The sequence below is a fragment of the Cricetulus griseus genome, chromosome 7 (genome assembly GCF_003668045.3).
Source record: "Cricetulus griseus strain 17A/GY chromosome 7, alternate assembly CriGri-PICRH-1.0, whole genome shotgun sequence".
NCBI classification, from domain to species: domain Eukaryota; kingdom Metazoa; phylum Chordata; class Mammalia; order Rodentia; family Cricetidae; genus Cricetulus; species Cricetulus griseus.
In genome coordinates, this window is record NC_048600.1 from 3,591,191 (window position 1) to 3,696,278 (window position 105,088).

A 105,088-nucleotide genomic window follows, 5' to 3' on the forward strand; every position below is an offset into this window, starting at 1 on the left:
TTGAATAAAAATGGCCCCATAGGCTCAGATATTTAAATGTTTAGTTGTCAGGGAGTAGCAATATTTGAAAGGATTAGGAGGTGTGGTCTTGTTAGAGGAAGTGTGTCACCAGGGGTGGGCTTTAAGGTTCCAAAAGCGCAGGCCAGGCCCTCTTTCTTCCTCCCTCCCTTCCTCTCTTAGCTACTTATCCGGTACTATGTTTGCCCGCAACCATGCCTCCACCTGCCATGATGATAATGAACTAAGCCTCTGAAACTGTAAGCAAGCCCCAATGAAATGCTTTCTTTTATAAGAGTTGTCTTGGTCCTGGTGCCTCTTCCTATCAACAGAACAGATCTGAAGTGTCCCCTGAAGGCTCATGTGTTCTTACACTGGTCCCCTACTGGTGGTGTTGGCTTGGGAAGTTGTGAAACCACTGGGACTATGGACTAGTTAGCAGAAATGGGTCATTAGGGGCAGGCTTGAAGAGCTAGCTGCCTCTGTTTCCAGTCTGAGCTTTCTGCATTGTGATTCACAGAGATATAAGTAACCTTCACCACTGTCAGCCCACTACAAACCATACCATAGCTTCACAATCAACTGAAACCATGATCTAAAGTACATCTTTCCTCAAATTGTTTCCATCAGGTATCTAGTCATGGTGTCAAGAAAACTAACACACAAGGACTATCTAAACCAGGGGTTCCGAAGTATTAGTGGACATCAGGCTCACCTGGATGGGGGTGGAGCTGTAGCTCAGTTAGTAGAGTGCCTGCCTAGTATACACAAAGCTCTGGATTAAGTAGCCATGGTGAGGCATGCCTGTAATCCCAACACTTGGTAAGTGAATGTAGGAGGATTAGAAGTTCAGGTCATCTTTGGTTACAAAGCAAGTTTGTGACCAGCCTGGGCTGTATGAGACTCTGTCTCAAAAACTTTATTTAAGATTATTGGATTCAGAAGATCTGAGGATAGGGTCTGAGAATTTGTTTTTTTTGCGGGGGGGGGGGGGGGGGGGGAGGGGGGAGGGTTTCGAGACAGGGTTTCTCTGTGTAGCTTTGGAGCCTATCCTGGCACTCGCTCTGGACACCAGGCTGGCCTCGAACTCACAGAGATCCGCCTGTCTCTGCCTGTGCTAGGATTAAAGGCATGTGCCACCAACACCCGGCTGAGAATTTGCTTTTTTATGTCATCTAATCCTAGAGGATTTGGGGACCCTTTTTTTTTTGACAAGGTCTCTCTGTGTAACTCTGGCTACCCTGTAACAGGATATGTAGACCAGGTTGACTTGGAATTCACAAAGATCTTCCTGCCTCTGCCTTCCAAGTGCTGGGATTAAAGGTATATGCCACCATGCCAGCTTTGGGGACCTTCTGACCTAACATTTAGGTGACAGATTCTCAGGAACAGCATTGTTCATATCACAGATTTTAATTAAAAAAAAAAGTGAATAACAGTGGTAGAAATAGGGGCTGGAGAGATGGCTCAGAGGTTAAGAGCACCAACTGCTCTTCCAGAGGTCCTGAGTTCAATTCCCAGCAACCACATGGTGGCTCACAACCATTCATTATGAGACCTGGTGCCCTCTTCTGGTGTGCAGATATACATGGAAGCAGAATATTGTATACATAATAAATAAAAAAAAACAGTGATAGAAATAGCTATTAGCTTTTTCTAAGTCAATACACAGTCCACATTGCTATCTGCTCCTAGAACCTAGTGACCTGCAGTGGGCAGGCTCACTCTGAAATGCCTGCTGAGGTCACATGGGATCGCTTTAGGACTGACATGGTTCATTCTGTTTCTACTGTTAACAGATTTGCTTGACTTTTCTTTATAGGGTATCCCCTTTACTTACAGAAACCAAACCTTTTTCTACTTAATTTTTTTGAGACATGGTTTCAAGTAGCCTAGGCTTGACTCTCTGTATGTGCTGGAGGCTAACCTTGGACTCCTAAGGCTTCTGCCACCTTCTAAGTACTGGACTTGCACACATATTCAGTGTCTGCAGCATTAAGGCCAACCCAGGGCTAGGCAAGTGTTCCACTAAACAACTTAGTTTTTAGATGAGGTTTTGTGCAGCCCAGCTTGTTTTCAAATTCACTATGTAATCAAGGGCTGCCTTGACTTCTGATCCTCCTGACTCCACCTCTCAAGTGCTAGGATGACAAGAGTTCACTACCATGCCTGGCTAAGAGAATCAGACTTGAATTAATCTTTTCTACAGGCCTGATTGCAGAGGGTTACAAAACTGTAAGCTATTAGAGAGGAAATTATTGTATCCTATAGTGGTATCTTAGTTAGGGCTGCTATTGCTGCAACGAAATACACTGACCAAAAAACAAGCTGGAGAGGAAAGGATTTATTTGGCTTATACTTCCTCATTGCTGTTCATCACTAAAGGAAGGAAATTAGGACAGAAATTCAAACAGGGCAGGATCCTGGCAGCAGGAGCTAACACAGAGGCCATGGAGGGTGCTACTTGCTGGCTTGTTTCCCATGACTGCCTCAGCCTGCTTTCTTACAGAGCCCAGGACCACCAGCCCAGAGATGGCACCACCCACCAAGGGCTGGGCCCTTCCCCATTGATCACTAAATGACAAAATGACTTACAGCTGGATCTCATGGAAGCAGTTCCTCAACTGAGGCTCCTTCCTCATTGATAACTTTAGCTTGTATCTGAAAGGTTCAGGCATTATGCTGGCCTGCCCCTGTTACCTGGTGGAACAGGCAGTACCCTGGTCAGCCCAAGGTTCCATGGGAACTAAGTCTGCACGCAGGTGCAGAGGACCCCTTTAAAAGACAGGTCCCTGCTCTCTCTGTTTCCGTTCTGTTTCCTCTCCCTGCTTCCTTTCTACTCTCTCTCTCTCTCACCTATGCGCTCTCTCTATGGCGACTGGCCATGGCAGTCAGCATTTACCCCTGTTCCTCTTCTTAGTCTCCCCATTCTGCCGGGCCTTATAATAAACTTATAGTCAATATGTCTCATGTCTCAGCATTTCTCTTTTCTTCTTTTTAAACAAAACAATAACAGTATCCACACACACTACCAGCCAGTACAAGTAGTTTGCCTGCCTGCCTGCCTGCCTCCCTCCCTCCCTCCCTCCCTCCCTTGCTTCCTTTCTTCATTCCTTGATCCCAGTCTTTCTGTCTTTTGCAGGGCTCAGCATTGAGCCTAGGGCCTCACACATGTTAGGCAAACACTCTACCACTGAGCCATAACCCCAGCTCCTACAGTTGGCTTTTTAGGAGGAAGAAGGTAGGATATTGCTATGTAGGTCAGGCTATCCCCAAACTCACTGTGTATCCCAGATTGACCTTGAATCATGGTAACCTTCCTGTCTTAGCCCCCTGAGTGTTGGGCTGTTGCCGGCATGAATTACGGTGCTTTTTCATTTTTTAACTAATGGTGATCCTGCTGCCTCAGCTCTGAGTGTTGAGATTGCTTTCAGCTTTGAAATCAGAAAATAGCAATGGAGAGGGATCATATCCAGTGGAAAGTGTTTTACAGGAGTGCATCAGTCATTTTTCTAAACAGTTGCCTGTCTTAGCAATATAGATTTAAAAACAATATGGAAGATCGACATTCTAAGACAAGTTTTAAAAAAATCAATATTACTGTAGCCACTCTGCTCTCTATGGAGGACTCAGGGTCGCCGTGCTCTACAGAAATAGGCTCACTCAGTTCTTTTGAACTTATATTAGGCGGAAAATCACAAGCCACTGCTATACAATTCTTTGTGTAGCTATAAAGTAGATTAAGGGAGACCCTGTTATGAAATACTTGTCCTTTTACCATGCATGGTCTATAAAGAGCATCTAGGGTTGGTGAGATAACTCAGTAGGTAAAGATGCTTGCTGCCAAGCCTAACGACCTGAGTTTGATCCTTGGAACCCATATGGTAAAAGGAAGAGAACTAACTCCCATGAAATGTCCTCTGATTTCCACAGGTGTATCATGGCACTGCATCACCATCACACACAAAATAAATGATAAAATGTAAAAGTAAAGCAAAACTACAACAAAACTTAGGTGGGTGTGTTGGTTTGTGCCTGTAAGCCTGGCTCTTAGAAGGTGGAAGAAAGAGCCAGGAGTTTAAAGTCACCTTTGGCCACATAGTGAATTTGAAGCCAGCATGAACTATCTAAGATCCTGTCTCATAGATAGATAGATAGATAGATAGATAGATAGATAGATAGATAGATAGATAGACAGACAGATAGATGATAGACAGAGATAGATAGATGATGGATGGATGGATAGATAGATGCTGGATAGATAGATAGATAGATAGACAGACACAAACATTTAGCTTCACAAAAGAGTACACTTTATTTGTTTATTTATTTATTTAAGGCAAGGTCTCATACTTTAGGCTGGTCTAGAACTCACTATGTAACCAGGCTGCTTTCAGACTTGCAGCAATCCTCTTGCCTCTACCTCTCAACTTCAGGGACAATATCGAGACTAGGGCCACCATGCTCAGCTTCAATGCAGTTATAGCGGGCCCTGGGTTTCTCCCTTTTGCAGAACCTTCAATCTTGCTTTGAGACCATTCAGAGGAGTAAATAGAGACTGGGGAAATGGGGGGCCACGAGTACAATGCAGATGATTAAAAGGGTGTCTCAAAGCCTACCCGTACAGCACCTAACAGGTTTTTACAGGAATCTCATTGAAGATTCCCTCAGAGCCAGGTGTTTTTGCAGTAGCATCGAAGGTCAGGGCTCTGTGAGGCCCATTAATGGAAAGCCATTTGCTTCTGGTCTTGGGTGGAGTCATAATATTCCTAGATACACCAAACAGCAGAGTAAATCCAATTGGACCAGTCAGTCGCCTGGCTAAAGGATCATCCCCCAGGAAATAGATTCATCTTGAGCCATCCTAAAGAGACTGGGGAAGTAAGAATTTCTCTAATGGGATAATGGGCTTTTACTTCCCAGAAGGCCACCCCTGGTACAGTCACTTGAGAACCACCCTGAGGTTTCTAGCATTTCCTTCTCTTCTCTTCTCTCTCTTTTGGATGCTGGCCAGAGCCCAAGGATGCTTTTGCTGGCACTTTGGACTTCCTTACTTTTTCTCCGAAGCTCTCCACCCTATCTTTTTTGTAATGCAGCTACTGTCTACTGAGTGCCTGTCCTTCATCACTTAACCCAAGCAGATGGCTTTCTCTTATCCTATTTTCCACCCCCCTCTCCCTGGCAGCTGCCAAGATTTTCAGCTTGCCTCCCCTGTGGTTTTTCTTTTTAAACTCTAACAGAAATGTCTTTGAGCTTCCTTCAGAGTGAACTCTTAAATTCTTTCATTAACATGACTAAGAACCCTGAGAGGGAACCCCAGTTTCCCTAATAACAGGTGACACCCTAGGTAGAGCTCCCACATTTTCTAATAGCAGTGTGATGGTGTCTCATGCCTATAATCCCAGCACTCTGGACTGCAGTAAGAGGATCAATGGGAATTTGAGACAGCCTGGGCTACATTGTGAGTTTCAGGCCAGACTGAGTTACAAAATAAGACTCTGTCTCAGGAAGGAAGGAAATGAAGAAAGAAAGAAAGAAAGAAAGAAAGAAAGAAAGAAAGAAAGAAGAAAGAAAGAAAGGAAGAGAAAGCAAGCTTCCCCCAGTCAGAGAAAAGCTATCTTGAAGGACACACAGAGCCAATGGCAGTCTCCCCAGGAAAGCTTTCACTGGAATGAAAGGAAGGCAATGACACAGACATAAATACCAAGGACATGCTCATATTTATTCAGTGAAATGAGAATCTCCAAAGAAATAAGAGTATAGTGAAGCACATGACGGGCCCTGGGAAGCAGGACATTGGGGAGTCTTTCCTAGAGGCAGTTGGGTGGGCAAAATAGGAAACAGGAAGGCTTGGGCAGTGTTGTGGGTGGAAAGGAGCAGATGGTCCAGAGAAACACGACCAGCTTTCTTTTTCCTTATGTGACAAACGGACTCTATGTATTACTTTTTAGCAAAGCTGATAGGCTGACATTATGCAGTGATGAGCTAAATGTTTGATGCATCCTTATCCCATGTCTTAAGCCATACTGTCTTCCTCTTGCCCCCATCCCTACTCAAAGCTAACAAAATACCCTGTGGTTACTGTCATAGCAATGAGTTAAAGAGTCAGAAAGAGGGTACAACTCTAAATGGGGGAACACAGCATTTTTGTTTTGAAGGTTGCAGCTTTTCTCTCCCAGGGGGCTAGAATTCCCCAGTGGTTCTCAACTCTACTTGGAATGCTGGCTTTAGTCCAAAATCCAGTCAGATGTGTCAGGTTTGGAACCCACAGAGGAAAGTGTGCCTCACCTTTGGCTCGCCGGATTTCATGACAATAACACATAGAGAAGCCTATAATTAAAGCAGGTCCAAAGTACACAGAGTCATGCATATTGATTTACTTGGATTCAAGGCAATGCACTAATATTTCACAATTTAAAGTTTTCACAAAACTACAGAAATTGGACATGGTAGCACACCCATAATCCCAGACCTTGAGACTCTAATGAAGGAGAGTGGCAAGATCAGGTCAATCCAGGCTCCATAATGAGGTTAAAGATCATCCTATGATCAAGGAACAAAGCTGTTGGAACCCTATTTTCTAAGTGTTTGTGTATTGGCATTTGTGGGGTTCTAGTTTCTTGAAAGAGGGAGCAAAGTCACTGAGCCATGTTTATTCTTCTGACAGTCTCTAACAAACACTATTATGTAAAATTAAGAAACTTAATTACTGATACAAATTTAGTACATCTGATCTTACATGAAAAAGGAATGAGAGAAAAGAAAGGTGTTTACCTAATACAGACACACACACACACACACACACACACACACACACACACACACACACACAATGTGTTATTGACAAACTTCATGACAATCACTGTCCGCTTTTATGACTAGCCATATGAGTGTAGCTCATACTTAACAACTTAACAACTACTTTCTTTTACTACCCATTCTGTACATTCTTTGTCATCAGTTGGTCAGGGCTCTTTACCTAGCACAACAGGACACTCGGTTTTATTTGTAGTTTCCCATAGATCTTAAACACAAGACATGGCACTTTAAGAACCCAACTGCATTCTAGACTTTTTCTTATCAACACTGTCTTTTTTATTTTGTTTTGTTTTGTAAGAGCTGTTCATTTGTTGTTTGGTTTTTATTTTTATTTATTTGTTTACTTTTGTTGGGTTTTTGTGGTCGTTTTTTTGTTTGTTTGTTTGTTTGTTTGCTTGCTTGTTTTTTGAGACAGGATTTCTCTGTGTAACAGCTCTGGCTGTCCTAGAATTCACTTTGAAGACCAAGCTGGCCTCGAACTCACAGAGATCTACCTGCTTGCCTCTCCCTTCCCAGTGCTGGGATTAAAGACATGCACCACCACCACCCAGCTTGGTTGAAATTTTGAGGTAGGGTCTCATATAGGACCCAGGCTGGCCTTGAACTTGCCATTGAATTGTAATGTAACCCAATAGTGGAGCACAAGAACCCCAGATAACAGAGTAAGTTCATTTTTAGTTTGTTGACTCAAGTCATGAGTAGCCTGGAATGGTTGTGTGGCACTCTTCTCTTTCATCAGAATCATTGCATGTTTCCTGGTAGAATCAGCCTCCCCATGCAGCTAACCTCCAGGCCAGCCAAGCATACAGGCATGGAAATGGGTGCAAAGGCTTTTGCTGGTGGCTCCCTAGAGGGCAACTGTGAGTAGCTGCTCCCATTCCCTCCCCTTGAACTGTCTGCCTGTGAGTAAATTCTGGCTATGAGCCATTATTGGTTGCTGATTCTGAACAACACAGCCCTCTGGAGACCCTTGCCCCAGCCATGCAATGAATTATCTTATAATATATGATATATATGACTGTTTCCAAATGGCTAGTCTGGCTGGGTCTGTGGCACAATCCTGTATTCTTAGCAATTCAGGAGGTCAAGGAAGGAGAAACACATGCCAAGGTTTTTATGGCCTATGGTGAGTTGAAGGCCAACATAGGCAACTCAGTGAGACCCTATCTCAAAACATTAAAAAAAAAAAAAAGAAAAAAATACCTGGAATAGAGCTAAGAACTTGCCTAACACACATAAGGCCCTCAGTTCAACACCCTACCCCACCCCCACACAAATAATGAAAAAAGAGAATTTTCATTAAAAATGAAAAATAAAACATTCTATAAATGTTTTCTGGCTGCTTCAAGGTTTCGGGGAACATTTTAGGGCCAGTAAATTCTAAGGTCTTATAATGCTTAATGAGCTCATTGTTGTATTTCTTCGAAGTGTTTCTGGATCAGAATTCCTATGAGGAATATCATGATTGTTGGTAAGGCACTCTACAAGTCAACGCATGAGTGTTTGGCTACAAAAGGAACCGCCCACTCATTGAGTTATGGCATCCTGAAAGAAAAATACCATGTTCAGGCATACTGAAAAATCATTTCATAAAACTCAGCAGCCATTCTCTCAAATTTCATATAGATCAAAAGTAGAAAGGTATATGTATATTTTGAAAAAAAAAATAGTTTAAGCTGATCTCTAGTTCTACATGTAGTGGAGGCCAGTCTTGAAGTCCTGATCCTCCTGATTCCCTCTTCTGAATCCTGTCCAAAAACAAAAAATAAATAAGGAATATCTGTTATATACTATAACTTGAATGAAGCTTGACTTAAAGAATATTATGGTGGCGCAGGCCTTTGATCCTAGTATTCCAGAGGCAGAGGCAGCAGCCTAGCTTAAAAAGTGAGTTCCAGCGCAGTCAGGGCTACATAGAGAAACCCTGTCTAAGAAAAGAAAGAAAGAAAGAAAGGGGAGCGGAATGAAAAAAAAAGAAAAGAAAAAATATATTATATTAAGCTGAGCAGTGGTGGTGCAGACCTTTAATCACAGCACTCCAGAAGCAGAGGTAGATAGATCTCTGTGAGTTTGAGGTCAAGCTGGTCTACAGAGTGACTTCCAGGACAGGCTCCAAGGCTACACAGAGAAACCAAACCCTGTCTCAAAAAGAAAAAGAAAAAAAAAAAGAATATTATGTTAAGTGCAATAAACTAGTCACATTCACATATAACAGCAGTACATAATTCCACAATACCCAAAGAAATGTAGCTATTTTAGCATACAAATGTAAACTACAATGCTTGCATAAGGACAAAATTGCCTAACAATACATTTCTCAAACATATCTCAGGGCTAAGCACTGAGCAGTGGGTAGATGCCACGTAACCTAGTAACCTAAATTTGACTCTTGGAGCCCACATAAAAGTGGAAGGAGATGACAAAGTTGTCCTCTGACTTCTACACATGCTCTGTGCCGTGTACATGAGTATACACATATGCACACAGACTAATAATAAATTAGGACCTTTTTGAGACACGGTCTTACTATAGTCCCGACTGGCCTGGAACATGTAGACCAGTCTGACCTCAAATTCTCAGAGATCTGTCTCCCTAAAGGGTTAAAGGTATGCACTCCCATGACTGATCATAAATGAGATTTTTTTACATTAAAAACTCAATTGTTAGGCAACATATGACTAAGCTGTATGATATCAATTAAGACTCATAGTAAAAAATTCATAGAAATGGAAAGAATGATGGCTGCCAAGATGAAGGAATAGAGACTGATTATATAATAATGTGAATATACTTACTATCATTACCATTGAAAATGTCCACTTAGAAGTGGCTAATATAGGACTGCCTCATATATAGCTCAGTTAGTGTCTGCCTCACAGCCCTGGGTTTGATCCCCTCAGCACATAAACTGGAGATGGGGGTGTATATCTGTAATGTCAATACTCCTGAGGGAGAGACAGGAGGATCAGAAGTTCTAGGTCATCCTTAGCTATATAGCAAGTTGAAGAGCAGCCTGACTGCACAAGACCCTGCTTATAAACAAACACAAAACAAGTAAGAAACCAATGCCCCCCCAAAATAGAAAATCACTAATAAGTATTGTTGTATTTACCAAAAAGAAAAAAATCAAAAATATAGAAGGAAATTTTTCTTGATATGCTAAAAATTGCCATGGCAGAAATTGTATATTGAAGAACACTAAGACTAAGCTTTAAAATAACAAAACAAACCTCCACTTTTCAGATTCTGGTGGCTAGGGTGTAAGACTTGGTTGGGTCCCACCAAACAGCAGTAGTCCAGTGAGACTCTGGAACTGAATCACAAGAGAGAGCACGTGAAAAGACACCCGCACCACCCATGGGAACTGTGCAGAAGTAGGATGGTCCTCAGCCAGCTTCAGAACTGATGGTTTATTCATTTGATTGACAGATGCCTTTTTTTTTTTTTTTTTAATAGGGAAGGTCTTACTATGTAGCCCTAGCTAGCATGGAACTCAAAGAGATCTACCTGTATCTGCCTTGGGAGTGTTGGGATGAAAGGTGTGCACCACCACACCTGGTGTGTGTGTGTGTGTGTGTGTGTGTGTGTGTGTGTTAACTGCATGTATGTCTGTGCATCACCTGCAAGTAATACCCAAGGAGGCCAGAAGAAGGCAAAGGTTGCCCTGGGACTGGAGTTACAGATGGCTGTGAGCTGCCATGTGGGTGCTGGGAAGAGAAACTGGGTAAGATCAGACAGTGCTCTTAACTGCTCAGCCATTTCTCTAGCCCCCAGCAAGCACTCTTAACCACTGACCAACTTTCCAACCCTTCAGATGACTTTTTTGATTAAACAGCCGTCCATATCAGTGGATATGGATACATTACCAATCGGGGACAAAGCACAGCTGTTAAAGAGCTCTCTGAGTATTCTCGATTCTTGATCTCATTCCCCGCCCCCACCTTTATGTAATGTTTGGAGGCAGAGTCTAAGCATTGCTATAAAAATCATGACAAGGGTGGTGACAGGGAATCAGATGGTAAAGGCACTTGCCTCACAAGTCTGGTACCTGGTTTATCCCTGGAACCCATATAAAGGTGGAAGGAAAGAAATGATGCCACAAAGTTGTTCTTTTCACACACACACACAATAGTTAAAGAAAACTATTGTATTCCAGAAAAATCAGAGATTTTTATTTTTGAAAAAACAAATAAATAAACAAAACCCCCCAAAGCTATTGAAGCTGGGCATTTAGCTCATTTGGTGACATGCTTGCCTAGTATACATGAAGTCCTGGGTTCAATCCATAGCACTACTAAACAAAACTAAACTGACCACATGAACCCCATTTTTTTTTTACAAATCCACTTTTATTTATTTACTTTTCATTAATTTAAAACCTGTTTCCATGGGCCCGAGTTACTTTTCCCCAGATCACTCTGGTTTTGTTTGGTTTGTCCCCGGGTGTCACTGTGTTGATTTTTGCTTTATACACATAAGCACATCTCTTGCCCAAGTAGAATTCAGTTTCATCTCGGGCACAAACACCTTCAATTTTAAGAGGAGCTGTGTGCTCTCTCTGGTTCCAGACACCTCGCTTATAGCCAGCAAAAATGGTCTTGCACCACAACCTTCCAGACATATTTGCCTTTTAGAAGTCCTGTTCCCAGCAGGCCCCAGGAATCCATCCCCAAAGTTCAGCAACAGGAACTTCGCTCCTCCACTTATTTTTTTTAAAGGGATTTTCCCTTAATCTGGCAATAACCAGGTAAAAGTGTAATTTTAAAATCCCATCCCACTACATTCAGCATTTTATTAATTTTAAATATGCAGAGAGGTTTCAAAGAAGTGTTTAGTATTCCTCTAGCAATCAATTTCAGTAGAAAGAATTCTAAGTCTTCTTGATATCACACTTAGCTGTCAGTAAATTTGAATGACAAGGCTATATAGCTGAATCACATAAGTGGCTCAGTCATTAATAATGACTATACATCTGCATTTTGAAAGTCAAACTCCCTAACAATATCTGTATATGTGCATGGATGGTTTTGGGACAGTAGGAGCCAAAACATATCATTTATATCTGCTATTCTCAAAAATTGCATGATTATTGAAAATAACCATCTTCTGGTAAATTTTAAATGACTTGAAACAAAATAAAATAAAATTCCATCCTAGGGCCAGAAAGATGGCCCAGTGGATGAATAAGCCTGGCATCCTTAGAAATTCAAAAGGAATAAAATACAACTATGTTTATCAACAATGATCGCTGCTCCTCTGCTATACTACAGAAACTGCAAACCATTATTGAAAGACATGAAAATCGAGGCTATAACCTAGTGCTAGAGTACTTGCCTGAGGAAGATTAATGAGTAAATAACCTTTATGAATGGAAAGATAGTCTTTGTTAAGAAGGCCATTTGTGTGTGGTGACACATGCCTATCGGCAAACAAAATAAAACAGTCTCTGTAAAAAAAAAAAAAAATGTTGAGACACTTTGGTGAAATCTGAACAAAGCTTCAGACTAGCTGATACTCTATCAATGTCAGCCTTTAGAATTTAAAATTTTTACTCTTTACATAAGTAAACTCAACCCTGGTATAACAACTGCAATCCCAGGAATTGGCAGGTGAAGGCAGGAGATCAAAAGTTCAGTGTCATTTTTAGCTGCATAGTCATTTTGAGGTAAACTGGCCTTCATGAGACACCCTATCCCCACCATACATATGGAAAATAATACGACAAAACTTCCGTCTCAACAGGCATAGTGACACACACACAAACTTTGTTACTTTAAAGAAAATTGGCTTTATGTTCTTTCATTCCCAGCTTAGAACTAGTTTGTAGTGTTCAATCAAAAAATGTGTTGGGGATTTGATTAAGTTGCATTAAGTTCTATACATTCAGTTTGAAGATCTATTACTATTTGAATCAAATGGAGATTTTGCCAAAAGTTTAGCTCTATAGAGATGCTGACAAACATAGCAAGTGCAAAGAACAGGCCTGTATGTCTTGATGATCCTTTGATCCCTTCATTTAATTCATTATTCACTAATTCATTAGTAACTTACCCTGCTTCCTACCACCCTTGCAAACCGGGAGGAGGGAGGGAAAGGCAAGGGAGCATAGTGTTAGCTGGCAGGCATTCGGTGCTCTTCCCAACCTGTGTTTTCCCCGGTGTGTTTTCAGAGGACACACTATTTGCAACAGTGGGATTGAAGGTAAGGGTTGAGAAACAAAGAATGAAGTAAGGAAGGCAGGTTGGATATACTTCACTGGGAGGCCATGCATTTTGTAACGGTTGAAGCTGCTATTCTTAATACCCGTGAGACCCCGAAATTCACGGGCAGGAATCCCGTATGGAGACTTAGGGCTGTAGACAAAAGATATCTGCGTTGGGGGTGGAAGGGGGTGGGGCGCAGGTCCTGTGAGAGTTCCTAGAGTACCAGGGGGTCTGGGGTGGAGGAAAAGGTACAGGTACTCCAGACACTCGGAACAGCACGTGCTCGCCTAAATCAGGGACGGGTGCGCGGGAGGCAAGAGGGAGAGACGCGTTTGAAGCGGCGAGTAGTTGGCGTGACTATGCTTATCGACGAGTACCAGGTTAAGGACTTCGGACTTCGTTCTGGGACACCAGTAGATACTCGTGAACAGAAACGTAGCTAGATCCCAAGCGGGCTTAAGGTTCCTGCGGCGGCGACGGAGGAAACCAGGCGGTCCTGTCCCGGCCTGCGGGGCCACCCTTCCGCCTGCAGGGAGCGCTGTCGGGGCCGGGCGTCCTCCCCGCCCCCTCCCTTGTTGCTGCAGGCCTGATGCGCTCGGAACTCGGCTTCTCTGCCTGGACTCTGCTGCCTTGGGAGGCGACTCGTGAGTCGAGCCGCACCCCCGTGCGTGCGTCACCTCCGCTCTGGCGGACAGGCCACTGGCACCGCCGAGTGGCGCCGAGGGAGCCTCTGCGCTTGCGCCGAGCAGAGCTCGGCGGACCTCTGCGCGAGAACGCACGCGTGTGAGCCTGGCGTAGCCGTCTGCCGCTAGGCGTTTACTTTTGTCCTAAGAGGTGCAGGCAGACAGTTGACAGAGGCTTGCTTCAGTCGCGCTGGCTTCGCCTCCGGCGACTCCTCTGGGAAGCAGTCTCCCTGGAGCCGTTTGTCCTCTGTCTGCAGCCACAACTTCACAGAGGTGGAAACCTGCTCGCCTCTGCACGTAAATCCTAGTCGAAGGGAGTCTTGGAGTTCAATTACCAGTCCTTTCATGATCTCTTGACATCTTGAAATGAGTGAATGTGGTTCTGCTTACACAATCTCAAAGATCACCTCTCCTGGAGCTCACGGTGTAGACCAGGCTGTCCTCAAACCCACACTGACTCACCTACCTCTGCTTGCCTCGTGCCGAGTGCACAGGCAACTCCTTGTATTCCTACTTCGGGTTTCTTCTGTGCGACTTTGATGTCTTTAAAACAATGCTTCCTGCTGTGCACATACTAAATCGTGAGATATAATAATGAGCTCCATACAGAAAAGCGTTATCTTTTGACATTTACATTCTAGTGAGGGGAGATCAGGAAGAGCGGACGACAGAGTGAGGGCTAGGAAAGAGTGACATAGACACATGGTAGACTCTAATTACACTCATCACAAAAGGTTAAAAGTAGTCACGTGAACAGCTAGGTGCTCCAGATTGGGAAAAGCCATGCAAGCGGGAGCTTTGTTTTCTGGGAATTGACAAGGACAGTGTGACTAGAGTCTGATGAACTGTGATTGACAGTTGTGAGAAAATGTTAAGAATGTTCTAAGTAGGAGTCAGGTGCATAGCTTTGTGCAGAACTTTGAAGTATGTGTTCTTTAGTTTTCCAGATAGCCTTTCCTGTAGCGCTTGGTAGCCTGGAGCTCACGGTTTACCTGAGACTGTCCTTGTACCTCTGCCTCCCTCCCAAATGCTGGGATCGGAGGCTTGTGCCACGGCTCTCGCCTTGAATTGTATTTTAATAGTAACGAGAAGCCAAGATACAGTTTTCTATAGAGAGCCAATTTGGTTCAGTCACTTTGGACCACACAAACCAGTCGCTGAAAATAACGTGTTTGTTGGTCTCTGAAACTCCTTTTCCCTCCTTCCCAAGCTGCAGTTCCACTGCCTCTCTCTTTAAAAATTTATTTTGTATGTGGTGCACCTGCCACTGAGCATGTATGAAGGTCAAAAGACAACTTTTAGCAGTTAGTTTTTCTCTTTCTACTGTATGGGTCCCTGAGACAGAACTCTCAGGTCTCAGGCTTGGTGGTAATGCCCTTTATTGGCTAGGTCATTTTACCAGCAGATCTGCTCTACTGTAACTCAGATGGTTTACAGATGGACTCCAAAATGTCATCTTGAACACGTTCAAAGTATGGGGGGTGAAAAATATATTCTGTGTGTATATTATAAAGGGGAAGATGTGACGACTTCATCCAGATTCTAGGAGATCGTCTAAAGATTAAGAACACTGGTTTCAAACATGTTTCATCTGTGAGATCTTGTTTATTGTACTCCAAAACAGCAGGACATAATGTCAGTTTGAGCCCAGGCTGGTTCTTCGAACTGTCTTCTCAACTATGAAATTAAAACTCTGAGAACTAAAACACTTTACTCGGAAAGCGTTCAATGATAAAGCATAACGTGCCACAGTGTTGCACAATGCCACTGTCACAAACATCTGCATCCCTGGGATGGAAGGACAATTTGTAGATACTGCTTCTACAGCGTTCCGGGATCTTCATGTCTCTATTCTGGGTCGTGTGCCAGAAGAAAAAATAAACCATTCCTTTCAGAAGCTAATTATCCAACTGAAGCCGTGAAAGATACAAAGCAGGGTGGACTAAGCCCGTAAATGTGGCCTGTGGGTTTGAGTAGACGCGATCAATGACTACTACACATACACGTTTTCATGTTATGGAAAGGACGAGGGAAACAGGACGACCTCTCCTCCCACCGGACAAATACTGAGCAGAGGTTTTTGTGAGACGGAACCTATCTTTTGTGCTATCTGTTTGGTATACAGTGCATGCTCAGGGCACTCCTTATCTTCATGCTGGGAACAAAGTACACACACCCCTTTCTGAGACCCAGGGTCTTAGGACCTCCTGGAGCGGCATGGGCTCCGGGCCTACGGGGCCACACAAAGGGGGCGTTTTGCCTGCTCACCCCCCCCCCGCCCCACACACACCCAGGCCCTTCGGTCCCGGGTTCGCCTTCAGGGTCCCTCGGCCCCGCCCCTGCAGTGCCCTCCCAGCCTCTTGCGCGCGCCCCTCCTCATCCGCGGGCAGCCGGAAAACCCGGAGCGAACCGGCCTGGGCCGGCGGCGCATGCTCAGTCGCGGGCAGGTTCAGTTTGCTACTAGGAAGCTCCAGCGCTACACGCGGCGGCGGCGGCGGCGGCGGGCGGCGGCGGCGGCGGCCCCAGCAGCGAACTCCGGCCCTTCCCCGCCTCCGCCCGACCCCGGTCCCCGGGCTCCGCCCCGCTCCGAGCTTCGCGCTCGACTTCCCCGCAGGCCAGCGGGAGCCACCGGTTAGAGCGTCCCTCCACGCGCCGTCTCTCGGCGGCCCAGGCCGTGCCGGGGAGCGCAGTCCGGTTGCGGGCGTCGGAGGGCGGCCCGGGGCGGAGCGGGGGGCCTGCCCCGGGGCGGTGGTGCGGGATGCAGCCGCCGCCACCGTCGGGCTGCGTTGGTTCTCGGCGACCGGCGCGCGTGTCGGGTGGGTGGGCGGGCCTCGCCCCCAGCCGCCTCGCCAGCGCTAGCCCGGCCGCGCGGCGCCCGAAGGGGCCGGGCTGTGCGCGGGCTGCGGCCCTGCTCCGCTCCGCTCCGCGCCGCGCCGCGAGCCGCCGCCCCTCCGCCCGCCCCGAGGCGTCCCGCGGGCACCATGCAGGCGCAGCAGCTGCCCTACGAGTTTTTCAGCGAGGAGAACGCGCCCAAGTGGCGGGGGCTGCTGGTGCCGGCGCTGAAAAAGGTAGGAGCGCCGAGCCCGCTCCCGGCCGCAGCCCGCGCCGGGCTGGCCGAGAGCGGGGAGGCGGGGCGCGCACCGCCGTCTTTCTCCCTGGTCGGCAGGGTCCCCGGGAGGACCGTGCAGGCGGCGATCTTCCCCGCGCCCGGCTGCTCCAGCTGTTGACACCCGCCCGGCGTGCGTGGGAAGGCCACACACAGTTGGGGAGGGTTGGCCCCGATAATCCAAGCGCTGAGGCGACGGTTAGAGGAGCCTCGGTTTACCGTGGAGGTCAAAGAAGGCCACTGCCTACCGTCTCGGTCTTAGCGAGCTGCGGTCAGCCTCCCGTTTTGGGAGTCCAGTGCGCTCTTACTGGCTGGAGAGTGCCCTGGCCACAGTGCTTGCCTAAGTAATTGCGAGGTAGCCTGCCAGCAAGAACATGGCCTGCTTGGCTTTGCTCGCCTTCAGTCACTAACTCCCGGTCCTTTTGACACTCCCCCAGCCCCATTACAGGGGTGATGCACATGCCACTGTGTTCAGATGGGTTCTTCTGGGGAGTCTGAGAATCTTTGAACCCTTGTTTGGTTTGGCGCTTTGTATTTTTAGTCTTTGTGTGTTACTTTGATTTTACCAGAGGTTAAAGTAAATTTTTTTTGAAAATGTTGCTACATTTTAAAAGCTCCTAAAGCAACACTGTAAACAGTCTGTTCTTTGGTTTGGCATTTCGAATTTTTAGCCTTTGTTTTTTAGATTGCTAGTGACTAAATCTTAAAAGCTTCCAAAGCAACATTGTTACTTAGTAGATTCTGTAGTAAGACATCTGAAACAGAGGTGGTTGAGTGGATTTTAAAACAACCGGATTGTTTTTGCTCACATTTGCCTTACCTGTAAAAACTGCTTTACTCTTTCAGTAGTTTTAATCTAAATTTCTTGTTGCTCAAATAGTTTTCAAGCTATCTTTGCTAAAATACAGCTTTGTTTCAATTGAGAATTGAGAGTGTTTACTGTACCATTGTGTGGAGGCTTTTATTATACCAGAGAGTTTTGAAAGGTGTTTCATAGTCCTCAAAGGCTAGCAACTTTTAGTTTCTCCTTTGCCCTGTTCATCCCTTCCCCTGTTGGTATCTTACGGTGGAAATTGCCAGAAGACTTTGTTTTTATTTTTCATATTTAGGTTACTGGTTTCTATCCTCAAGTGTCTCACTGCTTACAAACCTCTGTGGTGTTTTTCTATGGAAATCAAAGAGGCCACCTTGTCGTGCATACTTTGTTCATTAATGATCCCATGAGGCCTCACTCCGTCTTTTTTTACATTGGTTTACCTGCACACTTGACTGCTTAGCTTGTAGAAGTGGAGAAGTGTGCCTCAAGATGCTTGAAGCTTGGTATCTTGACAAGATGAGAGAGAAGAGTTGATTTATATGTATAAAAGCCCTCACAGGACATTACCAGTTTGGGGTATTTGGTTTAAAAGCAAGGAGCTCAAAAATAACACTTGAGAACCCTTTGAAGTGGTGGAAAGTGCATTGTAGAAGTTGGCAGACCTCTCTAACCTGCCACATGGGTGGCCCTTGGTGAAATCTATTCACAGACACATTTGTTTGGCTGTCATTGTGGTGTTTTGTTTTTTAATTTATGTAATTAGTTGCCACTATCCTAAATGAAAAGTATCACATAGGCTGAATTCCTATTTTGTTCTTGAGTTATAGACAGTCTTGCCATTTTCACACAACAGTAAATTACTAGAGTTGTAAGTGGCTGCCTTCTTGAGAAAGTGTTGTGTTTCCAGTTTAACACAGTGTTACTCAGGTTGGTTGGTTTTCCATTTCAAGCAGAGGTATCCCTGCAGAAGTGATGTGTTTATAGAATCTTCCTAACATGTAAGGTTCTTCTCATTTAAATTCTCACCTACAATGCTCTTCAGACACCTAAGACAGCTTGGACATATTTTTCATAATCTGAATATGCTCTTGTATCTTAAAATTACTGAATTATCATCTATGTGCTGGGCATTTCATGTAGATGTGTCCATGGACATTTTGTGTGGGTGTGTCCTTATCTTGAACTCTTTCTTCAGACTTTAAACTACTTGTATAATGCCTAACTATGCCTTTTCTTACCGGAGGCTTTTTGGACAGACTGTTCCTTTTATCTGGTCTAATACTACTCAATCTCAGAGATTTTTCCCAAACCCTCAGGGCTGAGTTGGATAGTGCTCCATTGTTTCATGCTAGCATCTTATCCTAACGCAGCAGTGCCTTTTAAGTTCCAGTTTACCTATCCATGCTTTCCATTCCCAACCAGAGAATAGGAATGTTATCCTACTGTGCCTGACACCTGTTAGGATTCATTTTGAACAAGTGCTTTTGTGTGTTACTTTGAGTTTGCCAAAGGTTAAAGTAAATTATTTGGAAATGTTGCTACATTTTAAAAGCTCCTAAAGCAACATTGTGACTTAGTAAATCTTCAAACTGTCTTCCCGCTTTTGGTTTGGCAGTTTGAACTTTTAGCCTTTGTATGTTACTTTTAGTTTGCCAGTGGTTAAAGTTATTTGAAAATGTTGCCAAGTGCGTAAGGGGATACTCAAAATAAAACTACCCCTCTTCCGCCCCCACCAGTTTTTAACTTCTTGGTTAATGGCTTTAGAATTTTATTTGGTTGGCTCAAAACTCTGAAGTCATCCCTGCCTCTTCTCTGTGTACTGCTGCCCACCTTCAGACAAAACCTTATGTTTATCAACATCTAACATGCTTTTGTAATCTGCTCTCCTAACCGCTTGGAGTTTCCTCTCCCGGATGACTGTGATAGGCTCTCAACTGAGTCCCTTGCCCCAGTCCACTTGCTTTTACATATTTCAGACGTTATAATATACCTTTGAAAGTGTTAAACATTTGTTTAGAATTGTTGATGTCCTTCAAGTTAAAATATTTTTAGCATGGAATTTATAAGATGGCTCTACCCTGACCTTCCTATTTGATTCCCTATCAAAATCTTTCTAGATAGGACTGCTACTTTTCCTGAATCTATTTATTAGGCCCCATGGTATCTGTCACGTCCCACAAATACATGATGCTTGTCTCAGAACAAGTGTTTGCCCTTGGCACTATGGATAAATGGCATAGCTTTAAAAGGTGGCAGCGGGTATATCTAGATAAAAAAAACTCGTGCCTCATCCTGTAGCCCAGACTAGTATTGCATGTGCAGCCTGGCTGTCCTGGCTCAGCCACCCTAGTGCTGGGGTTGTAAGTATGGCCTAGCACATCTGGCCAACGAGGAAGTAACACTTGATTTGAATTTTGGTCAAGGAAAGGAAAGAATGGGACCTAAGGTAAGGGAGAGAAGCTGCAGCCTGGTTTACTAAGTTCATCTAAGAAGAGAAAGTACCCATTTGTTTTAGGATGGATGCTATGTGAATGGTATTGAAAAGGCAGAACTGTCAGGCCTTAGCCCCTCACTAATGACTGCAGAAGTGTTAAGGAAGTGGGAAGAATCTTTTCAATTTTGCTTGCAGTCATGTTGATTTTAAAGGCTTTTTGGATTGTCTAGGCATATTTCTCCAGTTGGCAGCTCAGTTTTGATACCTTATGCAGCAGATTTGGAAGTCTGAGACAGAAACCAAATGAGGTCTTTGTCTATAGAAAAACTTAATATGGGTCAGGTTTGGTAGTACGAGCCCATCATCCCAGCTACTCAGGAGATCAGTGCAGGAAATTAAATATTCAAGGCCAGCCAGGACAACTTTTGCAAGAATTTGTCTCAAAACAAAAAGTAACAAAAGAACTGGAGATGAAGCACAGTGGTATAGTAGCAGACCGCAAACCTAGTGTGTCTGAGACCCTGCATTCAATCTACATTACTGACAAACATACATAGGAATATTTTTGGTAGGTTTGTTCCACTCCAAACAACAATCTAAATATCTATTTGTCTATCAGTAATCAACAAGGAAATGAATGAACAAATTGAATATAGCCATATAATGGAATAAAAGGGAATGAGGGTTACTGATATACATGTCAATATGGCCAGCCCATTTAATAACTGATAAAGCCAAACTAAAGCAACATGCTCTATATAGCTGTCTCATACTCCTGTTGTCACAGCATGAAGGCAGAGGATCAGGAGTTAAGGTCATTCTTAGCTATATAGGGAGTTTGAGACAATAACAAAATGGAAGAGACTTTTATGTTTCCTTATCTTGATTGTGCTCATGGTATCATATATGCTAGGTACTGTCAGATTATACAAGTTAGATATATACATTTTATTGTTGTCTTGTTGTTTCTCAACAAATACTGAATACCAATATAGTTATCATCTTAGGTCCTATTACTGTTTCACCATGGTTGCTTTATCACATGTCTGTCCACTCTTTAACTCCCATCAATCTATTGTTTTGCTTTGAGACAGTCTCTGACAATGCAGCCTGGAACTCACTATGAAGCCCAGGCTGGTCTCAGACTTGTGACAACCATCCTGTCTCAACCCCTCCCACTCGGTAATGAGCTTCTCTGTCCAGCTTATCTGATTTTTTTTTTTTTTTTTTTTTGGCTTGTGCCAAACTCAGAGAGATCAGGATGTACCTCCATACTAGGCACTTATCTGATATTTTGATGAATTTTATACTTGCAGGTTATAAGCACACTTAATTCCTAAATGCTCCAACCTGCATCAGTAACTGAAATCAGTAGCTTTTTTTTTTACAGTTCCTTTTGTTTTTATAAGAAGTTTATGTACAGTGGAATATATACAGATGTTATTTGTACTACTTAATGAATGTATATTATCAAAGTCTCTAATAAAGTGTAGACTATTACCATGGCTCTTAAAGTTCCCTTTATGCCCTTCTAATCAACTCCTGCCTCTCCTTCCAGAGATAGCTATTGTAACCTTTCATCATCCCACCGTAGTTAATCTTATCTGCTCAGGAACATCATGTAAATGGATTCAAGTAGTGTATATTTTTAGTGAGGCATTTGAGATTATTCTTTAAGAATTCAGTCCTTTTTTCCATCATGTGACTATGTTACAGTTTATCTAGTCAATGAATATCTGATGCTTTAAATTTGTAGCTATTGAAAGCTGTCATAAATGTTCATTTAAAAATTATAAAATTACATTTATGTGTCTGTGCATGTGTGCACATGCATGCATGAATGTGGAGTCACAGGACAAGTTGCATGAGTCTTCCCTCTGCCATGGAGATCCCTGGGATCTAACTCTGCAATGCTGGCAAGTGAGCCACTTCACAGCCCCAGATATTCTTGTTGTTGTTGACATAGTATCATGAAACCCAGGCTACCTACGAACTCCTGATCCTCCTGCCTTTGCCTCCTGAATGTTGGGGTTATAGGTGATCACATTCAGTTTCCATGGTTCTTATCCAAGTCTAGTTATAAACATCTTTCATTACTTGTACACTAATACCAAGAGACATGGCATGTAAGATAGATAGATAGATAGATATCTGTTTATGAGAAACTGCTAGACTTTTCCCCAAGAATGGTTGTACCATCTTAATCATCATTGATAGATGAAAGTTCCTTGCCAGTATTTGGTGTTACTAGTCTTTAATTTTAGTGGCTTGAAGTACTAGCTTTGTGTCCCCTTGTAAATAATTATATTGATTACTTGTTTATATTCTTTTTTGAACCTCTGTGTGTGTGTGTGTGTGTGTGTGTGTGTGTGTGTGTGTGTGTGTGTGTGTGTGTGTGTGTTTGTGTGTGTGTGTAGGTCAGAGAACAACTTACAGGAGTTGATTTTTCTCCTAACACTCTATGGGTCTCTGGGATCAAATTGACATCATCAGCCTTGGCAGCAGACACCTTTACCCTCTGAATCACCTTGTTGGCCCACTGCTTTCATATTCTTATTAATCATTCTTGTATATTCCTTTCAACAGTGTCTACTCAACTTTTTTGTCCTCCACAAAACATTGAATTATTTTTTCTTTTTAGCATTATAAGATATATTACATATTCTGATCACTATCCTTTTGATAATGTGTTTTATGATTTTATTTATTTATTTATTTATTTATTTATTTTGAGACAAGGCCTCATGTAGCTCTGGCTTGCCTCAAACTCATGATCCTCATGACTTTACTTCCTGAATGCTTGCATCATAGTTGTATACTACCATGCTAGGCATGAATATTTTTGCTAGCAGATATCTTGCATATTTACTTTTCTAGTAGTATTTTTTTTTTATTTATTATGTATACATCATTCTGCTTCCAAGTATATCTGCACACCAGAAGAGGGCATCAGATCCCATAACGGATGGTTGTGAGCCACCATGTGGTTGCTGGGAATTGAACTCAGGACCTTTGGAAGAGCAGTCGGTGCTCTTAACCTCTAAGCCATCTCTCCAGCCCCCTCTAGTAGTGTTTTTTGACAAGTAAAATTATAAGTATACATCTATCCATCATCCATCCATCCATCCATGGTCTCAAGTAGCCCAGGCTGGGCTTGAACTGTGTAGCTGAGGCTGGCTTTGAACTCCTGATCCTCCTCCTTCCACATCCCAAGTTCTGGGATTATGGGCCTGTGTCACCATGCCTGCTTTGTTTTTATAAGTGGAGGTCTCACACTGTAGCCCAAGTTGGCATGAAATTCACTACAGCCTCCAGGTTGACCTTGAACTCATAATCCTTCTGCTTCTACCTTACAAGTGAGCCACCCAAGCCAGCTACATAGAAATTTGAAGGATCACAGTGTACTTCCTGGGGCATAATTAATTAACTGAGAACTAACCTGTTGGCAGTAAGTCCATTGTAGGAAATTTTTGTAGACATTTGTAGAAGGGAAGCAATAGCTGTGGACATAGAGTAAATTGAACAAATTTTTAGAGATTTAGAAGAATATTGATGATTGAAAGACAGGGCAGTAAGAGGCATCAAAGAAGTTTTCCTAGGTTTATGACTTAAGGGTCTTTATGGTAATGAAAAATGACAGAAATAAAAGGAAAGTACATTTGGAAGAAAATAAGAAACCATCAAGATGGCTCCTTAAGTAAGGGTGCTTGCCACCAAGTGTGCTAATCTGAGTTAGATCTCACCTTGTGGGTCCCATTTACTGGCTAAATGGTTAAGATGACCCAGTGGCTGCTCTTCCAGAGTTCAATTCCCAGCACCTTACAACTGTCAGCTTACAACTGTCTGTAACTCCAGTTCCAGGGGATCTGACACCCTCACACAGATATGCATGCAGTCAAAACACCTAGCACATAAAATAAATAAATCTTGCTGGGCACAAGTCTTTAATCCCAGCACTCCGGAGGCAGAAGCAGGCAGATCTCTGTGAATTCAAGGCCAGCCTGGTCTACATAGCAAGCTCCAGATCAGCCAAATATAGTGAGACCATGTTTCAAAAACCAAACCAAAAGAAAAAAAAAAATGTGTCTTGGATTTTAGGGTAGTGCTAAGGAAAATTTGCCAAGGCCTCAGGAAGTCTTTGAGTGAAAGCTGGCTTTCATAGGAATGCCAGATCTCTGAGGAACGTTGGTCTGCCTTAGTATGTTTGCCATGCACAAACGCATCATTGGATTTCAGAGTGCAGTAGCTGGGACCCTTAGTCAAGTACTGCCCCCAGTCAGATCTGAGAGAGGTCCATTGTTGTGATCAATTAGGCTCATCCCTGGCTATGAATTGCCTGATTTGGGATAATTTAGTTAAAATTTTCCCCATGTAAAGTAGGCAGTTTGGTCCCCTGACACTTCTTATGTTCAAATACAATAAAAGATATTCTAAATTCTTTAAAAACAATTTTCACTAGAATTTAATGATATACAGTTTGCTTCAGCTAATCAAATGAACTTTGTTTCATAGTGTGATAGCTATTCAGAGTTAAATCTGCAGTTTATAAAAGCAGATAGAGAACAGTAACTCAAGACAGTTTCAGTGATGCCTAGATAGTCACTACGAAAACTCAGTACAGCCTTGGAAGTGACTCCTGCTTACTACTAAGGCAGACAGAAACAAACGGACAGGGTGTTACGATGATGCACGAGGAGAACCTTGGCACAAACATGCCAGGCGGACAGAGCTTAGTGAGAAGTTTTATTAGAAAGGGAAACAGTGGGGGGAGGGGCGGGAAGAAAAGAGGTGAAGAGACAGACAGAGAGAGGACTCAAGAGGGAGACAGGAAAAGTTCTGTCTGCCCCAAGGGAACAGCAGGAAGGAGAGCGGGAAAGAGTGTAAGTGAGCCGGGTCCGTCTTTTAAAGGGGTCCTTTGCGTGCGGTGCAGACTAGTGTTCATGGAATCCTGGGATGACCAGGGCACTGCCTGAGTGCCTTCTGCAGGTGACAGGGGCAGGACAGCATCATGCCAGAATCCTTACACAGGCAAAATTCCTCATAAAGTTCAATTTTGTTAATTTTCCAATGGAGTTGGAGGTTAGTGTACACATGGGAGAAAATAGTAAGTTAACCCCCCCCCCAATTGTTTTAGTGTCCTGATATATTGGTTGCTGTAGAATTTGTTCAGTTGCCTCTGACTGAGAAACATGCCTATATTTTTTTGGTGAAATTTGCAAGCGTACATATGTACGTGCATTTTTTTTTTATTATTATGTGTACAGTGTTCTGTCTGCATGCTGCCTGCAGGCCAGAGGAGGGTACCAGATCTCATTCCAGATGGTTGTGAGCCACCATGTGGTTGCTGGGAATTGAACTCAGGACCTTTGGAAGAACAAGCAGTGCTCTTAACCACTGAGCCATATGTACGTGCATGTGTGCATATGTGCTTGCGTTCAGGCGTGTACGTGCATGCGTATAGGCATACGTGCACGCGTGCGTTCATGTGTACGTGTGTGCTTGCATTTGTTTGTGCCCACAGGCATGTGTGTGTGCACACAGGCATGTGTGTGAGCATACGTGTGTACGCATGTGCATGCGTTTATGTGTACGTGTGTGTTCGCATTTGTTTGTGCGCACAGGCATGTGTGTGTGCATGCGTGTGTACATGTGTGCTTGCGTGCTTGTGTGCATGTGTGTATGCGCACGCAGGTGCATAGGTTAGCCTGCCCTGCAGCGTTCGTATGGAGGTCAGGGAATGAATGGATTTTGTTGTTGTTGAGACAGGGTCTCACTGTGTGGGCAGGCTGAGCGCTGCCAATAGTGTGCGCCACTATGCAGGGTTCAGAGAGCCAAGACGGTGATCTGAATTAATTCAACTCCTGCAAATTGTCCTCTGACCTTTATATGCTCTCCTGGGTATGTATGTCTACACATATAAACACAACACACTGGGGAGTAAAGAACTGTATTTTTAAAAATTATTCTAAAATTGTTGAATCTTATGTCTTAAAACCCGTTGTCAGTTCATTTCTTTTTTTTTCTTTTAAAATGTATTTTAAGGGCTCGAGAGATGGCTAGGTGGTTAAGAGCCCTTGCTGTTCTTGCAGAGGACCCAGGTTTGGTTGCCAGTATCTGCATGATAACTCAGAACCACCCATAACTGCATTTCTAGGGAATGTGACGCCCTTGTGTGACCTTCAGGCATGCACATGCTGCCCAAGTATACATGCAAGCAGGGTGCTCATGCATAATATAACCTAAACAAATTTAAGTGTTTTTTTTTTTTAAACTATCAAAAATTCTGTCAGAGGTTTCAACATTTGGAAAAGCTCTAATTTCTAGATTAATATAATTGAAATTTCTATAATGCTGCCAGGATGCATACAATGCTATTTATAAAGTTTACTGTCTATATTCCCTAATGGTTCAGAAGTCACTTAGGCACGCTATTGAAATTTCTGGCTAATTTTGTATTTTCCTCTTGCTCTACTTACTCTTCTCGTGTTCTGTCTGGTAAGAAAACCAGTCAGATGTATGTGTCCACAGAATTTAAAGTAGCATGCTATCAGTGAAGTCATGGATACTTTCTAGATATTCACACACTCAGTAAGGTTTTCAGAGCTATGACATAAGTCAGTGATCCCCAGTTACATTTCTTTTAAAGCATTTTAATTTTTATTTTTTCAAGACAAGGTCTCTGTGTGGTCCTAGACATCTGTGTATTTGAAACATAATTTATAGTCATTACTTAAATAGCAAATTTGCATTAATTATTAAGTCTTTGTACCTTGTTTGTTTTTCAGACAGGTTCTCATATAGCCCATGCTGATCTTGAATTGAATAAGTAGCTGAGGATGACCTTGAACTCCTCATGCTTTACCTCCACCTCTAGAGTGCTGGGTCACAGGTTTCTAGCACCATGCCCAGTGTTACTAGTTTTGATGTAGGTACTATCCCTATTTTATAGAGTAGGAAGTATGTCTGCCATCCAGAGTCACATTGCTATCAAATTAAAGAAGTGGTTTTAACATGTTTTAAATTCCCCATCTATGTCAGAATGGCCTGCATATAGTCCTTTATTATTTGTACAATGGGGAAATTGGGATCCAGCTTGCAAGATTGTTTGCACATATGCCACCTAAGAGTTAACAAGCCTTGTCTGGGGTGTGCTGCCACTAGGAGCCATACTTATCAGAGTGGCCTGCACTGCCATCTGAGGCCATGGTAATGATGTCTGTGTCCATGCTACCAGTGAGAGGTCTGTGTCTGTGCCTGTGGTCCTACTGTGGCCATGGTCTGTATTAACGTCCATGCTCCATGTTGCCACAAAGTTCATGTGATGTTCGAGGTCTGTGCTGCAGCCTGAGGCCATGTTGTTGTCTGAAGGTTATGCAGCATCTGGGGACCATATTGATTTGAGTGTCCTGCGCTGCCACCTGAGGCCATGTTGATGTCCATAGTCCATGCTACCTCTGAGTGGTTTATCTGGGTCTGTGGTCCTACTGAAGCCAGGAGCTGTGTTTGTGGTCTGTGCTCTCACCGGAAACAGTGTTGAGGTCCATGATCTGCGCTCCTGCTGACTGTGAAGAGCAAGGAGGCTACTTTTGCTATGATATTAATGACTACAGATGCACACTTGAGAGGGGAGGGCATGGAAGTCTTCTATAACAACCTACCCCCACCTAAAATCCCTCCCCCCAAAAGTACCAGCATAGACAGGAAGCCATCAAAGAGAACTCTTAAAAATTGTGATGGGATGCTAAAGTGTAGTCGCCACAATTGATGGCTTCTGGAGGGCGTGCAGGAGGGGACGGACTCAGTTCTATTTGAGGCAGGCCACTGGGAGTTTGACCATGCTCCAGTGAATTTATGGGCAACACAAATTGAACTTTTTTTTCTTATTTTTTATTTTTTTGGAGGGGGTAAGTGGCAGACAAGGAAGGACTGGAACTGAGTGTGATGGGGTACATGAAGTAAAATTCCCAGCTAATCAATAAAAATGTTATATTAAAAAAAGAGTTAACAGCCTTTAGTTAAATTATGTTCTTTTTTAAAAGTTTTTTTTTATTTGCTTGTTTTTAATTTCATGTGCATTGGCGTTGTGCCTGCAAGTATGTCAGTGTGAGGGTGTCAGATCCCTTGGAACTGGAGTTACAGACAGACAGTTGTGAGCTGTCATGTTGGTATTGGAAACTGAACCCGGGTCCTCTGGAAGAGCAGTCAGGATTCTTAAACACTGAGACATCTCTCCAGCCCAAATTATGTTCTTTATAAAATGCATTATTTCATAATTAAGGTTTAATTTTTATTTATTATTATTATTGTGTGTGCATCATAGGTACAGCATGTATGTCTAGGACAGCTCTGGAGTCACTTAAGTTCTACCTTCATGTGGGTTCTGGGGATTGAATTCAGAATGGACTTGTGCATCGGTCTAACACCTTCCCACTGAGCCATTTGCCTGTGGTATGTGTACATGTACCCCTCCCATGTGTGCACACAAAATAAATAAAATGTAATATATTTTTTTTGGTTGATGTGACTCTAAAAAGTAATGGTGTAGCTGGGTGTAGTAATACCCACATGAAATAACAGCATTCTTTAACACACCCCAACCCACATCACACACACACACACACACACACACACACAGAGTAATAAATATAATTTACATTTCAAATACACAGACGGGCTGTGTAGAAAGACTGTCTCTATTTTAAAAAAGTATTTTTATTTAATTTAATGATGCAAAATGCACAGGCTGACTTGACTGATACATATTCACACATAATATACTTTTCTCTCACATTCACAACTCAATAGATGGGTGAATCCAGAGGAACGACCATGATCATTACATAGAGTAGACTGTATTAACAAAGTTTATTCCAATCCATTTCTTCCTTTGTACTTCAAAACATCTTCCTTATGTTGTTGAGATAAACCCACAGGAAAACCGTGGTGCCTAAGGTTAGCCACACCTTCAGCCTGTCAGGTTTGGCGTCTGACACAGAGCTTTGACTGTGTTCAAAAGCTGCTCCTGAGGTTCTGAAAAGGGGTAAGTAGCAAACACAGTGCCATCTTACCAATACAGATGTTGTTTGTTTGAGACAGGGGCTCAATATGTAAACCAGGCTGGCCTTGAACTCAGATCTACCTATCTATACCTCCAAACCCTGCCCATAAGAGTAAGGGCAGGTCTCATTCTCATGTAAACCTCCTGCTTGCTGTTGAGCCTTTGCTAGGACTAGAAAACTAATCTAGTGCTGATCAAAGTACCATGGAGGTAAAGAATAGTAATGACTGTTGATTCACTCCAGCCTCAGACCTTCCACTCTATATTATATTAATATTTTAAAGACGGGGTCTCACTATATAGCTGGGGCTGGCCTTGAATTCCAGATCCTACTGCAACTGCAATAAAAATGGCCCCAATAGTCCCATAGGGAGTAGCACTATTAGGATGTGTTACCTTGTAGGAGGAGGTGTGTCATTAGGGGGTGGGCTTTGAGGTCTCAGAAGCTCAAGCCTGGCCAGCGTGTCTCAGTCTCTTCCTGCTGCCTGTGGATTCAGATGTAGACCTCTCAGCTACTGCTGCAGCAGCTGCCTGCAGGCCACCATGCTTCCTGCAAAGATAATAATGGACTAAACCTCTGAACTGGAAGCCAGCCCCAATTAAATGTCATAAAGAAAAATGTTTAAGATTTGCTGTGGTCATGGTGTCCCTTCACATTTACTTATTTAGTAAAACTCTAAATAAGACACCTGCTGAGGCATCCCACACGCCTCTTTTTTGTTTTTAATTTTTAAGACAGAATATAGCCCAGGTTGATTGACCCTGAATACCTGATCCTTCAACCTCCACCTCCCAAATATTTGGATTATACACGTGTGCTACCACATTTTGCTGGTACTCTCTTGATTTTTAAAAAAGGATTTATTTGTTTTATGCATTTTTTTCCTGCATAAGCCAGAAGATGGCACCAGATCTCCTGGAACTGGAGTTAAGGGTTTTGGGAACTGAACCTGGACCCTCTGCAAGGGCAATAAGTGCTTCAAATCATCTCTCTTACCCCTCTCTAAATTTCTTAAAGTTTTGAAGTCTATCATATAAACAGTGAATATAACTTACCAGGTTGGTTTAAAGAATAATGAAATTAATATCTGTGCCAAACACAGATTAAAAAGTCATTTATTTTATATTTGAGACAAGTTCTCATATAGCCCAGGCTGGCCTGGGACTCTTGGCAGTCCTCATGCTTTAGCTTCCTGAGTGTTGAGATTTGCAAGCACAAAACACCATTCTCAAGATGAACTAACATTTTAAAATTATTATTATCACTTCTTTATTTTATGTCTGTGGGTATCTTGCCTGCATGTATGTCTATGTACCATGTGCATGCCTGGTGTTCACTGAGGTCAGAAGAGGGTGTCAGATCCCCTAGAACTAGAGTTATATTGGTTGTGAGTCCATGTGGTTGCTGGGTCCTCTGTAAGAGCAGCAAGTGCTTTTAATTGCTGAGTTATTTCTCCAGCCCCTGTATGTAGATTTTTTTTTTTTTTTTTTTTTAAAGGGGAGAGGGTTTTGAGACAGGGTTTCTCTTTGGCTTTGGAGGCTGACCTGGAACTAGCTCTTGTAAATCAGGCAGGTCTCGAACTCACAGAGATCCGCCTGCCTCTGCCTGCCAAGTGCTGGGATTAAAGGCGTGCGCCATCAATGCCTGGCGCACGTGTTTTTTAAATGCATGTGTTTTTTAAAGATGGTTTCACTCATAGCCCAACATCATCATATAGCAGCAGCTGGGCTTGAACTTATAGCAGCCCTCTTACCTTCACTCCCAGCTTTAAAACAGGGTTTTCCCTATTTTATTATTTAAAAATTTTTTGTCTTATTTATTGGCTTCCCATTCGGATCTCTTTTAAAGCGGATTGCACTTTAATTACTTGGCTGGGCGTTTTCTTGTGCAGTATCTTTTGTGGTTGGTCTCCAATATTATTCACTGACTTGTATGTTTTGTATGTTCACATTTGCTCAGTTGTTGTTGGTGCTCTTGGTTTGCTTCAGAATCAAGATTTCTTTTTTTCTTTATTAACTTTTTATTGATGTTTGTGGATTTCATATCCTGCATCTCGATCCCACTCATCTCCCTATCCCTTCGTGTCCACCCCTCTGCCCTTGCAACCTCCTCCCTAAGATAAAACAAATAAAATTTAAAAGGGGGGGGGGGAGAGAAGAAAAGTCTCATCATGGATACTGTAGTGTGACACAATGAGTCACACAGTAAACCCTTTGATTCATACATTTTACTTGGAAGTGTTCATTGCAGAGTATGGTTCCAGGCCTCTGGTTTCTGCTACACTAGCCCTCACTGGATATCTGTTGTCCTGTGTCATGGAGGGACAGACCCCTTCATGTGCTCTAGCAGATCAAAAATGGGGCGGATGATGGGATGGGCCAACTCATAGCTCCGCCTCTGGGCCTGGGTGGTTGCTGAGTTGGTCAGCCCACTGGCTCTCTATCATCCTCACCACCAGGGCAAACGCTCCATCACCTGCCCTCCTCCCCAACCATGTGCAGTAAGAAGCCAGGGGCAGCTCTCCTGTATGGTCCAGGTGAGGTGCAGAGCCTGCTTTCCCAGGTGCTGCAGATGGTGAGGAGCAGGGCCAACTCTCTTGCTGCCGCAGGTGGCTAGGGACGAGTTGGGCAAGATGAGTAATTTCATATAAAATCTTTTAATTCTCTTTGGATTCTTTGATTTATTCAACTAACCTAAAGTGAAACCAGAATCTTAAAGTTACCACAAGAAATTCTCCTACCTCACACCACATGATCTTCTAATTCTGATAGTTAACAGGAAAGCTCTAAGTGCAGCCGCAGACTCTAGTGAGCTGTATAGTATCGACTGCTGCACAGGGAATGCTTCCAGCATCTAAAGTTTCTAGGTCTGTACTCAGATAAGCTAAAATAGGATCCTTCTTCTTCCAAGTCCCCCAACTGTGTTGCACTGATGAAGGGGCATCCCCTTTTGGTGTCTTTTAAAATAAATTCTTTAACGCCTCAAGTTTCAAAGATAGCCTTCATGCTTTGTTTTACTGTGTGGTGTATATTTTTACATCTGTGTGGGTGAACACATGTGAAGGTCAGCCACGAAGCTAATTTCACATGTCTTCCTTGGTCATGCTCCATTTTATTTCTTGAGGCTGTTGGGTAGCTGACTGCCTTGTCCCATGGATTGCCTGCCTTCTGAGTGCTGAGATTACAGTTGGCTACTATGCTTGCTCAGTTTTTCCTGGGTGTTAGGGATCCAAACTGCAGTCTTGATGCTTGTATGGCAGTCACCATCCACTGAACCTTCCCCTTAGTTACTTTTAATTTTTTCTTTATAGATTTCTAAATGTTCTGTTTATCAAGGCTGAGCACTTAGTCTGTTCCTCATATTGCAGTAAGTCTAGTCCTAATTTTAGTGGTACTAGTCAAAAAGGAACAGAGGATTCAGAGGCTAATCTGTCCTTTTCAAAAATCAGCTCTTTATGTAATGGTTTCATGTACTAATGAATATTAGCTAAATTTACTTGTTTCAGGTTGTAATTTTTAGCTTTCTACATTTATTATGAATCCTTCCATAAGGAAGAATTCCTCAATTAGGGATATTTGGCTATATAATATGTAGATCACTTAGGAAAATTTGTATGTATATTTAATTTTTTTCAGGGTGAAGAATTAGTAACCACAGTCATTTTCAGTATGAGGTTTTTTTTTTGTTTTGTTTTGTTTTTAAGATTTTATTTATTTACTATGTATACAGTCTTCTGCCTGCATGCCAGCAGAGGGCATCAGATCTCATTCAAGGTGGTTGTGAGCCACCATGTGGTGGCTGGGAATTGTACTCAAGTCCTCTGGAAGAAGAGTCAGTGTTCTTAACCTCTGAGCCATCTCTCCAGCCTGAGGTGTTGTGTTTTTGTTTTGTTTTGTTTTGTTTGTTTTTGTTTGTTTTTGCTTTTTATGAACACTAGCAATATTCAGTTTTGGTAACTGGAAAGTTCAATTTCAAGATTTTTGTTTTTAACCATCATCTACCTTCTTAGCCTTATAAAAAGCTGTTGTATTTTGAATAGTTACAGTATATTTGGTTTTAAAGTTTGTTTACTTTGTTTTGTTTTTGAGACATGGTTTCTCTGTGAAACAGCTTTGGCTATCCTGGAACTCACTCTATAGACCTGGCTGACCTTGAACTCACAGAGATCCAACTGCCTCTGCCTCCCTAGTGCTGGGATTAAAGGTATGAGCTACCAAGCCCAGTTTAAAGGTTTTTCTTTTTTAAGATTAATTTTATTTTTACTTATGCATATCACATATGTGTGAATTCCCACAGAGGCCAGAAGAGGGGGTTGACTAACCTGGAGTTACAAGTGGTTGTGAGCCACCCAATGTGATGCTGAGAATTGAACTTGGGTCCTAAAGAGCAGCAAGTGATCTAAATTGTTGAGCCATCTCTCCAGCCTTTCATCAGTGAGACAACTTTTTATGATATTCAGATGTTCTGTTGTTATGCCCTCTTGCATACTTCCTGTCACAATTATATGTCCTTAGCTTTATAGTGTCTTAAACTATACAGTTTTGATTTAAAGAATTAAGTCTGTATATGTTCACTGAAAAATATTTGCTGTACATGAATCCTATTGTATTTGTATATGTGTGTGTGTGTGTGTGTGTGTGTGTGTGTGTGTGTGTGCGCGCGCTCGCGCGCGCGCGCACGCACGCGCACACACACACACACACACACACACACACACTTATGGAGACCAGAGAGGTTCCTTGGTTTCAGTTCTCCTTATGTTTTGAGACAGAATCTCTTACTGTCATTGATTCTTTAGTATTTTCTTTTCTTTAAGGGGGGGCGTCCTGTTACTAAGGCTGAGAGATGGCTCAGCAGTTAAGGGCATTGCTGCTCTTGCAGAGGACCTAGCACACGCAGTAGTTCACAATGGTCTGTAACTCTAGTTCCAAGGAATCTAATGCCCACTTCTGGCCACCACAGGCACCAGGCACATAAGTGGTACACATAGGCAAAACACATACACATTAAAAAAAAATGTTTCTTAGAAAAATGTATTTTTATTACTTTATGTGTACATGTGGCTATGTGTGAATATGTGCACATGAGTACAGGTGCCCATAATAGAGGCCAAAAATTTTGGATCACTTAGAGATGGAGTTACAGGTGGTGTGTGCTGCCCAAGTTCCCAGAACCTGCTGGGAACTGAACTTGGATCTTCTTGAAGAGCAGTATGAACTCTTAACCACTGAGTCATCTCTTTAGCCTCTAGTGAAGTATTTTCATTTAAGAAACTTAATTACATTTAAAGAAATATATTAAGTTTATGTGTCAGTAAATATAAGTATAAAATACAATGTTTTTCAAAACTACATTTAAAGGAAAATCCGCATCTAGTTTAAATACATTTTAAAATTTGTTTTACCATTGGTCATAAGACACACACACACACACACACACACACACACACACACACACACACACACACACACATTCAATGTCAGCCTTAAATGGCTTCAGGGAACTGTTGTGAGATTTGTCAGGGTCTGTACAGTTTGGATCTTTTGGGTCCCAGTTTTGAATGTAATGGAGTACTTTAGCTCTTAACACTGTCTTGTAGGCAGCATTTTTTTCTTTTCTCTGTATTAGGTGAAATATAATGCTACTTTTCTGTATTTTGTTATTCTTTTTTTTTATTTTAGGGGCACTTATTACTTTTCTGTGTCTTAGCCACATTTTTCTTGGATGACTAACGATCAGTTAGTGTAAATCTAGCAGTTAGGAATATGCTTCACTTTTAGCCATGGTTTCAGTCACAGGACTTAAAATTTTTTCTTGAGGAAATAAAACAATTTATTGGTCTCTTGTGTAAATGACTTTTACAAACCTAATTTGAGGGAATAGATAGTAAAGATTAGTGTTCGGAAACTTAGAAATACATTTGGCATTGTCTTCATTTTCTGTAAGTAAAGTAATTCTCTGTTTGACTTGTTTACCTGATAGGTTTTACTCGGCTTTTAGCAACTACCAATAAATGAAATTATCAAATTTGAATTCTGAAAAATTTCTACAAAAAATACCAGATTTCACCAGTATTTGACTGTACAAGAATTACAGTTAGCTAATTATTGTTTTTAGTCATTGTGTTTCACTGGTGTGGCTATATATAATGAATTTGATTCTGCACAATAAATGCCTGTCCTAATTTAAACGGATGTTGTATATGGAATATTTTCTGTTTGAAGGCATGCTCCTGGAATCAACTGTCTTCCTAGCCTTATTGCCTCACAAGAATTTCATTTTTACACCTCAACAAAACGGGGGTGGGGGAGGTTTCAGGTATTTCCTAATTGCCAGAGCTTGGAGTAAAAAGAAAGGAGAAAATTAATCTATAAATAGTTGAACAAGGCCTTTCCTTTTCCAATTAGATTGATAGAAGAACATAAAATTACAACTGGTTATCACAGCTGCAGTACCTGGAGTACCTGGGTTGGTGCGTAGTAAAATATAAGCAGTTATTGTGTTAGACTCACTTCTGTATAGCTAACCCTTAACAGAGTGTATGTATAATATTTAAGATGTAGCTCAGTTGGTGTTAGTGTCTGCATAGAATCCAAGACGCTGTGGGTTTGGTCCCCAACAATAACACACACACACACACACACACACACACACACACACACACACACACACACAAAACCTGTAACCCACTACTCAGGAGGTGTGATAAGGTTGTCTTTACACATAGTGTGTTTGAGACCACAATAAGTAAGTCTTTATAAGAGATGAATTCATAAACATTGAATCCTGGGAGACTCAGTGACCATTTTACTTTGTCACATGAAAAGATCTACCAATGTTGATTAAAGTAGGGCAACATGTATCTTAGGGTTTCTGTTTCTGTGAAGAGACAAAATGACCATGGCATTTTTTTTTAATTTATTTATTTATTATGTGTACAGTGTTCTGCCCAGGCCAGAAGAGGGCACCAGGTTGCATTACAGATGGTTGTGAACCACCATGTGGTTGCTGGGAATTGAACTCAGGACCTCTGGAAGAGCAGCTAGTGCTCTTAACCTCTGAGCCATCTCTCCAGCCCCCGACCATGGCAACTCTTATAAAGAAAATTTTTAATTGGGTGATTTATAGTTTCAGAAGTTTAGTCCATGGAGGCATGCATATGGACATGATCTGCAGGCAACAGAAAGTGAACTGTGTTACTGGGCATAGCTTGAGCATAGGAGACCTCTCTCACCCCCAGAGTGATCATCCATCTTCTCATAGTATAGTAGACTAAATCACAAGTGTCAAAGTGCTCATTTGGGTCTGTGTGTGTGTGTGTGTGTGTGTGTGTGTGTGTGTGAGTGTGTGTGTGTGTGTGTGAGAGAGAGAGAGAGAGAGAGAGAGAGAGAGAGAGAGAGAGAGAGAGAGAGAGAGAGAATGCACGGGGGAGTAAATTCTTACTTTTCACACAGGGTCTCTGTTTCTCCTGCTGCAAGGAGGAATCCAGGCTAGCTGGCCTACCAGTTTCTTGGCAATTTCACTGTCTCAGACTCCATCTGGCTATAGAAGTGTTGTGATTACAAATGCGTAATTTGTATGTGGATCAACTCTGGTCACCAGACTTGTGCTTTTATCCTCTGAGCCATCTCCTTGGCTGCATTTTGATGTCAGATGACTTTGTCTTCACAAATATCTATTAAATGTGTGCTGTGTATGCTCTATAGAGTACTAGATGCTGGATATTCTCTAGTGAACCTGATGAGATGTCCTCTTGGGTCTTATCATTGGGTAAAGAAGGTAGACTTAAACAAGAGGCAGAAACCCATCAGAGATCAATTCTACCCAAGTAGAATGTTGAAAGAAAGTTGTAACTGATTCTGGGCAGACATCCCACATAAACTGAATGTTTTATTACCACCTTAGCCTCTCCCTCCTACTCCCATTTCTGCATCTCATTGCAAACCATAGTATATGCAAAAAATAGTGAAGTTACAGTTAGGTAACTGGATCTCCAAAAGCTATTAATAGCATGCATGGTGCATGAGGCTGGGAACAGAGGATGAGAAGCCCTGATTTTTTGGACAATATTCAATCTATTTGTAGGCTAGTTCACATTCTTTAGAACAAACCATTTTAATTACTTCACTTTCTTTATAGGTTCAGGGGCAAGTTCATCCTACTCTTGAGTCCAATGATGATGCTCTTCAGTATGTTGAAGAATTAATTTTGCAATTATTAAATATGCTATGCCAAGCTCAGCCCCGGAGTGCTTCAGATGTGGAGGTATGACAAATGACAACTTTTGTTCTGTATTGACAGTATGTATTTCTAGCTGTATGTTTGTTGTAATGGCAGTAAAGGAGAAAAGTGTTTGATGTGATAGCTTATATGTGTTTTAGCTGTATAACTTTCAGATTTGACCTTTCATTTAAACCAACAACTTCATGTTACTACTAGGATGATCTTTTCTTTCTTTTTTTGAGACAATGCCTCTCTGCATAGTCCTGACTGTCGAGGAACTCACTATGTAAAACCAGAATGGTCTTGAATTCACAGAGATCTCTGTTCATACTTTTAAGAGTGGAACATGTACAAAAGTTTCATTCCAAAAACTTCCCTTCAGAAAGTTAAAGGATTGACAATGAAATACTGAAAATATCTGAGGGAGAACAGTAGACAAGATTGGATCAAAGAAAGATGAGCCTAACAGCTTCACTGGTAACAGTTACAGAGCAGATGTGGACATGTGACAGTGACAGACTAAAGCTAAAAGTTCCCAAAATATGGCACTTAAAGAATTAAGATGCCAAGCACTGGTATTATGCAGACCTTTAAAACCAGCACTTGGGAGTTAAAGGCAAGAAGATGGGGTTTCCAGATCAACTTTGACTATATAGGAAGTTCAAGGCCAGTCTGAGCTATGTGAGACCCTCTCTGAAAAAGCAAAACAAGAGAGTCCAGGAGAGGGTTCTATTTATTCTTACCCTTAACTTCTAAAGTCCTAGGACTTTAGATAGGTGTGGAAGATTGCTGTTTCAAAGAAGCAGCTAATGGAACCTGGCCTGTGAGTTATGGGGTAAGTCATGAGGGAGGTCTGGATATCAGTTGAGGCAGTTAAGCATCTAGGAACATTGAGGGTCAGGGGTGTAGCTCATTGATAGGTAGGATACATGAAGCCTCAGGTTCCATCTCCAGGGTCAGCCAGAGCCCCATTCCCACCACCACCACCACCACCACCCAAAAAAAAAAAAAAAAAAAAAAAAAGAAAGGGAATAAAACAGAGAACATCATACAGCATGTTTGAAATGTAGAAAAGATTATGTACAGGGTGACTCTCATTTCTTAACTCATTTACAGTAGGTTATTTGTGGTGGTTTGGTTTTGTTGTTGTTGTTGAGACAGGATCACATGTAGTCCCTTTTGACCTTGAACTCAACTTGTTGTATAATCAAGAATGACTCTTAATCTTTCTGCTTCCACCTCCCATTTACTGGGATTTCAGGAGTCCCCCACCAGGCTTGGCTGGTTTCTTCCCATTTCCGTTTAATTGTAAAGTCAGATTTTTTTATTCACAACTTCTCTTAAGTACCTATTTATGTTGTTTCACAGGGATCTTGAGTAGCGCTGCTTGCCTGACTTTTATCACATCAACAATTTCAGTTGGACTTTCTTTTTGATCCTTGCTATGTTTTTCTGGGGTTTGGCAGAATCCAGACTTATGTCTAGTATATTAGAAAGGGCTCACAAATCTCACCTTGCTTATCATTCTGATGTTGGTACATTCTAGGAATTTGCTAATCTGCTGACATTGCAAATACAAATCGGATCTTTCCATTTATGTTTACAGAACTATACTTGTCTCATTTCATCTTTAATATATAAACTAGGAACAAAAAGCCATATGAAATTCTAATGCGTAGGCTTTGGGGCTGAAGATAGTTTTTTGTAAGAATATGTAAGAATATGACAGTAACAAGAATGCCAGTAACTTATGTAATAAGCTTTATCATTTCTTTTTCAAACATTTATTTTTATTATATTTAATTATATGTATGTGTACACATCTGTGTGTAGACATGTATAAAGTGCAGGTACCTACAGAGGCCAAAGGAGTTGGATCCCTGTCTTAGTTAGGGTGCAAGTTGGGGAGGAAAGGGTTTATTTGACTTTCATTTCTGCACTGTAGTCCATCATGGAAGGAAGCCAGACAGGAACACAAACATAACAGAAAGCTGGAGGCAGGAGCTGATGCAGAGGCCATGGAAGAGTGCTGCTTACTGACTTGGTCAACCTGCTTTCTTATAGCACCTAGGAACACCAGCACAGGGATGGCACCACCCACCCATAATGAGCTGGGCCTTCCCCCATCAATCACTAATTAAGAAAATGCCCTACAGGCTTGCCTACAGCCCAATCTTATGGAGACATTTTTTCACTTGAGGTTCCCTCCTTTCTGACTCAGTTTATGTCCAGTTGACATAAAACTATCCAGGACAATCCCCCTGGGTCTGGGATTACAGGCAGTTGTGAGCTATGTGTTGGCAGACTCAGGTCTCCTGGAAGAGAATTACTTGTTCATAACCACTGAAATTTTATAATTTCAAAGTGCTAGTTTGTAAATTTCTATATCCTTACATTAATCCTATGGGGTATTTTTTCTTTGCTTATGTATTTGAAAATTGATTCTCAGAAGGTAATAAACATAATGAAGATTTAAGGCAAAAAAAAAATCAGTTTTCTGAACTGGAGAGAATGCTCTCTGGGCTGTAAGATCACTTAGTGCATTGATCATCCAAAAAGAAGTAGAAAAGAGTAGTATGCTTCATAAAACAAGGGCAAGGTTTATTTGGGAAACCCTGTTTCATAAGTTCCTGCGTAAGGTTATAATATAAACTATTGAAAATGTGTTATTTATTTATTTATTTGTGTGTTTGTGTGTGTGTGTAGACTGCCACATTTGCATGAAGGGAACAGCTTTCAGGACTTTCTCTCCTACCATGTGGGTTCTGGGGATCAAGCTCAGGACATCAGGCTGCAAGTGCACTTACCTGTTGAGCTGTCTCATCAGAATGGAGATGGATTATTTTTTATTGCATTTTTTTTTAAGTTTACATACAAAGTACTGGGTAAACCTTTTTAAAAAATTCATCGGGGCATGTGGGGGGTGGGGAGGGGAGGGGAGAGGACATGCATGTAGTATGTGTGGAAGCTGGAGGGCTGCTTCTGGAGTCTATTCTTCCACTGTGGGTTTCTGAGCTCAGGGGACTGACCTCATGCCATCCGGCTTGTGCAGCAAGTGTGTTTTTGCCAGGATGTAAGGTTTTCTACGGCGTTTTCATGCATGTGTCATTTGTAATTTGCTGTTACTCATCCTCTCCCCCTCCCTTCTATCCCCTTTTTGCTGACCCCCTCCCCCAATAATCCTTCCTTCAACTTTCATGGCTTATGTTTGATGTTGTCATTCTGAATTGAGGTTTTAAAGTGTTAGGAATCCCGTGGCTGGAGAAGAACCATTAACCTAGGAGGTGGAAGGCCCTGGTATAGTCCAAAGCACAGTGCTGAGTGACTAGAGAGGTGATGAGGAGAGAGCTAGAGGGAGGAAGGGGTGCTTTGTGTTTCAGGTGTCCCTTTGTTATCCTTTCCCCCTCCCAGCCCCCTCCCAGCATTCCTATCCCCTTCATCACATGGATAGCAGCGTCCTGGCAGAAAGGGTTCCAACTAGGCATTGAAGAGATTTTCTACTTTTATTTTTTAACTATAAGAATTCTTTCACTTCTAATTAAACTATACTTCTAATGTAATTAAAACATGCAGTTTTAGAGACTGGCACCTGAGCAGCCTTGATCATAGAATGAAGAGAAGGTTAGAATAACTGTGGTAGATCTGCTGCTAGGATGTCTTAAATGCATTAGATCTATACCTTCCTCACAGCTAGCTCTAGAGCATCCCTGCCAATGTACTTACTGGTAAAATTTTCATTCAGGTTTGTATTCAGGGGCAATGTTGAATTTCATGTAGTTTTACATACTACTAGTTGAATACTGAGAAATTTGTTAAAGGTTTTGTAATACTGACCTCTACTGGCTCTGATTGGGGTATACTGCAAGTGGGTTTTAAACACTGGAAGGGAGCACTTTTTGCTAATTAAAGAAGGGGATTTAGCTATTATAACAGGTCATTCTTTAACTTTCAATCATATTTTAACCATATAGCTTCTAGATGTTAGATTTGAAATAGTTTCCTAAAAATGGATCTGAGCTCTGCTGTTACCATTACAGACCACTGAATATCATGACTTGTAGACAGTCTTGGAAGTAAATATTCTCACGTGGTGGTTTAAAAAAAATCTGAGGTTTTAACTGAAAATGCTTCTGGAGTTTATAATTGGGATTAAAGTAAGGATGAAAGTAAATAAGTATTTATTTAGCTGACTGTGATGGTGCATGCCTTTAATCCCAGCACTTGGAGGCAGAGGCAGGTGTTTTCTGAGAGTTGAAACTAGCCTGGTCTACAGAGCGAGTTCCAGGACAGCCTGAGATACACAGAGAAACCTTATCTCACACCCCTCTCCCCAAAATAATTATTGGAGTTGTATTTGCTAAGTAAGTGTGGGTCTCCTTCCTTGAAACTGACAGTGATGTTTAAAGTGACTTACCAGTATTGCCTTCAGTGTTATTGATGGTAGAGTTCAGGGAGTGATTTCCCAGGCAATTAAAGTATGTCCAGTCCCTTAGTTGCCTAATTAAGAAACTAATACAACTGCAGGATTTTTAAAATTATATTTACAGTGTAAATTATGTGAAAAGCTCAACTTTGTATATTTTTATTTAAAATAAATTTTTAAGTGATGAACTCTGTTTCATTTATTTGGTGTTATTTTCCTATTTTCTAAGGAACGTGTTCAAAAAAGTTTCCCTCATCCAATTGATAAGTGGGCAATAGCTGATGCCCAATCAGCTATTGAAAAGAGGAAGAGAAGAAATCCTTTATCTCTGCCAGCAGAAAGAATTCATCATTTATTAAGGGTAAGTTGAACCCCTGCCATCTTGCCTTTGAAAGGCAAAATAACTGACAGTAAAATCCTTTTAAGTTTTCCAGGAATTCATGTTGTGGGAATGGGTACTATGATAATGAATATAGATTGGGCAATATGGTTTAATGTAATTTCACACCAATAGAAATAAAATTGAACAGATTTGGAAAAGTTATATTGTAGATTTTATTTACCCCAGGGGTTGCTAGAAAATAGAATTTGTAACATTTCTGTCTAGCTGGTCAGACCGAAGTGTCCCATAAGGCCTTTAAAATCTGTTAGCATTTTGTGCAGGAACTGCAGTAGGTATCTGTGTTGTTGTGGGACAAAAACTTCCCTGAAGATTACTTACATGAGCTGGTCCTACTTAAATTTAAGTTAGCCACTTTAATCTTTCCAGAACTAGTAGAAAATTACAAAGAATCCTAATAATGCTAGTTTTGTTTCTTACTGTGACACATTAACACATACACATACACAAATACCTTATTACAATATTTAAAACCTAAGGAAAAAGTTTCTCTGGTGTGTATTGTGTGTTTTGTTTCCCTTCCTTCCTTCCTTCCTACCTTCCTGCCTTCCTTCCTTCCTTCCTTTTTCTTTCTATCCCCCTTTGAGACAGGGTCTTACTTTATTGCCCAGGTTGGCCTTGGCCTGAGATTTATGATCTTCTTGCCTCTGCCTCCCAAGTGCTGGGATTAAAGACATGCATTATTTTTTCCTCTCTTTTAGAATTCATCTTCCTTTAGGAACTTTTAGTCCCACAAAAGAACATATTCTCTATTAAGTCTAATAATAGAACTATTTAATATGCTCAGTAGCAAAGCCAAGAATGTGCCATAAGGCTGCTTGGGGAGCCTAGGTTTCTTGGGAAAGTATTGAGGTATAAGACTAATAGCTATTCCTGAATGCTAGTATTATAGACACTATTGTTTGGTAAGAAAAAGATTTTGTGTAGTTTCTTTCTTGCATTCCTACTTGGTAATAGACCATTTGCTCCTGACTCCAAACTTAGACTTTCTTGCTTAGGTTAGCATCACCTACTTAGTAATGTGTTCTGCTCAAGTAGTGTACATGACCAGGGACAATTCTGCTTCCTTTTCTTAGCTTGCTTTTTTTCTCTTTTTTTCCTTCCTTCCTTCCTTCCTTCCTTCCTTCCTTCCTTCCTTCCTTCCTTCCTAAGATTTATTTATATTATGTCTGCGTGTCCACCTTTATGCCAGAAGAGGACACCAGTCCCCACTGTAGATGGTTGTGAGTCACCATGTGGGTGTTGGGAATTGAACTCAGGACCTCTGGAAGAGCAGTCTGTCCTCTTAACCTCTGAGCCATCTCTCCAGCATCATAGCTTGGTTTTTTTTTCAGGTGTGTGTGTGTGTGTGTGTGTGTGTGTGTGTGTGTGTGTGTGTGTGTGTATTCTACATATATAGGCATGATTAAGCTATAAAAACTTAAATTATTTAATGTTGGTAATGACAAGCTTCAGTAATAGTTAAGCCAAGTTGAATGATTTTATTTTTTAATCAGTAGATTTACTGTATACAATGTTTGAACATGTTTTCATTTTAATTTTTCAGGAGGTTCTAGGTTATAAAATTGACCACCAGGTTTCTGTTTACATAGTAGCAGTATTAGAATATATTTCTGCAGATATTTTAAAGCTGGTGGGGAATTATGTAAGAAATATACGGCATTATGAAATTACAAAACAAGACATTAAAGTGGCAATGTGTGCTGATAAGGTAAGAACTTTTGTGTGTCTTATCCATAAATTTTACTTATTGTTTATTAGGTGCTAATATAATAATTATATTATTCAGGAATAATATAATTCAGGAAGAACAGAAATGTGTTGAGGGAGGGTTTCTAGTAATCTAATGGCATGTCTCCAGGTTGTATGTACTGTATGGGGAGGATCAGGTAAAGGTCTATGACACTTAAGTGCCCTCACAGGGTGACACCATTGCACTTCCGTCACCCTGTCGCCATTCTTAACAAATCTACTCAGGGTTAGTGCTTGTTCTTACAGAATAATCTAGAGGGAAATAAAGGTCCTGCTCTGAAGAATGACATGTGCTTTCATATTTTTAAATGGATAAGTACTTGGTTTTATGTTTACAATTTTTTTTGTAAACACACAGAAAAACATGTTAAAAGGGGGCTGGGATGCAGTTTAATCGACAGAGTGCTTGCCTAGAATGTAGAATTTCCAGTACTGTATAAACTGCACATGCTCTGTAAGCTTGCCATCTCAGCACTCGACTGTGGAGGCAGAAGGATCAGAAATTGATGCTAACCTTGCTACATAGTGAGCTTGTGGCTAGCTTCAGTTATATGAGACTATGCCTTTAAAGTTTAAAAATATTAAAAAATTTCAACACGGCTCAAATTGTTGAAAGGTGACTTTTATTGTAGCCTAAGGTAAAATGCATTGTAGTGACACTTCAGAAGCCCACAACAGTAGGAGGGATGAGTTTCAGCATGAGTATTAATTGTAAACTTTTTGAATGAATTTGTTTTTTAATGTATATGGCTCTTTTACCTGAGTGTATGTTTGTCATCATGCTCATGCCTGGTCTCCATGGAGGCCAAAAGAGGGCATGAGATCCCCTGGAACTGCAGGTAAAGAAGACTGTGAACCACCATGTGGGAGCTGAGGGTGGAGCCCAGGTCCTTTAGAAAAGCATCAGTTGCTCTTAACCACTGAGCCAGCTCTTCTCTCCAGACCAATTCAAAGAATTCTTAGGAACAGTTTGTCCTCTGATTTCTACACACACATTATAGCATGTGTTTTATACTTGGTTTTATGTCTCTGACTGCATAGGTATTGATGGATATGTTTCATCAAGATGTAGAAGACATAAATATCTTATCTTTAACTGATGAAGAGCCTTCCACCTCAGGAGAACAAACTTATTATGATTTGGTAAAAGCATTCATGGCAGAAATTCGACAATATATAAGAGAATTAAATCTAATTATAAAAGTTTTTCGAGAACCCTTTGTCTCCAATTCCAAATTGTTTTCATCTTATGTAAGTATATTTTATGCTATTTTTGCATATGCTGTTAAATTTCACTTCAAAATTGAACTTACATAATTCACAACTTCTAATTTGACCATTTTTTTTTAAGTTGTGGGACTTAAATTCATGATCACAAATAAAGTGCTAAAGCAGTTTCAAGAGATTAAACATCAGAAATCAAAAGACGAAATCTAAAATAGACTAATTATGTAAGTGAAAATGAATTCACATAATAATCCATTTATTTCAAGGAATAAAGCCTCTTGTTTAGGTGGAGGATATTTTTTATTCAATTGACTCATTTGAGTCATTTAACTGATACTCATTAGCAGCAGTTGTATTGTTGGACACCATATTTAAATGAGTGAGAAACAATCCTTCTCTCTAATTAGTCAGGGCAAAGCTGTAAATGGAAAGTGTACTCAAGTATGATGAGCGTCATAATTAGGATCATGAAGGAACTGGAATTTGGACAAGAGCCTAGTTTCATGAGAGGCCATACTAATCTCACTAACCAAGAGAATGCTCAGTGACTCCTAAACGATGGCCACAGAGCCTGGTGACTGATGGGTAACACTGCTCCACAGGAGCGGGCTCTGGAGTTCAAGTTGCAACAGTGAGTAACTGTTAAACAATAAAGGAGCAGGGTCTGAGGTTGCAGCCCAGGGGCTGAACACTTGTCTAATACGAATGTGAGACTCTGGGTTCAGTTCCCACCACTACAAAAATTAAATAAAGAATTAAGAGTCTAAAGATTTATAAATATGCTAAGCATATGTATGAAATGCATGGCTTTTAAATTGTTTCATTAAATTTACTTTTTAAAAAAGAGTAAAGGAGAGACAAAACAAAAATCAACAACCAAAACTTGCTGAATGGTGTTCAGTATCATTAATTATCAAAGAAGTACAAATCCAAGCATAGTGAGATTTTCCACACACTTATTAGAAAGACTTTTTACTGAGAAGAATGTGGAGTGACCTCTTATGGTTTTGTAAAATTTCCACGTTACTTGTGAGATATAAATTAGCAATGTTTTAAAATAGGCTTTTTTTGTAACACTGCTACATTTTCTGACAATTCTATTAGTTTTTTTGCTTAAAAGAAAAATAAGTCCATACAAAATAGCAACTTTATTTACAGTAGCTCAAAACTGGAAATAACTCAATGTCTGTCAAAGGTGAACATAGGGAGACTGTGGTTTACCCCTAGAGTGAACAGCTATTCACCAGAAATAAAGAATGATATACTTATGCATACACCCAAATAGCTGAATGCTCAAGAACATGAGCAGAGAGGCTGGACACACAGACATAATGTTCTGGAAAAGATAATTGTCTAGTAACAGGAAGGAGAACACTCCTCCTGTAAGGATGGTGGGAGTTGATGCAGATAAGACATAAGAGAACTTTTTAAAACTATGGTTTGCTTTTATTTTATATGTGATTGTTTTCCTGTGATGGCCAGAAGAGGGCATTGGATCTCCTGGTACTAGAGTTACAGATGATTATAAGCTGCCCTGTGGGTTCTAGAAATCAAATCCTGGTTCTCCAAAAGAGCAGCCAGTGCTTTAACTGCTGAGCCATCTCTCCAGCCCCATAAGGAAAAAATTTTAAGATGAGAAAATATGGATAGTAACTATAATGAGGTTACAAAGAGGACTAATTACATATAATCTCACCAATAAACACATTTAAAGTAGGGATATCTTACTGTATCCAAACCACTTCTCAAAATTAACTAGACAGAAATGGAAATCACTGATAAAATAGTAATGAATAGATTTTAACAGAACAGCATAAAATTATGTGGTCTCAGAGACCATATTACAACTAACCTGTATGAAATGACCAGTTTATTAATACTAGTGTAATGCCATGTCATTTGTTTGCATGGGTGTTTAGAAAAGACAGCTGCACAGATACAGAAAGGACAGCTGTGGCTGCAGGGACTGTAAATAACAGTGGAGAGTTACTCTTGTACTGAGTTTGTCTTTTGTGGTGACAGCTTCAGTCTGAGTATACTGAAGCCATTGAGTATATATTCTGTAAGTACATTTTATAGTGTACTTAAATGGTCCACACAAAGGAAGATTACACTTACTTAAAATATACTGTGAGATCTTATGCATTTATTTCTCCATATTTAACCCTGTTGTCGTCAAGATATAAACTGGATTGCAATAGAGTCAGAACTAGATTGATCACAGATAGTTTATTAAGAAAGTACTCATGCTACGGAGCCAGTCCTGTTCAGCCAAGTGGGAGAGGGAAAAGAGAGCCACCTGTGTGGGTCCCTGATATTTAAAGCCTTGCTACGACCAGGTGGGCGTGGTCAGTATTTCCCCCTACAAAGGTATAAGATACTTTCTTGCCTTATAAACAATCTTAAGTCCCATCCACGTTACCCTCAGTATCCTCACTCCCAGAAAACCAGTTATTTTATATTATGTTCATTAAATTTCAATAGAAAAATTATACAGAGTACAAAAGATTATCAGTTTGTTGAGTAGACTATTAAAGAAGTCCTTCATTTTCCCATTACATGTTTGGGTGAAATTATATATCTGATAAAGCTGTAGTTTTCTTAATGTACTTCAACCAAAATATTGTATCACAACATATTTAATGCAGAGACAGACAATAAGATCTTGTTGTTCTCTGGTAAACTGTGTGGAGGATTTGTAGAGTATGAAGATGTTTTATAACAAGGTGATTGACAGAGATATGTATTTCTTAATTGTATATCATGAAAAAAAGGAATTTTGAAGTGTTTTTTATTATAAGTCATTAAAATTACTCAATATATTGAACTTGGACATAAAATGACTTAATTTGCTAAAAAAGATACCTTATTATACAACATGACTGAATTAATATTTCTTTCCCTTTTCTTCATAGGATGTAGAAAACATATTTAGTCGTATAGTAGATATACATGAACTTAGTGTAAAGTTACTGGGCCATATAGAAGACACTGTAGAGATGACAGATGAAAGCAGTCCCCACCCATTAGTAGGAAGCTGTTTTGAAGACTTAGCAGAGGTAAGTATGTCATTATTATAGCAAAAGAAGTCTGTTTATAAGTCCACATTTACATTTAAAATAGGTCCATAATTCCTACTTCCTGGGCAAGTCACAGGTAATTAACTTATAAATGCATTATTGCTCCTTTCTCATAGTCATTGTCAACATTTATTGTTATCAAGCACAGAAAAAGTTGTCATTCCCAGATTCATAGAGTGACACTATAGCCAATCCCAGTGTCACACTGTGTCTCTTTCAGGGAAAGATAAAGGGAAGCTAGTGAGTCAAAGCTTGGCTCTAGGGTCTCACTACTCATCATTTACTGCTATTTATTACTTATGTGGCTCCAAGCAAGTTACTAATATTTACTTCTCTCTATACATTTGTAAAGGATAATAACAATAACAGGACTCAAGGTTTTTTGTGAAAATTAAGATAACCTCCCTTAAATATTTGACTAATTTACATAGTAAATGTATGTGATAGCTGTATTATATTTAGAATTGGAGCAGTGAAGTGACTAGGAAACTCAGGTCCAAGGCCCAGATAGATGAAATACCACAGGAAGTCTGGTAATCTTGAGTATTTCACATGCTAAATGTGGGGTAGTTTTAATAAGTCATCACTGGTAGTCATTTTGAAGCATTCTAAAACCCATTCCATCTTTTGTAACAATGCTGAGCTTGTAGGGGAGAGAGGGAGAGAGGGAGAGAAGAGGAGCTGGGGATGTACCCTGTTGGTAAAGTCTCCCTAGCACAGGTGAAGACCTTCGTTCAGTCCTCAGGGCTGTGTAAACTGGGTATGGTGGTACACCCCTTGTAACTCTTTAATCTCAGCAATGGCAGGTGTATGCAGGGGTATAGGATGGTCCATGTCATTCTCAGCCATGGAGCAAGTTGGGTACCAGGCTAAAGCAGTATGAGACTTCTCAGATTTGTTCTCTGTTGCTGTGATAAAACACCATGACCAAAAAAACCTACTTGAGGAGAAAAGGCTTTGTTTGGCGTACAGGTTACAACCTACCATCAAGGGAAGCTGGAAGAATCTGGAGGCAGAAACCAAGAGAAACTTACTTTGTTATATAACCCAGGACCACATGATCAGGGATGGCACTACCCACAGCAGTCATCAATCCAAGCCAATCATTTGGGAGTATTTTTTCTCAATTGAGGGTCCTTCTTCTTATATGACTCAATCTTGTGTTAAGTTGACTAATACTGAGCTGGAGGGATAGCTCAGCCATTAAAGGCTAGGCTCACAACCAAAAACATAATTTGACTAATACTAACCAGCACAGATATTCTGTTTCAGAAAACAGGAAGAAAAAAACAATGAGGTGGGTAGGAACCTCCAGGAGAATTCAGAAATTGGAAAAAATACAACAGGTACTGCCTAGTACAAAATGACAGAAAAGGAACAGAATAAAATAGAGTTGCCCACTGGGTGGTGGTGGTGGTAGTGGTGGTGGTGGGAGCCTGGGAGGCAGAGGCAGGTGGATCTCTGTGAGTTCAAGGCCAGCCTGTTCTACAGAGTGGGTTCCAGGACAGCCAGAGCTACACACAGAGAAACCCTGTCTCGAAAAACAACAAAAAGAGTTGTCCTTATTTGTAGTCAGTACTTAACAAATACAAGAAAACTATACTTTAAAAAAAAATGAGTTAAGTTGGGTATAGTGGCCTAGAGGATGGATCAGCATTTCTGTGCTGTTACACCCGTCAGAATATAGAGCTTTAAAGGCAAAAGCTGCCATGTGTTAGAAGATAGTAAGAAAGAAGGGCTTCGAGATGGTTTCAGCCATAAAATGCTATGCAGGCTTGACAGCTGAGCTTGGTCCCTGGGTGAAGTCCAGCTCTAGAGTTCATCCCTAGAATTATGGTAGAAAGAAAACTGACTCCCAAAAGTCCTCTGACGTGTACACACCTGTAAAACATACATATACATGATGATGATGGTGATAAAAAACCTAACTAAAGTATGTAAGACCTTCTTTAAGAAAAAATTAACATATTTAGGTTCATACAGGATGTATGAGTAAACGGGAATACATACTACGCTACGCTGTGCTATGGATGGAAAAACTCAGTATCGCATTAGTGTTAGTAGCCAGTGCACAGCATGCTGATCTTTAATGCCTAAGAATGCGTGTGAAGCCTGTTGTTAGTCCTAGGGTAGTCTGTGCTAGCTACCCAATGAGATCCTGTCTTGACTCTCTAATCTACCACCTCCCAACCCACCCCCAGGCCAGAAAAAAAGACAAAATAAACTTAAAGGAGCAGCAGCCTGAGGAAGCTAACTCTATCACGTATTTAAATTTATTAACTAGTAACATCAGGGTAGAGTGTCGCTACCAATATAGAGAGATAGTGGAAACAGAATGAGATTACAGAGTGTTGGCACATGTCACAGATAGCATTCATCAGTAAAGACAGCAAATCAATAATTAAAACTTAGGAGTTGAATGAGGGTGTAAGGAGGAAGGATGACTTGGAGCATTCCCTGTAACATTGCACCTCATGGTGACCAGAGCTCCAGTCTGGAACATGGTCAGACCTGTGTTCTATTAATCTTAAGAAGTAGTTTAAAAACAACACTGAAGGTAATTAACATATAAAAATCATTTGTCTTATTCTTTCTTGCCTACTACATCCTTCCATTTGTCTCTTCTAGAATTGGCTTTTATAGAAATGAACACTTGTTAAGAGTCTGAAGCTCTCTGTGTGTTTCATATATAGTGGAGGTCAGAGGACAGTTTGTATAAATGAGTCATATCCTTCCATTCTGTGGTCCCAGACAGTGAACTAAGGTCATCAGGACTGTCAATAGGAGGGTTTACTCACTGAGCTGTCCCTCCTGTTTTATAACTGGAATATATTCCTCTTGCTAAAATCAACATACCTACTCTTTATTTCCTCAGGAATCATCAGTAGTCTTTTAGACATAGCTAGGAGACTTTAACTTATTGATGATTGGTAATATATTAAATTATTAAATGATGGGGTTTTTCATTTGCAGTTTAGATTGTTAGTTTTATGAAAACTGCAACAGAATTTTAGATGATACAAAATAGGAAAATAAATATCAACACAAAAGAAATCTTTTTAGATTTATTTATTTTATGTATTTTGCCTGTATGTGTGCCACATTATGTTCTTGGTGCCCCCAGAAGCCAGAAGGCGTCATCAGATATCTTGTAACTGGAGTTATGGGTGGTTGTAAGCCACTGTGAGGGTACCTGGGTTCTCTACAAGAGCAACAAGTGTTCTTAACTGCTGATCCATTTCTCCAGTCCCCACCTTTAAATATGAATGAATTAATATCTAACAACAATATTCTAAATGCTTATGTCTTACTTAGTCATACACTATCATTTGTTGTTCAAGTTAAGCTATGCTGTTTTCTAAAACCAAGTCTTCCCACTCTTAGGACAACTCTAAGTTGTCCTAAAATGCTTGACAGAGAAGTTTGTTAGTGCACATTGATCCTGTCACTTAGAAGAAAGAACTAATGTATTCTTTTACTTGAGAATATTACATTTATTCTGTTAAAATTAAAATAACCACTCAATTTTCATTTGGAGTCTTTAAAAGAAATATGTTTATGTAGATATGGTCATAATTTAATCTTTTGTATTTTGGGTGGTGGGTCATTTATATTTTACCTTGGAGAAAGATTATTTACAATTATTCTTATTTTACTCTCTTTTATCTTTTAAGGAACTAGCATTTGACCCATATGAATCATATGCTCGGGATATTTTACGGCCAGGATTCCATGATCGTTTCCTTAGTCAGATATTAAAGCCTGGGGCAGCACTTTATTTGCAGGTATAGTGACTATTAAATCAAATTTCACAATGTCAGAAAAATAAACTCTTAAAAAAACTCACTTCCGCTGGGCGTTGGTGGCGCATGCCTTTAATCCCAGCACTCGGGAGGCAGAGGCAGGCGGATCTCTGTGAGTTCGAGGCCAGCCTGGTCTCCAGAGCGAGTGCCAGGATAGGCTCCAAAGCTACACAGAGAAACCCTGTCTCGAAAAAAAAAAAAAAAAAAAAAAAAAATTAACTCAATTCCTTTTTTAGTCGATAGGCGAAGGCTTCAAAGAAGCTGTGCAGTATGTGCTGCCTCGGCTGCTGCTGGCCCCCGTGTACCACTGTCTGCACTACTTTGAGCTTCTAAAGGTAAGAAAACTCTCACAGGCATTTGTAAAGCATTCTGGTGTCAATTATCACCTGAGCATCCACATACATTAGTGTATATCTGTTTTCTTTGTCCAGCTGAGAAGCAATTTTAAGTAAATCTGTAGAAGAATAGCATGTTTTTTCTGACTTTACTACTGAACTGTAAAGCGGTAAAAATTTTATTTTTAATCATGTGGCCTTTTTGCTTAGATGAGTGATTCTTTGAAAACAACCGTGTATGTATGCATCCAAGACTCCGTTTAAGGACCTCAGTAGTTGCAGGGACTCCCATCAGGGACCCAATATGAAAATAAACCTAAAATAATAAAGACTTAATTCAACAGGTTTCCATAGTTCACCTTTGTAATTATATCTGTTAAACTCACTATTGTTATTATTTTAGAAACAGTGAATTTGTATACGAGTAAAACTTCTCCAATTACTCATAGTTAAAATATTAAGGAGTAATGAAATTCTAAAGGATTGAGTAGCCACATAAAACTTTAAAGTTAATTAATTTATAAATAAAAGCAAGAAGCTTTGAGGATTTTGAAAAGTATAAAATCTGAGCATCTTAATAAGAAAAATTAAGGGCTGGCAAGATGGAACTGTGGCTGACACTTGTCACTCAGCCTGGCAAGTTGGGAGCTCACACAAAGGTGGAAAGAGAGAACCAGTGTTAGGAGGCTGTCCCTGACCTCCATGTATGTGAACGCCATGCATGTACACACATACATGCGCATGCACGCACATGGAAACTTAAGGCATTGAGAGGTGGCTCAGCACTTGCCACTCTTCTCTAGAGGCCCTGCATTTAGTTTGTAGCACTCACACTGGACAGCTGACAAACCACCTGTAACTACAGCTTCAGGGAGATCAGTGCTGCTGTCTGCCCTCTGTGGGTACACGTGCACACACAGCATATACTCACGGGCACACAAACATACACTTAGTTCAAAATAGCTTTTTAAAGTAAAGAGTGGGGTGTAGTTGCAGCTTGAAGCTGTTGTGAGTTCAAGGCCACTGTGGGCAACAAAGTTCAACTTTATCTCAAAAAAATCAAAAAGGCCAATGAGATTGTGCTTGCCAGCAAGCCTGATTACTTGAGTTTGACTCCTGGGACCCACATGGTAGAAAGAGAGAACTGTCTTAATCAAGTTGCCCTCTCAGCTACCTCCATACATACACACACACTCGAGCATTAAAGAAATAATTTTTTTTTAAAGAAAAGAGCACTATTTAAAACAATCTGGGTATAGTGTATCAAACCTACAGTGCCAGCATTTGAGAGACTGAGACAAATGGATTACTATGAATTCAAGGCCAGGCAAGGCTATGTAGAGAATTCTAGGCCAATCTGGGCTATAGTCTGAGACCCTATCTTGGGGTGGGGAGGGATGATTTTCATTACACAGATAATTAAAATTTCCAAAAATTATAGCTGTGGTAATCAAATTTTAAGAACATCCCTCAGGACATCACTGAATCATATTATGACTTAAAAATTACATTGCAAGGTAAACAGTATATAAGGAGTACAGGGAAAGGAAACTAATTGAACCACAGGTCTTTTGTTACATTCTGGATTCTTTCAGCATTAATGCACTGTTTGTATTCTTTTTTTATGCAATTTTTTATTTAAATTACACTGCTTGTATTCTTACTTATTTTGCATGTGTGTACATAAGTAAATGCACATACAGTGCTCACAGTTTACATGAGGCCAGAGGACAACTTACAGAATTGGTTCCCTCCTTCCACATTGTGGCTCCCAGGAATCAAAGTTAAACACGTCTCCCGCCAAGCCGCTGCACCAGTCTTACCTGTACTTCAGTTTGTATTTGCTAGTATGCTGTTCAACTTATTTTCATTGAGCAGAATTCCCAAGGTGTATTATTTTACATATATGTATCTGTGACAGAAGTGAACATTGGATGTCTTCTCCAGTTCCCACCTTGTTCTGGGTATCTGACAGTGTCTATTATTGAACCTAGAACTTGCCAATTCAGCTAGAATTTCGACCAGCCATTTTTAGAGGTCTGCCTGTCACCATCATACCAATTTGGTTTTCTTTTCTTTTCTTTTTCTGAGGCAGATTCTCTTTGTAGTTCTGACTGTCCAGGCACTCAATACATACACCAGGCTGGCCACAACAGAAATCCGTCTGCCTCTGCCTCCCGAATTCTGGGATTCAAGGCAGGTGTGTAGTGTTTGACTTTCTAAGTGGGTACTAGAGATCTGAACTCAGGTCCTCATACTTGCATGGCAAGCACTTTAGCAACTCAGCTGTCTTCCCAGCTCCCTCAGATTATTATTTTTTTTGAGATGCTGGTATCATGAAGTAATCTAAATAAATGGAGAAATGATCAGTACAATACAGTAATATATTTGTAACTTACTTAGGGAAACTACTAAAGAGGTTCTAATGTTCAGTCAACTATCAATGACACCCTCCCCCCCTACACACACACACACACCACAAATTTTGGTATTCTAATTTTTTCTCTTTGGGGGAATTGTTGTTACTCCTAAATGTCTATTTATACTTGGTAATTCTGGAGGCAGAACTGACTACATGAGATCAGGGCAGATGGAGGCACCAAATGCTAAGATTTGAGGGGCAGTTGGAACCTAACCATAACTTATCTGGATGTTGGGTGGGTTTGGGGATTTTGTAGACATTGGAGTCTTTCTGCCTACAAACTGGGTGGCTAGAGAAAGGCCACCTTACTTTTTTAAGTCCTGGGTTCCTTTTTTTTTTTTTTTTGTCTTGTTTTGTTTTTTGTTTGTTGTTTTTTTGTTTTGTTTTTCGAGACAGGGTTTCTCTGTGGCTTTGGAGGCTGTCCTGGAACTAGCTCTTGTAGACCAGGCTGGTCTCGAACTCACAGAGATCTGCCTGCCTCTGCCTCCTGAGTGCTGGGATTAAAGGTGTGCACCACCAACGCCCAGCCCTGGTTTCCTTTTTATAGAATGCTTATTTCACTGGGTAGTACTACGACTTAAAACCCTGTATTTTAAAAGGTTGCTTCATGAAACACTTGCATGTTTTCATCACTATAGATATTTCTTATTGTCCTTAACACCTTTCCCTCACCACATCTCCCACTCTGCTGCCAGTCCAGATCTTTTTTTTTTCTTCTGTATTCGCAGTCTTTATTGGCTAGCTTGGGTTCTGTCCATCACACCAACTTTTGATTCTTTTCTCTTCCTTACTAGTGGTGCCTCATGATTTAAAATCAGAATTGAATCTTTCTTCGGCAGCGTGTCCATTTATAGTGACATCATCTTCATATCCCTTGAATAGACACAATAACACCATCCTTATATGGTCTTTGTGCTTCTTTGAACTCTCAGATGGAAAGGTACAGTTGGTTCCCTGGCACCTGCAACAGGAAGTCTGAATTCTTGAGCTTCACTGCTTGCTAGCTCTTAAATTCGTCTCAGGGTTAGTGCTGCCCATGAGCTTCAGCTGCCCAGGACATTCCAGTTCAGTGCAGGGCAGCACTGGTTTTCCCGTGGCTCCCCACTGGCCTGGAGGCATTCCTTTTTCTCTAACTTCCCTGTTTTAATCGGCTCCCTACAGAACATCCCTTGTTCCTGGGCTTCTCTTTCCACTAAGCTTCTTTATAGAACTTGTCATGGTTTTATTGCCTGCCACATCTTCACACAGTATGACCCCTGAGGAAATGGAACAAAGCCTATATGCCTTTGAGTTCTCATGCCTAGCATATATAGTACCTGACATTTAAATCTCAGATTTCCTATCAATGTGTTGTGTTGTATTTTAAGAGAAGTTTAATTGTAAATTTTATGTATACATGTTTATTTGGGGAACTTAGAATGCCTTAAACTTTATAAATTCATAGGGTAAAATTTTGCTGCTATAAGTATAATACTGTCAGACTCAGAAATAGAGTAATATGGTAGTTCCTAGAGGTTGGGGGGGGGTATTAGGAAGCTGTTTGTCAATGGATATAAAATTTCAATTAGGAGTGAAGAAAGAAAGAATTAGGGTTAATTGGAATATGATTAAAATGAATTTAATAAGCTTATTCAGGAAGTATTGAATCACATAGAACTGCTTTCAGGTTAAGCTAAGGGGCTCTGCCTAATTTCTATTAGCATACTAACACATGTTGCCTCGATAATGGAGGGAGACGAAGGAAATAGACCTCTGACCTCATTAGAGTTTGCATTTGTGTAAACCTGCTCTTTAAAGCCCTTCTCAATCAGAAAAATTTTGTCACATTCCTTGAATAAAATGACCATGGTTACCAGCTCAGGTCCTATTTGCTTGTGATGACGAGACTACAATTCCTCTGTGAACTCAGAAAGTATGGCTTGGGGTGGGAACCTACAGATTACCTCTAGATGGATGCATAATAAGATTACAACATTATACTTAGCCCACTCTAAAAGCTGAGGGAAATTGTAATTGGGACAGGACCCCCTTAAGTATTAGCTAGGACCAGTCCACACTAACAGAGACCTCCTGTCTCTCTGAGTGCTAGGGTGAATTCCTCACTGGATTGAGTCTTTTTCTCATGACAGGAGGAATAAATTCAAGAAATCTATTTTAGCCTAGTGTAGCACATGCTTCCAGCATCCAGGGCCTAAAACAAGGATGTGAGGCTAGCCTTGGCTACAAAGTAAGATCTTACTTCAAAATGAAAAGTACATAAATGAGAGAGTTGTGTACATTGTGGTAATTACAGCAAATAATAATATTGTATAGTTTTGAAAATTGCTGAGAATAGATTTTAAGAATTTATAGTGGAGAAAAGTGATATTTGGCAGTACATATTGTTAAACATTTTATCAAGCACCATGTTGTATACTATAAATATATACAATTTTTACTTGCCAATTAAAAAGTAAATTTTTACTTGCCAATTAAAAAGTAAATTTTTTTCAATTAAAAATTAAGCTTTTATTTTTGATCATGTGTATGTAAGTGTCTGTGAGTGCATGTGTGACTGTGTTTGTGTGTATGTCTCTGTATGTGCTGTGAGTGCAGATGCCCTCACACTAGAGTTTTAAACCCCCTGGACCTTCAATCACAGGCAATTGTAAACCTGGAGTGGGTGCTAGAAATTAAACTTTGGTTGTCTTGAAGAATGTCCTCTTAATCACTGAGCCATCTTTGTGGCCTAAATTTTTACTAATTTTAATACTACTCAAAATCAAAACATTATTTCCACCAAATTGGACAGTCCTTAGACCTGTTGATGAGTTAGAGGCATTAAAGTTGACATTTTACAAAGTAAAGACTTCCTTCTGCACTTGTGAAACCATCTGCTCCCATAACATGATTCTTGTATATGAAGTTATGTTTGCTTTATTAAACAAAGTTAGACTAGATTGTTAGGACTAAATATAATAACCAAGATTCTGAATATTAACAGATTTGTTCAACAAAATAATTAAACAATATCCTGGCAATTCCCCTGTTCTCTTTGCAATATCCATGTAATTTAAGGGAAAGTAAGTTTCTTTCAGTTTTGAATCAAGTTAAAGTCTGATATAGATATATAGATGTGTGTATCTGTGTATGTATATATGAATGTATGCATGTATATGTAGTATGTATATATTAATATCTTCTAAAGCTGCCATAGCAGAATATAAACTTGGTGGCTGAAAACAATAGTAGCTTATTCTTTTTACTCTGGAGGCAGAAATCTGGGGTTGTCAAGGCTGTATCTTGGAAGGGTCTAGGGAAGAGTCCTCTCTTGGCTCTGAGGAGGCAGCCATCTAGGGTTCCCCTGACCTCACAGGTAGCCTCACTCTAGGCTTTGCCTCCATCTGCCTCAGGTTCATCACTTCCTGATGCTGGTGTGTCAGCATCCAGGCCTCCCTTTCATTAATACAAAGTCTCCAGGCTAGTGAATAAGGGTTCAGTCATAATCTAGCATGACCTCATTTGATTAAACCTTAGTTCTAAATAGGTTTTTCATGGCATTTCAGTTAAGTGGGTACATTAGTGAAGAGGGCTTTGGACTGACAGTCATGAACAGTCATGAGCCTGCCTATTTGTTTGAGTAGATGGTATTCATTTTATATTATGTTGATGAAAAATAGTTTCTAGAAATAAAATCATTAATTCATTTGCTCCTTTTTAAAAGGGAAGCCATTCTAGCTATTCTGTTTACTGATAAACTGAACTGGATGGAGGTGGGGAAAGGGGTGTAGTTCAGTAGTAGACTGCTTGCCTACTATGCATGAGGTCCTGGGTTCAGGCCCCCTTACCACAAAACCAAGAGCCTCAAGTACCATTTACAATCTATTTTGTGTTAAAATAATCAAATTTTATTCTTCAGAATATTTCTGTAAATATCATTTTTGTTTTTTGAGACAGGGTTTCTCAGTGTGGCCCTGGCTGTCCTGGAACTCACTCTGTAGACCAGGCAGTCTGGAACTCACAGAGATCTGCCTGCCTCTGCCTTCTGAGTGCTGGGATTAAAGACATGCACCACTATTACCAGGCTTATCACTTTCCTTTGACAGCTCTTTTATACCATCTGTTTCTTAGAATTTCCTGGGAGCTCCATTGTACATGCAGTATACCACGATAACCACTTTGCCTTTGCTTCTTTCTGTTAAACAAGCCTTACTCTGTAGCCCAGGCTGGCATAACGCTCACTCTTCCAGCTAGCCTTAAAGTTGTGGGGATCCTTCTGCCACTACTCCTGGCTTCCTCACTGCTTCTTTCTGAGGAACCAGAAAGTAAGCTAGGGTATAAGCGGCTCCTTTCCTGTGAAAGGATAAAGCTTATTATCTGTGTAGGACATACAGTACACATTTTCATTATACTTTAGAATATGATTCCTTAGATGACATTCAGTGTATGTGTGATATAATCCTAGAGAGGGTGCACTTAATAGGTAAGTTTGCAGTGTTAATAACAGCCATCCATGGACAATAAAAAAGAAAATGCTTCTTTGTTGTCATTTATGTATGAATTGTTACTGCTTTGTTTCTATGGCAACAGTAAGCTACCTCTTTGAGGATAATTAGCTTCAATTCTTTTGCATCATTTCCCAGCTTAAATCAACTTAAATAAAAAGAAAATAATACACATACAGAAAGGTCTTTATTAGTTGGGTGTGGTTACCATACACTTTTAATCCCAGCATTTGGGAGGCAGGCATATAAATTCTCTGTGAGTTTGAGACTACCCTAATCAACATAGTGAGATTTCTCAAAAAAACAAGACAAAACAAACAACAACAACAACAACAACAAAACCCAGTCTTTATTATACTGAAATGTTGGGTGCTTGCCTGTTAACTCTGAAGGCAAAAATATCATTTAAAAGTATTTCCTCAGAAAACTTTATGGTTCAAAAACGCTTTGTGGCTGGGGATGTAGCTGCGTTGGTATAGTGCTTTTCTAGCACTGGGTTCCATCCCCAGCACTGTATAAACCAGACATAGTGTCACAAACCTGTAATCCCAGCACTTGGAAAGCGGAGGCAGGAGGATTGAGAGTTCAAGGCCAGCTGAAGGCACACAAAAGACCATCTCTCAGAAAAAAAGGAAAGGAAGAAAAAGGGGGAAAATTGTTAGGTTTTTGGTTTTTAAAAATGCTAATAGTACAGCGAGATGACTCAATGGTTAAGAGCCTTTGTTCTTCCAGAGGATGTGGTTCCAGTTCCCAGTGCCCACATGCCAGGTGCTTAACTGTCTGTAACTCCAGTTCCAGGGGGTATAACATCCTTTTCTGGTCTCCAAGGGACATGGTACACGTACATGCAGGCAAACACCCATACACATAAAATAATAACACAAGCCAGTATTTTTCATATGCCAATATATTCCATATGCAAAGTGCAAGTCAAATGGTTCATAAAAGATTCTGAAACATGAAACATTTTTTGAATAGAAAATCAAATGATCTCTAAATAGGTATTTCTTGTATATAGCTTTATATTAGAATTTTGTACAAATGAATATATTTGCTGAATTGGTAATAAAAAATACCAAGTCCAGGACCTGGAAAGATGGCTCAGTAGATTAGAGCACTTGCTGCTCTTCCAGAGGACAAGAGTTTGGATCCCAACATCCATGTAGGGTGGTTCAGAAACGCCTGTACCTCCAGCACCTTCATCTGACCTCTGAGGGCACTGCACTCACGTGTATAAGTCTCTACCCGTCCCACTCCCCTCCCCCAGGCACACAATTAAAAATATATCTATAATCAGGACAAAATACAGAGGGGACAATATTCTGCCTAATGGTCAAATCTTGTTCTGTGTGCTACTGACTTGACTGTCTCTGGACTTTACATTTTTAAAGACCTTTTTTTCCATTTATTCAATTATTTGTGTGTGTGTGTGTGTCGGGGGGTGAACAGAAGGAAATTGGGAGCATTTTTTGGAGGCCAGAGAACAACCTAAGGTTTTCTCCTCCTACCTTGTGGGTCCTTGGGATTGAATGGAGGTCATCAGGTTTGGCAGCAGCTTGACTTGCTGAATGATCTGGCTGGCCCTGAACTTTATTTTTTTATTCTTCACTTAAATTATCTCTGTGTGCCAGGCGGTAGTGGCGCACACCTTTAATCCCAGTACCGGGGAGGCAGAGGCAGGTGGATCTCTGGGTTCTAGGCCAGCCTGGTGTAGAGTGACTTGTAGAACAGCCAGGGCTACACAGAGAAACTCTGTCTTAGGGTGTGTTGGGGGATAGCTCTGTGCCTGTTGTCATGCTAAGTCCTCTGGGTTTAGAAGCAGTCTGTGCTGTTTGTTTTCAGGACCTTGAATGATGAATGCATACATTTCTTTCACAGAGAGAACCTGGTAACAGATAGTAACGAGACATATTCTGAGCTCAGGCCGACCTCAGACTCCAAGAGCTAGAATTACATGCGAGTGCTGCCAAACCTTGCAAAAACAACAATAAGAACTGCTTTTTTCTTCAGGGACAGCTTCTCAGGTATCTGAGGCTGCCTCTGCCTGCTGAGTCCTGATAGCACAGTGTCAGAGACTAGAACTCGGTGCTTTATGTGTGCTAGGTAAACATAATACCAGCTAGAAAAACACTTCAAAAATAAAGCTAGAGGCTGGGGAGATGGCTCAATTGTTGGGAACACTTGTTGCTCTTGCAGAGGACACAAATTCAATTCCCAGCACCCACATGTTGGGTTACTACCACCTGCAACTCCAGTATTAGAAGATCTGACATTTTCTTCTGACCTTTGTGGGCATGAAGCATGCATATAGCACATGTTAATATATGCAGGCAAAACACTCATACACACAAAATCAAAAAAGTTGCATTTATAGAGTCCTTAAAATTACTGAAGTTGAAAAGGTTGAGTGAATGTTAATTTTATCCTTAAATAAAGTGAGGTTATTGTTTTGCCCTTTTGACTAAACAGCAGTTAGAAGAAAAGAGCGAAGATCAAGAAGACAAGGAATGTGTGAAACAAGCAATAACAGCTCTGCTTAATGTCCAAAGTGGCATGGAAAAAATATGCTCCAAAAGTCTTGCGAAGCGAAGACTGAGGTGACTGTTCTTATTCTAAAGTCTCTTTGTTTCTACCCTGAAGCTGTGGTATAAATTCAGGGGCCTTAGCTCCCTCCTTAAGTAAACAATGAAGAAAAAGATGTTAGTGACAAGCTTGGTCTTTCAGAGGAAGTGACATCAAAGCCAGGAGAATTTGTTATTGTTTGAAAAACCTTTCATATTTGTGCATTTTCCCTGCATACTCCCAGACAAGACCTCCTGAGGAGCAGCGGGTGAGCTGAAGGAGACAGAGCAAAATGTACCGGGTAGATTTACACCAGCGACATTGTTATGTCAAAGTCAAATTAGAAGTGTTCTTTAGTTTAGTGATTATATAACTTGAGACATTAATTCAGAAAGCAGACCTTCCACTTTCCTAATTATAATGTGCTGTCTGCTTTTATCGTTGGGTCTTGTTCCTTTAAAAATACTTAGAATTTACTTTCATCTCTTAGGACTTTTTTTTTAACTGTATTGGGCTACTTTTTGATCTGTCTTTCTAAATATTTAGTACTCAGGCAGAAATAATCATTTTGTACGTGAATCTATATAGTTGAATATCACTGTTCTTTTTATAACTCTGAAAATATTTCTGTGCTATTTTAATTTCTAGAGTTGTATAATTACATATATTTAGGGAATTAGTAAGCACATGTCAGTGATGTTTAAAGTTCTAGTTTGCCCTGCCACCTTATCTGCATGAACTGTAAATTCTGTCTCTGTACTAATAGTGTCTCTTCCTTTACCCAGTGAGTCTGCATGTCGATTTTATAGCCAGCAAATGAAGGGGAAACAACTAGCAATCAAGAAAATGAACGAGATTCAGAAGAATATTGATGGTTGGGAGGGGAAAGACATTGGACAGTGTTGCAATGAGTTCATAATGGAAGGAACTCTTACACGTGTAGGAGCCAAGCATGAGAGACACATATTTCTCTTCGATGGCTTAATGATTTGCTGTAAATCAAATCATGGGCAGCCGAGACTTCCTGGTGCTAGCAATGCAGAATATCGTCTTAAAGAAAAGTTTTTTATGCGAAAGGTACAAATTAATGATAAAGATGACACCAGTGAATACAAGCATGCTTTTGAAATAATTCTGAAAGATGGAAATAGTGTTATATTTTCTGCCAAGTCAGCTGAAGAGAAAAACAACTGGATGGCAGCACTGATATCTTTGCAGTACCGGAGTACCCTGGAGCGAATGCTCGATGTAACGATGCTTCAGGAAGAGAAGGAGGAGCAGATGAGGCTGCCTAGTGCTGATGTGTACAGGTTTGCAGAGCCAGACTCTGAGGAGAATATTCTGTTTGAAGAGAACGTGCAGCCCAAGGCTGGGATTCCAATTATCAAAGCAGGGACTGTGATTAAGCTGATCGAGAGGCTTACATACCATATGTACGCAGGTAAGAAACATGAAATAGCTTTTATTGTCTTTCTCTGCTCAAGCTGACTGGTTTATTATGCCTCAATAGAAAACTCACAAAAGGCCAAGACTTCCGATAGAGAAGCTTTGACTAAACCATCACCCTATTTCTTTGAAGTCTTTACTACTTCTACCATATTTGCATCCATCATTTTAAGCCTAGAATCATAGTTAGAAAGAAAAAAGTTACCTGGTAAAAAGCAGTAGGAACAGGATGAATTATCAATGTTAGTGTATCAAAGTTTCTGCCCCTGTGTACTGCTTTTCTTATTCTATAACTGAGTTACAAACTATGTGGAATTTTAAATATTCACCCATCATCAAAATTGTGCTAGTTGCAAAAAATATATACAGTATTGCCTTTTCTTAGTCTCCATTCCTATATATATTAAGGAAATCTGGAAACCAATTTTAGTATTTTGTTCTTAGTGTTATTTATGCAGTTTTATCTTAGCAGGTTTTAAAGACAGACCAGTCTGAACAACCTAGAAAGATGCTAGGCAAGATTACATAGAGTGGCTGAGAGGTAAGGGGCATATGTGAGTCGTTTTATATGATCTGGCACAGTGGGGCGTCTGATCACTGTCACATCTTAGCACTGTGGTGGAGTAGACAGCACTGAACTCACACTCTGTCTCTTCATGTCTCAGAACCACAGATTCTCATCTCAAAAATTAACATCCAAATAGCTACCTTAGTGTAAAAAAAGCATAAATGAAATACTGAATGTGAAAGCTATTTAAATATAAATGTAAATTTTCTTTAAAAGACATGTGTGATTTAAAATCAGTATAATTCATAATATGGTATTTTTAAATACCTGAATGTGAAAATTAACCTCTATTCCCATATTTCTCACTTAAATATATTCCTATTTTTAGGAAATGTATGCTTCTGAGAAAAATATTTTCCCTTTTTTTTTTTTAAGTTCTATAAGTGGGTCCGCTGTTTCCTTTGGAAGGTGTCCTGGTGCTAGTAAGATTAGCCTTTTAAAATATTAATTTGTTTATTCACTTAAGGAAAACTGAATAGCATTTAACAAGGCTTTTCTATTCAATTTATCCAATATACAAGCAGAACTCAATATGGCTGAGAACTACCAAAGAGTGAGAAATTAAATTTGAGTAGTATTTTTATGAGTGTTCTCAAACCACTTTATAAAATAATATATGCCATTATCCACATATCTCTGGGATAGATAAGCTAGAGTTTAGTTTTGCTTTCAGTTATTTGGACTCTTAACAGGTAAATCTTTGAGGCCTTTTCCATAGTAAATGGATAGCATTTACCAAAGGTGAGTTTTGCCATGCTTTGGCTTCTCTGAACGTGTATTATCCAGTGGTAGGTGCTGAATGTTAAGAGAAGCCTCACCTGGGGTTCCAGTTTTACTATAAATTGTCTCCTAGACACTTCTATACGCAGTGTTTGTTACTCAGAAATTTAAAAAAAATATTAAAAAAAATTTAAGTTGCTCTGTAGTTATATAAAAGATAAATAGGTTACCTCTCTTTCTACATATATAAAGCTGTTTTAAGAGTTACAGTTTTCAGTAATTATTACGACCTATCTATTTACTTGATCTTCATCAACCTTCTGTATACTGTTTAAAATTATAGCCAGGCAGTGGTGGTGCACCCCTTTAGTCCTAGTGCTCAGGAGGCAGAGGCAGGTGGATCCCAGTGAGTTCCAGGCCAGCCTGGTCTACAGAGCGAGTTCCAGGACATCCAGGGCTACACAGAGAAACCCTGTCTCAAGAAAAGTAAAAAGCAAAGGAAACAATCAACAACAACCAAATTATAAAATTTTAAAAATACTTTGTTAACCCAAGATTTTTGGATTTAAAATACTCTTTAATTTTTTGACAACAAAAGTTCAAGTTGTTTATCTTGCCCCATTGTCTTTGTTTTTAAATCCTTGTGAATTTAAAACCTATTCATTTTACCCTCAATCCTGTTTGTTTGTTTGTCTTTTAAGAAAAGGACAAAGCAAACACTATATAAGTCACAGTGAAAAATCAACATTTGAATTGAGTGGTAATACTGCAGTGTCAAGGGGACTATCCTGTGTCCCTGAGTAGCTTTTGAGAGGTGGTATTCTTAGACTATGTACATGTGGTTATTAAGGACAGTTTAATTTTCCCTACAGCAGTCAGTGATCACTGAAGACCCAGTAAAGCAAGCTGTTCTTTTTTCTAGCAAAAGTCAGTTGTTACTGATTTCTATATTCTGAAATCTACAATCTGTTTTTAAAACATTTCTGTACATTTTTAACTGATGCATTTAACAGAATTGATTTCTAGCAGTTATAAACTATAATAAATATTTGTTTTCTGAAAAATTATGTCTTTTATTTTGACAAATCTTTTTTTTTTTTATTTTGAATGAGTATACTTTTAAGCATATTTCTGTAAGCTAATGGGTTTCGTTTGGTCCAGCAACTTTCATTCCTTATGTGTACAATGCTACTAAAGTCTATTTTTACCATGATAGAATCATATATATCTGATGACTATTGTCAGCTTATAGCTTTTACATAATGTTTTCTATGGTCTTTCTTAATATAACACTTAAATTTATAACTTTATACAATTTTGATGAAGTTAAGTTTACTGAAATTTAACCTAATGAGATTATTTTACTTCTTTAAAGTATTGTTTTAAGTTTTATGTGTATGTCTATACAGCATGTATGGGTAGTGCTGGTGAAGTCCAGAAAGTGTCAGATCCCCTGGGACTGGAGTTATAGATAGGACTTGGTTAGGAATCAAACCCAGGTCCTCTGGAAGAACAGCCAGTGCTTTCAACCTTGGAGTTCTCTCTCCAGTTTCTGTTTCACTTTTTAAAGTTAAAAAAATTTAAATCCAGTATTTTTTTAAAAAAAGTATGTTATAACTATGCTTTTTGACATTTTTTGCCCTGTTCTAAAATTTAATTGAATGTTTTGGTTCATAATATGTGACCGGTATAACTAGAACCCACCAGAAACTTTGATGAGTTCTGAGCTTGAAGTACATGAAATTTCTATTAATTATTAGTTTACTAGCCACTCTTTGATGTCTGTTTACTGAAGTTTTTACTTGCAGTATAGAATTTTTTTAATAGACCAACTACTCTATAGAGTTCATTTTTTATGTACTATGGTCAGTATAGAATGTGCTTTTGATAGTCATTCAGGGATTTGTAAGACAGAAAAGCAGTATTGTAAGGTCTCCTCCAGCTGAATGTATAATAAGTTCTCTCTACAATGACAGAAGATATAGTTATCACTTGTCTTGATGTAAACATTAAGTCTGGTATTTTTCCTTTTATTCAGTCTTCCCAAATTAAAAAAAAAAAAAAAAAGGCTTTTTGATTTGGTTAGTTGGTTATTAGGTGTTTTTGTTGGAGAACATGAAGTACAGGTGTTGCTACACTGAAACAAAAGTTAAAATTAGTAACTCACTTTTTTATTATATAGTGAAAGGCACTGTATATAATACATGAGGAAATTTAACGATGTAACAGCACTTAGACATCATCTGGATTATTATAAGTTGCTCAGACATACTGAAAAACAAAAGAGAAAACTGGCTTACAGAAGATTAAGTCAGGTTTAAGTTGGCTTCAGCTAACTTGATTTCTCAAATGTTACAACAATAAATTACAAATGAGGGCTATCCGCCTGAAGTGCCAGGAGCTGTCCATACCATCAGTTTATAAACAGAAGCCCAAGACTCCTAAGGGTTGTTTAATTTGCTAGAAATCTATTACAGAATGAAGCCTAGAAATTAATTCCTTTATCAGCCGAATATATGTCCATGACACACTTTCAAACTGAGTTTCTAAAAGTTACTTTAACATGCATTTAAAAGTTACACATGATTAATAATAGAAACAAATGGAGTTTTAATTACTCATGATAGTTATTCATTTGGGGCAAATACAGGTATACTATGAAGAGGTACAGTTTTGTTTTCATTGAAATAGGTAACAAGTTGTGAGTATTATGAATTTGCCTGCAGTTAGATCCTGCCATCTCTTACTTCTGGGCATGAAAACTATTCCATCACTAGTCTGTACCCTTAGCCCCGTCATTTCATTTACTTTTCTATGTTCTTGAGGGAGTATAGGTAGCCAGACTGGCGTTAAGTTCATCAGCCCCCCTGAGTGCTGGGATTGGTTACAGGTGTTGGCCCCAGGTTTTTTCCTGACAAAGCTTAGCCATTGGGCTATCAGAATAACTGGTTCTGTAAATGGAAAGCTTTCTGGGAAAAGACTTTTATATCTTAGGTGAGTTAAAATGTGGGTGACATACATGAATGATGATAGTCTGATATAGAACCTAATTTATAGCTTTTGTTTCATCCCCAGTGTCTCTGGACATAGGAATTCATCGTGGGTTCTGGAAGGAAACCTACTCAGTTGGGTGGATTATTTTACATTTGGCAGTGATACAGAGAGACAGTTTCCTTACCCTAGAGTAATCACAAAGCAGTGTCACAAGGGAAAGGAAAGCAGGAAGTTCATACCATAGAGCTGCTGTAGACAATGCAATGCAACTAATTATGAGATAAAGCAACACCGGTACAAAAATGGTTGGTGGTAGTCTGTTAGTCTGACCATGTATGATAGAAAATGGGATGACACTGAGGCCAGGATAATAATAATCCAGAACACATTAAAGGGTGGGAAACTGTTTCCTTTATGTGGTCAACTCCTTTTGCAGAAGACAAAATTGAGAAAACTTAAGGTCTTTTTCTTTGATGTACTTACTGCTATCTTGGCACTCACATATCATATGTTCAGAATTCTGCATTAGATTTGAGTCTGTATCTTGCATAAGTTCAGTTTAGGTGTTTAACTTTTAAAGCCTCTGAACAATTTTTGATCTATAGGGCAGTGCTCTTCTATTTTTAAACCCTGATTTTTTTAAGTGTTTGTGCGTCAGCATAGCGTCTGTTTCCTTTTTTTAAGGAATTCAAAAGTGATTGTTTATAAGTCCTTGCTGAGGAGCTTATTGTTTCTTGAGGTTTTAAATGGCTGTATTAAAAGGGAGTATTATCACATGTGCAGACATCCTGATTAACAGTGTTCCACTATGGTGGATGGGGGAAGGGTGTTCTTCATAAATAGATGTATAATATACTAAATATTTCATAAATCTTATGACCTTGCCATTACTAAATGTCAAGTGTTAGAGACAGGAGGAGGATTGATGACTTAAAATCTAATATGCTATATTCTGAACACATAGATAATACTTGAAGTTCAGATGATTTTGAAAAATTGTACACCAAATAACAAAGATTTGTCCAGCTAGAAGGCCAGCAAAAAATAGTAACCATGGTCTGGGGATGTAGCTCAGTTGTTTGAATGCTTGCCTAGCATGCATGAAGCTGTGGGTTCAGTCTCCAGCATGGCATGCACCTCATAAACTGATGTTGGCACATGCCTGTCATCTCTGCCTGTAGCACTCAGGAGGGAGAGGCAGGAAGTTTAGATGTTCAAAGTCATCCTCAGTACATAGTAAGTTCTGGGTCAACCTGAGATCCATGAGACCCCATCTCAGAAAACAAAACAAAAAACAAAAATAACCACAGCTTATAGTTGAAGAAACGTGGACCTATGCCGTATTTGTATAAAGAAGGTATGGAGAGGAGGAGGCAGAGAAGCTATGAACATGGCAGGAAAAAAAGTAAGAAGAATGTTCTCTCTGGTAGGGGGCTATGTCTGAGTAACATGTCTGTAGAGTAATCTTTGTTTACACACTGGAAGACAATATCAAATTGCGCTACTTTTCTATTAGTATTTCTTGTGCTTGTACCTTAAAGCCAAACTCTGCCTGACATTGTTATTTTTGTGTTTGTCTCCTGTTTCTGAAACATTGTTGCAGAATATGAGGAGGTACATAACTGTGGCACAAGCAAACAGCAGAGTATTAATTCTTATCATTGCCTTATCAAAGCATGGAAGGAGGTGCTTTATTTTCTTATAAAGTTTTATAATCTGCCCTTATTGCTCAGGGTTTTTTATATCAGATTAACTTAGTCTTTGCATTATCATAAAGGTCTCCTAAGATTGATGTGGCATAGTACATGTTTGAATCATGGAGAAATCAATGCAACAGAAACAAAAATAGCTTCTGGAATGTGTATATATAGCTTTTCTGTATAAAACTTCAAAATACAGGTAAATTGAGTTTGAGGCTAGCCTGGTCTACAGAGTTCCAGGACAGCCTCCAAAACAATAAAGAGAAACCCTGTCTCCAGGAAAAAAAAAAAAAAAAAAATGCAGGTAAATCCTCTCAAAACAAGTTCGTTGTTCATTAGGAATTTTTCATTGCTTTAGATAAAAGTGTGTATGTGTATTAAAATCAGCAGGGGAATATGGGTAGCTTTTAGTTTTTGTTTTTAGTACTTAAGCTTTTGCCAGTTTTCCTGGAGTATTTTAGTTCTTCCACATACACCCCACCCTCCCTTTTTGGCAAGGCTGCTTTCAGCTTCCAGCCAAGATAAGAACAAACTTAAGTTTCAGTCACATAAGAGCACACTAAAGCGGTGGTTACTGCGGGGTATTTACTCCACCTGCCAGCACCAGAAGCCCCTCTCTGAACAGTGTCCTAGGAAGGGCATCTGCTACTCCTGTCTGGACTCCTCATTTAAGACAGCAACCTATCTGATCATTTATGTGAACTTCTATGCTGACACTATAATTGGTTGGTAAATTCTGTATTTTTAGATCTCACAGCTAGGTAAGGCTTATGGGAATCCTTTGATCTGGGGAGGTGTCTGGCTTAGGAGAAATGAGCACCAGAGCAGGGATCACAGTTTCTCTTCTATAGTTCTCCTGACCTACTCACCTCCCAGAAACTGTAAGACACAAATGTAGGTGGGCACTCTCTTGGGGCTGTACATATGGGCATCCGGAACTGATGTGGCATGGAGGCACAGCATGCCTTTCCCAATATTATCATTGGTTACTAAAGTAAAGATATGGCTAAAATAGATTTGGCCTAAGGTGATGAAGACCCCACTTTAAAAAATAGCCATGCTTTTCTTAAAACATTTTAATTCACTTAGCACTTGCTCTCTTCTGTCTGAAGCCACAGATTTTAGCCTGATGTTGGGTGGCATTTGAGAAGAAATGGTTCTGAATGTGGATGTTAGATCATCAGCCTGAAATAAACCTGTGTTTTGAGGAGTGGGTCCACACTCTCAATGCAGAACACAGCCAGAGAGGCTCAAAGGCCTCATCTAGGATACACGGCTCTCTCCAGCAGGGACAGCCAAGCATCTCAACTGTGGCTGTCGCTGTTGCTTCCTGAACACATGCTATTTTGAGAAGCCTCACCTTACAAATAGATTTGCAGAACAGGAAGAAGGTTCTTGAAAGGGAGGGTTGTGATGGAACCGATAAATATCTCAGTTTTAAAATCTCGTACAGCCTTCTGTTTTTAAATCTTTTCTTCTGGATGAGACATTAGTCTTTAACTGAGGATCTCTGTAACTGAAGACAATACCAACAGAAAGGAAATTATTAAAAGATTTTATGTATTTAAAATTACTTTTATCAGCAACCCATTCTAGCTTTAGGAGATAAACTAAAGGAAGGAACACTAAATAAAACCAAAGAATTTATTAGCTGGAGGTGTGGTCACACATACCTGTAATCCCAGCATTTGGGAGACTAAAACAAGAAGATTGTGAGTTGAAGGCCATCCAGCCTGGATATCTAGCTAGGTCCTGCCTCAAAGCAAAAGACTCCCACAATAATATCCTTTTGTTCTATAATTTTTTCTTCAAATTGAAAAAAAATGAAATGTTTTCAACTCAGGGCTGTTTGATAGTTAAGTCAGTTTATTATCTTGATGATAGTGTATACCAACAGATTAGATCAGAGTTCTATCTTGTCAAATTTATGAACTTGAGTTTTAGGTAAAAAGTTACTGTGATATTTTAAGGCTAAATTTAGGGTGCTTCTTAGAATCAACTTAAGTAAAACTTTTCTAAATATATACTAATTTCACTATACCTCGTAATAAAAGACTTGTTATAAAATAATCAATAAGGTATAGGTATTTACTGCCAATGGTGAATTTATGATCAGAATTTACCCGTGTCTGTAATGTTAACTGATGTTCTCCCTTCATTTTAAAGACTCAGGACTAAGTATGGGTAGGTTTTTTGAGATTGTCTTACTATGTATATCTCTGGCTGGCTTCAAACTCCCAGAGAGATGCCTGCCTCTGCCTCTGCCTCTGCCTCTGCCTCTGCCTCTGCTCTGCCTCTGCCTCTGCCTCTGCCTCTGCCTCTGCCTCTGCCTCTGCCTCTGCCTCTGCCTCTGCCATCACACCTAGAGAGTGAATGTTGAGAAAGGGCCTTTGCCTTCTTTATGCCCAGAACAGTGGCCTGCATCTTTACCATTCTCCTAACCTGGGAGAGTGCTATCAAGGAGAGATTGGAGGAGGCAAGCCTAGGAGGGTGACGAGACTCGATGACCTCCATTCTACCCCATGGAGATGTGCATGCACAGTGGACCTTTGAAGAAGAGGTTGCAGCCTCCTGCTATTACGACTGAACTTTGAACTTTTATTGTAACTACTTCAAATGACAGGCTTAGAAAGAGTAAAAACAAGATCTCTGTTCACACATGTTCATGAGTGTGGCACAAGCAGTGTGTGTGTGTGTGTGTGTGTGTGTGTGTGTGTGTGTGAGTGGACAGCTTTTGGGATGCGATGACCCCAAGCTTGTATGGCAAAGGACGTTTACCTACTGAGCCATCTCGTGTCTTTTTTATAGCTTAGAGGGGTTTGACCCTTTTTTAGCAGTTAAAAATAAGGCCTCTGGCAATCAAAACCATTAACTACTTAGCTAACCCTACTACTCTGTAAGATTCTGTTTCTAGTTCTTTGCTCTGTTAACATGATTTACCGGAAGTTAGGAAACATAGTTAATTAAAGTGATGTCAGGAAATGGACAGGCTATTGTTACTGCTATCTCTACTAGGTAGGTGACCCAACAGGTGACACATTGAGATCCTAGCAGCAAAAGGGAACCTGGTTCAAGTCCCTGTCCTTGCTTTTTTCCATTGCACATTCCTTTGCCAATGATAAATTTGAGACAGGAAAAGAAATCAGCTGATCATATTTTACAATCAGTGTTTTGTTTTGTTTTGTTTTTGTTTTTCTAAAGCCACTGCTTTAGGAGGCACCAAAGGTATCAATACATTAAAGTTCAAAGCCATATATGGGTAAAACATGTGGGCATTTTTTGTTTGTTTGTTTTGCTTTGATTTTGTTTTTTTCAAGAAAGGGTTTCTCTGTGTAGCTTTGGAGCCTGTCCTGCAACTCACTCTGTAGATCAGGCTGTCATCACAGCCACAGAAATCCTCTTGCCTCTGCCTCCTGAATGCTGGGATTAAAGGCGTACGCCACCAACACCTCGCAATATCTGGGCGCTTTTGAGACTGAGTCTTTGATCTCTTTTGAAACTGAAAATAATAGTTTTAATCATTGTTTACCTGAGACTTTAATACTGTTCCTTTTCCTTTTCAGATCCCAATTTTGTTCGGACATTTCTTACAACATACAGATCCTTTTGCAAACCTCAAGAACTACTGAATCTTATAATAGAACGGTCTGTCCATTTTATATGTCTGAATTCTTTGATTTGGAAAGGATTAAGTTACATATTTCCTAAAAATGTTGCAATAAGTGTAACTGTAGTTGAGTTTAAGATAAAACTACTACTGGGTTTACAAAACCATGCTAATTTTGATTATTTAAATAGATTTCTCTCTCTCTCTTTTTTTTCTCATTTATTTAGTATTTAAAATTACAACTTTTCAGGGTTTGGGCTACACTGGGATTGAGCCATGGGCTTTTGGTTCAATCTAAGCAGTATTCCCAGCTCAAATTTAAAGAACTAAATAATATATAAATATGTATGATTTAGACTCTAGGCTAAACATAAGCCTATAATCCAAGAATTTGGGAGGTAGAGGCAACAGAATCAGAGTTCATGGTTATCTTTGACTCTACATAGGGAGTGCAAGGCTACCCTGAACTACGTGAAACCACACCTTTAAAATAATGACACACTAGAAATTCAGATTTTAATGCTTCACAAGTTCTAAACAAATTTTCAAATATACTACATATTGAATAAAAATGAATCTTGTCAGTGAGCAAATGCTTTTATCAAGGAAAATGTTTTTCATCTATCCAAAGGGCAATCAAGTTTCAAGCACTAGTTACCCTTAGAGTAATCTACAGACTAAAAATTAACATTAGTCCCATTTGTTTTAGACTTTATATGTGTTGTTATTTTGCTTCTAGTTAGTTTTAACTCTGTTGGCAATATTAACTTCTTTTTAAAAAAATGTAATCAGCCTTTACATTATAAAAGCCTTGTATATCTGTAGTAATTTTTATAGTAGTCTCTTGATTATACTGATAAGTATAAATAAAAGTTTGTGAATCTGAATTTGATACAATATTTTCATTAATTTTTTTTTTTTCTGTTTCATGGTAGATTTGAAATTCCGGAGCCTGAGCCAACAGAAGCTGATCGAATAGCTCTAGAAAATGGAGATCAGCCACTGAGTGCAGAGCTGAAGAGGTTTAGAAAGGAGTACATTCAGCCTGTCCAGCTGCGGTGAGTAGTGAGGGCGTGGCCTCATAGAAACCACAGCTTCTCAATGTGCATTTAAAGTCCTAAGTCAGGTGAAGGAGGCAGACCAAGTGGGTTAGTTAAGAGTCTTCTCTGAGTTATCAGCTTTAGTAGATTGTTTATTGGTAAGGGCTGCTCTTGTTTCATGTGTACACTCAGTGTAAGACCCCATGTAATCCAGTTGTGTTAATGCCACAGAGTGTTAAATGTGTGTCGGCACTGGGTGGAGCACCATTTTTATGACTTTGAAAGAGATGCAGACCTTTTACAAAGAATGGAGGAATTTATTGGAACTGTAAGAGGTATGTTTCTAATTTCCTACTTGCATATGTGATAAAATTACCAATATGATTACCCTCAATTGATACATTATAGCTCATTTGAAAATGTTAAACTTTCTCATCAAACATCACTTTGGCTGGGTATGGTGGTGCACACCTTTGATCCCAGCACTGAGGAGGCAGAGGCAGGTGGATCTCTGTGTGTTTCAGGACAGCCAGGACTACAGTAGTGATACTAGGTCTGAAAAAACAAAACAATAACAAAAAACCATTATTGAGACTTGTAAATTGCTCAGCAGTGATCCTGCTGACTCAGTATACTTTGTATCTGTTTTAGAACTGGGTCTTTTAGGTGTCAGTTTAAGCTAGACCACTTAATTGAAACTATGTGCTACCTACAGTAGATGGTGGAATGTTTTTTAACCATTGTAGCACCACTGATAAAGGTATATGATTAGGTAAATGGAACAAGTAGCATATTACACTGACAGACTACTACTACCTACCATCACTACTAGCCAGATACATAATTTTGGTTCTTTAGACTTCAGTTTATTCATAAGAAATTAGGGTTGATTATCACAAAGTTTCCTTTACTTTAAAAATTCTGTGACTGTGTGACTTTAAGGGTGCCCTAGACAAACTTGGTTTTATAGCCATTGTTCAGTCTAAAGGAAAATCAGAAAATAAAGGATTAAATAGATTACTTTCCTGTACAGTACAAAAGACAGCCACATCAAATAAGACTAATATGATCGATCAGTCCTCATAAATGGGTTATAAAATACAATATTAATTAGACTTGTGAATGTGTGTAATTTATTAATCTTTGTATGGAATATACCTTGTATGGAAGAATTATAAAAAATAGTATTTTGAACTAAGGTTCAAAGTGTTGGAGGTGAAAAATCAAATTACCTTTTACATTCATTTAGGAAAGGTCTAGATACATGCCAAATTATTAACAATGGTTACCTATCTGGAGAAGGATGAGAAGATGGGGGAGGGGAACTCTTAGTATTTACTTTGCACATTTGACTTTATAGCAATGATTTATTCGTGTATCACTTGTATTACTTTAAACATATTTAAAAATAAAGTATTAAAGAGTATTTAAATGTTTGTTAAAATGTATTTCAGGTAAAGCAATGAAAAAATGGGTCGAATCCATCACTAAGATAATCCAAAGGAAAAAAATTGCAAGAGACAATGGCCCAGGTCCTAATATTACATTTCAGAGCTCACCTCCCACAGTTGAGTGGCACATAAGCAGACCTGGGCACATAGAGACTTTTGACTTGCTCACCTTACACCCAATAGAAATTGCTCGGCAACTCACTTTGCTTGAATCAGATCTATACCGGTATGTTGTTCAACATTCAAGCTGAGAAGTTATTTCAAGAGTTCATCTTAAAAATGGAAGACATTTTCTGCCTTTTAGGGTTGTCTTGAGATGTCAATGAGACAGTAATATGATATATTTGTAGCACTAAGGCAAGCAAGCAGTTCTGGTCCATTTGCCCCCTTGATCACCCTTGATCTACTTAACTTTGTGCTCTTTCTGCAGTTAGCCCTGCTTGGTAAGCTCAAATCATAGTAGTACCAGTTGTTGGCTTAAGTTTCCTGAAAGAAAAGTGAGGCCAAAGTCTGTACTAACTTGTAGGACTGTGAGGTTTCCAGTGCATGCCCAAGGAATAGCACAGGCTGAGCACAACACAGGACACAGAACTACTGCTGTCGTTTCCCCACAGTACCACAGATAGCTACTACTGTGGTAAAGCTAAGTCACAGCAGGTTATAGCCCTTTATAGTTTAATATTGTTCATCGATGAAACTATCTGAAAAACGTTATTCTGATTTTAAATTCTACTTAAACTCTCAAAAGTATTGATCACTAAATGAGAAAGGAGCTAAATTTATAAATCCTCCTGTCTAAGTTATCATGATCTCCAAATGTTAATGTTATAATTTTAAATTTCATTTTCAAACACTATTTTTTTTTTTTTGCAGGATGGTTTTTCTTTTCTACCCACTTTAAGAGCAAAAAAAGCAAATACAAACACCAATAAAACAAACCAAAAATGAATTTTAGTACTTGTGTTCCCTCATTGGTTACTTATTAGAATACATTTAAATGCATTACCATCCTGAGTAATATTTATAAATGCTAGGAAAAACATTATGCAGAAGTATCTACCAAAATATTTTAAATCTGAAAACATAAAAGAAAAAAATTGTAAATATTTATCTTGTTTTCACCATCTTTCTGTTGGTAGAAGAACACTTATAAGAATAGTTTAGTGTTTTGTTATGTAACAAGTATACTAAAGGGAATGTGATGTGGCGTTTTATGTTGGTGATTTTAGAGCTGTGCAGCCGTCAGAATTAGTTGGAAGTGTGTGGACAAAAGAAGATAAAGAAATTAATTCTCCCAACCTTCTGAAAATGATACGACACACTACTAACCTCACTCTGTGGTTTGAAAAGTAAGTGCTGTTGACATTTTTGTTTGTAGCAATGGCTAGGTTATGAACTCTGGAGCTGCTTTCCTTCTGTATATCACATGTCTTTTGTTCTTTCAATCCCTTTATTACACACTGAACATCTTCCTGATACACATCTTAGTCTCACTAATATTTGAGTTTCTAATGTTTGCCTGTGTGGGCTGCAAATTTACCCAGCTTCATTCCAGCAGATAGGTGTCCTCCCACATGTGTGAAAGCTTCTCCCCTTTCTGCAGTTTGGATACACCTAATTAATGATGCAAATCCAGCAATGCATCCTTACAATTTTTTTTTTTTGTTTTTGTTTTTTGTTTTTTGAGACAGGGTTTCTCTGTGTAGCTTTGGAGCCTATCCTGGCACTCGCTCTGGAGACCAGGCTGGCCTCGAACTCACAGAGATCCGCCTGCCTCTGCCTCCCGAGTGCTGGGATTAAAGGCGTGAGCCACCAACGCCCGGCGATCCTTACAATTTTTATTCTGCCATCTGCTGTCACCATCTTAACCTTGAATGGCTTTTTTCATCCTCTTTTTTTGTTCTGCTGTTGGCAGGATATTACATTTTGGTACTATAGACCAAAAAGTACATTCGTATACATTAAATCAGTTGCTTTTTAAACTAGGTAAGAGAAAAAAATGAGGCAAAAATGGGCATTTAGAGTGTTTTATTATTATATAATTACCTTTACTGATGTTCTTTGTGTAGATTCAGATTACCATCTGGGGTCAGTTGTTTTCAGCTGAAGAGAGCTTCCTTTAGTGTTCTTGTACAGTGGACCAACTAGCAACAAATGTACAGGGTCTGTTGTTGTTGTTTAAATTTTCTGCCTTTAGTTTGAACAATAGCTCTATCTTCAAATTAGTTAATTTTTATTCTGCCAGTTCATATCTACTGTTGAGCTCTCCAGTTTTTTATTTCCAAGATCCCATTTGGTGCTTTTTATAATTTTTATTGCTTTCCTGATACTCTTCCTGGAGCCATGTTGTCATATACCTTCATTATATCATCTTTATTTTATTTTTTTTTCTTTCTTAGCATCTTCACTGCTGTCCTTTAGTTCTTTGAATAAATTCTTTGACAGTAACTTTGAAATCTTTCTGTTAATTTGGCATCTGGTCACTCACACAGGCAGTGTCTGCTCCCTGCTTTTAGTCTGGTGTTTAGGTAATACTTTCTATTTGTTTATATGCTTTATAATGGATATAGCAACTTTCAGAACTGCCCTCTGCCTTCTACAGCTTTTTCTTTGCTACTTAAATGTGAAGTGAACTAAGCAGGTTAGATTTGGGGGTGCCCATAGTCACTTTGAGAAGATGGGTTCTGATATGGCTCATATCCACTCCTTCCCAGATCGCACACCGTAAGCTGTTAAGTGTTCAACTACTAATTGCCATGTTCACTCTTTTGTTGTGAACAATTCCCTAGTAGCACAAATTGCTGTGCTGAATAAGCCAATGAAATTCTGACTTCTTGGAAGGTAAAGTTTCTAAGGTCCCTAATCAACTGATATTGTTCTAACCCCAGAGGTTCCCTCTCCAATTGTCTTCCTGCTTCTTTTGAGGAAACTAGATAATGCACAGTTGAGGCTATGTATCGTCCTTGTTTCTCCAGATTTCTTCCCAGGTGCCTTTCTTGACAACCTCCATTGTTTCTGAACACACCTTTAGGGTCAAGACTCTCCACCCTTTGTTGTAAATGGTAAGAGATTAGGAGCTATCTGTGTGAATTAGTTCTGGAGAGGAGAGGATTACAAGCTCTGTAAGTGGCAGGAATGGTCCTATGGCCTTGGGTCCTCTTAACCTGCCTCTTGGCATGGAAACACTGTATCAGGAGCCAAAGAGCTTTTTATTCAGAGCCTACAGCCTCCGCCAGTAAGTTGGCAAACAGAGGTCTTCACAGCTGAAATATTAAATAAATAGTATTATAAAGTAAATAAATACTAAACTGCACTCAGATAATGAACCCATCTAGCATCCACCCTCTCCCTGAAGATCCAAAGCTGTAACTAGGTGATTGTAATTGCAACATCTGGAATGGACTCTCCAGAGAAAGAAAGGTAGGGAGGGACAATCTGAGTTGAAATAGCCCACTCTCTCTTGTATGGAATCATCTTATAGATTTTCCTAAACAGACAGTGTCTCGTTTGCAGCTTGTTCTTAGGTCATCTCCAGAGACTATGAGACTGTGAGTAAGAGTGAGTGGCTATGTTTTGTTCTAATAATTTTCACTGGAGTATTATGATAGAACCAAGGAGTGGATGCATTTTTATAACTAGGGACTATAGACCCTAGCTTTTTTTTTTTGTATGTTAGCTATTTTTCTGAGTAAAGGCAATATATTTTGTAAAGATGTGATTTCCACAGATCATATGGGATTATAAGAACAAGCAGCAGGAATATGAAACAGCCTGGATGAAGGCATGAAGTAGTCAAGTCACATGAAAGCAAGAGTTTGTTTATGTTGCCAGAGACAATATACCTCTAAGAAGTAAAACTCAAATTTTCACCCAAAATGTTGCTCCCTGATTTCACTTTAAAGTTGATATATTTTAATTTACAGAAGCTCTTTCTCACCATAGTAACTGCAACATGTCATACTTAGAAAGAGACATATAACTAATGAGATACAGAGCACTGTCCTTGGACCTTTTCAATGGGCTGTTTAAGGTAAAGCCATTCCCTTCCTTTTAAGTGACAGAGTCTTTTTCTGTTGACCTCAGTGCTGAGCTACAAATCCAGTAGAAGTGGAGCCGACAGCACTGCAGGTGACCTTCATTTGTTCTTAGGAGTCAGAGTAGTTAAAGACGAGGCACATGGGATCACCTGTTTATTTTGATAGTTTCAAGTATAGTGATTTTATTCTTAGTATTATGTTAGCCTCATCAAGAAATAATATAATCTGTGGCTTTACATTTTAAAATTTTAATAATATTTAGTTTTGTGCTTCATTTTTCCTAGATTACAAACTATTAATGTCACTGAAAACTAGATTTAACTTTTTTCTTTACTGACAAATTATTAATAAGTAAGAAGTTCTCTCAAACAGAGAGTAAATGTTGACTAAGCAATTTTTATGGGTATATGTGTGTGTGTGTGTGTTTGAGACAAGGTCTTACTTTGTAGACCAGGTGGTACTAGAACTCACTGTGTCTCTACATTCTGATGTGATGCTAATCCTGCCTTAGCCATCCAAGTGCTAGGGTTTGCAGTTGTTGATCAACCATACTTAGCTATGATTTTTTTTTCTTTTTAAAATACTTTTAACTATTTGATGAGAAAATAACAATATAACATATTTTATATCATTTTGTATAATAAGCTAATATGGATTCTCATTATGTAAAAAGAAAATTTGTTTTGTTTTTTTGTTTTGTTTTTAATTGTTTCTAAGTAGTATGTTTTGTTTGCTTCTTGTTCTGGGGAATTGAACCTAGTGCCTAATACATAGTATACACCATACCACTGAGCTACCTCTCTTGCCATTATTTTTTTCTTTTTAATTTTAGTAAAATATTTCAACTGACTTTGCAATGTTTCAGTGGTTATCTTAAGAGCTATTTCTGCAAACATTGCCAATATTTCTATATATCAGAAAACAAAATTAAGCTGGATATGGATTACAAGCCACCACTCAGAAGGCTGAGGCAGAAATATTACCAGTTCCAGGCCATCTTGAGCCTATATAACAAAACTTTGTTCAGGCAAACACAGAAATGAATCACTGAAATAAGATTGTGTAAACACACATGCACACGTGCGCGCACATACATGCACACACACACACACACAAAGGAAACCACAGTTCTAGAATAAACATGCCTAGAACACACCTAAATGACGAAGATTCACACATTCAGTAAGATATTGGTTATTCTAATACTGACACTAGAGGATGTGCTAACTATATCAGAGATGGTTGTCTGACTATAGCAGTCTGGATTTCAGAAAGACTAACATGCTCCACAAGAAGCCTCCCTTTCTCTGCAGCTCCTATCAATCCAGTGCATCACTGTATACGTTTTTTCTGTAGTCACACAAAAGCCACAACACGCACTCTCTAGATCATTGTTTTCATTAATACTTTTTGAATCATAGCTTTTGAGGAAAATTCAAATTTTTAATTCTTTTCAATTTCTAGATGTATTGTAGAAACAGAAAACTTAGAAGAAAGAGTAGCTGTGGTGAGTCGGATAATTGAGATTCTACAAGTCTTTCAAGAACTGAACAACTTCAATGGTGTCCTTGAGGTTGTCAGTGCTATGAACTCATCCCCTGTTTACAGGCTAGACCACACATTTGAGGTAGGTTTGTACATGTATTTTCAAATGAATTTCCACTGCTTGTTTTAACAATAGGAATTTGTATGTATGACATGGCCATTATACTCTCAGCAGCCATGATTATCAGCATAAGACCTATACTTGAACTGGGCCGTCAGCATGGTGTCACAGAAGCTGGGGCGGGGATTACAAGGCCCTCTCTCTTCCACAGGCTATAACTGTAGTTAGTGGTTGCTGAGAGAGCAAGGAACATCTTTGTCAGTGGTACGGTCCTGTGTTCCATAAATGACCTCTTACCCATGCTCCTGTAAGCTACCCTGATTAACTGGGGGTGGGAAGGAACAGTAGAAGGGAAGACTTTGGGAGGCAGAAGGGCTCCAGGGGGAGGAAGACTGGCCAGAAAGGACTGTAGGGTGAATGTGGTCAAAATGCATTGTTGACATGTGTGAAAAAAAGTCATAATTCAGTCTGCCATTATGTGTAATTAATATATGCTAATAAAATGGGAAATCAGAATGTTCACAATTGTGATACTTAATATTTAAATGTCTCTTTTTCTTTTTCTTTTTTTTGGGGGGGTTTTTCGAGACAGGGTTTCTCTGTGTAGCTTTGGAGCCTATCCTGGCACTCGCTCTGGAGACCAGGCTGGCCTCGAACTCACAGAGATCGCCTGCCTCTGCCTCCGGAGTGCTGGGATTAAAGGCGTGCGCCACCAACGCCCGGCGAACACTTAATTTTAAGAGAAACCATTCATTATGAAATTTAGTTAAATGAATATTTTAACCTATTATTGAAAAAGAAGCCAGGTGTTTTATTTTCTTAATTTTGTGTGTGCGCGCACCATAGGCACATGTGGAGGTCAGAAGGATTTTTGTGGAGTAGGTTATCTCCTGCCACCTCAATGGTGTTCTAGGGTCACTCAGATCACCAGGCTTGCACAGCTGATCGAGCTTGCTGACCTATATTCAGCAGTTTATTTACAATACTTAAACATTCACATAAATTTTATGAGGGATGGCAAGATATACTGTATCATGCACATTTTTAAGTTTGTACTAAAGTGTATGAAAAAGGCAAAAAGAAAAAGGAAAAATAGCATTAACCATAAATCTGTGGACACTCAGACCTTTAATTCACTACTTGGGAGGGAGAGGCAGGTGGATCTCCATGAGTTTGAGGCTAGCCTGAGCTACTAGTGAGTTCAGCCTGGCCAGGAATACACAGTGAGAACTTGTCTCAAAATATAAATAAATTAAAAAATAAAAAAACAGTACTAGTTGGAATCAGACGGATATGAATGGGCCATAATGGTTAGCTAGGTGTTTTTTGGCAAGATTTGCAACTGGGGCCTCCTAATTTTTTTTTTTTATTATTATTATAGCAAATACCAAGTAGACAAAAGAAAATTTTAGAAGAAGCTCATGAGTTGAGTGAAGATCACTATAAGAAATATTTGGCAAAACTCAGGTCTATTAATCCACCATGTGTGCCTTTCTTTGGTAAGTATTTCTTCCTAATTTTTAATTGTGTTTCTGGATAAAACAAGACATTTAATTAAATGAGTATAGAAAATAGCACCTGAATCCCTTCAGAATTTTTCCACATTAGGACTTAAAAAAAAAAAAAATCAAATCTAGTATAGATTGAGCATCCTAATGTAAAAATCTACAATTTTCAAAAATCTGAAACTTGTTAAGGTGACACCACAAGTGGGAAGTCCTGTATCTGACCTTGCTTCAGGGTCACAGCCAGAGCATCGATTCACTGCAAACACTGTGAGATACCCTTCAGTTGACAGGCATGGTAGCACACACATGAATGCGAGTCCAGCCTGGGCTACATAGCAAGACCCTATCGGAACACAAACAAAATACACCAAACATTTAGGCCATAGATACAAGGCATGTGTGGTCTATAAATGAATTTTCTCTTTAGACCTGGACCCCACACCCAGGATACCCATAACCACTCCAATGCAGAGTTAAGTCCAAAGCCCTCTGACCCTCATTTCAGACAAGGACTCAGCTTGTACATGCCTCACTTCCTAGTGTCATCTCCAGTAGCCATCAGGTATTATGTTACTCATGTCTTTTGTATTCTTGGAATCCTTCCATTATTCTTTGTTACTGTTGTAGTCCTCCTGTCTCTGTATTCCTGGTGGTTAGGATAACAGATGTACGCCACTGTGACTTGTCTTGTACTTTAATTTTGATAAAGTAGAAGCATGACCATATTATCCATACTTGTATTTAATCATTTAACAAAACACAGTCTAAAAAGCTCACTGCATGTGCCTTTAAGACAGCACATTAGGATATTATTTTGACCAGCCCCTTATCTCCCTCCTTTGCACTGAAGGATGAATGTCTTTCTTCAAAACTGACTCTCCCATCTGAATCTATTGCTTCTCTTGGATAGAGACTGAAGGCTGGTACTTCAGTCTGTTGCCTTCCTATAGGTTCCCTTTTCTCCCACGGTTACTTATTCCCTACATTATATTCTTTGAATATTTTTTTTCATGTTGCCCCTGTCCCACTCACACACCTTTTCCCCCCTTCAGTGTTAGGGATGGAACCCAGAGCTTACACACTGGCAAATGCTCTTTCTGCCAGGGCTACGCCTCCACTCTAGCATCAGGCTCTCCCCTGCCTGCCTTTGTACATACTCTGGTGAGCCTTCTTCTGAAGGTCTGTAGAAATTTATCTCTCTTATGTTTGACCTTTTCACTATTCGGCAAATTTTCTCCTAGCTTTATCTGTGGTGTTTTTCCTATATAGTTTTAAGTTGTGGTGCATACAACAATGGTAACCCTTATATTTTCCTGAACAATGGTAATCTTGATATTTTCTTCAATGTATCTTTTTCTCATATTTTATTGTTATAGCTTTATAACTAAGTATTTTTATATTTGCTTGGTTTCTACTGTTGTTTTTTGTGTGTTGGTTTTTAGTTTTTTGAAACAGGGTTTCTCTGTGTCATCTTGGCTGTCCTGGAACTCACTCTGTAGACCAGGCTGGCCTCAAACTTGCAGAGATCCACCTGCCTCTGCCTCTGCCTCTCGAGTGCTGGGATTAAAGGTGTGCCACCACATCTGGCCTGCTTGTGGTATTTTTGATGTGTAGATTTATGTAATTGTATACCATATATGTTACTTTTTTCATATTCATCCAAAGTGTATTTTATACTTTAAATAATCTTCTTACATAATCATTTACAGTGACTGCATGCTATCCATAAAATTAATGTGACGATTTCATCATTACCCTGTGATTCAACGCATTATTTCCAGTATGTCAACAGACCCATTTACATACTCTGCAGTTACGTGGGGATGGGGAAAAGACAGCACTGTGACATAGTAACACAGAAGGGGGAGTTAACTTTAGGCCCCTGTCTTTCCCTAGCTTCCTAGCAGTAAAAGGCATCTCAGGGTTCTTTGGCCTCTGGCAGTTTGCTCATACTTTGATGCACATACTTCTGCAATATAATGTTCTGCTTATAATATAGTAGCGTAGTTTCTTGCTCTTTCAAAGGAGCTGTTAACACTCTGGGTTAGTGTCTTGTCTATTTTAGCACCTAACCATGTGGGTGACACAAATGTTTTTTGAGTGAATGAAAGAACCATATTAGCCAGGCAGTGGTGGCGCACGCCTTTAATCCCAGAACTCAGGAGGCAGAGGCAGGCAGATCTCTGTGAGTTCAAGACCAGCCTGGTCTACAGAGCGAGTTCCAGGACAGCCTCCAAAGCTACAGAGAGAAATTCTGTCTTGAAAAACAAAAAACAAAGAAACAAAAAACATTATTTCAGAACAGAAGATAATTTGGCCATTTAGACCACTATTTGATAGACATACAGTCACATTTAGAGTTACACATGCATACACATAGACAAACATATGTTTCTTTCTTAAAGAAAAATCACACTATGATAGGGCTGGAGAGATGGTTCAGTAGTTAAGTGCACTACTTCAGGGGACAGGTTCAATTCCTAGTACCTACACAGTGGTTCCAACTGTCTGTAACTCCCTCTGCTGGCCCTAATGGGTACCAAGCATGTACTTGGTGCACAGATATACATGCAGGCAAAATACATATTAAATAAAATAAAAAGGATATTGCTAGTATATAATATTGAGGTTCCTATCATATGTGCACATATACAAATGTTCTTTATAATTAAAAAATCACATACGTTTAAACATTTATATAGATGCGGTATTTGATCAACAAAGTTTGGACATTACTACTATGCATTCTTTTGGCTAGTCATTAATCAGGCATAAAATACTTTTCCAAATTTTATCCTGAGATTTTCCAAAATGCTACTTGTATTTTTATAGCTTCATCCAAGTGTTTTGTTCCTTTGTAACGCCTGTGACCATCCTGTTTTCCCATATGGTCCCTGTACCACTTCTTCAGTCACCTAAGCACAGAGCTCAGAGCCTTCCTGTTATGCCCTGCCCTTGTCTAAAACAGTAAAGTTCTTTTAAAATTTTATTTGGGTTATGTGTGCATGTATACACCATGTGTTGGGAGAGTACTCTTGAGAGGGCATCAGATTCCCTGGGAGAGACTGTAGTTAAAGGTGGTCAGGGGGTCATCTGACATGGGTGCTGGGAACCAGACATGAGTCCACATAACCATTGTGCCACCTATCCTGTCCCAGTTATTAAATTCTTTTTTATTTAATTTTATCTTATTGGTGTTTTCCTATATGTATGTTTGTATGAGGATGTTGGACTCTTAAAGGGTCTACCTCTTAAAATTTTATGCCCTCTGCTATCTTCAATCACACAAAGTATTATAGCCTGCAAATTGCTCTCCTTTGGCATTCAGTGCAGCTAGCAATCCTAGAATGAAAAGATATTTCTACTCATTGTCTCCTAGATAAAAGTTAACCTTTTTTTCTTTTTCTTTTTTAAGACAAAGACTCATTGTGTAATCTAAGATGGCCTGATATCTCTGTACCACCATTCCCAGAATGAAAGTTAAACTTAACAAAAGACATTTCATAATCTGAGTCTAATTTGGAGAACTGATTTTTGGCTGCTGCCATTGAATATGCACATTCTTAAGGGCATGTCTTTTAGAAAGCACAAGAGCCTATGCTTAGTATACAGTGCATAGTATCTGTTTTATGAACATACCTTCAAGAGTGGCTTTGGTGCTGAGAAACATACAAGTAAATCATGTGCCCAAAGTGAGCAGGCACTGACGTCAGTCCTATTTATTCTTGCTGACTTCTTCATTACTGGCTTGAGTTTTTTCATCTTTTAAAGAATGTGACCCACCAATCTTGCAGTGTTTAGGGCTGGTGAGCTGGCAGTTCCTGCTGCTAGTCCTGACAACCTGAGTTTAATCCCCGAGACGCACATGGAAGATAAAACCAGATCCACACACTTATGCCATGGTGCATGTGCGTGAGCACACACACACACACACACACACACACACACACACACACACACACTTTAAAAAGAAAAGCAAAAAGTGACATCATTTACAAGTTCTCCTCTACTGCTAAGCATTAGAACTACTGATCTTGTCTGTCTAACATCCTTCCAGTCTTCTTTCACTCCACACAATAAATACACCCTTAGACTCTAACTATGCCAAACACTACCAGCTCTCAGACTGCCTTCCACGCTTCATCTCGTGTGTTCACATCCCATCACTACCCTCCCTCTTAATTCTACCCATTAAACTCTTAACTCACTTTTTTGAGAGTTAATGATCTTTTTTCTAATCCCATCAACTCAAGACAGGATAGGTACACCTCCTTTGTGCTGGTACAGCATCTTAAACATTATTACTAGCATAGCATTTTCTAGTACAGCACTTGCAAAATTGTACCCCCCTAGTACCTCATCTTCAAAGCTCTGGATTCTCTGAGATCAGAAACCCGAGAGCGCGCTCGCGGACACACACACACACACACACACACACACACACACACACACACACACACACACACTGTATTTTTATCTACAGTATTGAATGTAGTAATTAACCTATAGCAGAAAGGCAGTACATTCATATTCAGTGAACTCAGGTGTCTACACCTTATACTCCACCCCTTCCCTGAGATGCAGTATGTAATCTGGGAGAGAAGTTATCTAGATACCAACATCAGCGCCAACCATTACTAATGGACACGTTCTGTTTTGTCAGGCCTATTCTAAATTTATATATAAACTCTCATTTGTTTCTCACAGCAACCTTTATATCTCCATTTTAGAGATGAAGAACTGATGCACAGAGACAGACTTAGGAATTTATGTTAAGATAGCACAGGTAGAAAGCACCATAGCTGGCTCTAGAACCTTTGTACCAGGACGAAAAGGAACTAAAAATGCTCCTGGACACAGAGGGCTGGATAAGAGCTGAAGTGGGCCTGGGGTGTGGTCAGATGGGTCAATCCGCTGTACCACATAAACCAGGTACGGTGATGTGTGCCTATATCCCACTTGAAGCCAGAAGGGTAAGTTGAGAGTCATCCCCAGCTACATAACAAGTTTAAGGCCAGCCATATCACCAGGTGCACTAAATCTAAAATATGCACAAACTATCTGTCACCCTGTGCTTGACAGACTTGAAGTCCTTTCTGCATTTCCAAAAGTAAGCCTGTTCAAACATCATCTCCAAATAGTGAGACTAAAAACTGAATAGGCAGAAAATGTAATCTTCTGAGTTGAGGGTTTTCCCCCTTTGGCAATAATATACATCATCAATGACAACACTGTTAAGTTTCTTCAATAATAAAAGTTTTCTTTTATAAGTCATGTAATGGTGGTTTGAGGAATATGGAAGATTGGTTATTCTCTTTTAAAAAATCTGTGTCTGAAACTTGATCTCCATTTCCTTGAATGTTTGTAAAGTTTAAGTCTTTTTAAAAAGGGTTTAATGCAGAAATACTTCTCTTGATGCTCTTTGAGCTTGTTGTTTTCATAGGATAGAAATCTGGGCCTTGGTTCTTTGGTTATTATGACTATCTGCATAAATCCCTGCAGCTAATGAGAAAGAAAAAAACATTTTCCTTCTTTACCCGTGAAGTAATTTCATGGTCTCTTGTAGGAATATATCTCACTAATATCTTAAAAACAGAAGAAGGCAACCCTGAAGTCCTGAAAAGACATGGGAAAGAGCTCATCAACTTCAGCAAAAGGAGGAAAGTGGCAGAGATAACGGGGGAGATCCAGCAGTACCAAAACCAGCCTTACTGTTTACGGGTGGAGTCAGATATCAAAGTGAGTTGAATCGTGTGAGGATCCCTATCTCAGAGCAACTTTACACAGTGCCTCAGACAGGCCAAGTTTATTTTGTAGGGGAAACAAAACTTAGAATCAATAATTCAAATTTCCTTATATTGAATGTATCCTAAGTTATTTTCATGCATTTGAAATTTGATTAGTAATATTTAATACTAATAATTTTTTTGCATTTATTTTAGAGGTTCTTTGAAAACTTGAATCCAATGGGAAATAGCATGGAGAAAGAATTTACAGACTATCTTTTCAACAAATCCCTAGAAATAGAACCACGGAACCCTAAGCCTCTTCCAAGATTTGTAAGCATTCATATATTCACAGCTTTATGCCCTTTTTGCAGTTGTCCTACATCTGGGGATATCCTCAATACCATTGTATGTTCATACCATGTGTCATGTAAATTAGTTTCTTGTGAAAGCATTTAGGGATGAGGTATATGTGATGGTTAAAAGTAATTAATATGTATAATCAGGAATATCCCAATTGGTTTCAAATGAACATTAATTTCAATAAATTCTTACATGGTGTAACAGTAAGTGTTAGCAAATTTATATTGTTTGCAAGTTTTAGTTTTAACAAAAGTTAAAATTTTAACCATGAGTCATTAAGCCATAGTAACACAAAGTTTGAATAAAGATACTTTTAATAGTTCTTTTATTTTATAGTAATTTGCTAATGCCTGGCCAAGTTTATGCTTGGTATTACTCCTCACTGATCTGAATATGTTCACTCACTCATAGTCAAAAAGTAAATATAAATCATTTTGAGTGGTCACAATAAACTATATAATGTTTGTGACTCATAACCAGATTGTTCAAACTCTAAAACAGCTTTTACATGTAACCCTTCAAATAGTTCATTGGAAATATATATGTCAACTCCAGTGAGACACTCTGATATCATTGTAAAGTAAGCACTCTGCAGGGAAAGGGCCCTAAAGTTCACTGTACACATGGGTTAAAGAGCATGCAGGCAACTCAGTCCATCTGTAGGTAGACCATGTTCTAATGGGCTAATGGCATCACTGTATTACAACAGGGAACCACAATTCATGATGACTATCCTGCCTTTCCCAACAAGGTTTAATTGCCCCAAATAGTATGCTTTAAAAAACAGGGAATTTGCTGGGGAGGCGGTGACAGTGCATGCCTTTAATCCCAGCACTTGGAAGGCTGAAGTCAACCTGGTGTACAAAGTGAGTTCTTGGATAGCCAGGACTGTCACACAGAGAAACCCTGTCTCAAAAAGCAAACAACAATTACACAATGTATTTCAGAAAAATTTCAGTATGCCAAGGTGCCACATTAATGAACATTCTGGTGTTTATACTAAAACTCAGTTAAATAAGTTAAATACATTTATTTTCTAACAATTACTATAGCAAACCTTCAGTAGGATGAAGTGACAACACTGAAACTTGGGATGCTCTGATCTAAATCATTATGACATTTTCATATTGATAATTTGTAATTTTCCTATCAGAGAAAAACCTTCCTTTTAGCCACTATGTTTTAAGTACTGTGGTTTGTTTTTCTTTTTGATGTCTATAGCCAAAAAAATACAGCTATCCTCTAAAATCCCCTGGTGTCCGTCCGTCAAACCCAAGACCAGGAACCATGAGGCACCCCACACCTCTGCAGCAGGAGCCAAGAAAAATTAGTTACAGCAGGATCCCTGAAAGTGAGACTGAAAGTGCAGCCTCTGCACCCAATTCTCCAAGAACGCCACTGACACCTCCTCCTGCGTCCGGTGCTTCCAGTACCACGGATGTTTGCAGCGTGTTTGATTCTGACCATTCAGCAAGCCCTTTTCACTCAAGTAGGTGGCTAAAATAATTTCTGTGATTGTGTGTGTTCATATGCAAGTGAAAGTATACACAAGCCTGATACTATTTCAAAAGATATAATTCTTTAAATCTAAACTCCATTCACTTGGAGTTTTTTTAAAGCTGCTGAAACAACACTCTAAATTTACCCAAATGCACCTCTTATATCAAATCTTCAAAGACTGTCGACCCTGTGGGTTTTTTTTTAATTTTATGTGTATGTGTGTTTTGCCTATGTGGGTATCTATGCACTATATGTGTGTCTGCAGGGACCAGAAAAGGGCATCAGGTCCCCTGAAGCAGATGTAGCAGATAGTTGTGAGCTGCCATGTAGATGCTAGGAACTGAACCCCAGTCTTCTAGAAGAACAGCAAGTACACTTAACCATTGAGCCATCTCTCCAGCCCACAAAATAATTAGTTTGAATATAAGGTACATCATCCCCTCCCCACTAAATTCTGCATTGGCTTCTGACTTTACAGTGTATAAAATTTAAATTCCTAGATGGCCCTTCCTAAAACTCCCTGTAGTACCCTGGTATTGCTATGTCATCACTGTCCAACAGAAATATAGGAGCCATATGTATGACTATAAATGTCTAGTAGCCACATTAGAAAATACAATCATAACTAAGAAATTATTTCAGCGTAAAATAATATAGCATTACACTCTTGTTCTTCATATTTAAAATCCATTGTGCTCTTCTATTCATCACACATCTCAATTCAGACAAGCCCAAGGATGCGCTCAGCAGTCACGGGCTTTTCCAACTGACCATTGGTTTATATATTTTATCAAGAGCTTTGCAGCTCCCCTAAGAACACATCACCTTTTTACATATGTTTTTTGTTAGGTCAATCTTTGAATCAATCCAACTTTAATGCTCTGATGAGTGTCTGCACCTGTTCTTCCCATTGGCCTTCTTAGCTCATCAGACTCTACTTAAGGTCTTGACCCCGTGCCAGCCTCATGGCAGCATGCCATCACAACTGAGGCAGAACTGAGAACGCCAACCTTTGCTGTGGGAATCCTGGATTATCACCCCAAGTCTTATAACCTCCCTGCTCTTTGATAAAATACTTTTTGCATGCCTTGTGGAATTTTTTTCTAACCCAGAAAAACCAACTAAAAATCTGTAAATCTTTGCAGGTATATTATTTTGAAATTTGGCCCAGAATCCTGTATAATGTTTCCTAGTATGCATGAATCTGTAGTCAACCAGTGCTGGGTCTTGTCTTTATACCACATAAGATACATTTATAGGGAGTTTACGTGGCTTTATTTAGTGACTGAAGACCGTGAAGTTACATTACATTGTACACATAGGAAGCTGTCACATAAGGTCAAATAGACACTGACTGAAAAATATACTTTTATCCAATTTGACACTCCTCTTGAGCACTAAAACAAAACCCACAATTTTCCTGTCTGTATGAATAAAATTCATTATTTTTGGACCCACTCAGCTGTTTGCATGTTTTCCAATCCTAGAGGAGAGACCTTTAAGTCCACATTATAATGATCCCTAAATAATTGAATTATTGAAGGCACATGAAAACTATCGATTGTGAATTCTGCTTTTATTTTAAGTCACTAAAACTGGAAGAGGTAGAAAATAGATAAACACATTTTCTCTAGTAGTATTAAGTCTAAGTGACTAGTCATGGAAGAGGTCATCATTCTGGAATGTTGTGGTTCAGTTCAGTAGCATGTGTAAGAAACAAAGTTTCTAGACAAAGAGAGGAAACTGTTCCAGGAATGATAAAGCTTTGTAATCCTAAACTTCAGGATTTCTCAATTTCTTTTTGGTTTTTCGAGACAGGGTTTCTCTGTGTAGCTTTGGAACCTGTCCTGGCACTCACTCTGTAGAGCAGGCTGGCCTTGAACTCACAGAGATCTGCCTGCCTCTGCCTCCCGGGTGCTGGGATTGAAAACATGAGTCACCACCACCTGGCTCAATGTCTTATAAAGAAACTATTACTCTTCCCTTAGTAAAAATTGAAATAAAGTAACTCAGGTTAATATAAAACTGTCCTCATGTTCATCCAATTCCATCCATAGTCTATTTGTTTTAAAGGTACCTGCCTGCCCTGGATAAGCAGATCTAACGCTGTGGGGCTGCTAGAGCCTGCAGTTGCTCCCACTGTTGGCTCTCAGTCAGAAAAGGGCTGCAGTGAGTTCAGCCTGCTGTCACCTGAGCATATTTCACTCACCATAAAGTCAGCCCCATTACTTACTTAGGTTTCCAAAAGGCCAAAGCTGACTAGGATTTATCAATTGTGATGTTCTTGAGGGTTATCTCTATCTACTATTTCCTTTTTAAGAAAATCAAGGGGCTGAAGACCTGGCTCATGGGATAAGAGCACTTACTACTCTTGCAAGAGGACCTGCATTTAGTTCCCCTTGCAAGAGGACCTGCATTTAGTTCCCCGCACCCACAAGGCAGCTCACAACCCTGAAACTCCAGCCCCAAGTAACCTAATGCCCTCTGCTGGCCTTCACAGGCTCCAACATGCACATATTGGTGTGCACACATACACAATTAAATATCTAAAGAAGAGCCAGGCGTTGGTGGTGCACACCTTTAATCCCAGCACTCGGGAGGCAGAGGCAGGCGGATCTCTGTGAGTTCGAGGCCAGCCTGGTCTCCAGAGCGAATGCCAGGATAGGCTCCAAAGCTACACAGAGAAACCCTGTCTCGAAAAAACAAAAAATAAAGAAAGAAAGAAAGAAAGAAAGAAAGAAAGAAAGAAAGAAAGAAAGAAAGAAAGAAAGAAAAATACAAGTGAAAAGTATGTAAGAAGGTCAATACTAAAGCTACACACTTCCTTTGATCTCTTTTCTGGTTCCTCAGAAGTGATATGACACTAGCTTATGAAGGTAATCAAGCTAATTAAACCTGGAGTGTACAGTTATCCTCCTGGCCAAAAGCTAGGAAACCTCCCAAATTAGTTGAGTTATTGCATAAAAACAAGGGAAAGGCAGAGCTAGAGGGATGGCTTAAAGGTTAAGAGCACTGGCTGCTCTTCCAGAGGATCTGGGTTTGATTCCCAACACCCACATGGCAGCTCACACCTGTCTGTAACTCCAGTTCCAGGGGATCCGACACCCTCACACAGACATACATGCAAGCAGAATACCCATGAACCTTAATAATAATAATAGTAATAATAAAAGAAACTACAGAATTAAAAAAAAAGTGAGAGGGAAATCTGAATTTTTTTAATAATCAGGTAAGTATAGTACTGTAAGAATTATTTTAGTCATTTGGATTATTTTATGTTCCATGTGTTGGTAATGAATTAGTGTAGCAATGATGATTTACATCTAGCCTTGGTATTCTAGCCCTGTTTTCCTACATTTTAATGTAGTGGTTCTCAACCTGTGAGTAGAGACCTCTTTGACACACCTCTACCTCCAAAAAAATTATTTACATTATGATTCCTAACAATAGCAAAATTACAGTTATGAAGTAGCAACAAAAATAATTTTATGGTTGGGGTCAGCACATGAGAAACTGTAAAGGGTTGCAGCATTAGGAAGGGTGAAAACCACTGTTTTATATTTGGGTTGTTTTTTTTTAATGTTTTCTTTTAAAAATTTTAAGACTGAATTATTAATAACTTATTGATTATTAAATAAATTAAGGCCTTCATTTTTCTTAAAAGAATTAATATTTTTGAAATTAGGTATTCTAAGTTTATCAAGGAATTTCCTAAATAAGAAATATGGAAGAACCAAATATATATAAGTGTTTATGAATACAGAAGCTTGTTTTAATATTCAAAACTGAATATTTTATAATGATAATATATGTTCCAAAAGCATATCAAATCTGTCTGATTCTCCCTTTAATCTCTAGTGAATGATTTGAGTCTCCCCCACTTGAATGGGGTTTACAGTTTGCAGTGCCTTCCATGGGGGAGGTGAGATGGCGCAGCAGGGTAAAGATGCTTGCCACTAAGCCTAACAACCTAAACTCAACCCCTGGAGCCCTGGAGCCCTCATGGTGAAAGGAGAAAGCTGACGCCTACAAGCTGTGTCCCATCCTCTGACTTCAACACACACTGCAGCAGCACGTGTACAAACTCACATATGCACACAAATAAATGTAAAAAGTCTTCCAATAATACAGCATCATATTGTTTTCTAATGAATCTTTTTCATTTATATTATGACATTAAATAGTAAGAAAAACTTCAAAATTCTCCATATGATATAACTCCTTTTTTTCTTATCAAAAATATTAATGAGGTTTTTCTAAAAATGTTTGGTGTTCTTTAAAACTAACATGGTAAAAACAGCAGCGTCATAATGCATACATTTTTATAGGTGAGCTGAGAGTACTAGTGGGAGAAAACAGCTTTGCCCGTTTCTTTCTTTCAGGCAGAGATATCATCTTTGCCCAGGTTACACTGCCCCATGGCCCAAGTCAGTATATCTAATTTAATACTTAACTCCTACTTTGGCTTTAAAAACCAGGCTGGGGGTCACCTTCCCCTGCTGCTGACCCTCCTTGCCTGCCCCATCTTAGAAGTGAGCCTTCACTACTGCTGTCTTTTGGCCTTAAGCAATTGGCTTCAATATATACTTTTTATGCTTTTTTTATAAAACCTTTTGCTCTTTAAAAGAACCTATTAAGTGAGCAGCTCCCACACTTAACCATTTCTCTCTTGTAATTGTGCCATTCTAAACAGCTTTGAAAAGAAGCAAGAGCCTACGTGTGCAGTGGGGAAGCTGGCAACATGCACTGTCCAGATTACAAAGTCAACTTAGCCTGCTGACAGCATAGAGTGTAGGCAAATAACTGTATTCCGCTTTGTAAGGACTACATTATAATTATAACTAGTTGCAAGTTCTAAATATTTAGGTAAAATCCAGTGTTATTGTAGTTAATTGCTTTCAGTTTTAAAGTAAACTAACAATTCTCTATAAATTTTATTTTTAGTTGTTTTAAACTAACAAATCAATGGCTTTACTCTTCAAAATATATACAATAAAAATACCAATTATGAGCTAAATGAATTGTATATATTTTCTTTTTTTTTTTTTGAATTGTATATATTTTCTCTAAAAAGTAGGTGATCAAACTGTTGTTCATAGTCTGGGAGACAGCTCAGTGGTCCAAGTGTTTGTTATGCCAGCATGAGGACCTGACCATGGATTCCCTAAATCCACATAAAAGCGTGGCATTGTGTCACATGCTGGGAACCCCAGTGCCGGAAAGTTGTACACAGAATACTCTTTACACTCTGTATTGCTATGAATTTAATGGCAGGAGGGAACAGAATGCTTAAAGAAATAAAAAGAACCATCCAAGTACATTTTAAATATTTAAATATTCTCTTGTGTTTATAAACTGACAATAGATAAGTGTAGTCTTTTAAAGCATAATTATTCACTAAATGTCTATGAAATGGGTTCTAGTTTTATTTACTTCTTGTGCCATCTCATCAAATTATTCTTAAATCAGACTCATTAAATTTTTTTAAAGATTTTATTTATTTATTATATATACAACATTCTGCTTCCATGTATGTCTGCACACCAGAAGAGGGCAGCAGATCTCATAACGGATGGTTGTGAGCCACCATGTGGTTGCTGGGAATTGAACTCAGGACCTCTGGAAGAGCAGTCAGTGCTCTTAACCTCTGAGCCATCTCTCCAGCCCCAGACTCATTAAATTTTAGTACAGTTATGGTATTTTGAATAGTTTCATCATGGTTAAAGTTTTTAGATTAGATGTGATGGTTCTAATTTTGCTTACATGCTAAGGAGTCTGGACCCAAGGAAAATGTGAATAGACCTCAGGGCACTGATTCTCTGATGTACATCATGTAAGAGATTTTTCAGTAGAGCTGTCAAATCAGAGACTGTTCTATAAACATCAGTCTGGCATAGAACCTTGAGAGCAATCAAGCTTAAAGATGAACCTACCACAGTTTGACAGAAATGACCATTCCGAAGGTTTTCAAATTATCTTTTAACAGATATCTGAAAAATAGACCCAATTAAAGATTCCAATTATAGATTAACAATGGTAATGTTATTTTGTTTAAGAAGCAAAATGACTATTTTAGGCAACTTTTTCTTTTTAAAAAATTGCTAGGAAATTTCTGGATGCTTTTATAGCAGTTTATTTTTAAAATGGAATGGTATTGAGTATTGGTTTATTAAACTGCTTTTGATACTTCATATTTCTTTTAGTCAGTATAAGCAGTTTCCATCTAAGTCTTTTCAAATAAAAGTCCTATAATCATTTTTTGTTTGTTTTTAAATTAATACCTTGCAGGATCTGCTTCTGTCTCATCTATAAGTTTAGCCAAGGGCACTGATGAAGTGCCCGTCCCCCCTCCTGTTCCCCCTCGAAGAAGGCCAGAATCTGCCCCAGCAGAATCATCCCCATCTAAGGTAAAAGAGAATACTGTGTTATCTAGAAATTGGAATCATTAGCTTTGGTCAGTTGTTTATGTCAAGTCTATTCTTACTGGGATAAGCTAACATCTCAGGATTTGGATTTAATAGTTTAGGGATTAAGTATAAATGCAAGATGTTTATTTTCTTATAAAGGTAGCTTTTGGGTATGCATACAAAACTCATATTCATTACAGTATGAGCATTATCAAGGAATAAAACAAGTCTGAACCTACAAGGTAATATTAACTTGAGCTCATGCAATTCTTGTATACTTTGCTTGTGAGCCTAGTCTTCAACAACTGAGCCATCTCTCCAGCCCTCATGCAGTTCTTTTAAAAACATGGTGGGGGGGGGTGCAAGTGCAGTGTGGAGTTCATGTGAAGGAACGAAGCTATACTGGGTATCTGCTAAAAGCTATTCTCTGAGCCATGTACAAAAGGACTTAAATTCTAGGTTAGAAGGCATCCTAAAGACCCATGATAACTACTTTCCTACTGATTTACATCCCCTTATCATTTACTTTATTTTGTTAGTTACTAACTTATTTGGTCGTAAGCTATCTAGAGAACAGAAGACCAGGATATGTCAGGGCCTTGTAGATTTCATGAAACATTAATACAGTGCATTTTAAATTTAATAATTAGGGTTGTGGTAGTTCATTTGCCTAATGTGAGCACTACCAAAAAAAAAATTGGATAGTTTATGATAAATCAGAAATCAGAGTGCATTTGTATGATAGGCAGCCAGCAGTAAACAAATTTTTGGCTAATGTTGACAAAGTTGGTTTGTTTGTTTGTTTTTCTCTAAGAATTGGTAGAGCATTTCACTACATATAGTAAAACTCCCTGTTCTACACACAGTGTTCTGCCAGTAACATGTCTGAAAATTCCAAGTTAACTCTTAAAATATTTATGTTACTTTTCAAATTAAATTATTAACACATGTTCTATTTTTTTTTCATTTGTTAGATTATGTCTAAGCACTTGGACAGCCCCCCAGCTATTCCTCCTAGGCAACCCACATCAAAAGCCTATTCACCAAGATACTCACTCTCAGATCGGACCTCTGTATCAGACCCTCCTGAAAGCCCTCCCTTGTTACCACCACGAGAACCTGTGAGGACACCTGATGTTTTCTCAAGCTCACCATTACATCTCCAACCTCCCCCTTTGGGCAAAAAGAGTGATCATGGCAATGCCTTCTTCCCAAATAGCCCTTCTCCCTTTACACCACCTCCTCCTCAAACTCCTTCTCCTCATGGCACAAGAAGGCATCTGCCATCGCCACCGCTGACACAGGACGTGGACCTCCATTCCATTGCTGGGCCTCCTGTTCCTCCACGACAAAGCACTTCTCAACTTATCCCTAAACTTCCTCCAAAAACTTACAAGAGGGAGCACACACACCCTTCCATGCACAGAGATGGACCACCTCTGTTGGAGAATGCCCATTCTTCCTGAGCTCCTCTGTCTGGGATGTATAGTTTCCTAGCCCCAAATCCACTGCTGGCAATGGATGCACTGAACATGCCAGCACTGAGGAGTTGAAGTGAAAACTCCAAACACTAATGACTCTGATTCAAGATACAGTATAAGACAATGAATGAATTTTAATGTACACTTCATTACAGAATAAGACGGTATTCCAGCTTAGAATGTGGAGACTGATCTAGAGGAATTAATTGGACAAGTGATTGAAGCTGAAAGCCACGTGAAGGGACTTTTCTGGCCAATAGGCAAGAGTCCTCATTTTGTGAAGTAATCTTTATCATTAAAGGGATGGAAAACAGCCTAATGTCCAACAGGCCCATATGTTGACAGTTTTTGTAAATCAAAATATCATGCACTTTTTAAAAAAAATCTTAAACAGGGATCGTATCCGCCTTTGTTTTCCTTTGCTTTATTCTTCTATTTTAGAATATTTTCATAAACATCATTCAGAGGACTGTGAGAAAAGGCTGCAGTACCTGACCTTGTTGAAATCAAGGCCCAGCATTGTACTGCAGTCCTGTTTACAGATTATTACAATGAATTGAATGGGTACCGAGGCTTCACCAAAGAGGTACTTTTTGTTATTGTTATTGTTTTAAGAATAATTATACCAATTTTAAGAACATTCCCTACCTACCCCCACTCACAAAGTGTGGTGGTGTTGCCTTCCAACAAGAAATTTCATGTCATTAACATGACGGAAGAGGAACTTTTTAAATTGTAACTGTCAAGTATACTATTTACACTTAGGAGACTGTTAATCTATGCTAGACTGTCATCCTCCTTCCCCCTTGTCTCACAGGAGTTTACTGGTAACATATGTCCTGGCTTGTGGCTGTCCCTCTAACCATACTGCAGAAATCCAAGCACCCAATGTGAAAAGGAGCGCTCTCTGGGCCTCACTGACACTATTCATGTTTTACTAATAGTTGAGTAGTCAGCATACTTAGAATTACCTTTTATTGCCTAAATCATGTGTATATAGTGAATGTTATATAATATACCTGACAGGTCTGTTTTTATTTAATTAAATAAAGTACTTTGTTTGGCTGGCATATATTAAATTATTATATGGATAAAATGATTGATTCTTATTTCTTTCGGGTGAAAAACATACAAACACTAAGCATAAAAGCACATGGGTGTCTAATTCTTACAGAATAATCTGAAGTTGGGAGTTTGGCAGATAGAGAAATACTGGCTTAAAATGGGATGGGCATATTTTAAGCAGAACCATGCAGATTTTTTTAATTTCTCAAACAACCATACATGTTTGTTAACATTTACATTCTACTTTGCTTAAGGTCTTTGGTTGTGTCAGAGCTATTCCTTAGAGAATGTCTACCTGTATCATTAATATCATGTGGTTATTCATGAAGCCTTGTACTGCTCCTCTGAGTCTAACAAATACTGTGACTGAAATGCATGCAACTTGAATAGACAAAGTTGTATTACTCTCCACTATGTCTGTGAACCGTGTAGTATTCCATTCTTAGACAGTCATCCATGTGCATGCGTCCTCAACAATGAAGCAGCCTTCAGTAATTTTGTGAACTGTGCTGCATCATAGTAGAAACTTAGCCCATTAATAATTTCTTGTGATATTTATTAGAGCACTAAATGTGCATCTCAATAGTACAGTGTATAGTCTTCTAAGATCAGAAAGGACATTCATTGCATCATCATTAAGCAGTCTATCCTATCACCTTGTTTATTTGTTAGAGTTGAATCTTCTTCACTTAGTGTCTGTACCATTCCTATTATGGTAGCCATTTTCTTTGTAAAATGTCTCCTCTTTTAAAAGTTAATTTCCTCAAAAGTTAATTTCAAATCCCTTCTTGGATGCAAAGTGTCTATAAGACCATTTATTGAACAAATGACCATTCATTCAACAAAGGTAACTAGCTAGGCCTACTTACGAATGCTGCTCCATATTATTGTAATGACATCCCAAATTCTCCTGTGACATATTAGACAAGTCTAACTGTCCCTATAATTTCCCATGGCTTACTGATCACATTTTGATCATACCATCCCTACTTCAAATGAGAACCTAAGAAAAGCAACTTTAGATAGAACCCATTCAGTATCTCTGTGACAAGTGCTGTCTTCAACAGGGTGGTGACCCTTTCACTCTGCTTGAGCCAACAAGAGAGGGATTGCTCAGATTTGGAGTTAATCATATTTCTTCCAAAGTGAGCTGTTCTCTACTCCACTGTTCTAGAAGACCACTACACCATGCAGCTATTTTATATACATCATGGGTAGAGGATAATTTTATTCTCAAAAATATTTTCTGTAGTGGTAACTGATTTTTTCAAAGTTCTGATTGGATACCCTGAGGTAAAGGTGAGAAAGCTATATCCTTGTGTTAAACATTATCTGGCTGACAAATTTATCCTTAGTCCTAACTAAAATGGGCTTTTTCGGGAACAAGAAGTGGCGGAAGACAAATGTACCATTACAGAACTACGTCTGAAATTAGGACATTATGAGGCAGCCAGTGCAGAAAAACTTGCTTAACTACATCCCCAAACATGGGACATTACTTTCAGAAAACCAAATGTCAGCAAATGTTTTCTTGTCCTTGGATCACAAAATAAATGGAGTTCCTCTTGGTGGGCTCATAACCACTAATAGAAATGCTTTTCACAGCTAAGTACTTTGAAAAACAGGGACAGATAAGTGCATGTTTCTAAATTTATTAAAAGTGGGGGATGTTTATTCTTTCTACTCTCTCAAATGTGTTTGTTTGAAGATTAAAAATGACAAGTATTCAAAGTCTGCCTAATTAAAATTTCTTGCTTAAATAAAGACTGTTGGGCATCAAATTGTGAGTTTAATAGGTTACTATTCTCTGACTCAAGAATGTTTGAATGGATATGAGTTGAGCCAACAATATACCAAATATCAGCAGAACATGCTATAAAGTACTATTTAAGTTGGAGGCTATACTGATTCCAAATTCTCAATGCAAACCCAAAGTGGTATTTATTATAATGATCATGTAATTAAATTCTGCTCACATGTTATTTCATTATCTTAATAGAATGGCCTAAATTAGGGGTATTTAGTGGTTCAGGAAAATAAATGGGGATGTTATCCCAGCTAGAGTACATACAGAGGAAAACCTTTCTTATCCCCTCTTCAGACTCAGAACCAAGACAACCACTTATTACATGGCATTGTGCTGCTGGGTAGGTTTACATGCTCTCTCCATGTCTATCACGTGACTGTTGTGCAGGTACAGGTTCTGTGCATTGCACATTAGTCTTTACCAGTAAATACATATCATAAGGGTACTGTCAATTTGGCTGAAAGAGAATTATGCAGTAAAATTCAAAGGGAAAGTGATGACTTTATTCCATTTTTTTTTTCATTTGAAACAGTACTAACTTTTAAAATGATTTGATAGTCCCTTACACATGAGCCAGTGAGGCATTGTGTTCTAATTAAGAAAAAAAGCATGAACTCTACATGACAAATCTAAGTAACAAAAGCACTTGTAAGGTCTTTTATAAGTTTCATACCTTATTTTCCATTTTTGACACCATAAAGTGCATTTTCTGTCAACTGTGAGCAAATTTCCCTTTTGCCTTTAATAAAAATAGTGCATTAAGTAGCCAGTTGCTGAAAATTATAAAGTTAGCTAAAGGTGGGTCACATTGGACCACCACTCAACAAACCAAGATACACAAAAGATGCGAGTTATATGTGGTGTGGCTTGGAAAGCACCCATGCCAGACGCATGCCACTTTCAGTAGCTGCCAAATGTGCCTTTAATTAAGAACATTTCTGATTTTTTTTTCAGATCAAGTCAGCATTTGGGGGCGGGATTAGGGCAGGGAATTTGGGGGTGCAGATACCTGGTGAACCCACCAGAGAATTTGTTTGTCAAAGTGACATGTATAGTTTTAGTTGAGATGTGTCTGTGTATATATGTGTATTTGCCTTTGTTTAGTAGCACGGTTATTTGCTGTCAGTCTTCCTTTGATGTAAGAACAAAGTGTGGTCCATACATTTAATGGCCTTTGTACCTAACCATGTTTTAGGTCATCTTTGTACTCTATGTGCAGCACTATTTGGTTTGTGTTAAAAGTGAAAATAATGGCTGTTATTTTTCTGGCATTACTAAGATAAATTGAAAAATAATAAAGAAAAATGCCTTACATAGCCCACAGTGTATTATTTTTGCAAGCATTTACTTTAGAGGGCAGCATTTTGATGTTGTGAGTCTAATTTAGCTTATAACTTCATATAGAAACATTTTACATTTTATCATGGCCTTCATCCTGGGACACTATTTCCTGTAACAAGTTTAAAAGGATACAGTAAGTTTTTTTGTCAGGTCCTATTATTGTAACAGGGAGACTTAGGATAGAAATTAGTCAAGTGGCCTTTGAGTATACACAGGATAGAGTTTCAGAGGGCAATTGTATTTCTAAAAGAACATGCGTGGGTGTTGCAGGTCCCTGACAGGCAGCTCTTGCTGTGACCAGCTGGTGTTGGGAGATCAACTTTAGAGTCCTTTCCAACTTGGCACAAAAAGAACTTATGCTCATAACTAAAGAACTGTGCATACATAGGTTCACTTAAGTATAATATCAAACAAATACTAAAAGATTATTACATTCAGTCCATTTATTTTTAAATAAAGGCAAGCCAGACCTGGTAGTCCAGTCTTTGATCCCATCTACTCAGAAGACTGTCAGGATGATTAAAAGTTTGAGGTACACCTGGGCTACAATGAGCTCAAGGCCAGCCTCCCACCTGTCTCAAAACAAAAAAAGGAGGTGGGTGTAGTTCACTCATAGAGACTTGCCTAGCATGTGTGAGACCCTAGTTTCATCCCCTACACCACAAAAACAAGGAAGGCAGGGGAGGATTGAGCAAAGCATTGATTGTGTCAGTTTGTGACTGAGACTGAGACTGTGTCCTGGGTTTGGGCGAATGACTTCAGGGATGCCTAAAACCTTGATTTCCGGGCATGCATTACTGAATGTGTTCTAGGTAATCAGGTTTACTAACTCTAAATAATATTAACACTGAAATTAATCAGAGATTTTGATTTTGCTCTTCAAATGTTGAACTTTAACCAAAGATTCACCTTTTTATCGTCAAAAGTAAATGATAGGTCATCACAGAGGAGGGCACTGAGGTCACAATCAGGGAGGCCAGCTTCTCAGCTGAGCCTACATTTTTGCACCTTTGATAAAATACAATTTCAGAAAAGCAGTTTATGGCCATGCTAACCTTTTGGGACCTTTGATAATTAGTGGAGGTAAGACAAACTACCAACTGTTTAGTAGCTGGTTTCACTACCTTAGTAACTCAAGAGATAGAAGATTCATGTTTACAGGGTAGGCAGGTGCTGTGGAGAGGACTGTTTACAGGGTAACAGGTGCTGTGGGGAGGACTGTTTAAAGAGTAACAGGTGCTGTGGGGAGGACTGTTTGCAGGGTAACAGGTGCTGTGGGGAGGACTGTTTACAGGGTAACAGGTGCTGTGGGGAGGACTGTTTGCAAGGTAACAGGTGCTGTGGGGAGGACTGTTTACAGGGTAACAGGTGCTGTGGGGAGGACTGTTTGCAGGGTAACAGGTGCTGTGGGCAGGCCTGTTTATTCTGCTCCCACTATTGTATACACAAAGGAAGGACTGACTCATCAGTACAAGGCTTGTGTACAAGGGCTAAAACATAAAAACAAACTTGTGAAGAGCATGTTTGCAGTTTGCTGCTTTAGAAAAACCTTAAGAGGTTAGCTATTTATCCCGACGTCCTATGATTTGATTCATTATGGCTTCCTGTGCTGTTTGTCACTACTCAGGTTGGTTTTGAATGACCTTAAATTATAAGCATTTGATAAGAGATCATTTGACTATTCAGCCATAAACAAATTAACTCTCTCTACAAAACTGATGTCAGCAACATAGTAATAAAGAAAAATCCATTTCATGGCATCTATAAGCTACCAACAAGATGTAGACAATATAAGTAGAAATAACTGCTATGAAAAGAAAAGGGTGTCAGTGACTGGAAGTGTGAAATTTAAATGCAATTAATGATCAGTAGGCCTTATAGAGATAGAGATGAAAGAATGAGACATCCAAGTGACTAAGAGAAGAGCTGGTTGGAGAGTCCAGAGGCAAAGACATACTTGGCATACACAACGCAGAGGTAGCTAGTGTGGATAGAGAAATGAATATGGATAAACTAGAAGGAGGTGCCACAGGGAGCTTAATCAGTGTAGATCACTTACAGCTTTTGTTTCATTTGTTTGCTTTTCAAGACAGGGTTTCTCTGTGAAGCTTTGGAGCCTATCCTGGAATCTGATCTGTAGACCAGGCTGGCCTCAAACTCACAGAGATCCACCTGCCTCTGCCTCCCAAGTGCTGGGGTTAAAGACGTGTGCCATCACTGCCCAGTGATCACTTACAGCTTTAAAAGCCATTGTGACAATCCTGAGAGCCCTCAGAAGTTTGAACAGAAGAGTGAAAGGATCCACTTGTGTATGAACAATACTTAAATTAAGAATAGGAAGAGGGAGGCCAGTCCAATAGCAATGGTTTGGACAAGGGCAGTGGAGGTGGAAGTGAGGGGAAGGTCAGAGTTCCTTTAAAAAGGTAACAGGTACAATGCTAAAGGCTATCAAATGAAAAGTGGAAATGGTTTACGGAGCACCTAAAGAAAAGCATAGTCCTGCCCTTGAGAGGACTTGTCTTCTTAATGGGAAGACAAGTATGTCAAAAGATGAACCAGTCACACCATCAGGGATGTCAGAATAATAAGGACTCAATCTGGATCTGGACTCAATCTGGATCTTAACAATGAGATCAGCTGAAAGAGCTAGAGCAAGGGTGTGAAAGTAGAGTGAGCTGGAAAGTGATGGTTTACCGGCAAAAGCAAAGGCCCAGTTTGGGTGGTGTTAGTTCATCATGCAGAACTGTGAAGTGTGAGAGACAGTCAGAAAACTAGATGCCCTACTGCAAAGTGAACCCAAACTGTGATGCTGAGGATCTGGGCATCTTACAGTAGACAAGAGTTAAGTTTCACTAATGTGCTCGGGAATATGAATGCACTAGGCATATGGGG

The 105,088-nt window shown here is 39.5% G+C and overlaps 1 protein-coding gene across 1 annotated transcript; it reads left to right on the plus strand.

Moving 5' to 3' along the window:
* The first annotated feature begins 16,589 nt into the window (after positions 1–16,589).
* On the plus strand, positions 16,590–100,431 carry Sos1 (SOS Ras/Rac guanine nucleotide exchange factor 1). Its single transcript, XM_027425997.2, has 22 exons — positions 16,590–16,770; positions 37,258–37,383; positions 41,994–42,125; positions 43,711–43,875; positions 44,958–45,167; positions 48,059–48,202; positions 51,898–52,008; positions 52,263–52,361; positions 61,737–61,864; positions 62,615–63,270; positions 72,821–72,902; positions 73,800–73,922; positions 74,136–74,239; positions 75,359–75,581; positions 76,585–76,704; positions 80,857–81,019; positions 82,380–82,497; positions 88,073–88,245; positions 88,449–88,565; positions 89,817–90,084; positions 96,384–96,502; positions 97,477–100,431. Exons 1-22 carry the CDS (start codon positions 16,684–16,686, stop codon positions 97,966–97,968), a joined length of 3,960 nt encoding a protein of 1,319 aa, XP_027281798.1. The 5' UTR covers positions 16,590–16,683; the 3' UTR covers positions 97,969–100,431.
* The last annotated feature ends 4,657 nt before the right edge of the window (positions 100,432–105,088 follow it).

Coding starts and splice junctions, on each gene's coding strand:
- Sos1 (XM_027425997.2), top strand. CDS start 16,684: ATGCAGGCGCAGCAGCTGCCCTACGAGTTTTTCAGCGAGGAGAACGCG. Junction 43,876..44,957: donor TGGCAATGTGTGCTGATAAG/GTAAGAACTTTT, acceptor CTGACTGCATAG/GTATTGATGGATATGTTTCA. Junction 63,271..72,820: donor TACATACCATATGTACGCAG/GTAAGAAACATG, acceptor TTTCCTTTTCAG/ATCCCAATTTTGTTCGGACA.